General features: G+C 34.6%; 1 pseudogene; it reads left to right on the forward strand.

Moving 5' to 3' along the window:
• The first annotated feature begins 203 nt into the window (after positions 1-203).
• Positions 204-117635, forward strand: LOC100523926 (mitochondrial intermediate peptidase-like; annotated as a pseudogene).
• The last annotated feature ends 26544 nt before the right edge of the window (positions 117636-144179 follow it).

Genomic DNA, 144179 nt, shown 5'->3' on the forward strand with positions numbered 1-144179 from the left:
CTGTTTGATAAGAACCAGGTCCTTTAGGATTTCCTGACATCAGTGCTCCAGAAGGATTTCAAACTGCATGTGAAAGAGCTCGTTGAAGGAATTGCTGGGGAAGCATGAATTTTCTATGTGCTTCTCCTGGATATGCTCTTGTATTCCTTGTGCAGAGTGACTGATTTTCTGAAAAGTCCTCACCTTGTAGATGTACTGGAGCCATGGTAGAAAAGCTGAACACAAATTTGGAATTATATCAAAGTTGGTTAAAATTACTAGCTGATTAAAAAATGTGTGGATTCCTTTGATCCAGAAACCTAATGTCCAAACTGTTAATGCTTGTCTTTGAAATCAGTGGAATCCATATGGAGAAGGAAAAGCATAAAAGGGCAATGGATCTTAATGTTAAAATCTTGGATTTGAGTGGTACCTTTCTTATGGGAAACAATTTTCCCAAGATGGATAAACATTTCTTATCAGTACGCATTTGTCGTAACTTCATACTTGATGGAGTTCACATAATAGTTGACCATCTGCATGCAGAAGCACCAGATGACTTGCATGAGAAGATGCTTAAAAATTTGTTCTTTATCTCAATGCAGGCCAATTAAATGTTTAGAAGAGTTACTCAACAGCAGAGACTTTATGGCAAACTTAGTGGGATATTTCACATTTTGCCACAAGGCTCTCCAAAGAACATGAGCTAAAATTTCAGAGACTGTCATGAGATTCCTTGAGAAACTATCTGACAAAATATTCTGAAGAAACTATAAAAGGTGCTTCGATGGTATGAGAAATAACAATAAAACTAAATCTTCAAATTCTGAATTAATGCCTTGGGATCTCCCTACTATGATGGTATGATTTGTGCAGAGATATAACATGGAGACCAGTTTCTATTGCCTATTTTTCTCCCTTGAAGCACAGATATTTTGTTCAACAAACTGTTGAAGATTTTGTTATCTGCAGAGCTGCCAGAAAAAGGAAAGGTGTAGTGTGGAGGTGTTTAAAAACTAGCTGTGGTTCATAAATCCGAAGAATTGTTGGGTTACATTCAATGTGATTTTTTTTTTCAGCAAACAATCTACATTAAAATCACTGTTTTACAGTCTGTGGAGGTTGATTTAAAGAAGATGGAGACTATTAACTTCTTCCAGTTGTAGCTCTTAAGCTGAATCTTCTCCATTTCTTAAGGAATTCACCAATTTTATTAACTCCTGGAATGATGAAATCTTCTCCATGAAATGGAACATACTGTACATTCTATGCTGGGATGTACTTATTACCAACATGTCAATTGGACCAGATATCCAACTGATTTTGCTGAGGTTTCTTTTATACCACTGGAGTATTTTGTGAACTATTATCTAGTGATTAACCAATTTGCCAGACATCATCAAACGGGGAAGCCATGCTGAAAGATATGTATCATCTTTGTGGATTTAAAAAGACTTGTGCTGAAGTTGATAGGCAACTTCAGCTCTTTTATGCCACTCTGGATTGTCTGCCATGGAAGCATCCCCTGAGAAGGTCAACCCCAGATATCCTCAGGGAAGTGCAGAGTAAAGTTTATGGCTTACCAAACATTACAAATACTGCCCACTGCTGTGATTCAGCCACCTTGTGGGCCATGGTGCCAAATATTACTCCTATCTGGTGTCCAGGACACTAACTTCTATGGTTTGGAAGGAAGGTATTCTACAGAATCCTAATAACAGGCTACAGGTAAGTACCATTATATGGGGATGCTATCACATGTTAAGAGCAAAGAGCCAATTTTCATGATTCCACGAACTCAAAAGGGCTCTATTGTTAAGTATGTTTGGAAAATGCCACATAAGTATTGAAGTGTCCTTGTACATATCAGAAAAACTGCAGTCATGAAACATATTTAGTATTGAATATTTAATTCAATATTTCATGAAAATATTTGACTATACGACCACTTCCTTTTTTGGAGTACATATTGATAATATTTTTTTCAGAACACTGGAAAATAAAAGCTAAAAGCATTCAGATAGAAACAACAGTCTTACATATAGAGGGTTAAAAGTAATGTTATCACAGAAAACAGTTGTTCATCAGCATCAAAAACCAAAGACAATGAAAAAAATGTTTGGCAATGATTGAGATGCAAAATGATATCTCCAGATACGTAAGTATTCAAAAAGAAATCTCAACTTTGTACATTTAACTGTTTTAAAAATAATCTTGACCAATACTCAAGGAAAAGAAAATATTTAATGAACTTTTGAGAATGCAAGGGTCAGTTTCTCTTTTCATAATAACATCTGGATAAATTATAATAGCAAATTACTTAATTAGGAATGTTTTTCCTACTGATTGAAATAAATACATAAGCACATGCAGTTCTCTGGGAAAAATTCTCTTCTGAGATTATGGTTTATCATCACCTTCCAAAAATCAAATTTGAAGACCTTATGATTATATGTAAACATTAATAGATAACCTGAGAAAGAGCTGGGTGGAAGTAAATAAAGTTTTATGTGGCTGCAAGAAAGTCAAGGAAATCAAGAACAGATGAATTAATGAAACCAAAAACTAGTTCTTTGAAAAGACCAATAGAATTAATAAAGCTTTAGCCAGACTGATAGAAAAAATTAGAAAACACAAAAATTACAACATAAAGAACAAAGAAAGGGAAGAAAGAGGAAGCTTACTACAGAACCTATATACATCATAGCATAACAAAAATATTACACAAAACTTTATGCTAATAAATTCAACAACTTCAGTGGAATCGTCAAATTTCTTAAAGTACCTAAGCTAACAAAGATCACAAAGATTAGTCTTGAAGAAATGTTACCTGAAGCAATGCCTACATTATATATATAATTTATACAAAAATAAATGTATATAATATATAAATATTATGTGTGTGTGTGTGTATGTGTGTGTGTGTGTGTGTGTGTGTGTGTGTATACATAATGTATATGATAATTCCAGGGTCAGATTCAATGGCTTCACTAACAAAGTTATCATTACTAATTAGGAAAGAAATAATGCCAACACTGTGCAATTCAAACAGAAATTTGAGGAAGGGGAAACTTCTTATCTCATTTTAGGAGACTAGCATTACCTCAACACCCAAACAGACAAATATATTATGAGAAAAGTAAACTATCAACCAATATCTACTGTTTATAGACACAAGCATTCTTTAGAAATTATCGGGAAGTCAAACCTCGCAATATTTTCAAAGGATGCTAAATTTCACCTGCTATAGATTTTCTAGAAATCAATGTTTGAATATTGGAAAATCAACCACAATATTATGACAATACACACTCAGCAGAATGTCAGATTCATACTGTGAAATTTGCAAAACATGTATTTTATAACATACCTGTATTGGAAATATATAAAGCACCCTTACAACTCAATTAGAAGAGACAAATAACATCCTTTCATAAAAGGGAAAAGATTTGACCAGTTTCATTAAAGCAGAAGTATAAAAGGCCAATAAGCATGGGAAAAGATTCTTAACATTATTAGTCATCAGGAAAATACATATTACAACCACAATATTATGACAATACACACTCAACAGAATGGCAAAAATAAAATACTAACAAAATCATATCCCAGCAAAAATGTGGAGCAATGAAATACGTCATATATTGCTAATGGTAATGCAAAATTGTACAACTGCTTTGAAAAATTCTTTAGCAATTTCTTAGAAAAATAGACACGTACTTCCACATTTATAATCACTTTCCTAGGTATGAAATGGTGTACTACTTGAAATAGAAAGAATGAACTACTGATAAATACAAGAACATGAATGATTCTCAAATGACTACTGTTAAAGGAAAAAAGCCAGAAACAAAATGCTCCTTTATATATAATTCCATTAATATGACTTCTTAGAACAGTCAAAATTAAAGTTACAGAAAATGATCTAGTAGTTTTTGGAAGAGGAGATTGATTAGCCAAATTCCATGAGAGAACTTAAAGAACTTAAGAAATAGTCTGTAACTTGACTATTTTGGCAGTAACATTGCTATATAGATTTATCCAAATTCATGGAACTGTATGCATTAAAGCATACTTAAAATATTGTTTTAGTTTAAGGTGATCTTTCTCAAAATTCCTGTGTATTCTTGTTCAGCATATACACATTGAAAATACAATCCTTTTTTTTTGTTGTTTTGTTGGCTGCATCCATACCATGTGGAAATTTCTGGACTAGGCAAAGAACCTGTGCCATAGCAGTACCCTAAGCTACTGCAGTGACAGTGTTGGATCCTTAACCTGCCACACCACAAGAGAACTCCCAAATACAGTCCTTTTATAATTTATATTTCTTCTTTTCTCATTTTTGCCATAACTTGGGCAATGTATTTATTTTCTTAAAATTATGTGTGTATATATATATATATATATATATATATATATATATAGTTTTATATATATAAAGTTTTATTTTATATATATACTTATATATATAGTTTATTATAGATATACTTTTTATTTTTATATATATATAGTTTTATTCTGTATATATTTTTGTTTGGCCTAAGGAGCATTAAATATGATGGAGCTCAGAGCAGCTAATAGGTGATCACTCAGTTGCTTAATATTTTCTCTTTGGGTATACATAAGGCTCAACTCCAGTTATCCTGCATTTTATTTCTTATTTTAGTTATTACACTTTTAAAATATTTTCCCACTTGTATTGAGGTGTAATTGAGAAATAGAATTGTAAGATATTTGAAGGGTAGAACGTGATGATTTGATATATGTACACATGGTGAAAAGAATCCCCCCAATGAGTTAATTAGTACATCCATCAACTCACATATTTTCCTTTTTTTTCCTGTGAGAACATTTAAGTTCTACTTTCTTAGTTAATTCCAGTCATACAAAACAATATTACCAACTATAGTCACCCTGTTATACACCAGATCTTCTTACTTTAACTATATTATAACTGAAAGTTTGTGTTCTTTTAGCTTCCATTTTAGTATTTAATTTAATTTTATTTTATCGTTATTAAAGTATAGTTGATTTACAATGTTTCCAGTTCTGTTGTACAACAAAGTGACCCAATCACACACATTTCTCTGTGCTGTACAATAAGAGCCCATTGCCAATCCATTCCAAATATAACAGTTTGCATCCCCAAAACCCCCCAAATCTCCATCCACATCAAGCATTCTATTTGTCATATTTAACTATAAAAATGGTAAATTTCCAAAGGAATTAAGCCACATGTTTCAAATAATTATGATTTATAATTCAGATGACCTTAAGTGTATTGGAATATTTTATATATTTAAATTCAACAGCAGAAAAGTCATTTGAGTCGTGTAATAAAAGAAAAAAATAATGACAAATGAAAAATATGGGGAAAAAAGATTTGTTGTAAAAAAGTCAAGTAGATTAATAATTCCTGTAGTAGACATAGGTAAATAGTACATGATGAATGATAGAGAAATAGTTAATAGACAGTAAATAATAGAGGAATACTTAAAGTAAATTTCAAACTTTCTACTATGAAAAAAAAAGTCCTTCTTTATTTCATTTTTCTTGTCCTTTCTAATCTTTTTGTTACCTGTTATGGACTGAATTTCTATGTTGCAATCCCAACCTCCAAAGTGGCTGTATTTAGGGACAGGGCCTTTAGGAGTAATCAAGATTAAATGAGTTAATAAGGATGGGATCCTTATCCCATAGGACTGCCTGGTGCCTTTATAAGAAGATGCGGAGACTTCAAATCTTTCACTCTGTCTGTTTCTCTTTCTCTTTCTCTCTCTCCACACACTGAGAAAAGACCTGTGTAAAATCACAGCAGGAAGGAAACAGTCTGCAAGCCAAGAAGAGAGTCCCAATTGGAAAACAAACTCTCCAGTACCTTGGGCTTGGATTTCTAGCCTACAAAACTCAGAGAAAATTTTCTGTGACTTACATCCCCCAGTTGGTGGTATATTGTTATGGCAGCTCTAGCAGATCAATATAACACCTATTGTCCCAATGAACCCTTTTTAACGCCTGAAATAGAAGACACCATCCCTTTTACTTAGTCACAAATTGCCAGATATATTCTGTATCATTGCTAGGATATTGTTTCATTTGCTAGGGATACAGCAGTGTACTAAACCGATAAAAATTCCAACCTCATAGAGCTTATATTCTAGTAGAAAAGAGAAAAGTAAGAAGGAAATAATTGTAGGGGGTGCTACTATAAAGATGTGTGGAGCCCTTTCTGAGAAGACAGTTGTACAGAAATGTGGATGAAAGGAGTGAGGGGATCACGTGACTGAGAAGTGGAAGAGGATACATAGCAAGTGCAAAAGCCTCGAGGTAGTGCCATGTTTGGTACATCAGAAGAATCGCCCAGATACTGGCATCTTGAGCTGTGTGAGCAAGTGAGAGAGTTAGAACAACAATTAGGAGAATAACTATGCCAAGAATTTTGGAGAGAGTGTTAGAAGAGTTGTGACCACCATCTGAGAAGAGTTTTAAGATGCTATTTGGGCCACGATTTGAATAACTGAATTGAAAGAGGGCAAAAGTGGGGGGTGAAGGAAAACAACCAAGGTGTTGTTAATAAAAAATTATTATTATTTTCTCATTTTTAATTCTTCAACCATGTTCAATGGGGGCTGGCCTCTCAAAGGTTGCTGTTGAAGAATAAGAAGTAAAAATGATACAACATGAGTTAATTCTCAAGTTGGTATAAGCAGTTTTCAGGGATTCAGATGAAGTGAGTTTTCCCATAAACATATTGACTTCAATCCTCAAAGATTTAGTTAGACCAGCATCAAATTTTGACAAAATTAAATCCTATTCTACAAAGAAACTCTGATTCTGAAGTCAGTAGTAATACATATGCATTTTAAAAATACAAATGTTTATTTTAGTAGCCATTGGTTGTTCATGAAATAAAGCCAATTACATAAGGTTATTAGCAGTTTTTACAGCCATATGAAGTACAGTCACCTGAGTAATGCCCAACATCAACTAAGAAATTTCATCTTGAAAAAGAAATGAAATAGCATCCCATTTGTCAAACATCTAGGAAGAAATAGTATCATTGATACATCAAACAGTAAACATTAAGTTTTTATATGTGTGTGTTGTGTGTGTGCTGAGTTTGAAAGAATTACTTCCATATACTGAAAAAGAAATGTTTACATTCATGTAACCTTGAATATACACTTCTGAAGTAACTGTTAGCCAATGAAATGTCATGAATCATAGCCATTTTTATGGCTATCTTGTGTTAAACAATTAAATTATTGTGTCTAAATGACACAATAATGTCAGTATTTCCCAAATCAAGTTTACTGCCCTTCCTAAAAAAATATACATCATTGATTGTCCTTGAGAGCTCATATTTTGCCAGGCCAAAATTTGTGAGAAATACAGTATTTTGTTAATAGTAATAGTCAATTTTCTGGCTTTCCCTGAATCTACCAAGTTTCCTGAATTATTTTCAACCTCTAAGCACTGCACACATATACTACCATATGTAATTGTGCTTCTTTACTCTTTCCATATCAGCAATGACCACATAGAACTGCTGTGTTTCTTATGCAGACTCTTTCTTCATTATCCAATAGATTTCAATATGTCTGCATTGAAAAGCACTGCCCATCAAAGTTCTATAAAACTAATGTAACATTCTCACAATGCTGTCAGTGCCCAATCAGAGTCCTTAAGACACTGGTGTTTGGACTTTTTTCTTCCAAAGTCTTACTCTATTTTGAGAAAACTGAGCTAGTGAATTCTCCAAATAATGTGCACTCTGTTGTATCTAAATGGAAACTATTCTGTCCTTATATGTAAACATGACGTGCCAAGCTCCTGCACATCAATTCTCTGTTCAAATAAATTTCTTATCATGAAAATCTTTAGCCCTTGATTAGATAAAAAAGCAAAAACCTTCAATCTGCTGCCTACAAGAAACTTGCCTTAGGACAGAGGACACATATAGATTGAAAGTGAGGGGATGGGAAAAGATATTCCATGCCAAAGGACAAGACAGGAAAGCAGAAGTTGCAATACTCATATCAGACAAAATAGACTTAAAATGAAGGCCATAAAGAAAGACAAAGACAGACACTATTTAGTGGTTAAAGGATCCATTCAAGAAGAAGATATTACAATCATCAACATATATGCCCCAAATATAGGAGCATCCAGATACATAAAACAAATATTAACAGATATAAAAGGAGAAATTGACAGGAATACAATCATAGTAGGAGACTTTAACACCCCACTCACATCAATTGACAGATCCTCTAGACAGAAAATCAATAAAGCAGCAGAGATCCTAAAGCAAACAAAAAAAGTTAGACTTAATTGACATTTTTAGGACATTACATCCAAAAAAAAAAAAAAAAATCAGAATACACGTTCTTCTCAAGTGCGCCTGGAACATTCTCAAGAATTGATCACATGCTGGGGCACAAAGCTAACCTCAACAAATTTAGGAATATAGAAATTATTTCAAGTATCTTCTCTGACCACAATGGCATGAAACTAGAAATGAACCCTGGAAAAGAAGTGAGAAAAAACCTACTACATGGAGACTAAACAACATGCTACTAAAAAGCTCATGGGCCAATGAGGAAATCAAGAAAGAAATTTAAAAGATACCACAAGACAAATCATAACAAAGACACAACCTCTCAAAAATGTATTGCATGCCACAAAAGCAATGCTCAGAGGGAAGTTCATAGCAATACATGCCTTCCTGAAAAAGAAGAAAAATCTCAAATTGACAACCTCACTCACTGCCTAAATGAATTAGAAAAAGAAGAATAAACAAGACCTAAAGTCAGCAGAAGGAAGGAAATCATAAAGATCAAAGAGGAATTCAATAAAATAGAGATTCAAAAAACAATAGAAAAAAAATCAATAAAGCCAAGAGCTCCTTCTTTGAAAAGGTAAACAAAATTGACAAACCTCTGGCTAGACTCACTAAAAAGAGACAAGAAAGAATCCAAATAAATAAGAAATGAAAAAAGAGAAATCACAACAGATACTGCAGAAATACAAAAAACCATGTGAGAATACTATGAACAATTATATGCCAACAAATTTGACAATAGGAAGAAATGGACAACTTTTCTGGAGTCTTACAGCCTGCCAAAACTGAATCAAGAAGAAATAGAACTGAAAAGACTGATCACCAGAAATGAAATTGAATATGTCATAAAAACACTCCCTACAAATAAAAGTCCAGGACCAGATGGCTTCACAGGTGAATTCTACCAAACATACAAAGAGGAGCTGGTGCCCATCCTCCTTAAACTTTTTTAAAAGGTTGAAGAAGAAGGAACATTCCCAAAGACGTTCTATGAAGCTACCATCACCCTCATTCCAAAACCAGACAGACACCACCAAAAAAGAAAACTATAGGCCAGTATCTTTGGTGAATAGAGATGCAAAAATTCTCAACAAAATTATAGCCAACCAAATCCAACAACATATCAAAAAGATCATACACCATGACCAGGTGGGATTCATACCAAGTTCACAAGGATGGTTCAACATATGCAAATCAATCAACGATATACACTATATTAACAAAATAAAAGTCAAAAACCATATGGTCATCTCAGTAGATGCAGAAAAGCATTTGACAAAGTCCAACATCCATTTATGATAAAAACTGTCACCAAGTGGATATAAAGGGAACATTCCTTAACATAATAAAAGCCATTTATGACAAACCCACAGCAAATATAATACTCAATGGAGAAAAGCTGAAAGCCTTCCCACTAAAATCTGGAACAAGACAGGGATGTCCACTCTCACCAGTGTTACTCAACATACTATTGGAAGTCCTAGCCACAGCAATCAGACAAACAAAAGAAATAAAAGTATCCAAATAGGAAGAGAAGAGATAAAACTGTCACTGTATGTAGACGACATGATACTAAACATAGAAAACCCTAAAGACTCAACCCAAAAACTACTTGAACTGATAAACAAGTTCAGCAAAGTAGCAGGATATAAAATTGCCATTCAGAAATCAGTTGCATTTCTGTATACTAACAATGAAACTTTAGAAAAGGAATACAAAAACACAATACCTTTTAAAATTGCACCCCAAAAAATCAAATACCTGGGAATACACCTGACCAAGGAGGCAAAAAACCTATATGCCGAGAAATATAAAACATTAATCAAGGAAATTAAAGGGGATTCACAAAAATGGAAAGATTATTCCATGTTCCTGGATTTGAAAAATTAATATTGTAATAATGGCCATACTACCCAAAGCAATCTACAGATTCAATGCAATCCCTATCAAGTTACCAATGACATTTTTCATAAAACTATTACAAACAATCCAAAACTTTATATGGAACCACAAAAGACCCAGAATTAACAAAGCAATCCTGAGAAACAAAAACCACGCAGGAGGCATAACTCTTTCAGACTCAAGCAATATTACAAAGCCACAGTCATCAAGACAGTGTGGTACTGGTACCAAAACAGACAGACAGACCAATGGAAAAGAATATAGAACCCAGAAATAAACCCAGACATATATGGTCAATTAATCTTTGACAAAGGAAGCAAGAGCATAAAATGGGAAAAAGACAGTTTTTTCAGCAAGTATTGCTGGGACACCTGGACAGCTGCATGCAAATCAATGAAACTAGAACACACCCTCACACCATGCACAAAAATAAACTCAAGATGGCTGAAAGACTTAAATATAAGACAAGACACCATCAAACTCCTGGAAGAGAACATAGGCAAAATATTCTCTTCTCAGGTCAGTCTCCCAAAGCAACAGCAATAAAAGCAAAGATAAACCAATGGGACCTAATCAAACTGACAAGCTTTTGCACAACAAACGAAACCAAAAAGAAAACAAAACTCCAACTTGCAGAATGGGAGAAAATAGTTTGAAATGATGCAATGGACAAGGGCTGAATCTCTAGAATATACAAGCAATTTATACAACTCAACAGCAAAAAACCCAACAACACAATGGAAAAATGGGCAAAAGACCTGAATAGACATTTCTCCCAGGAAGATATACAAATGGCAAACAAGCAATATGAAAAAATGCTCAACATCCCTGATTATTAATGTCCATCAAAACTAGAACGACGCACCACCTTGCACCAGTCAGAATGGCCATCATTAATAAGTCCACAAATAACAAATGCTGGAGGGGGTGTGGAGAAAAGGCAACCCTCCTGCACTTTTGGTGGAAATATAAGCTGGTACAGCTACTATGGAGAACAGTATGGAGATACCTTAGAAATCTATACTTAGAACTAACATATGACCCAGCAATCCCACTCCTGGGCATATATCCAGACAAAACTTTCCTTAAAAAAGACACATGTACCCACATGTTCATTGCAGCTCTAGTCACAATAGCCAAGACATGGAAACAACCCAAATGTCCATCAACAGATGACCGGATTAGGAAGATGTGGTATATATACCCAATGGAATACTATTCAGCCATAAAAAAGAACAAAATCATGCCATTTGCAGCAACATGGATGGAACTAGAGACTCTCATCCTGAGTGAAGTAAGTCAGAAAGAGAAAGAGAAATACCTTATGATATCACTTATGTCTGGTATCTAATATACAGCACAAATGAACCATTCCATAGGAAAGAAAATCATGGACTTGGAGAACAGTGGTTTCCTGGGGGAGGGAGAAGGAGTGAGATGGATTGGGAGCTTGAGGTTAATGGATACAAACCATTGATTTTGGAATGGACTAACAATGAGATCCTGATGTATAGCATTGAGAACTATGTCTAGATACTTAAAACGCATCACGACAATGGGAGAAAAAATTACGTATACATGTATGTGTAACTGGCTCCCCATGCTGTACAGTGGGAAAAAAAAATTGTGTTGGGGAAAATAACAATGAAAAATAAATTAAAAAAAGAAAATCCTTAGCCTTAAAGTCTCTGAATGAGTCAAATGATTGAATATATGTATAACTTGAAACAGGTCAAAATGTTTGAATATCAATCATACATATATATCATACCAAATTATATACCTAAGAATCCAAGTCACCTAGGTAAACCATTAGTGAGTGGATTAGGGATGGGGATATGATGAAATCTGGACCAGTAAGACCTGAAAGTCAATCTACAGAGGAAATGCAGGAAAAATGTACTTATTTCTAAAATGAAACAATATAACAAATAGTTCCTCTGTGTCAATAAATTCCTGAAACTGTTATAGCCATCCGTGACCACAAGGGGACTGCCTCCCTCTTACTTGATGATGGCAGTGGGTGAGAAATAGAAAGTACCTGGGACAGTAATAATCGAGCTGGATATTGAAGCTCAGAACTCGTATTACTCTTAACTCTCCCAAAGCTGTCATGAAATAGGAATGTGTAAGTAATGAGAGAATTAGGTAATTTATACCAAAAACCCTACTTTTTTGCTACAATTTATTATAATTTATATGGTATTATTTAGTGAAGAATCATCAATTGATCATAAACTCCGTGACTCAGTAGCTAGTCTCCAAGAAATTTCTTAATAATGTGTATGTTGAAGAAACTCAACAGCTAGGAAACCAAGGATTTTGACAATTAAGTGAAAATGGCCTATTAAGGACAAATCTAATCAGGATTGAAAAAAATTTCCCTCCCATGATGGAAGGAGTCTAATATTTGCATGTAATTTATTTAGCTGTCTTCTATAGTGTTTTTTGAAAATTACCTGAGTTGGACTCTGTTAAGTCTTTGTATTCCTAGTAGTCCCATAACACTTGATCGATATTAGGAATTGATAAATATCTGATGGACTGAAAAAAATTCTTCAACATGAATTGGTAAAAAGAAAACAAAACACAGCAACTACAACTTAATTCAATATTTTAATTGGAGGTAAAAATAGATATTTCTATTTATTAATGAAGAGCTTATGGAATTGGGATGAACTCTAAATTATATTGCTTTTGAGCTTTTAGAATTAATTTCATTACCCCCTCAATTAATAAAAAAATCCATCTAAAAAACAAGCTTTCTTATTTGAAAAAATCATTATTTTACCTATATTCTTATATTGTCCTAGTGTTATGCTTATTTAAACCCAAATTTGTTTGGTAAAATTAGTCATCCTATGTTTTTATTTCCTGCAATGGGCTTACTAGAAATTTAATGATACATAAGTTAATACCAACTTTTTTTGCAAGTCAATATATGGTTGAGGATTTTCTTTTTAATTTTGCAGATGATAGTGATTTGCAAATTTCAATTAGTAAGCTCAGAGTCAAATGTCCCTTGATAGTTAAGTCAGATTTCAGTGGTAATATTCTACCTGGCAGCTATGCTGAGATTCTTGGCATTGATGTAAAATCTGCCATGGCAATCTAGACATTCTTCCTTTGTTTTCTCTGAGAATTGGCTCTGTTCTTATTTTCTGCCATCATCCCAGTGAGACATTCAGAGAAATTGCCAGATGGCTCATCCTCTGAAGAACTCTCTGTAATCAGAAAGAATTTTGAAATAAAGCAAGCCTTGGCAGAAACTGGTTAGCAGAACTCATCATTATTGCTGTTGTTTGAAGATCTGTTGTCCTGTTCTGAAGGCAAAAATGCAATAGCTGAAAACACAGATTTCCATAGAGTTAGGTACTGTTAAGTTTATTTTATTTTATGAGAAACTTTAATTATGCTATTTAAAGCAAGATTAGTCCTTAGCATATATATAGCAGGAATGTCCAATTCAAACAAAAGAAGAAAGCTTTCAAATGATCTCTGTTTGATACTTTATTTATGAAGGGAATCAATCATAAGAAATCTGATAATTGAATATTCACTACAATTTTTGTATCATTTTGTGTCCTATATCATTCTGCATGTAGGGACTTATATTTTGCCTAATTATTTACCAAGTCAAGTACAAACTCTGAAACCTGAGTCATTTCTTATCTTACATTCATTGTTGCAATTCTGGCCCCCCATGTCTACTATCAATTCAATGTCGCTTCTTTATGCTATTTCCCTTACCTAGAACATACTTTCTCCTTAATGCCCAAATCCTTTGCTTACTTCATAATTCTCCCATTAAGTCTTTCAAATCCACAGCCACCAAAAATGATTATTTTTTCTCTAAGTTCCTTACACAATTGTGTATATGCTGCACAACATTTGTTAATATGCTACCTTAAAATAATCCTCAATGGAGTTCCCTGGTGGCCTAGTGGTTAAGGATCTGGCATTGTCACTCCTGTGGGTTTGATCCCTGGTCTGGAAACTTCTATATGCCACAGGTACAGACAAAATTAAAATAAAAACAAATTTTAAAAAAATTCCTTAGCCATTCTTAAGCAGAGCAGAAGATTCACAGGCCTCTGCCAACCTCCTCCACATTTTCATTTATCTTCTCAACCAAATATTCACATTATTAGCCATCCAGAAACAACTGAGATTGTGGCTTTCTTGTTCTCGAGCATTCCCTCCCTCTTCACTGTCTATAGAAAAAAGTCCACAGTTCTGAGTTTAGGATCTCTAGGTCTGATTTTTAAAATAATTACTCAGTTGCATACTGAAGGGGAACAATATTTGTCACCCTAAAATGTCTCTTTGGCATATGGATTATTTCGAGCTGAAAACAATCAAGGTGCAAAAGACTCAGGAAGAAATTTTGACCTTCCACTTAACTGTCTAAAGAGTGTAGCTGTGCGATCTGTTCCAAGAAGGGAGCTATTGCCATAGACAACTGTTGTATGAACCAGGTTTGGAGATGGGGAGGAACAGAGCAAAGTCTGTTAAAATTCCTCTCTGCGTCCCATGGTCTCAGGCTGGCCCAGCAAACATTTATTTTCCAAACATTTGCTTTTCCACCTTTATGTGAATTGTCTTCCTCCCCTTTAATGTCCCAAACCCCCATCCCTGACATCTCCTTTGTCTTTTTAGCTGAGGATGGTACTTAAGGTGAGGTTTTCGGCTGTTTTGTAAGTTACTCTTCTCTCCTGGGTCTCTCCCAAATAAACATTTTATCAGGCTTTTGTTAGATTTTCCCTCGTTAATCTGTCAGTTTAATTCTTAGACCAGCCAAAAGAGCCTAGTGTTACTGAGCCAGGTCCACTTGCTCCATGTGCAGCAATTCAAACGCCGAAATACTGAGGTCTGCAGCCAAGATAGAATTTATTCACAAGGCAGCCAAGCAAGGAGACTGGAGAACAACTCTCAGATCTGCCTCCCTAAAGGCAGGGGGGTTGGGATATTTATGGAATAAACAAAGTATTTTAAGTGGTGGGAAATGTGGTTGGAGGTAGGGAAAAAGAGAGATGATCGGTGTTTTGCACAGGCAGATCTGGGCTACTTGCTTGTGCGTGTTCAAAATGGAGGCTCTTAGCATGATCCGAAGATGGAGTTTTCCAGCCTTTGATGTCAAAAAGCCATTCAGACTCATCAGCTTAGGCCTACTTTTAGCATCAGCGGCCCCAACTAGACCCCTGCCAGCTTGCACAGAGCAGAAACTTACTCTCAGTTCCTATAAAACAACTGGGCTGTATGAAGCTGAGAAGGTATGCAATTAAAGAGAGAAAAAAAAGAAAGAAAAATTAATCAGTGAAAGTTTATAAGCAAAGGTTTTGTAACAAGCTGATCCCTTATCTGTTATTCTGTACACAAATTATGTTAGTTATCAGTTAGTTAGAATCTCTACGGGGCACAGTTTCACTAGAAGGGTGGAGGAAAATTTCTTCTTCCTTGACACCTGCTAAAGAGGTGACTTTGAAGCAATAGAACATTTTGCTTTTTGTTCCTTTCTTTTCATTTTGTTCCTGGAGAACCTGTTAAGTCATTGAACTAATTAATTTCAACATCAAAGATCAGACCATTGCAAGAGAAAATTTTTAAAAAAAAACCCACATTATGGAGTTCCCGTAGTGGCGCAGTGGTTAACAAATCCGACTAGGAACCATGAGGTTGTGGGTTCGATCCCTGCCCTTGCTCGGTCGGTTAAGGACCCGGCATAGCCATGGGCTGTGGTGTAGGTTGCAGACATGGCTCGGATCCTGTGTTGCTGTAGCACTGGCGTAGGCTGGTGGCTACAGCTCCAATTCGATCCCTAGCCTGGGAACCTCCATATGCTGCGGGAGCGGCCCTAGAAAAGGCAAAAAGACAAACAAACAAACAAACAAACAAAAAAAACCCACATTATGATATTAAAAAAAGATTTTAAAATATAGTGATGCTTTGGGAAGTTATTAATTTGGAAATTATTCTAGATTCTTATAAAAAAGGCATGCAGCTTTTGCCAGGTATAAAACTACATGTTAGTAATGTTTAACATTATTTTTTGGTGATGCCCATGGCACAGTGTTCCCAGACTAGGGATAGAACCCACACCACAGCAGTGACATGAGCCACTGCAGTGACAATGCCAGATTCTTAACCCACTCTGCCACATGGTAACCCCTGTTCAAAACTTCTTTATTTCAAATATGTGAACCATTTACTGTTAGATTTCTGTCATTCCTTTTAAATAAATTCCTTGACGGATCAGAGATCTTTAACAAAGTCGTCTACAAAACAATTAGAAATAACTATATGCATAATTTTCAAAGTGAAATTCAGTAAAGTGTACTGAGTATCATAAGCTCTAGTTTTATTTTTAATGTTTTATTTGATCTAGCTATCTTCAATTCCTTTTTTTTCTGCAATAATTAACTTTACCCTCTCAAATATTTTGTGGACATTTTGTGATGCCCCCAAGGTCTTTGAATTGCCTCACTGAACAGTGAGTTCAAGCACTTTCTCGGATTTCTTTTTCAAATCCAAATTCTAAAAGCTAAAGGCTGCAATTAAGATTTTTGACGATTCTCTTGTGGCCAGGGTTCATTCTTTGTTTTGAGATATACAAATCTAAGTCTATAATTTGAAATCGAACTACATAGAAGGAGGGCACAGCATGCAGCCTCCTTTTTTTTGTTTGTTTGTTTGTTTTTGCCATGGATCATGGTCAAGGCAGAATTGTTTTAAGTTTGGCATGTAGTTTCCTAGGTCAGTGCCTTCCTAATCACACAAAGGCACTTCGGTTGTGTGGTTATAGCTTTTTATCTATAGCCTTCTGATTGTGGTAGGAAAATCAGGTTCTTTGAAATCTGTGTTTTATGGCAATTTTTAACAGTCATTTTCTGATGTTTAGCTTAGAATCTGTTTTCAGTCCTCTTTCGCTTAAAGTTCTAATTAATCTCTTTCTGCCCAGTACAGTGGATTCCCTGTCTACAAATAAGAGCTCTCACCAAGGCAATGACCTATATTTCCTAGACTCACTATTCAGCTCACTTTCTTCCATAATCTTCAGCACCATCAATACGTCCCCTGCTTAGTCTATTCCCAAACTACTGCCCTTGAAAATCAAAGTTGACAGTGTTGGATATGAGGCAGAGTTGGCTGTAGGGGCAATTGCCAGTGCACAAGGTGATAATTAAGCCAGTACTTATTAAATCCATGTTTCACTCTATTTTGTCCAGAATGTAATTGCATTCAATATTTGCATCTATTTCCTGAGCATTAGCTTTTCTTTATGGAGGTCATATTCTCTTAGAACCAATCAAATATCCTCTGGTTCTTAATTCATATATAAATAAAATAAAATGGAAATAATATATTATTTCCATAAGAAACTTGTAGTTCAAATTTAAATAAAATGGAGCACTGTTACAAAAAAGGAAAATAACTTTACCTGGATATTTTAATTTTTAAAATTCATAAACTTCACTGAGATAACTTATAATAAAAACTCGACAATTTTAAATGTATATTTATTTTGATGATTTTTTATAATAAATTTCCCCACATACCTAACATTGCAATCAAGATATAGAACATTTTCATAACAAGAATGAATTACACTTATCCACTGGCCAAAACAAAAATAGATTAACTTTCTGCTACAAGTTATTAGAGAAATCCTTATTAGAATTTGCACACATTTAATCATTTATTTTCCCTATTGTGTTTCTATTTCTTCAGGTTTGTCTCTGGTCTCTATTTTTCTTCCTTTCATATGCATGTTTTCATTTAATTTTCCCTCCTATTACCAGTTTCTTAGAATGAAAACTTAGATCATTGATTTGAGACTTTATTCTTTTCTAATATGAGAATATGATGCCACAGATTTCTCTCTAAGCACTTTTTGGTTGCATCCAACAGGTTTTAATATTTTTTGTTTTTATTATCATTCAGTTATTATATTCTCCAATTATCCTAGTGATTTCTTCTTTAACTCATGGGCTATTTGGGGATGAGATTTTAAATTTCTGCTTATCTGTGGATTTTTTCTAGAAATCTTTTTCCTATTGATTTCTAATTTAGTTCTCTTGGGATCAAGAGCTACCCCAAATGATTTCTATTTTTTTAAGCTTATGAGTATGTTTTCATGGCATAGGATATAGTATATCTTTATAAATTTTCCATATATATGTGAAAAGAATGTGGTCCATTCTGTGCATTCTGTTATTATTGGGTCAAATGTTCTAATATGCATTTAGGAAAATTGGTCAATAGCATATTTTGAGATTTGTATATACTTTATTAATTTTCGGTCTATTTTTCCACCAATTACTGTGAAATAAATGGTGATATATCAAAAAATATCTATCAGTTGACTTATTTCTCCTAATAGATTGTCCAATTTTTCCTCTATATTTTTTGAAGTTCTATTTTTAGTGGTTTCACTTTTAGAATTATGTCTTTTTGATGATTTTACCCTGCATTATTAGGAAATGTCCTTCTCTATTCTAGTAATATTACTTCTTCTGACATTTACATTGACTGATTGAGTACAGCCACTCCAATTTTCTTATGATTAGAGTTCGTTTGTTATATCTTCTATTTTAATTTGCTACATAAAGTAATGTGGTTGTACGTAGCATAGAGCTGGGTCTTTCTTGTTCATCCAGCCTGACTATATCTATCCTTTAAGATCATTTTTATTAATGTAATTCTCAATTTGGTTTATATCTACTATCTTGTTATTTTTTTTTCCTTTTTTTCTGAATCTGTACTCTGCTCCTTATTTCTTTTTGTTTTGCATACTTTTGAATTAAATAACATTTTTATTATTTGTTCTCTTCTATTGGCTTATGTGCAATAATTTTGTTTTGTTTTAGCAATTTCTTTACGGTTTATAATACACACCTCAGTTTATCACACTCTCCCTTTAGACCATACTGTAATAGCTCAGACCAAATATGAAAACATATATATAGCTCTATTCTTTGCATTTTCTTCTTCCTGCCAATTGTGCTATTGTAACCATACATTTTGATCCCATGTGTTATAAACCCCATTCCACTGTTAGTTTTTACTTTGTAAATTCTCTTTTAATAAATATTTAAAATGTGGACAATACCTTATATATTTACCACATATTTGCCAGTTCTAGTGCTTTTCTTTCTTTTGTATAGATCCATGTGAAAAACCTATTTTTAAAAATTTTTTTATTACTCAAATGAATTTATCACATCTGTAGTTGTATAATAATCATAACAATCCAATTTCACAGGATTTCCATCCCATAACACAAGCACATCCCCCCACCCCACAAACTGTCTCCTCCGGAGACCACAAGTTTTTCAATGTCTGTGAGTCAGCATCTGTTCTGCAAAGAAGTTCAGTCTGTCCTTTTTTCAGATTCCACATGTCAGTGAAAGCATTTGATGTTGGTGTCTCATTGTATGGCTGACTTCACTTAGCATGATAATTTCTAGGTTCATCCATGTTGCTAAAAACGCTGGCAATTTGTTCCTTTTAATGGCTGAGTAATATTCTATTGTGTATATGTACCACATCTTCTGCATCCACTCCTCTGTTGATGGACATTTAGGTTGTTTCCATATCTTGGATATTACAAATAGTGCTGCAATGAGTATCAGAGTACATGTGCCTTTGTGAGTCATGGTTTTCTCTGAATAGATGCCCAGGAGTGGGATTGCTGGGTCAAATGGTTGTTCTATTTTTAGTTTTCTGAGGCATCTCCATACTGTTTTCCACAGTGGTTGCACCAATTTACAATCCCACCAACAGTGTACTAGGGTTCCTTTTTCTCCACACCCTCTCCAGCACCTATTGTTTGTAGACTTTTGGATGATGGCCATTCTGGCAGGTGTAAGGTGGTACCTCACAGTGGTTTTGATTTACATTTCTCTAATAATGAGTGATGTTGAACATCTTTTCATGTGTTTTGTGGCCATCTGTATGTTTTCTTTGGAGAACTGTCTGTTTAAATCTTCTGCCAATTTTTTGATGGAGTTTTTTTTTTGGTATTGAACGGTAGGAGGTGTTTATTGATTTTGGAGATTAATCCCTTATCAGTTGATTCATTTGCAAATATTCTATCCCACTCTGTGGGCTGTCTTTTCATTTTGTTTAGGGTTTCCTTTGCTGTGCAGAAACTTTGGAGTTTAATTGGGTCCCATTTTTTTATTTTTGTTTTTACCATCATTAGTTGAAGAAGTGGATCTGAGAAGATGCTGCTGTCGTTTATGACAGGGAGAGTTTGGCCTATGTTTTCCTCTAAGAGTTTTATAGTGTCTGGTCTTATATCTAGGTCTTTAATCCATTTTGAGTTTATTTTTGTGTATGGTGTTAGGGAGTGTTCTAATTTCATTCTTTTACATGTGGCTGTCCAGTTTTCCCAGCACCGCTTATTGAAGGGGCTGTCTTTTCTCCATTGTATATTCCTGCCTCCTTTGTCATAGATTAGTTGGCTATAGGTGCTTGGGTTTAATTCTGGGCTTTCTATCCTATTCCACTGATCTATATTTCTGTCTCTGTGCCAGTACCATACAGTTTTGATGATTGTTGCTTTGTAGTATAGTCTGAAGTCAGGGCGCCTGATTCCTCCAGCTCCATTTTTCTTTTTCAGGATGTCTTTGGCTATTCTGGGTCTTCTGTGCTTCTAAACAAACTTTAAAATATTTTGTTCAAGTTCTGTGGAAAATGTCCTTGGTAATTTGATAGGGATTGCATTCAATCTTTAGATTGCCTTGGGTAGTATAGTCATTTTGATAATATTAACTCTTCCAATCCAAGAGCATGGTATGTCTTTTCATCTATTTGTGTCATCTTTGATTTCTTTCATCAGTGTCTGATAGTTAGTTTTCAGAGCACAGGTCTTTTTTCTCTTTAGCTAGGTTTACTCCTAGGTGTTTAATACTTTTGGACGTGATGGTAAACAGGATTGCTTCCCTAATTTCTCTTTCTGATCGATCATTGTTAGTATATAAAAATGCTGTCGATTTCTGTGTATTAACTTTGTATCCTGCAACTTTGCCAAATTCATGGATGAGCTCTAACAGTTTTCTGGTAGAGTCTTTAGGATTCTCTAGGTATAGTATCATGTCATCTGCAAATAGTGATAGTTTTACTTCTTCCTTTCCAATTTGGGTTCCTTTTATTTCTTTTACTTCTCTGATTGCTATTGCCAGGACTTCCCACACTATGTTGAATAGTAGTTGTGAGAGCAGGCATCCTTGTCTTGTTCCTGATCTGAGTGCGAATTCTTTCAGATTTTCACCACTGACAGTGATGTTAGCTGTGGGTTTGTCATATACGGCCTTTATTATGTTTAGGTAGGTTCCCTCTATGCCCAATTTCTGAAGGGTTTTTATCAGAAATGGGTGTTGGATTTTGTCAAAGGCTTTTCCTGCCTCTATTGAGAGGATCATATGGTTTTTATTCTTCAATTTGCTAATGTGGTATATCACACTGATTGATTTGCAGACATTGAAGAACCCTTGCATCCCTGGGATAAATCCCACTTGATCATGATGTACAATCATTTTAATATATTGTTGGATGCAGTTTGCTAGTATTTTGTTGAGGATTTTTGCATCTAGGTTCATCAGATAAATTGGCTGTAGTTTTTTTGTGTGGTATCTTTGTCTGGTTTTGGTATCAAGGTGATGGTGGCCTCATAGAATGAGTTTAGGAGTATCCCTTCCTCTGAAATTTTTTGGAATAGTTTCTAAAGGAGAGGTGTTAGCTCTTCTCTAAATGTTTGATAGAATTGCCTGTGAAGCCATCTGGTCCTGGACTTTTATTTGTTGGAAGTTTTTTAATCACAGTTTCAATTTCAGTTCTTGTGATGGGTCCATTCATCTTTTCTGTTTCATCTTGGTTTAGTCTTGGAAGATTGTACTTTTCTAAGAATTTGTCCAGTTCTTCTATGTTTTCCGTTTTATTGGCGTATGGTTGCATAGAGTAGTCTCTTATGATCCTTTGTATTTCTGTGATGTCCATTGTTACTTCTCCTTTTTCATTTCTAATTTTATTGATTTGAGTCCTGTCTCTTTTTTTCTTGATAAGTCTGGCTAAGGGTTTATCAATTTTGTTGATCTTTTCAAAGAACCAGCTTTTCGTTTCATTGATCTTTTCTATGGTTTTCTTTGTTTCTAATTCATTGTTTCCTGCTCTGATCTTTATGATTTCTTTCCTTCTACCAACTTGAGGTCTTGTCTGTTCTCTCTTGAGTTTCTTTAGATATAAAGTTAGCTTGTTTATTTGAGCTTTTTCTTGTTTCCTGAGGTGGGCTTGTATTGCTATAAACTTTCCTCTTAGAATGGCTTTTGCTGCATCCCATAGGCTTTGGAGTGTTGTATCTTTGTTGTCATCTACTTCTGGGTATTTTTTAATTTCCTCTTTGACTTCTTCAGTGATCCATTGGTTGTTTAGTAGCATCTTGTTTAGTTTCCACATGTTTGTGTTTTTTCGCAGTTTTTTCTTGTTGTTGATTTTTGGTTGTATAGCATTGTGGTCAGAAAAGATGTTTGATATGACTTCAATTTTCTTAAAGTTACCAAGGTTGGATTTGTAGCCCTGGTTGTGGTCAATCTTAAAGAATGTCCCATGTGCACTTGAGAAGAATGTGTATTCTGTTGCTTTTGGATGGAATGTCCAATAAATATCTATTAAGTCCATCTGGATTACTGCTTCATTCAGGGCCTGTGTTTCCTTATTGATTTTCTGTCTGGTTGATCTGTCCATTGCTGTAAGTGGGGTGTTAAAGTCCCTCACTATGATTGTGTTACTGTTTATTTGTCCTTTTAGGGTTGTTAGCAGTTGCCTTATATACTGTAGTGAACCTATGTTGAGTGGATTGATACTTAAAATTGTCCTATCTTCTTCTTGGATTGATCCTTTGATCATTATGTAATGACCTTCTTTGTCCCTTAAAATATTTATCACTTCAAAGTCTATTTTGTCCATTATGAGTATTGCTACTCTAGCTTTCTTTCTTTTTTATTTTTTTTGTCTTTTTTGCTATTTCTTGGGCCACTCCCACAGCATATGGAGATTCCCAGGCTAGGGGTCTAATCGGAGCTGTAGCCACCAGCCTACGCCAGAGCCATAGCAACACAGGATCCGAGCCGCGTCTGCAACCTACACCACAGCTCACGGCAATGCCGCATCCTTAACCCACTGAGTGAGGCCAGGGATCGAACCCACAACCTCATGGTTCCTAGTCGGATTCATTAACCACTGCGCCATGACGGGAACTCCCAGATTTCTTTTGATTCTCATTCGCATGAAATATTTTCTTCCATCCTCTCACTTTCAATTTGTGCATGTCCCTAGAAGTGAAGTGGGTCTCTTGAAGACAGCATATATATGGGTCTTGTTTTTATATCCATTCAGCCAGTCTATGTCTTTTGGTTGGGGAGTTTAGTGCATTAACATTTAAGGTAATTATTGATACATATGTTGTTATTGCCGTTTTATTAACTGCTTTGGATATGTTTTTGTTGCTCTTTTTTCTTTCCTTCTTCTCTTGTTATCTCCTCTTCTGGTTTGATGACTATCTTTAGTGTTGTATTTGAGGTGATTTTTCTTTGTTTGTGTATCAATTGTAGATTTTTGGTTTGCAGTTATTCTGAAGTTTTGATATAAGGGCCTATATGTATACGAGATTGTTTTAAGTTGTTGTTCTCTTAATTGCAAGTTCATCTCCAGTGTCCTGCATTTGTACCCACCTCTTCTTATGATTTCTGATTTTGGTGGTATAACTGTGCATGGATGATTTCGTATCTTTACCGTATATATATATCTTTACTGCTGAGCCCTGTCATTTGTGGAATTTTCATTTCCCATTGCAGCCTTTTCTTTTCTGCCTAGAGAAGTTCCTTAGTATTTGTTGTAAGGCTGGTTTAGTGTTGCTGAATTCCCTCAGCTTTTACTTATCTGTGAAGGTTTTGATTTCTCCTTCAAATCTGAATGAGAGCCTTGCTGGGTAGAGTCATCTTGGTTGGAGGTTTTTTCCTTTCATCACATTAAGTATATCATGCCACTCCCTTCTGGCCTGCAGAGTTTCTGCTGAAAAATCTGCTGATAACCTTATCAGGGTTCCCTTGTATGTTATTTGTTTCTTTTCCCTAGCTGCTTTCAAGATTTTCTCTTTGTCTTTAATTTTGGTCAGTTTGATTAATATGTGTCTCAGGATATTCCTCCTTGGGTTTATTTTGTATGGTACTCGTTGTGCTTCCTGGATTTGAGTGAGTGGTTCCTTTCCCATGTTAGGGAAGTTTTCGGCTATTATCTCTTGGAATATTTTTTCATCTCCTTCTCTCTTCCTCTTCTGGCACCCCTGTAACACGGATGTTAATGCATTTAACTTTGTCCCAGAGTTCTCTGAGACTCTCTTCATTTGTTTTCAATCTTTTTTCTCTTTTCTGTTCTGCATTCGTAATTTCTTCTAATCTATCCTCCACCTCACTTATTTGTTCTTCTGCCTCCTGTATTCTGCTGTTGGTTGCTTCTCGTGAATTTTTTATTTCAGTTATTGTATTTTGCATCTCGTTTAAGTTTTATATCTTGTATGTCTTTTCTCAGTGTTTCCTGTAAGTTATCCATCTTTGCCTCCAGATTATTTCCAATGTCTTGCATCATCTTCAGCATCAACAGTCTAGTCTTTTTCCTGGAGGCTGAGAATCTCCTCATGGCTTAGCTGATTTTCTGGGGATTTTCCTTTCTCCCTCATCTGAGTTATAGTTCTCTGTCTTTTCATTTTTATAGGTTTTTGGTGTGGTGACCTTTTTACAGATAGTAGAGTTGTAGCCTCTCTTACTTCTGGTCTCTGCCCCCCTTGTGGCTGAATTCGGTATGGGGGTTTGATGTAGGCTTCCTGATGGGAGGGGCTGATGCCTGCCCACTGGTAGGTGGAGCTGATTCTATCCCTCTGGTGGGTGGGGCTTAATCGCTGGATGGGATTAGAGGCAGCTGTGTGCCTGAGGGGTCTTTAGGTAGCTTGTATACTGATGGTTGGAGCTGTGATCCCACCTGGATTGTTGTTTGCCCTGGGGCTTCTCAGAGCTGACTGATGGGTGGGGCCAGATTTTCCCAAAATGGCCACCTCCAGAGAAAGTCAGGCTGCTGAATACTCCCAATAGCTTTGCTTTCCATGTCCTTCCAAAAAACCTATTTTTAACATTTCTTATAATTCAAGTGTGCTGATGAATGAGTCTCTCATTTTGCTTGTCTGGGGAAAAAACGTTATTTTTATTTCGTATTTGAATGACTTTTTGTTGTATTTAGATATCTTAAGTTTGGAGGTATTTTTCCTAGAAATTCGTTATGATGTATTTTTGTATGATTTATTTATGTATGTGTTTTTATCTTGCTTGGGGTTTGTCGAGGTTCTTAAATATGTTGGTTTATAGTTTCATAAATGTTTGGAAAATTACTGCAATTATTTCTTTAAATATTTTCCAGTCAACACTTTTCTCCCAATATTAGAATTAGTTGCATATTTTGCCACTTTATATTTCTCATGTGTTATTAAAGTGCTGTGCCTTTGTTGCAGTTTTTTCTCTATTTAAGTTCAGAGAGGTAATATTTCAATATTATTAGTCCAGTGAATTGGGGTATGGGTCACTGCTGTGACACAGGTTCAATCTCTGGCCCAGGAACTTCCACATGCTGTAGGTACAATTGAAAAAAAAAGAGACAGAGAGAGAAAGAAAGGTGTTATTTCTAAGATTTCAAGTCATTTTTTTCTGTATTGTCTAATGTTATTAATTGAATTATTTTATTTCTATTATATTTTTCACTACAGAAATTTCACTTGAAAAAGATCTTGCATTTCTCTTCTCATCCATCATCTTCGACACTCTTGCATCTATTTCTATTGACTCATTTTTCTTTTAATTGAGTCATATTTTTATGATTTTGTTTCTCCTATATGTTTAATAATGACTCTCCTCTCTGGCTGGTGCACACTTGAATGTCTTCCAGTACTAGTTTACAGAACCTTGGCAATTAATTTTTCCCTGCTTGGTCCGATGGGGGTTTACCTATCCCATGTAGAGTCTGGTATTTAAGGAAACATAAAATGGGATTACTGTGAAGATTTCAATATATATTTATGTCAGTGTATCTCTTTCTCCTGAACTTAATCCTGACCTGTATAATCAGGATTAAGCTTCCTGTAGGGTATCTCTGCCTGTTCAACTCTTTGACACCATCAGGCTTTGCTGTACCCAGTCACACTCCCACTCCAACCTCCCAACTCCCATTACATCAGGAATGTGCTTTACTGTAGAAAGCCACGGTGACCATAACACTGTAATTTTCTTACCTTCTCTCTGCGGTCACAGTTTTCTACTCCCTGTTGTCCAATGTATATTTCATTTATATATTTTTTTCAGTTTTCTAGCTGTTTATTCTGGAAAGCAAATTCTGGTGCTTGAGACTCCCTCATAGCTTACACTTTGGTCCAAATTAAATTTACTTTAATATTTTGCATTAGAAAAATTACAAACAGGAAACAAATAATAATTTATGAAAAAAGTATGAGATTGGGTAACATTCATTTTTATATTTGCAACATAGGTATTACTAGGTTGAAAAAAAAAAGGAGTATATAGTGGTACATCTTATGTGCACCTAATTAGTCTCCTAGAGGTAATCACCTTCTGTGACAGAATAACATTACTGCTATTTATTAACTAATTTATAAAATGTCTCTAAAATAAATACTATGTGGGTCCTACACAAAGTTATTAATTTTATGTAAATGAATTTTTATATAATTCACTTAATTATGTTATTCTGCATGTAATTTATACTCAGGTATCTATCTAAGATTTCATTGAACATTTGCATAATTCCCTCTATAGGAAAATAGCAATGCAATTAGAGTACCAACTAACCTGCCCTCCTCAAATACTTTTTATTATTTTTGGAAAGTATAAACTTAAGATACTTTTGTTCCTATGACAGCAATGCCTACTTCTCAAGAATTTTGGTGGATGCCTAGAATTAAAAGACTAGAATGAATTTTGTATCATCTACTCTGTCTCTCCTGTTGTAAAATATATGTATATATGTTGTATACACTGACATTGAAGTAGCTGCTCATTATGACATAAATACCAGTACCCAGCTGCAAAATTCAAGGCACATAAAATTACCTTTCAGTGAATAAGTGAATACTTTTCAGTGAATTTAAAGGAGACTTGATTTTAATGATATCCTTATAAAGGATTGGTCCTGAAAAATCAGTTTGCCACAGAGCAATCTGATTATGTAAAAGGCCTTATGCAATACTTCATGTGATTTTTAAGTGCAGTGTAGAACTACTATGTTCAACAGCCAATAAACATTTTAAATTAATTTCAGAAACAATTTTTTGGAAATTTAAAAATGTATTTTGAGATCCACTTTTACACAATAAGTATGTCACCTCAATTCTCTAGGGATGTGAATCACCCCTATTAAATAACTCTTACCCATATGTTCAATTGCTGTCTACTAAAGTATCCCAAACCTAGTGGCTAAAAGTAAAATCAGTTATAATTTTTTACTTGATATACAATTTGGATAAACTCATCAAAAGCTGTTCTTTTTAATTCCATAGGATTAGAATGACATGCAGCCAAGGACTGGAATCAGATGAAAAATTTTCACTTCACATGTCTGATGACAATGGTTGACTCGATATACAATTTGGATAAACTCATCAAAAGCTGTTCTTTTTAATTCCATAGGATTAGAATGACATGCAGCCAAGGACTGGAATCAGATGAAAAATTTTCACTTCACATGTCTGATGACAATGGTTGACTCTCACAGGGCGCCTCTCTGGGGCTGACAAAACACCTTTAAGATATCTTTCTATTTCACTGTTTGGCTTTCTCAGAACATATTGGCTGGATTCTAATAGCAAAGATCCCCAGAAAAGGCAGAGTGCTTGGCAATTTTATAAACTGGTTTAAATATTTAAGGACACATAACCTCACATCTACTATACCCTATTGATCAAGACAGTCATAAAAGTGAACTCTGTTTCAAGATGAAGTATCTTACATATCATTACTTAAGTAGTGTGAATTCCACATTTTAAGGAGTATGTGTAAATGTATGTATAGTATATTATTTTGTTTTGTTTTGTTTTCTATTCTTTTCTTTTTGTTTCTTTTCTTCTTACTGCTGTACTTGTGGCCTATGGAAGTTCCCAGGCAAAGTGTTGAATTTAAGCTGCAGCTTCAGGCCTGCACCACAGCCAGCAACATTGGATCCAAGCCTGCAGCTTGTGGCAACACTGAATCCTTAACCCACTGAGTGAGGCCAGGGATCAAATCTGCATCCCGACAGAAACTATGTTGGGTTCTTAAACTTCTGAGCCACAATGGGAACTCCTATATAGTATATTGTAATAGACATCTTCAAAAATGAAGAGTTTCTGGAGTTCCCATCATGGTGCAGCAGAAACAAACTCGACTAGGAACCATGAGGTAGCAGGTTCTATCCCTGGCCTCTCTAAGTGGGTTAAGGATCCTGCGTTGCTGTGGCTGTGGTGTAGGCCTGATTGGACCCTAAGTCTGGGAACATCCATATACCAAGGGTGCAGCCCTGAAAAAGTCAAAAAAAGCATAAAAAAAAATTTGAGAAGTTTGTCCTCTAGTCAAAACAATTCACATACTTCCCACATAAAACACACACACACACAAAAACAACTATAAACTATTCTGAGATAGTTTTCAATATTTCATCATTAAATATATTAGTTCTAGTTTTTTGTAGGGACTTTTTATAAGGCTAGAGACATTTTCTTCTATTCCTAATTTTCTCATAATTTTCATCCAAAATGTACTTTGAAATTGTTAATTTTCTTCTCCACATATTTGTCAATTTTCATTTTCTGCCTTACTTTGTCAATATGGTGAATTCTGGTGAATCTGGTTGTCCAGTGTTATACCTTCATTTCTGGAAATAATCCAACTTGAGTGTAATAAAATATCATCTGTATATATGTTGAATTCAATTTGATAAAATATTTTAAGGAGATGTCTTTATTCATGCTGACATTGATCTGTAGTTATGTTGTCTTTATTTTTGATAGCAGTTTAATATTGGCCTCACAAAATGATTTGTAAACCATTTCTTTCTTTTTTTTTTTTTTGTCTTTTTGCTATTTCTTGGGCTGCTCCTGCGGCATATGGAGGTTTACAGGCCAGGGGTCGAATCAGAGCTGTAGCCACCAGCCTACGCCAGAGCCACAGCAACACGGGATCCGAGCCGCGTCTGCAACCTACACTGCAGCTCACAGCAACGCTGGATCATTAACCCACTGAGCAAGGGCAGGGATCGAACCCGCAACCTCATGGTTCCTAGTCGGATTCGTTAACCACTGCGCCACGACGGGAACTCCAAATGTAAACCATTTCTTCTTCCTCTGTTTTCTAAGAGTTTACATTTGGTATTATGTCTTATTTAAATAAAGGAATCCACCAGTGAAGCCACCTGGTCCTTATGTTTACTTTGGGGAAGTATTTAATTTTTGCAAATCTATTCATATTCTTTATTTCATCTAAATCAGTCTTCATAATGTCTGTCTTCCAATGAATTATTTCTTTTCACCTAATTTATAAAAATTAGTTTTAATAAGATGTTTGTTATACTTTCTTATTCTACATTTAATATTTGTAACATTACCCTTCTTTTATTCCTGATATTGGGAGGTTTGTGAATTCCTTCTTTATTCATGATCAGAAGTATATCCATTAACTAATTTTAGAGAAAAAAAAGATTTTGGTGTCATTGATTTTCTATATCTATTTCCTGTTTCATTAAATTTTACACCTATTTCTGTCATTTTCTTTCTTCCACTTATTTTACACTAGATATACACTATTTTCTCTACTTGGTAATGATGGAAACAAATGATAGATTTATTCTAGTCTAATGTAAATATTTAAAGTAAGAAAATTTGCACTAAGCTCTGCTTTAGCTGTACCTCATGATTTTAATATGTTTTAATATGTTTAATAGGTTGTGTTTTAATGTCTTCAATTTTAGTTCAAATTATTTTCTAATTATTTGTGTGTCTTGTTCTTTTGCAATGGACCGTTTAGAAAGTGTTCCTTTTTTTCCTTCCATTTTTACTGAGTTATAATTGATGTAGACCACTGCATAAGTTTAAGATGCACAGCACACCCACGAGTTTTTTCCTGTTCTGTAAATAGATTCATTTGTGCCATGTTCCACATATAAGTGATATCATGCAGTATTTGTCTTTCTCTTTCTCTTACTTAGTATGAGAGTCTCTGGTTCCATCCATGTTGCTGCAAGTGGCATTATTTTGTTCTTTTTTTGGCCGAGTAGTATTCCATTGTGTATATGCACCACATCTTCTTAATCCATTCATCTTTCGATGGGCATTTGGGTTGTTTCCATGTCTTGGCTATTGTGAATAGTGCTGCATTAACATGAGGATGCATGTGTCTTTTCGAATGAAAATTTTGTTGAGATATATATGCCCAAGAGTGGAATTGCTAGATAATATGGTAGTTCTACATTTAGGTTTCTGAGGAAACTCCATACTATTTTCTATAGTGGTTGTACCAAATTACATTCCACCAAGAGTACAGGAAGGTTCCCCTTTTTCCACACCCTCTCCAGCATTTGTTATTTGTAGACTTATTAATGATATCCATTCTGACTTGTGTGAGGTGGTACCACATTGTAGTTTTCATTTGCATTTCTTTAATAAGTAGTGATGTTGAGCATTTCTTCATGTTCCTGTTGGCCATCTATATATATTCTTTGTAGAAGTGTCTATTCAGACCTTCTGCCCATTTTTCAATTAGGTTATTGGTATTTCTGCTGTTGAGTTGCTTGTATATTTTGGAGATTAACCCCTTGTTGGTTGCATCATTTGCAAATATTTTCTCCCATTCTGTAGTTTGTCTTTGTTTTTTTTATGGTTTCCTTTGCAACAAAAGATTGTAATTTTGATTAGGTCCCATTGGTTTATTTTTGTTTTTATTTCTATTGCCTTAGGAGACTGACCTAAAAACATTTGTGTGGTGATGTCAGAGGATGTTTTGCCTATGTTCTCTTCTAGGAGTTTTGTGATGTCTAGTCTTATGTTTAACTCTTTAAGCCATTTTGAACGTATCTATAGAACAGAAACAAACTCATGGACGTAGAGAACAGACTTGTGGTTGCCAAGGAGGAGGGGGAGGGAGTGTCATGGACTGGGTGTTTGGGGTTAGGAGATGCAAACTCTTGCATGTGGATAAGCAATGAGATATTGTTGCATAGCACAGGGAATTATATCCAATCACTTGTGATGCAGCTTGATGGAGGATAATGTGAAAAAAATAATGTATATATATGTATAACTGGGTCACTTTGCTGTACAGCAGAAATTGACAGAACATTGTAAATCAACTATAATAAAAACATTTTTAAAAAAGGTTCACAGCATAATGATTTAACTTACATACATCATGAAATGATTACCACAATACATTTAGTGAACACCCATCATCTCATATAGATAAAAAATAAAATAAAAAATATGTTTTCTTGTGGTGAAAACTCTTAGGATTTACTTTCTTGACAACTTTATATATAACATAGAGCAGTGTTAATTATATTTATCATGTTGTACATTATATCCCTAGTAGTTATTTGTCTTATAACTGAAAGACTGCATTTTTTAATCTCCAAAGTGTGAAGATTTTTGCAGATTGTTTTATTTTATTGATTTTATTTAACTATCAATTGGAATGCATACTGTTTGTGATCTAAGTAGTCTTGTATTTATGAGGCTGTGTTATTGCTCAAAGTGTGTGAATGTTTTATATGAATCTAAAAAGAATGTGTATTCTAATGTTATTAGATGGAATGTGCCACAAATGTCCATAAAGGTAGTAGTATTGTTCCAGTCTTCTATAAGCTTTGTAAATTTCACTTTAGTTGTGGTATCAAATACTAGGAAAAGGGTAGTAAAATATACACATCTAATTTTGGATTCATCAATATTTTTCCTTCAATTCATCTTTCGAGTGTTTTAAAGTTTAGTTATTAGGTATATACATATGTATTTACTATAGTTTTGTGTTCAGGGTGAATTAAACCTTTTTTATTAGGAAATATCCTCTTATATTCCTGGAAATATTCTTTGTTTAAAGACCTTTTTGCCTGAAGTTATTATAAGACCTCGGGTTTTTGTGACTTTTTTTTTTCATGGAACTGCTTACTCCATCATTTTACTTTTTACCTCTCTGTATCTTTATATTTAAAGTGACTTGCTTGTAAACAACATATGATTTGTTCTTGTGTCTTTATCCAATCTTATATTCTCTCTTTTTTTTTTTTGAGTGTTTAGGACATTTACATTTCAGCTAATTATCAATGTTACAGTCTTTAAATCTAGCTATTTTTTTTAAGCATTAAAAAAAACCCTACTAAAACTTGCTATTTATTTTTTTGGCTCCTATAATCTCTTTTTCCTCTTTGTTGAATTTCTAGTTGAATTGAGTTTATAATCAATTATTATTTATCTCTCTTATTGGCTTATTTGTTATAATTTTGAAATTTTTAGTCATTACTCTACAGCAGGGGTTTTCAACTATGGTGTTGAGATTGCAGTGTGGTTTGCAGATTAAGTTTTAATGGAACACAGCCAAAACCATTGATTTACATATTGTCTCTGAAGTTGCCTAAGGATACTTTTGTGCTACCATGACAGAGTTGAGTAGATAAGAGAAAATGAAAGTCTTGCAAGCCTAAAACTCTTACTATCTAGCCCTTTAAGGGAAAATTTGCTGACTCCTATCTAAAGGTTTTCAATATGCATCTTTATCATCTTTTACTTCCTTTTAACATCATATCAATTCAAGTCTAATATAAAAAGCTTTCACCTGTACACATCCCATCCTATTCTTTGTGCTGTTTTGTCAAACATCTTCTTTCCATATAAGTTAAAACTTTCAATGTATTTTCATAAATTATTTTTCTTTAAACAATAAATACTTCTTTAAGGAATTTTAGAAAATGAGAAAAATCCTTTTAATTTATCCAAATATTTGTTATTGCCAGCATTCCTCTTTTTTTGGAGATCCAAATTTCCACTCGGTATTACTGTCTTTTCCTCAAAGAAATTCCTGTTTAATTTCTTGTAGTTCAGATCTACTACTAACTCTTTCTCTAAAAATTCATTTGCATACAAATGTCTCTATTTCACTTTTATTTTTTAAGGATATCTTCTGTCAATGTAGAATGTTGAAGTAACAAGTTTTTTTTTTTTTACCACTTATTGATCTATAATATTCTGACTTGCTTTTCTTCTTGTGAGAAGATTGTGATATTCTTTTTTTTTTTTCTCATGATGAGAACTTTAAGATTTACTGTCTTAGCAACTTTCAAACATGCAGTATTGACTATAGTCACCAACATCCCTATGACGTATTTATTTTTTGTAACTGGAAGGTTTTTTTTTGTTTGTTTGTTTTTTGTTTGTTTGTTTGTCTTTTGTATTTTTGCTATTTCTTGGGCCGCTCCCTCGGCATATGGAGGTTCCCAGGCTAGGGGTCGAATTGGAGCTGTAGCCACCGGCCTACACCAGAGCCACAGCAAGATTGTGATATTCTTATATTTATTTTTCTCTATGTATTGTGTTTCTTTATTCTGTTGTTACTTTTTTCAGTTGTTTTTACAAATTTTGACTATGATATACTTTAGTCTATTTTCCTTGTTTTAATGTTTGGTGGCCATTGAACTGTACCTTTCTAGTTTCGTTAAGTTTGATAAAATTGTCATTATTTTTTTAAGTGTATGTTTTCTACCATTCTGCTGTGACTCAAATTGCACATATATTTAACAGCCTGATATGGGATTATTGGTAGCTATTAATTTTTTCATTCATTTTATTCTTTGTATTTTAATATGGATATTTTCCACTTAAAGTCAAGCTCAAATATCTTCTTATACAATATCTAATCTGCTATTAACTTTATCAAACATTTTTCATTAGTCATAGTATTTTTTAAATCTTCTATTTGTCTTTTCAATACAATTGACCCTTGAACAACAAGTTTGAACTGCACAGGTCCACTTATACTCAGCTTTCACATTGTAAATACGACATGATCTGTGGTTGACTGAATGCAAAGATGGGAAACCAAGATACAGAAGAACAACAGAAACAGAGGAACTGTGTATACTGAGGGCTGACTCTGAGTTATACGTGGCTTTTCAACTCCTCTGGAGGGTCAGTGCTCCCAACCCCCAAATTGTTTAGGGGTCAACTGTATATTACGTTTTTCTCTAAATCCTGGTGCATGTTTACAGTAGTTCTTTTACAGTTGTTGTTTGCCAAGCCATCAGCTCCATCCTCTCTGCATCTTTCTATTGGCTGATTTTTCTTGGTTCTGTATCACATGTTTCTGCTTCCTTTCATGCCTAGTGATTTTGACCAAATCCCGAACATTGTGACTATAATTTTGTTGAGGACTTGGATTTTGTTGTATTATTTTAATGAGTATTGGATTTGTCTTTACAGGAAGTTAACTTATGAATTACTTCAGAAATTTTAACTTTATTTTTTAAAGCTTGTTAAGGCAAGTTTAAAGTAGCCTTTTTCACTCCAGGACTAGTCTAGTCCTCCTACTCAGGAATGAACTATCTGGGGCCCCTACTATATAGCCTGGGTATTTCATGCTATCTCACCTCTCTAGTTTATTGGACCTCAGTAGTCTCTCAGGCCTGGAAAGCTCTTGGAATTATTTGGCTTATAACTCCTCAGAAGAACTTTTCCTGGTCTAATGCATTTCACCCAACATATGTATGTACAGATAATTCTTTAGTAACAGTTTCAAAGGGATTCTTATGCAGATATGTGGAGATATTTCTCAGAGTAACTCCCTCCTTGCTCATATTCCTCCCTATAAATTCCAGCTGACTCACTGTCTGTGAACTTCATCCTGTTTTACTCAATTTTGCAGTTCCAAAATGCTTCTCTTGGTCCCATCTTCTCATTCTACAGTCTAGACTCTACTTCCAGAAAAGAAAAGCCAAGTGTATCATAAATATCACCTCATTTGATTCTATTTTAGTTTGGAATCAGAGCCTTGTATTGCATGTAATCCAATGCCTGAAAATTGTTCTTTCATATACAGCATCCAGTTTTCCATTTCTTTATGATGAAAAGGCAGTAACATGACCAGTAGTAGAAATTACACTTCACTGGTTTCTTGTTAATATCTTTATTATTTCCTTCTTTCCAGACTTAAAAATAATACTATTTCTTTTTCTAATTTCATGAGTAAAAACTAAGTAGATTTTAAACTTCCTGTTCTTATAATATACATATATATAGGTATAAATTCCCTTTTCACAAATTCTTTAAGATTAATCTCAAAATTCTATTACTTCATATTTTTGTTATATAAATTCAAAATAATTTTAAATTTCTCTTCTATTTCCTGAACTCAAATTGTTTTATGTTTGCTTAATTTCTACATATTTGGATATTTTTCTAGTTAACCTCTCATTATTGATTTGTACTTTATAGCCTATGAAGTCAAAAGAAATAGTTAGAGCCCAAGATGCAGTCATTTTTGTGAATGCTCCGTACAACTTGAAAAGAATGTGTATTCTACATTGTTTGATGGGTGTTCTAAAATTCTTGATTATGTCAAGTTGGTTGATTCACTGCCTTTCTCTCATATTCTGATTTTCTTTGTAATCTTCTTGTTACCTCAGTAACTAAAAGAGGTGTTTAAAAAGCTTTAGATGTGTTTGTGGATTTGTCTTTTTCTCCTCTCACCCTCTCGATGGTTACTTCAAGTATTTTAAAGTATATCATTGAGTGTAAACAATTTAGGATTGTTTTCTTACTATGTTGTTTTGTTTTGTAAAATTTTGTATTGTGTATTTTTATATCCAGAAAATTATAGAGAGTGAAAAAAACCAATGCCAAATGTCATTTTTTGTATAATTTCATTTGTGTACTTTCATAAAATGACAAATCTTAGAAATGGAAGATAGACTAGTGGTTGCTAGGGAAGGTGTGGGGAGGAATGGAAGGGGTGTGACTGTAAAAATGCAGCATGAGGAATTCCTGCTGTGGAGAAAAGGGGATTGGCAGCACCTCTGTAGTGCCAGGGCTCAGGTTTGATCCTCAGCTGGTAGAATAGGTTAAAGGATCCAGCATTGCTGCAGCTGCAGCATAAGTCACAACTGTAGTTCTGATCTGATCCCTGGCCCAGAAACTTCATGTGCCACAGGGTGGCCAAAAAGAAAAAGAAAAAAGTGCAACATCAGTGGTCCTGGTTATGATATTATACTATAGTTTTGCAAAATGTTACCACTGGGGGACCTGGGGAAAATATATCTGAGATCTCTCTGTGTTAATTCTTGAAGTTGCATATGGCCCTACAATATCTCAAAATAAGAATTTTAATTAAAACCTTCCTCTAACATTTTAAAATAATCATAGTGTCCTCTATATTTTTAAAAATTCTACATTTATGTATTTCATTTGTCATTTCTTTCAAGAAGAGTTTTTGAAAATTACATAATAATTTTTATGCTTTTGTTGATTTTTTTTGAAGATAGCAATTCATAGTTCTTCCTTTCTTTTTGTGACTTTTTATGTTATAGAATAGGAATTATTCCCACACAAATAGGAATTATTCTTCTACTCCCTAACTCTTAAATTGCTTTCTGGATTATAATGTAGCCTGTTCTGAATCAAAAGTAATATATATAATTACTAGAGATTGGCAGTTGGTCATATGGAACACGGCAGTTTATTGATGTTTACCAGTTGTACAGCTAATAACTTGTGATCTCTAAGAGTAGATTGGCCTTTGTTATATAAAATACCTCTTCACGTTATTTTCTGCAGTCTCCCTAAGGCAAAAACTAATTGGGTGGTATTTATGCACTAGAAGAAAATCATGTAATAATTATGACATGTCTTTGTCTTGAGATTTTTTACCTTTTATAGTAGTAGTGGACACCACTAGGGGTTCATGGAAATTCTTTTCATTTAATCCTGGGCACATGATTAGATTACATTTCCAGCATCTCTTGTAGTTAGGTCTTCTCATATTGTCAAGTCTACTGAATGGAGTAAATACCAATAGAAGTGAAGTTTATCATTTCCAGGTCTGCCCTACCCTCTTTTTCACTGTATTTGGCATGGTGCAGATCAATGGAAGATATAAAGACTAGTTTTTGCACTGTACAGCATGGTGTCCCAGTTACACATACATGTATACATTCTTTTAAAAAAATAAAAATTGTTGTATAAAAAAAAATTTAAAAAAAAAAGACTAATTTTTGGCAGCTCCGTTGGGTGGAAAGAGGGCAAGTTCCTGACCTTTCAGAAGGAAGGCCGCTTACATATTACAAACATCAGTAGTAATCACTGATGAGCTGAAAAACTACTTTATTATTTTATGCTGCTCGTATTTTTAGAAGTTTTTTCTTTCAGTAGTTTAACAACTACAGTTAATTATAATTTTGTTTAACTTTATGAGAAACTAATTTGTTCTCCCTACGTGACCAGGTCACCTTGCTTTTGCACCAACCATGTATGCTATTTTCAGTCATTCCACATCCTTGGCAACATTTAGCTTTGTGAGTCTTTTCAATTTTAGCAACTCTAATAGATGTATGTTTGTGTGTCATTGTTCCTTTTAAATTTATATTGCTTTAATAAATAATTATTTTATAATTTAATTATCTATTTTTTATGCACCTCCTTGACATTCATATGTCTTTTTTGTTGTTTTTTTGGATTTTTTTTTTTGTCTTTTTGCCTTTTCTAGGGCCGCTCCCACAGCATATGGAGGTTCCCAAGCTAGGTGTCTAATCGGAGCCATAGCCACCGGCCTATGCCAGAGCCACAGCAATGCAGGATCCGAGCCGCGTCTGCAACCTACACCGCAGCTCACAGCAATGCTGGGTCCCCAACCCACTGAGCAAGGCCAGGTATCAAACACGCAACCCCATGGTTCCTAGTCGGATTCGTTAACCACTGTGCCACAACAGGAACTCCCTCATATATCTTCTTTTTTGGAAATATCTATTTATATTTTTTCTCCTATTTTATTAGATTCCTTGAAGTACTTTTGAGATGTAAGAATATTTTTAGTATATTTTGACAAATACATTATTGGGTATATATTTTACAATTTTTTTTCATATGTGACTTGTATCTTAATTTCTTAAAAGTGTTTTGTTAGGACAAAATCTCCTAATTTTGATGAGACACATATGAATATTTCATTATAATTCCAGTATTTGTATCCTATAAAGGATATCTTTCCCTAAAATCTCTAAGATTTTTCTCCTATGTTGCCTTTAAAGGTTTTATGGTTTCAATGCATACATTGAGATATATGATCTATTTGAATTATTTTTTCTATACGGTAGGAGGTTGTTTTTTGTATGTTTGCATATGAAAATTCAAGTGTTCCCAACTCCATTGTTGAAAGAATTATTTCTTAGCCACTTAATTGACATATGTATCTACTTATAAGTGAGATATTTCTGGACTTCCTATTTAGTTCCATTTATCTACATATTTCTCCTTTATCGTTTTGCCAATATTACACTGTGGTGATTGCTGTAGTTTTATGTTTGAAATTTGGTTGTGTAAGCACTCAGTTTTATCTTCCTTTTAAAAATTGTTTTGGTTATTCTATTTAATATACAAACACACACACATATGTATATGTATGTATGTCAATGTTTGCACAAATGTTCCCTCTTAAAAAATCAACAGATACTGTAGCATAAGAAAAATTTTACTTATACATTGGAAGATGACTTGAAAGGTACCAAATTGTTCATAAAAGAAAAAATATTTCTAAAATTATATATAATATAACCACTAAATTATCATTCTCCACTTTAAGAACACCTGCTGTGAATTTAATGTCATTGAAACTTCACTGAATCTATAGAACATTTGGGGGAGAAATTACATTTTAAAATATCAATTCTCTGAGTAATGAGCATGAAATATGTCTCCATTAATTTAGATCTTTTACATTTCTCTGAGCAATGTTTTATCATTTTCAATGCATTGGTCTTTGGTGTTGGTTTAAATGGTACTGTAAATGTTATTTGCTTTAAAGTGAGTTTCATTTCTAATATTTTAATTGCTATTTATATAAAAATAATGTTTTTTGTATTAGATAAAATTTTATCTTCTGCCCTTGGGCAGCTTATTTCCAGTAGCTCTTTTTTAGGAATTCTTATCATTTTCTACTGGACTGATAATTTTTTCTATGAATAAAGACAGTCTCTCTCTCTTTTTAAAAATATCTATATGATTTCTTTCTTTTTGTTCTTGTATTAAAATACAACTTTTAGCACAATGTTAAATGAAAGTAGAGAGAGAGAATGCCCTTGCATTTTTCCTAATTCTGAGGGAAATGCGTTATTCTACTTGATCTCAGAGACCATAGAAATTGATTCACAGTACGTTAGAGCCTATGGATCTACAGATAAGAAATTTCTATCTTTTATAGGAATGAAAATCCATGGAAGGTATTTTATTGACTTAATTGCAGAACTTAATTTTTTCAGAATTTTTTCAGTTTTCTAGTTTTTCTCCTTTTCTTCTAATTCAATATTTATTTTATTGGAAAATTTTAACTATTATTTATCACAACAATGTTATTTTTCTTAAATAATGTCTTAGAATATTGATTTTTTTCTCTCTTTATTGTGTGTGTGTGTGTTCAGGAAATAACTATTCCTTAGTTTTCCAAGCATGCCTTTTGAGGACAGCAGCTCAGTGAGAGATGACTATGGCATGTCTAACAATGGAAATAATTATGATTTATCAAAGCAAACCTGCTTTTATAATTTCATTCATATTGAAATGTTCTTATTTGTATCTGCATAATTCTACAATTTTCCACATAGATCTAATTGCAACCCCAGATACACTTTGATCAAATGTTAATTTATATTTAACCTAAGGAAGCAAAACATTCAAATGCTATAAAGCACAGGAGTGCTAGTATGTCATATGATTTAGAAATGAGATATTGGTTAATGACAATTGTAAATTCAAATATCCATTAATAAACTTCAACATCAGTCAATAAATAATGTAAATAAAATTTCCATTCTAAGCAAAGAAATACTCTTCTAGGGAGTTCCCATCATGGCGTAGTGGTTAACGAATCAGACTAGGAACTATGAGGTTGCGGGTTCGGTCCCTGCCCTTGCTCAGTGGGTTAAGGATCCGGCGTTGCCATGAGCTGTGGTGTAGGTTGCAGACGCGGCTCGGATCCCACGTTGCTGTGGCTCTGGCGTAGGCCAGAGCAGCTACAGCTCTGATTCGACCCCTAGCCTGGGAACCTCCATATGCCGCGGGAGCGGCCCAAGAAATAGCAAAAAGACGAAAAAAAAAAAAAAAAAAGAAATACTCTTCTATTCTAGATCATCCATTTATTTAAAGACTTTATCATATTCCTGTTTTAAGATATTCATAACCATAAATTTTTAAAACTTCAATGAAATGGGCAATTGTCTGGAAAAATTGGGGGAAGGAGAACTGTACTATCACTTACTCATTAAATAAATTGAATTAATAGTTAAAATCATTCAATGAGATAAAATATTTTTGTACCCAAATATTTTATGGGTTAATTATTCTAAACCAGAAAGGGATAGAAATAAAAGAAAGAGGATCAATAAAAATATTTACCTTATGAAACTACTGTCTTAATATAAAAATAAAGCAAAAATAGTATATATATTATTAGTTATAGGGCAATATATGTATCTATAATTAAAGGGCAATCTTCCTCATGAATATAGGTACAGAGATCCTAAACAAAATGTTAGTAAACCAAATACAACAAAATTATAGGAAAAAAAAACTTAGAATACTTGGAACATACACACACAGACTAATACACTGATAGTAGAGTGTGGGGAAAACCACTTTAGAAAAATATGCCTAAGAAAATGTATAGTGATGATACTAAAAATTGTCAAAACTTTAAACAAGCAAATTATGAATTCATAGTCATATAAATAAAACTTTTATTATTATTATAAAGATTACATAACAATGGAAAGGTAATGAGCTTAATCTATGAGTAAATGTGAATCTCAAAGAAAAAGAGTAAAACAAATGACACAAAAGAGTGTATGTTGTATAACTCACTTTATAAAATGTTCAAAAACAGGTAAAACTAAACTGTTTCAAATAGAATAGTGGTGGTGATGACCAGGATGGGCCACTCAAGAGACATCTGGAGTGCTGGCTGGTTTCTATATCATGATCTGTGAGTTGGTTATACAGATGGGCAAAGGTTCATATGCACACTTCACAATTAGTATGTAATATGTTATACTTCAATAAAAACTTTTAAAGAAAATATAAAGAAAAAAGAAAATTAAGGAAGAAAATATAAACAAGTATATAAAAAAATGACAAGCTGGGAGAAAATGTATATATATATATCCAGATTGTACATACATACTATATATTAAATACATATATTTAATCTTCCTAGAAGCAAAACAAAAAAAAAAAGCCCTCTCACATCAAATGGAAAATTGACAGTTTATATAAAAAGGGGTTGCATAAACAGGCAAAACAATGATTTTGGGAAAAAAAGTTGCTCAATTTACTAGAAATCAGAAAAATGCAAATTTAAAAAGGACACATCCATTGGGTTATTAAAATTAAGCCCAAACTAAGTCTAACATGCCCAGAGTTTAAATTACCATTGCTTTGAAGAAAAATTTAGCAGTAACATAAAACTACAAATACACGTGCCCTGTGGTCCAGCAATTACATTTGTCTCTCTAGAGGTATACTCAGAATAATATTCAAGAGAGTATATATAAGGATATTTGTTGCACATAATTCATATCAGAAAAAAAATCAGAGACTGATTTCAATTTTAAATGCATATTTAAAACACATTTTTCCCAAGTGCAACTTTGTACAACAGTAAAAAAATTTTAGTACATCCATTTGAATAATTTGGGGGTACGTCTCAAAAATTAATTGTGAGTGAATAACGTAAAAGCCAAATGGGATTTGTAATACATTTATGTAATTTTTACATACTAATGTAAATTTAAAGACACATAAAAACACGCAGAATGAGAGAATATGTTTCCATAGCTATTCATCAATGTGAAAATATATTTGTGGAATATTTGAAAAACATACATTGAAAGTATGTCAGGCTTCTTGTTGATGCATGTGTATGTCAATGGGAGGTTAGAAAACAGGATTGGAGGTATCAGATGAGGGGCACCTCAAACAAGGAAGAAGCGAACAATAAGGCAACAGCATCAGAGACTTTCTGTCCATCAAGGAGGCATAGCCCCATCCTCCAAATTCCTCTCTTTTATAACTAAAAAATCTTTAGTTTTTACAGTGAAAATGGCACAATAAGCATAGGGACACTCTGACAGGTAGAAGAAAGAAAGTGGGTCACATAGAGAATCTTGTCGAATTTCTGATGGGATCATACTGGATTTTTTTAAATGGCTCCCATGTGTTCCAGACAGGGTTTTGTAATAGTCTCCAACATAAAACCATCAAAAAGGCATAGACATTGGAAATCCCGAGAAAAGTCTGTCTCCTCCTGCCAGCCCCCACCCCAACAACATAAAATCTTTTTGGCAATACTCACCTAATTCCAGGAAACATCAATGGAAAAACTGCATTGCTTCCCCTGAGGTTTCAGTGAGCCAAGGAGGAGTCAATTTTCCAGCCAACCCCCTTGCCTCCCTGAGCAAGTGATGTTCCAATTTCCCTGACCGGTGGTTTCTAGATGATCCATGGGCAGCAGATCTTCTATCCCTCACCTGCCCGAAGAACATGGCACTGTGATCCTCCACTTCTACCCAGGAATAGTGAGACTAAAGGAGGCGGTCTCCAGAAAGTTTCAATTTCCCCTCTCTGCATGCACGTGCGCGCGCACGCACACACACACACACACACACACACACACACACACACACACTCACACTCACACACACACACACACTATCAGCAGAGCTTATGAGGAGCTGAGCCTCTTTACCCACCCAACATCAAAGACACCAAACAAGATGGTGCATGTCAGAGGTATTAAGCACATTACTTCCCCATACCCATGAAGTCACCAAGGCTTATTTTGCAGATGGACCTCCACAGCCATCTGGTAGGAACAAAACTAGACAAAACAGTGTGAAGGGAGGTTCTACTCTCCCCTGGTATCCATGAGAACTTCCCACCTGCACCTGGAATCAGTAAAGCAGAAAGAAGTCCTGAGAGACAGTGGGAGTTGGCAATCCACTTGCCAGCTTCCTTCCCTTGTGTCATTTGGTGGGTGGGTGGGGGACCCCAGGGAGCTGAGTTCTATCCCACTCAGCGCATCAGAACAGAATTTGTCAGCCTTCTGTTTTCCCACCCCTTTGTTGTAGGACAGCCCAATGAGGAGCAAGAGGTTATTGCCCGCTAGTGCCAGGAAGGTGTCAGTGAGGCCAAGAGGCAGCTAAACTTCTACCCTACCTGTCCACAATGAGAAAGCAAGAATCATTGCTGCACTTTTGTGGGTAGGTGTTGTCAGGTCCAGTGGGGGGGCTAAACATACACACCCACAAGGTTCTCACCTATACATGATAGAGGCATCATCCACTAAAAAGATTGAATAGGATCCTGGGTCTCAGAATGTCCAAAATATCCAGGACAGAATCAAATAAACCAGTCTTCATATCATTAAACAAACAAACAAAAAATCCAATAAGCATAAGAAAAGACAATTGATGCCAAAATCCACATTACGCAGATGTTAGAATTATCTGACAAGGATTTTAAAGAAGTCGTCACCAAAATATGTCAACAAGCATTATGGATTCTTTTGAAAAAGTAATAGAAAGTTTTAGGAGAATAAAATAGAAGCTTAAGAAAAACCCAATGAAAAGTATAGAATTGAAAAATACAATAACCAAAATAAAATTCTAGTTTGTTCAGTAGCTCAGTGGAGATGGCAGATGATAGGACTGGTAAAACTGACAACAGATCAATGGAACTTAGCCAATTTGAAAAGAGAAAAAAAATGAAAATTCCAAAAAAAGTTTTAGGGACCTCTGGGGTAATAATAAATGAGCGAATATGTATGTCATCAGAGTCTCAGAAGGAGATGAAAGGGAAAGTGGGACTGAAACATATTTGAAGAAATAATGATTAAAAACTTTCTAAACTTGGTCAAAACTGTAGTTAATCTAAGCCAATCCTTTGAACAAAAAATAACTTAAAATGGATCAAAGATTTATGTAGAAAGTATAACACTAACCATTTTTTGTCAAAAAAAGAGGAAAAATTCAGGATATAAGCTTAAACAAAAAATCTTATATTTGACTAAGAGATGATTTGTTGTTTGATCTAATTAAATTAAAACTAGTCATTGAAAGCCCATGTGAGGAGAAGGAAAAGGCAAATAACAGCCTGCAATTATTTGCAAACCAAATATCCAACAAGATACTTTTCTCTAGAATAGATGAAGAACTTTCCAGCTCTGCAACAACAACAACAAAACATCAATTAAAAATAGTCAAAAGATACGAGAAGGCATTTCACAAGAGAGGATAAATAGATCTCACAACATGTGCCTGTAACACTAGCTTAAAAAAAAAAGTGACAACACCAAATATGGGCAAAGATAAGGAGGAACTGGGTCACACATTAATTGATGTTCAGATGGAAAAATGCTGCAGACACTATGGAAAACTGTTAGGCAGTTTCTTGCAAAACCAAACTAATCATATGATCCAGCAATTATAGTCTTGAGCATTTATCTTAGAAAAAACATTTATGATCACATAGAAACCATACATAAATGTTTACAGCAGGTTTATTCATAATGGCCCCAAATGGGAAACAAACTTCAATAAATAAATCGTTAACTAAACGTGGTATGTCCATTTCATAAACTCCTACTCATACATTCCATCAAGGTGGGCATGGCTATAAAAGAGAAAGATGAGGGATGCTTTTGCTGATGGAATTGTTTTGTACCTTGACTATGTTAATGCCAATATTCTAGCCATGATGTTATACTATAGTTTTAGAAGATATTACCACTGGGGAGACTGGGGAAAGCATGCATGTGCTTTATCAGTATTTCTTAAAAGTCCATTTGAATCTACAATTTTCTAAAAGAAAAATTCAATTAAAATATATGGTATTGTGTTCACAACCATGATAATAACTTTCTAGGAACTGAGGTTTAAGGTCAATTAAATTCTATGCCTTTAAGTTTAAAAAAAAGGACTAATGGATAAGGTCAGGACCCCTTTTTTAATTTGAGCTAGCTCCAGTTAACATATGGAAATATAAAATTATCATCAGTCTTTTCTATTTCATAACCTAAGGTCAGCATCTTTTTCCTGTTGGAAACAAAATGAACAAGTACACAAACAGTAACAACAAAAAACAAGGGCTACATGAGTCTACACACCAAAATCTGATTTTCTTATAATAAACTATTAAGATTCGTCTCTCAGACTTTGATAACTTTCTTTCCATCCTAAGGCTAATCACAACTTCATCTAGCACCAGGTTCACTCAATGACCTCAGTTGATTGTGTGTGTCTATTACCAAATTAGTCATATGGACTGTCAGTTGGGCCCTCACTCAGCCAATGCCCTCTCCCTCAGAGGAGAAGTTTCTTTTGCTATTTGGATTTGCATAGCCAATAGCAAAACCAATGCTGAGACTGAAACAACACAAGTTTTATTCAATGGCCGGACAACAGAGAAGCAGCAACTTAGTTCTCAAATCATCTTTTCATTCTGGGGCAATCAGGGCAAGATTGTAAAGGCCAACTTAATGCAGAAGAAGCATATGTATAGGTTTTTTGGGAAAAGGTGGTGTTCTTCCTTGAATTGGGCACCATTTTTTTCTGCCCTTGCATGAGTCTTTGACATCTGAGTTTGAAGCAGGTAGAACCATCCTGGCACCCACAAGCGTCATTACTACCACAACGAGGTGGTAATGAGATGTGGGGCAACCACTGTCCCACACTTAAGAGCTAAACCATCTTGCACCAGTTTTCTTGTGGTTAGACTCTCTTATTCCTATGATGTAAACACAACTAGAGGATGCAGTTAGGTTCGGTCTACCTGGAGGGAGGGGAAAGGATATCTTGCTGAGGCAACAGCCATGGTAACACTTCCTTAGGGCAAGGACATTCATTTCCTCTTTGTATTTCTACTTCAACTCAAACTCCAACTGAAACTCAAGTTCTGACTGAAATTCAAATAAAAATATATTTAAAATGAAACAAAACTTATATGAACTATTATAAATTATTATTATAATAGCCACCAAATGCATAATATGCAACAGCAATTAGATTTCTTTTTGCAGAAAAATCTACATGGTACCTAAATCAGAATGATAACAAAAATATATTAAGATGAAAAATAATAACTGTAGTGTTTCATATATAAGAAAAGCAGATTTTCTTTCATAAGATTGTAGATTTTTAGGTTGTAGTTCATACACAAACTTCAATGACCCACTAATCTTCTGAAAAATATTTCATATGTATGTACATAATTTTATATTTTTCTGGGAACTATTAAATATATTTCATTATGCATTACAGGTCTTTATCTGCCCCCAAAGTAGAGAATTACCATCAAGTCAGACTTATACAAAAACCAGTAATATTTCAGAGTTTTCTTTAAGTGTAGAAATTAAGCAAGAATTAGTTGTAAATATAGTGTAATGTACTTTCACAGAATAATAATAGCCCAGGGTTTGGAAATTTTGATATTCTGTGCTAAGGCAAACATTAATTAACATGGATGTTCCCAGATTGCTCTCTACCTGCTTTCCTTTGCAGCTCTTATCTCCTCCATTTCTAAAATTTCCTATTTGGTATACCTGCTCTGTCAGATTCCCTGGTGGCTTTTGGAATGAAAATTGAAAGGAAATGGAAATAGGAGAAATCTAATGGAGATTTACATTTGGAGCCACAGAGTTTTTCTTAAGGGTATTTTTAATAAAGCTATCAGGCCACAGGATCCTACACACATTTTGTTTTACCAGTTTTTCACTTGGGGAGGTAGTAACTATTCCACTGTCATTTCCAAAACAGGAAGAAAAGGCTAATGGGTTTGTTCACACTTTAATCATTGATCACTAATAAGTACAGATTTGTGTCATTTATAATGAGCCTTATAGCAGCAGCACAGTAAATATTTGCAATATTTTCATAAAAGAAATATATAATAAAAGTTAGGTATATATAACATTCTTCAACTTTTTTAACCAAAATAATGTAGCATGTTTCTTCTTAAAATATAGGCTTCATTATAAGCTGAAGGAAGATTTTTCCAAGTTCATTTCTGTTGTAGTCTAATCTACACTGGGTTGCTATGGCAACTTGTGCAGCACCTGATTTAACTGGTTGAAAACTTTTTACTAGTTTTTTGTCTTTATATATTGAAGATCAATTTTTATATATTTTTATCAATATTCTAGGTCACAAGTATAATTAATATGGTGTTACCTGCTCATTTAATTTTTCCAGTTACCAAAGTAATAAGCACATTTTTCTCTCTCAGATTCTCTTTGTTGTATACCTCTTCTATCATAATTTCCTCCTCATTGTTCTACTTGGAGCCACAATGTCTTTTTATGTCAAGATCTACAAGAAATCCTCAAAAAATATTACTTTTCTTTCTGCCATTCACAGATTTAATTTTCCTTTCATTCATTTTTACCTTCTTTTTTCTTTCACTTTGTGTGGTATTGATATGGAAAGGAAGAAAGAAATAGGACTTTCAAGAAAATATTGCAAACAGACATTTCAGCTACCGCCTGTGGGATGGTGTGGGAGCAGCTATGTCTCATCGTATGAACCCTGTTACTTAATTCCATGCAGTGAATCAGAGTTGCTAAATTAAGTATCCTATAATTTGCTCTTCCAGGCAATCCCCTGATGACGCATCATGTTTTCAAAGTTGTGGTTACAGTTTCCGACAAGTAATGACAGCTGTGCCTTTGCCACCTGGGCTACTCTTTGAAACCCTTTATTTCCATTGACTTGTTCAAAACATTTTCTTGCCTACATCTCTCACACTACAAAAAAATTAAGTAAGTGATCTTTTAAAAGTTAAGGCTCTTAAATCTCTTATTTTAGAGTATGTGAAAATAATAACTTAAAGATACTACTTCCCTCCTTTTATATCTAATATGAAAGTACAAGCCCCTTTTAATGAGAGAAGGAATAGAATTGAGCTACTCGAATCATTTTATCAAAGCCAAAATTTAGTAACAAAGAATAGGACAATTAGTTACGATTTTTATCAAGTATACATTTAATGTATGTTTATAATACAATAAATAATACAAAAGATCAAAATATGCAATTAATAATGTATGTATTTATTCAAATATCCAGTAACTTTCTGTGTTAAAGCTTTCCTATGTAAGCTATGTGGAATTTTATAAGCACATTCATAAAAATAGATATTAAATATAAACATGGTAATTATATATTGAATGTTATAATATAACCTGTCTAATCTCTGTGCAATATATCTGTACATAATTTCACATACATACTTATATTTTATCCTAGTTAAAAAAAAATTCTCTGCTTCCCAGGTGGCCTAGTAGGTCAAGAATCCAGCATTATCACAGATGTTGTTTGAGTTCCTTCCCTGGCCTGGGAATTTCTGCATGCCTTGGGTGTGGTCAAACAAAATTCTATTTTAATTTAAAACATACAAATAAATGAATAAAAATAAATAAATAAATATAATTTCTATATTGATATATGTATACACAGTAGTTTCCAGTACTTTACTACAGAAGTTATGGAAAAAATGAACAGCTTGGTATAATAACAAATGCCTTTTAAATGTGTATTAACCATGTCAAAGAGAATTTACATTTATGGTCTGCTATAAAATTTGTATTTGAGAATTAATTTAGCAGCTTATATGTATTATTTGATATATTTTATTATTAGAAAAGTAATGCAAGCTTAGCTTATACTTGAAAATGCTAAACAAAACTAAAAAATTATTCTGGAAAAAGTATCTCTCTACAACTCTTGTCTAGAGGTGTCCTTCAATAAAAACAAAATTTTGGAGTAATTTATACATTCTATAGGAATTTCCATTAATTCACTACATTACAATTTGTGGGTTTGGGTTCCTACTGTGATGCAGTGCATTAAGAACACAACTGCAGCAGATCACGCTGCTGCAGAGGTGCAGGTTTGATCCCTGGTCTGGCACAGTGGGTTAAAGGATCTGGCATTGCTGCAGGGTATGTCTCAGCTGCAGCTTGGATTCAGTCCCTTGCCCAAAAATTCCATATGCCATGGGCACAGCCATAAAAAATAATTAGGGGGTAAATTATGGTCATATTTGCATATTTACAATATGTAGACTTTTTATTTATTAAGTTTTTTTCTTATTGTAAGAACCCTTTATTGTTGCTTTTATTGCTATTTTGTGATTTTTTTTAAATAGAATAATTTATTTCGCTATGTTTAAGAATTGATCACATATAGCTGTCCCTTTTTCCAAGCACTGCTTAACTGAAGAAACTGTCTTTTCTCCATTGCATAATCTTGCCTACTTTGACACTGATTAATTAAAAATAGATATCTGGTTTTATTTCAGGACTTTCTATCCTATTCCATTCACCTGTAAGTGTGTCTTTGTGCCAGTACCATACTGTTTTGATGACTGTAACTTTGAATATAGTTTGAAGTCAGTGAGCCCAATTCCTCCACCTCTGGTTTTCTTTCTCAAGATTACTTTTGCTATTTGGAGTGTTTTGTGTTTCCATACAAATTTTAATATTCTGCGTTCAAGATCTGCAAAAAAATGCCATTAGTAACTTGAATGAAATTGCATTGAATCTGTAGATTACTTTGTGTGATATAGTCATTTAACAATATTGATTCTTCAAATCCAAGAACACAGATATCTTTATACTTACCTACTGATAGCATCTTTAGGATTTTGTATGTATAGTATCATGTCATCTGCAAACAGTAACAATTTTACTTCTTTTCCAATTTAGATTCCTTTTATTTCTATTTTCTTCTCTGATTGCTATGGCTAGGACTTCCAAAATAAGTTGAATAAAGGTGGCAAGAGTAGGCATCTTATACAAAAATACACTAAAAATAGATTAAAGACCTAAATGTAAGACTGGATACTATAAAACATCTAGAGGAAAACATAGGCAGAACACTCTTTTATATAAATCACAGCAATATTTTTATTGGATCTGTCTCCTACACTATGGAAACAAAAGTAAAATTAAAAAATGGGACCTAAAAAATGGAAAGAACCCAAATGTCCATCAACAGATGATTGGATTAGGAAGATGTGGTATATATACACAATGGAATACTACTCAGCCATAAAAAAGAATGACATAATGCCACTTGCAGCAACATGGATGGAACTGGAGAATCTCATCCTGAGTGAAATGAGTCAGAAAAACATAGACAAATTCCATATGATATCACTTATAACTGGACTCTAATATTCAGCACAAATGAACATCTCCACAGAAAAGAAAATCATGGACTTGGAAAATAGACTTGTGGCTGCCTGATGGCAGAGGGAGGGAGTGGGAGGGATTGGGAGCTTGGGGTTATCAGACACAACTTAGAATAGATTTACAAGGAGATCCTGCTGAATAGCATTGAGAACGATGTCTAGATACTCATGTTGCAACAGAACAAAGGGTGGGGGAAAAATGTATACATGTAAGGAGAACTTGATCCCCTTGATGTACAGTGGGAAAAAAATTAATTAATAAAACGCTTAAAAAAATGGGACCTAATTAAATCCAAAAGATTTTGCACGTCAAAGGAAATCATAAACAAAATAAAAAGACAACCTATGGACTGGGGGAAAATATTTGCAAATGATGATGCTGTCAAGGGGTTAGGTTCTAAAATATATAATTCAATATCAAAAACAGAAAACAACCAATGAAAACTGGGCAAAAGACCTAAACAGACATTTCTGCAAAGAAGACAGACGGCCAACAGGCACATGAAAAGATATTCGACATCACTAATTATTAAAGAAATGCAAATCAAAAGTACAAGGAGGTATCACCTTACACAGATCAGAATGAACTTCGTGAAAAATCTAGAAATAATAAATTATGTAGAGTGTGGAGAAAAGGGAATCCTGCCACACTGTTAGTGGGAATGTATATTAGTACAGCCATTATGAAGAACAGTGTGGCGGTTCCTTAAAAAACTAAAAATAGAAGTGCCATATCATCCAGCAGTCCCACTCCTGGACATATATCCAGAAAAGATGAAAACTCTAAATCAAAAATATACATGCACCCCTCCCTCCATGTTCATAGAAGTACTGTTCACAAAAGCTAAAACACAGAAGCAACCTAATTCTCCATTAACAGATGAGTGGATAAAGAAGATGTGGCATATATACACCATGGGACATTACTCAGTCATAAAAAAGAATGAAATAATGCCATTTATAGCAACATGGATGAACATAAATATTATCATACTAAGTAAATACATCAAAGACCAATAAGATATCACTTATATGTGGAATCAAAAAATGATACAAAAGAGCTTTTTTACAGAACAGGAGTATGCTCACAGGCATAGAAAACAAACTTATGGCTACCAAAGGATAAACCTGGGGGAAGGGATAAATTGGAAATTTGGGATTTTTATATATATATATATATATATATATATATATATATATATAGTTCTATATATTAAATAGATAGGGACCTACTGTATAGCACAGGGAACTGTATTCACTATCTTGTAATAATCAACTGAAAATAGTATAAACCTAAAGCAACTAGAGAAAGAAGAAAAAAAAGTGAGTAAAAGGAAAGAAATAATAAAGATCAGAGCAGAAATAAATGAAATATAAATGAAGAAAATAATAGAAAAGATCAATGAAACTAAACGTTGGTTCTCTAAGTAGACCAACAAATTGATAAAACTTTTGCCAGACTCATCAAGGAAAAAAGGGAGAGGGCTGGACATAGAGGGAACTTATCTCAACATAGTAAAAGCCATATGTGACAAACCCAGAGCTAACATCATTCTCAAAGATGAAAAGATGAAAGAATTCCTGCTATGATCAGGAATAATATAAGGATGTCCACTCTTTCTACTTTTATTCAACATAATTTTGGAAGTCCTAGACACAGCAATCAAAGAAAAATAAAGAAAATTAATCCAAATTAGAAAAGAAGAAGTAAAACTATCATTGTTTGTGATGACGTCACTGTTCTAGATGACATGATAATATACATAGAAAGTCCTAAAGATGCTACCGGAAAACTGTTAGAGCTAATTAATGAATTGTTAAAGTATATGATACAAAATACACAGAAATCTATTTTATTTTATATACTAACAATGAAAGATCAAGAGAAATTAGAGAGTTCTCATTATGGCCAAGTGGGTTAAGGACCTGTAGTATCCATGAGAATGTGGGTTTGCTCCCTGGCCTTGATAAGTGAGTTAAGGATCAGATGTTGCTGCAAGCTGTGGCATAGGTTGCAGTTGTGCCTAAGATCACACCTAGGGATAAACCTACCTAAAGAGAAAAAGACCTGTACTCTGAAAACTGTAATGTGATAATGAAAGAAATCAAAGATGACAGGAACAAATTAAAAGATATACTGTGCTCTTAGATTGGAAGAATCAATACTGTCAAAATGACTATGTTACTCAAGGCCATCTATAGATTCAGCACAATCCCTATCAAATTACCAATGGCATTTTTTGCATAAATAGAACAAAAATTTTTTAAATTTGTATGGAAACTCAAAAGACCCCAAAGAGCCAAAGCAATCCTGAGAAAGAAAAATGGAACTGGAGGAATAAGGCTCCCTCACTTCAGACTATGCTATAAGGCTATACTCATCAAAATAGTATGGTGCTTGCACAAAAACAGAAATATAGGTCAATGAAACAGGATAGAAAGCCCAGAAATAAACCCACACACCTATGGTCAACTAATCCATTACAAAGGGAGCATGAATATACAATGGAGAAAAGATAATCTCTTCAATAAATGGTGCTGGGAAAACTGGACAGCTATATATAAAAGAATGAAATTAGAATACTGTATAACACCATAAACAAAAACAAACTCAAAATGGATTAAAGGACCATTTACTATAAATCTCCTGGAGGAAAACATAGGCTAAACCCTCTCTGACATAAACCACAGCAATATCTTTTCAGATCCACCTCCTAGATCAATAAAAATAAAAATAAACAAATTGAATCTTAAACCTAAAAGTTTTTGTACATCAAAGGAAATCATAAATCAAACAAAAAGACAAGCCACAGAATGGGAGAAACCTTTCGCAAATGAAGCAACCGACAAAGGATTAATCTCCCAAATACACAAGTAACTCATGCAGCTCAATATTAAAAAACAGCACAATCAAAAAATGGGCAAAAGATCTAAATAGACATCTCTACAAAGAAGACATGCAGATGGCCAAAAAACATATGAAAAGATGCTCAACATTGCTAATTATTAGAGACTTGAAAATAAAAACTGCCATGATATAGCATCTTATACCAGCTAGAATGACCATCATAAAAAGTATACAAACAATAAATGCTGGAGAGGGTGCGGAGAAAAAGGAATCCTCTTAAACTATTGGTCAGAATGTAAATTTGTACAACCACTGTGGAAAACAGTATGGAGGTTCCTCAAAAAACTAAAAATAGAACCACTATGTGATCCAGAAATCTTACTCCTGGGCATCTACCCAGAGAAAACCATAAATTTGAAAATATTCATGAACCCCAATGTTCATGGCAGCACTATTTACAATAGCCAAAACATGGAAACAAACTAAATGCCCATCAATAGAGGAATGGATTAAGAAGATGTGACACACACACACACACACACACACACACACACACACACACACACACAATGGAGTATTACTTTTAGCCTTAAAAAGGGTAAAATAATGCTATTTGCAGCAACATGGATGGATCCAGAAATTAATATACCAAATGAAGTTAGTCAGATCATGAAAGGCAAACCATACGATATCATTTATATGTGGAATCTAAGAAAAAGTTATGAATCACCTTATGTGCAGAACAGAAAGAGACCCACAGACTTTGAAAAACTTATGGTTACCAAAAAGGATAAGTGTGGGGGTGGGAGGAATGGACTTGGGGCTTTTGACTGGCATATTCACACTGTAGTATATGGAATGACTGGCCAACAGGGATCTGCTGTATAGCACAGGGCTCTCTACCCAATATTCTGTGATAATCTATGTGGGAAAATAATCTGAAAAGGTATGGGTGTGTGTACATGTATAACTGAATCACTTTATTGTACTGCAGAAATTATCACAATATTGTAAGTCAGCTATACTTCAATTTTTAAAAAATAGAATACAAACTGGCCAAAGTATATGTCATTGTTTGTTTTTTACAACTATTTAATGTTGTTTTATCTAACCTCTTGCAATTATTAACCATTATTCTACCATTTTCACCTGGGCTGGTGGTAAATTTTCACTTTTAGGTGGTCATATGTGTTTTGGTCATTTTCCAGATTTGATGTGGGTCTTCATGCTTTCTTCAGAGGGAGCTAGGGAATGCTGCATCTGGGTTGTTTGACCTGACATAGTACTTCTTTCAAAGTGGCGTGGTTATCCACTAATTCTTATTAAATTATCATTTAATCATTAAACCAAATTAATTCTTATTAAAATAATTCAAATAAAGAGTATAATTATATCAGATTTTGGTGTATTTTCTGTAGATTAGACAAGTACCACTTAACCGAATTGTAGATTCATTTATTCCATTATTTCATGGTTATCAATAGTTAAGTTCCTTGCAATTTAAATATATCACATTAAGATTGTTTTATGATCTGGTTTTTTCAATGTGCATCCTTAACTTGGTACTGAGTTTCTAATTTTTCTTCATCGCTTTTTCTTAGTTTGTTGTGTTCCTCAGTGTTTGCAAATTTTTGTGTATAATTGGCTATCATAATTAATGTCGTTTATTTTTTGGAACAGCTTTTGTAGATGTAGGTCTACAGAGTATTTTGATGATTCTCAGAGCAAAATTTTAAACTTCATTGTTAAAAAAAGAACAACAACAACAAAAACAACTAGTGAATTAATCACCTAAAAAAGCACTTGTTTGGGAGTTCCCATTGTGGCTCAGCAGAGACAAACCCAACTAGTGTCAATGAAGATGCAGGTTTGATCCCAGGCCCCACTCAGTGGGTTAAGGATTCAGCATTGACTTTTGGTTAGGTCGTAAATGCAACTCCTTTTGCCCATTGCTGTGGTGTAGGCTAGGCAGCTACAGCTCTGATTAGGCCCCTAGCCTGGGAACTTCCGTATGCAGTGGATGTAGCTCTAAAAAAAAAGGTACTTATTTATTTCTATTGGGAATGTGGTTTTAATTTATACTTTTCAGAGTATTACAAAGCATGATGGATACTTAACATACTGCTTTAAAAACATTTTTTTTTTTTTTGGCTGCCCCAAGGCATTTGGAGTCCCCGGGCCAGGGATCAGATCTGAGCCTTAGTTTCAACCTAAGTCACATCTGTGGCAATGCTGAATCCTTAATCCACTGTGGCCAGGCCAGGGATGGAACCTGTGTCCTATCACTCCCAAGACACTACCAGTCCCACTGTGCCACAGTGGGAACTCCTGAAGTTCATATTTTTATTTCCATATTGTCTGACTAACTTACTGAACTGTACAGTGAATATGAAGAGCTTTCCTACTCTGGGTATGACATGTTGGCACACAGCATTTAAACAGTCCCCTACTGTATATATTTTTGTATTGCAGAATGCATTTCTCAGACTTTGCTCAACATACTGTTTATGTTCAGCAGTAGTTTGGTCATTTTCATTTCTCTATAATATTTCATTATCCACTTAAATTATTTATTCTTTCTATTGTAGCTGAATGGTTGTGCTGTGTACATCCTTGTACATGCATGTTGGATCAGATGTGTGTGAATATCCATTGGATACATGCCTAGGATAAAATTTATATGGATTTTAGTATGCGTATAACCAAATTAAATAGAAATATAAAACATTTTCCCAAAATGTGAATATTACTCATATAAAAAACTTCCAATTGTTCCACCTCTGCCCCAAAATGTGGCATGGTAGGTAACTTTAATGTCTGCCTATTTTGTAAGTGTATACTTGAATCAATTTGAGGCATTTGCATATCTCTGATTACTCATGAGATTGAGAAAACAGATACCATCTTTTATAAAGCAGCCATTCAAGATCTTTGTCCATTTTTATACTGAGTAGATTGTTCTTTTCTTATTGATTTGTTATCCACCTCATGTTAAGGGCCAGATCTGGCCTGTTGCCTGGTTTTGTGTGTGTGTATGTCCCATGAGTTAAACTGGCTTTTACATTTTTAAATGGTTACATTTTAAAATGCTATATAAAAAGTCTAAGAATATACAGATACAACTTGACCTCAAACATAAAATATTTGCTATCTTGCCCTGTAAAATTTTGCCAGTCTTCAATTTGGAAGATGATATTATCCCAAAGGTAAATTTTATTTTTTTCCTCATGGCTATCCATTTGACCCAGCACTGTTTATTGGAAGGACTATCATTTCCCTACTGCTTTTCACTGTCATGCTGTCAAAAAGAGAATCATGTCTCTAAATGTATGCACTTGTGTTTTTGAATTCCCTATTAAGTTCCATAGTTTGTTTTGTCTATATTTGTACCAATATCATGCTATGCTAATTAATGCTGGTATAATTAATTAAAACATCTGGTAAAATGAGTCCTTAAGTTTTAAAATTTTCTTCAATGTACTTTAGGCTGAATGTGGTCCTTTGAATTTAAATAGCAAAATTTTATAATTAATTTATAAATTTTTACCAATTCTGCTAGGATTTTGACTGGGATCATATAGAATCCATAAATCATTTTGAGGAGAATTGAGATTTATACAACATTGAACATTCAATTTAGATACATGATACATTCTTTTATTTATTTAGAATTACTTAAGTTTTTCTATTTTTTATTTTATTTTTTTATATTTCTTCCCATATAGTTTGTTTGATGTCTTTGTAAAAGATATGTTCTTCAAAATGTTCATTTTCTAATTGTTCTCTAATGGAGAATAGAAATATATTTATTATTGGATATAGATCTTAGTTTCAGTAAACTAGTTAACGTCATGTGTTACATTTAATATTTTATATGTAGGTTCTCGTGACATTTCTATATTTGAAACTTCATTATCTGTAAAAAAAAATTAATGCTTAATTTTCGTTCTGAATAATTTTCATCTTCTCATTGCACTAGTGAGTCCTAAAGTAAAATATTGAATAGAAATTGTAGTGCCCTTTCTCATCTTAATGCTAAACACAGATATGAAAGCTTCTCTTTTTTCGGTATTAAACATATCATTTATTTTTTGTAGCTGGCCTCTACTAAACTGAAGACATTTCCTTGATCAATTCTCATAGAGTTTGAACAATCAGTAAAAGTTGCGTTTAGATTTATTCTCAAATCCCTGGGTCACTATAGAGTTCACTCATCACCAAGTTTATGTAGCTTTCAGAAATGGGAAGGAGAAACAGCACTGAGGCACAGTAATAACACAGTAGAAGATTCTTGTGTCTCACCCGCAGCTTCCGATGTCCCCAAATTATACCACACTTAGGGATCCCATTGTCACCAAAGAGGGCACTGAGTGGGTAGCAACCATCTCAGCTCCCGAAGTGCATTAGATAGGCAGTTTCTTCAGCTTTTATTCATAAGCAAATACATAGCCCCAAATAGGTATGTTACTGTTTCTGTTTTCTGTGCAGCTTCACCAAATCAATAACAGATAATTCAATAAACAATCTCAGTTCAAAACAAATTCATTGGGACCTTCATTTAAGTTTGATACAACACATTTTTTTTTGATTGAAGTATAGTTGATTTACAATATTGTGTTAGTAGTCTTGTTACCTTCCTGCTCTCTGACTAGCAGCTTTTTATATTCCCTGATCCAGATTTGAAACCAGCCATTTTTTTTTTCCCCAAGAAGGCTCTATTCCTTTTACAGGGAAATGTTATTTAAAGATCAGAGCCTTGGTGCTGTTGTTGCTACTGCGACTAAATAGTTAATTACTTCTTGTGTTTTTCTGTGACAGAAATAGGTAAAGCAAATAATGTTTGTCAGAAAAATGCATCAAGAGTCCATGTGGACATTTCCTATTCAGATTTAAGACTGCATGGCTTGTGATGTTTTATTAAATTCTTTTTCTTATACACTCCCATAGTACGTACATACACACATTACATGGTAGTTTTTAATACATGAATATTATTATTAAAAACACAACTATTCAATATAGTTTAAGGTCTTTGCCTTTTTTCTTAAGATACATCCTACTTAGTATCTGCAATCAAAATAGTTTGTTTTAACATCATCAGAATAGTATATCCTGGAAATAAGCATAACAGTATTTAGTGACCTTCTTTTTTCCTTTTGTTAGCTACATAACAATACATGGATATATCATATTTAGATAACCTTTTCCATATGAATGTGTGGGTTTTTCCAAGACTTTCACTATTACCAATAGTGTTGCAGAGAATATTTTTGTTCATTAATCTTTTCATATTTGTGCCTGAGTAATTTTGGAATTGATTGCCAGAAGTGGGATTTCTTGATCAAAGGGTGAATTCTTAGATAGCTCTGCCATACAATACCAAACTCCTCTTCAAAGGGGTTATTACGTTTTGCATTCTTACCAGAAATAAATGAGGATGCTATTGATTCACAGCCTAGTATATATTTTCAAAATTTCAGATTTTAAGTCTGCTAAATAAGGATTTCAGCTAATGGTAATCTGAATTGCATTGCCTTACTGTAAATAAAGTTGAATACTTTTTCATATTTGCTTAAACATCATTTGTGTTTCTTTTTCTTTTTCTACTTGTTGCTCCTAACTTTTTCTGTAGCTCTGTTGGGTTGTTGCTTTCCTCCATTTTTTGAAAATTTATCAGTTAGAGCACAATTAGGGAAATCTAAACTATATCAGATAGTACCACAAGGGAATTAGATATAAGGAGGTAGCTAAACCAATGTTGATCTAATATAATAAAAAGTCTATATTGAGCTAGTATAATAATTACCTACAGGAAGTATTCTCCCACTGTGGCTGGGGAAACAAAGGGGAAAGTTTGGGTTTATCAGAACCTAGAGGCTTGGAGGAAAGGCAGTGCAGAGCGGAAACTCCCATCTCTGTTGATAACTCAGGAGCTCAGAAGAGGGAACCTCTGGGTCTGTTGATGGGGTGCTTCCCATGAACTTCTGGTAATCCTGAGGCTGTGCAGTGAGACTGGTTCGGGAAGGTCTCCGTGTGAGCCCCTAACCAAAACCAATCTCTCCTGGAACAAGCCCTCAGTATAGCTGGCAGGCATGAAGGAGCAAGTCCTTTCTTCCCTCTCCTGTTTCCTAGTCTCCACCTGGTGCTCTCTTGGCACCATCTATGAGAAACACACCTGGCAAACATAAAACTATAGTTTGCAGATTGTGAACCCCAGTCTAAAGAGCATAGTCAAAAGGTCACTAGGTAAATAACCCTCCAATGTGAGGCAGATTTATAGGAATCTGAGTAAGAGTTTGGCTGTGTTTAATGTTATCATAGCTGTAGGTGCCAGAGACTTCAAGTTTTCCTATGGTCCCTATTTTTGTCTCTCCTGTTGGCTTTATGGGTTCCACTTTTACTGCTCTGCAAAGAAAGTCTGTACCTTCTATATCATTCAGCTTTAAGTCATTATTTCTATGCTGGAGGTTTACTGCTGGGCTGGCAGCAAGGGGAAGAATGGAGTGGGAATGTCCTATAGCCTGATTAAGTCACACATTAGTGAGAAAGTATCCCTGGAATGTGGCCTTCACAAGTTTTTCTGTCCCATCTCCTGGAGGTGTATAGCCTTTTTCCCAGTCCCTATTCCCTACAGTAATATACTGTCCTCTAGATACTTTCTTCATAGCCCCTGTAATCCTTGAAGTTATTTTAATTTTAGTCTCACCTGTCAATCACTTTAAATCTGACCTATGTCTAATTCATCCTTATAACCTTTTGAGTTTTACAATATGAGTCAGTAACATGTGCTCAGTAAATATTTCCAAAAGAATGTATTATCTTAAATGTTTCATTACCTGTCTTTTAAATATTCATTCACACTTACCTAAGATTTACTGAGTGAATGTCTTCATTTTACTTGTTTTGCATTCTGAATTTAATAAACATGCTGTGAAAATTTCATTAATGAGAAAAACAGAACATGTTTTCCACCACTGTGGAGAAGGGAGACGTGACATTTGTTTAAGAGATTTTTCACTCAACAAAACGAAAATAAAAGGCATTTTTGACTGGTTATAGGAAAATGGCAAAAGGAGGAAAATCACACTTGTGTGCATTAATAGTTTGTTATTGCTAGAATATTATATTTATTGATGTTTCTAAAAATATTCAACACAGATTGGTCTATCAAAGATCCTATAAGAGCAGGCTTTACTGTTTTCAGATATTTTCATTTGAATAGAGGTCATAATGTATGAGAATAAAAATATTCTTTCTATTTTTAACCTTGAAACAGAATGTTTGTAAAATTTTCACTACAACTGTTTCATTAACAAGGCATTTATCTAAGCTAGAACTTGAGCCTCTTGAGGTACCATGATTAGAATAGCAGGAAAAATCAGGTTCCACTACTGATTTGATTCTCTCCAAGGCTTATAGTGCTTCCAAGAACAATTTCATGCATCTTTAAAAAGTGGATGAAGGAAAAAGAAACAAATGAAAATGATAGAAATGAATTTGTGGTATTAAGGGATCTGCAGAGGTAATTAAATTCAAATATTCCTTTACCTTTGATAGATCCAAAAGGCAATACTTTCAGATGAAAGACAAGGACATTTGATCTCATTTTCTAAAACATTAACTCAATAGTCCTTTAAATAAATTTTTATCACTTATAGCTTTAGGATAAAGCATTTTGTCAGGAAAACCTATTTATAGAAGAAATGGATGATCTCTTAGTGATGTCACAATGAATTAAGGAATAATCTGACTGTTCTTTGTTTAGAATTAAAAACAAGGTTAAAAGCAGATGACAAGCAATCATGCTCTCCTTTCTTGGCTTCTCTTTTCTTGTTGTCTTTCTTATCTCCCTTGCCTGAGAAATCCATTGATGCTTTATATGCATCAAGTCACATAAGAGAAACTCCATGGAAAATTCATTTATTACCAGCAGAAGCATTCTTTTTCCATAGAATTTTAAAAAATAAGATTGAACATTTTAAAAAGATCTTTATACGCTGCTTGAAATTTTCAAGGGCAAAAATGTGAGGAAGAATTTTACAGAGTTATGGTTAATTTTGCTTGGCCACTGAAATGCAAAAATAGTTTCTCAAATTTTGCTGAGTAGTATTATAGGCAGACTATAAAGTGGAAGAATATAAATTAGCTTCTTTTCCCCAATATATGTGATAAAAACATGCATAAAGAGGTGGGGAGTACTTATGGTAATATATAGGAAAGATGAAAATAAAATCAGCTTGCTAACACTTCAAAATAGCAAGTTACAGAAAATATTGGGAGTCATCACCGTGTTTCAAAAGATTAATAATGTATTTCATGAAACGTATAAAAGTTATTTCCTTCTTGTGCATTAAGATGCATCAGCAACATATAGTTATATAATCTATATTAATAAAAAATTGACATCCTATGTTTTAAACTATGCAAGCAAACTCTCTCTTCTATGACCTGAAATCACATTACATTTAATTATCATTAGTAACAGGCATATCATTTGTAGCAGTAATAACAATATCTAATTTCCTGAGTGGTTACTCTGGCTCTGACAGTGGGAAGAGGGACTTAGAGACATTATACTCTTTAATTCTCACAAGACCACTCTAAAATACATATTATACATTTTTTTCTTTTTAAAAAATTAAACTTTAGAAAGATTCACCTTCAAACGGTTCACACAGTTGACAAGTCAAAATTGGATCTAATTCCAAAGCCTATTCTTGCATTCATGAGGCATAATGATAATTGACACTTGCTAAGATGAACTTAGGTGATTTCAAGACATTTAATAGCCTTATAAATCTAGAGGGTATCAAATTACACATTATAGGGTTTTAGTGTTAAATAAATTGTTCTATATTTCATGTACTATTAAATACTGATTTTTTTCCATGTTTAATCACCTTTTGTTTGTGGTAGGATTTCTAATTTTTACTACTAGTAACTATTTGTAATTATTGGGTATATTTTTGTCTTAGCCTATAATGGCAAAGATCATAAGGCTCATTATTTTATTCTGCATATTGCCAAACATAGTGCCTTACAAGGGCAAATCCTCAATATTTATTTTAAAACAATGAATGAAGTATGGATATTAAAGTAAAAATTTCCCAGTTAGGTTTATAGCCCAGCAGTTTCCAACATAATGCCATAACAGCAACAATCATGTTAAATATGATGTAATCATACATTCTTATTAATATACTCCTTGTTTTAAATAATTATTTGAAATATAAATGTTTGTGATAATTATAAAGAATTTGTTTTCTTGTGAGTATATTTATAATGATTAAATAAAAGCAATAAGAGCATGATTTGCTTGAAAATTTGATGATGCTTAGTTGGTTTCAAAATACTCTTAAAGGCAAATATAAAAATAACACTATAATTATGGTTACTATTTATATCCACTTATTATGTTCATTTTTCTACCTAGGAACATGTAGATTTAATAAGATTTCGCAAATAAATAAATAAATTGTTTGCATTGATGAATTTTGGCATACTTAAAAATAATTGTCTGATAAGCTTTACATTTTAAAATGAAAATATGTGTTGAAAGGAAAGTATGATATGTATATAAAATCACAAAAATTTTAATGATTCAGAAGAAGTAATGCAATTTTTAAGAAGATGCACCTAGAGACCACTGAGAGATTATTTCCCGTTACTATCAGTCCCCTTATAACAATTCCAATGTGTGTAACATAGCAAACATATGTATTTCATTTCTCAATATAATGTGCATTTCTTTCAAAGCCCTGCTTATATCCTGGGGTCTTCTGGGTTTTTTTTATTGACATGTAGTTGATACATAATATTAAATTAGTTCAGGCATACAGCATAGTAATTCAATATTTTTTAGATCATATTCCATTTAATGTTATTAGAAAATAATGGCTCTATTTCCCTGTCTATACAATATTTCCTTATTGCCTTTCTATTTTATATGTAGTAGTTTGTATCTTTTAATCCCATATCCCTATCTTGCTCCTCCCCCTTTCCTCTCCCCACAGGGATCCACTAGTTTGTTTCTATATTTGGGAGTCTGTTTCTGTCTTGTTATATACATTCATTTATTTTATTATTTAGATTCCACATATAAATGATAACATACAGTATTTGTCTTTCTCTGTCTGACTTATTTTACTAAGCATAACACTGTCCAGGTCCATCCATGTTTTTGCAAATAGCAGAAAGTTATTTTTTATGGCTAATATTCCATTATATATATTCATTCATAAATATATCTCATCTTCTTTATTCTGTCATCTGTTGATGGATACTTAGATTGCTTACATATCTTGGCTATTGTAAAAAAATGCTGCTGTTATGGATATTGGAGTGCACAATCTTATTTTTAATCATGAAGCAGCTATCAAAACTCCATCTTATTTTATATTTAACTCTCTAAAAATGGATTCCACACACTTCATCTAAAAGTAAAGAAACTGTATCACTTATTTTAAAAGATAATTAATTCCTTTTGATTCTAAACTTACTCAAATGTATCTACTTTAGTGCATCTTATTTCTTCTTATTTTTCCATAAAAGTCTATGAACTTTGCTTTTTACAGTCCTGTCCTCAATTTGTTTGCCTGCTGTTTGAGCACTTTTAAATAAAGCAAATACTATTTTACATATAAATTTAATGTTGAAATGCAGTTTATAGCAATTAACAGTCAGTTATAAAATTCTCATGTAGGAAGAATTCAGATGTTTAAACATTCTCTTGTCATATTTTAATTGATTCTTAACTCTTCTAAAAAGACAGCCATTGAGACACTATTACCATTTTCAATGCATATTTATGTTTGTAAATGTATATATCCCATTTTACATACTATACTCCTTTTTTTTTCACTTAACAAAATATCTCAGAGATGGAGATCTTGTACTATCACTGTATGCACCTCTCCCGCCATAGGACCAAAGGGAAGGACAAAAATAGGGTAGGAATTAATTTATTTTGAATAACAATAACCATTTCAAATAATCTTTTCCCCATGATTTGAATTCCACAATATTAAACAATGTTTTAGATGAGCTTGATAAATCACTGTTAACAATCTCTGTAAATCTTAAATAAAATAAGAGATATTAGGAGACAAATTGACAAGTGTCCATAATTTTGAAATTAAGAAAATTATTAAAACTGAAAATTGTTATTGAAATTCATAAGAAATACAATGAATTATTAGAAGTTTTATTCATACATCTAGCTAAGTGATGGTCACTAGGATCCAGAATGTGTTCCTTAAAAATAAAATACTCCAGAACACTTAATTTTCAGATATTGGACTTGGAAATCATGGCCCTCTTTTCAATGTAATGAATACTGAATTTACCTAAAGTATATATTAGATTCCCCATTGGAAAGAATTCAGAATGTCTCTCTGAAAATATATAACTGCAAAATATAACAAAAATGGTAAGAGACTATTAATATTATACAGCAAGGAAAAGGTAGTTACTAAAATTACATTTAATCAATATGGAAGGACATTAGAAATGTACTAATTCATGATAGTAAAATGCCAAAGTATTTCACATAGTTAAATGGTTTTGTATGCAGTTAAAAGGAAAGTAAACAATGTTTTTGGCACAGATGTGTGTAAGTGTTAATATGTGGTTGTGGATAATCTGGAAAACAGACCAAAGACCTCCTTACCCCAGATTTTGGGAATGCTGTCTATTGGTTTACAAGTTAGTCTTTCAACCTGGGAAACTGCCTTGCATATAATTATAATCACCCTCTCTAGGGCACTGCACCCAAGGACTAGGTGATGTAGAGGTGAAAAGACCCAGTGCCCTTAGGCTCTATTTACCACTAAGGCAAAGACTAACTTACACTGTCTTAATTATAAATTAAATGTATTATCTCATTTAACTTATTTGAGATATTTCCTGTTGGTATTCAAAATCACCCTTTCCCTTTTTTATAAGACTATACCATACATTGATAACATAGAGATCATGGAGCCGCAAAATTTGTGATAAGATATTTGGAGTGGCAGTGCACTCATGGAGTTTTGAGCTTTTCCAATGACTGAGAAATAAATTGAAGAAGATTACAGGCTTTCTTAGAATGCTTTACTACATAGACTCCTGGAGGCTGACATTATATACTAAAGACTTGAGTGTTTGGGTAGAGAGCCAAATTTATGCTTGATCTGTATGAATAGAGAAAAATTATGTCTGGTTCACTAGGACTGTACTTCAAAATCATACCTTTTCAATCCATTTCCATGTTAGAGTTAGCTCTCAGACTTCAAATCCATAAATGAAAGAAAGTTTCATCCACATAGGAAAGAAACCTGCACCATTCTCAAGTATAAACTCAGTATTCCCCCTGGACTCCCTAAAAGGACCTATGAAAATCTTCCAGTATAACTCATAATTTGGAGGATTTACTGGGTACTGACTCTGAGGTACTATAAATTCCCAAGGACAGAAAATGTCACTGTAGGAGCTCCCATTGTGGCTCAGTGGGTTAAAGACCTAACATTGTCTCTCTCTGATTCCTGGCCTCGCTCAATAGGTTAAGGTTCTAGCATTGCCATAAGCTGTGGCATAGGTCACAGATGCAGCTCAGATCCACTATTGCTCTGGCTGTGACATAGGCCTTAGCTGCAGCTTTAATTTGACCCCTTGCTCAGGAACTTCCATATGCCACAGGTGCAGCTGTATGAAAAGAAAAGGAAAAAGAAAAAGAAAAAAAAATGTGACTGTGGTTCACTCATCAGAGAGTTGCAAATGAAGTTTCAGTCTAGGACTTTTAGATAGTGGGACAAATGGATCCAAGGTCCCCAGCTCTTCTTCAGCTCACATCTAAGTCCTCATGATGAGCTCCCTCTGACTCTATCACTGAAGAAGAAAAAAATAGTTTACAGAAGGGCCTGTAGTTTATGTTCCATCACCTGCTTGTGAACTGCTACAGTATAACAGCCCTGCTTAGAAGTGCCCAGAGTGGAATGGAATTCCCATTGTGGCTCAGTGCATTAAGAACCAGACTAGTTTCCATGAGGATGTAAGTTCAATCCCTGGCCTTGTTCGGTGGGTTAAGCATCCAGGGTTGCTGCAAACAACATCTTCCGAACCTCTCATATAATTTTCCCTTTGTGTATAAGTGTCCCTGGCTTATTTATGTGTGTGCTAATCTCCTTTTCTTGTAGAAACATCAGATTGGATCAGGACCCACCCTAATGACCTCGTTTTAACATAATCACCTCATTAAAAGCCCTATCTCCAAATGCAGTCACATTCCTTTTTTTTTTTTTTTTTTTTTTTTTTTGCTTGCTTTTATTTTTTTTTTCTTTTATTTTCCCACTGTACAGCAAGGGGATCAAGTTCTCCTTACATGTATGCATTTTTCCCCCACCCTTTGTTCTGTTGCAACATGAGTATCTAGACATCGTTCTCAATGCTACTCAGCAGGATCTCCTTGTAAATCTATTCTAAGTTGTATCTGATAACCCCAAACTCCCCATCCCTCCCACTCCCTCCCTCTGCCATCAGGCAGCCACAAGTCTATTTTCCAAGTCCATGATTTTCTTTTCTGTGGAGATGTTCATTTGTGCTGGATATTAGATTCCAGTTATAAGTGATATCATATGGAATTTGTCTTTGTCTTTCTGGCTCATTTCACTCAGGATGAGATTCTCTAGTTCCATCCATGTTGCTGCAAGTGGCATTATGTCATTCTTTTTTACGGCTGAGTAGTATTCCATTGTGTATATATACCACATCTTCCTAATCCAATCATCTGTTGATGGACAGATGATTCTTAAGTACAAGAGGTTAGGACCTTAACATATGAATTTGAGGGGGCATGATAGAGCCCATAATAGGAGGCGGGCAGTTATTAATGAAAACACAAATGAATGGGGCCACTAGATTGTCTGAGTGAAGCAGGTGAAAATAAAGTAGTAGAGGAGGGAAGTTAAAGGAACTGAATCAAACTATTGTCAAGATTAAATTCATATATATAAAACTGAAGGTAACTTTAAATTTCAGTTTTCTGAGACCGAATTTCAGAGATTCTGTGTTTCAACAAGCAAAACAACTGATTCTGAGAAGGTGTATTATAGACAAGAAATTGAGAAACACTAGCTTATAGGGTTAGGTGGGAGTTAATCAGGATGACAGCAAACCTAGAATGCACAGAAAGACTCTAAGCACTTGGACAAAGTGCTATGCTTTTTACCTTTTGATTGTGGTGCCTGGACATATTTCTGTGTCTCAAACGGTGCTTGAATAAGTGGGAAGAATTACATGTTTTAGAATTTTGAAAATCTTACACTAGTTAGAAAACATCTCCTACATCACATGTTCAGACATGAGTTCAATTCTTCACTAGGATGGAATTATATAAAGTGACTGCACTGTTGATGAAATTCTAAGCCATGGTATACAAATCACAATGTAATCAAGTAATTCTTTTAAGCCTAGAAGGAAGAACTCTCAGGGCCATTGTTTCAATATTTACAGATATTTGCAAATATAGTGGAAGTGAGTTTTTTCTTTAACTCTAGAGGGCAGGACTCATATCAATGAGTAGGAATTAGAGGAACTTAAATTTTGGCTCAGTACAATAGCATTTTCCAAAGAGTAGAGCTTTCTGAGGAGGAAATGGACTGCCCATTAAAGCCCTGATTTTTCTCAGAATGTGTTTAAGCAGAATTTGGATTATCATTTGTCTGAGATGATATAGAGGAACTTGTACACCATTTTTGAGACCGAATAAGATACTTTCTAAGCATCAGTTGATATTTTTTCAAAAAATGAAACTTTAAGAATTTGATTTTTTTTAATTAAAAATGCTCTGATCAAAGTACTCTGTGATCTCTTGCAACCTGTAAAAATCATATGAACTATTTACTCAAATTTACTTGAAATTGGAAAAAAACTAAAATATGGCTAAACAGTGTACTTTGGGGAAAAATGACCTTAAAATGAAAACTTTTTTTTTTTAAATTAGAAGTAGAATTGACAAAGACATTGAATAACACCATTGATGGCAGGTGCATTAGATAAAAGCAGCAGGAGTCTGGCTGCAGTAAAGCTTCTAATCCTTTTCACCACAGGGGCTTTCTCTGCTGTGTTCTCGAGTAATCCCTGTTAACAATCAGATTGATAGAAATGAGTACCATGGTTCTAAATGCTAATCCATCTCCCTCTCTTTCCAGGGCTTCACTTATCTCAGCACCATATATCCCTGCTTAGCCAGCCTCTGTCGGCCTTCTCCAGATTTTAATCAGGTATTGGCACTTGGCCCTTAGTGATTTGGCATCAGAGGAACTTTGCATGCAATGCTGAGGAGTTAATTTAACCTTGATCACAGTTTATCATAATGTTTTGTTGTTGGCTTAGTTTATCTCTGGGGAAAGAGTTTTTACTGATAACTCTATTCATAATTATTAACAGATTATACCAAACAAAAAGTGCATGTGGAGTGACACTAGCCCTCTTCTGCGATACCTAACCAAGTTTTGGGAAATTCAAAAAAGACAGCACAATCTACCGTCACAGTTGTCCATAGCAATATTTGCAAACAAAAATAGGCTTTCTCAATGTCATAGATTATTAATATCTAACATTTTGATCCACATTTTATTTCCATATTTAGATATATTCTTTGCACTAGGACAATTTCCTCATAAGAATATTATTTCCAAAATATATTTCAAACATCTAGTCTAAGGTAAAATAATGTGGCTTTTTCTTTCACTTTAAAAAAAATGTTTAAGGCAGGATGGTTGGAATAGATATTAACAATTTAACCCTAATTAGTATGTTTAGTTTGGAAGAACTTGCTTTCCAACAAGATCTCAGGATTATCATGATTTTAGTGATCTTTCTCAAAATCATAAAATCCATTCGAGAAATAAAACTTTAAAGAACTTTAAAATATGGTGATTGCATAAACCTCATTTGCTTTGAAATGGAATAATAAACTACTACTGAAAGGTATATCCAAATTAGCAGCAATAGATCCATAATATATCCATAATTATCGGCTAACTAGCTTTAGAATGAGCATTGTTTCATTTTTATTTTATGTTTCCTAAGACTTCACACAATTCCTGAAAGACTATTTCAATAATGATGTAAATAACTTAATAATTTATTCTGTCTGAGAAATAGAAAATACTATAAATATTTAGCAAATCAAGCTAAGAAATAATTAGTGGTAACTCTTATACATGGTTGTAAAGTGTTGATCAATAAAGTGCCTTATGTAAATATATGTGTGTGTGTATATATATCTATAATACACATACAATATAATATATAAAAGATATATATTATTATGCATATATATAAAGGATATATGTGATTATTTATATATACATACATATTCTGCTTTAATTTTACATATTCAACATTGCTAAGAGAAATTATAAATATTATGGCTTATGCAAACATTTACTAATGATGAAAACCAGATTCTATTTATTTCAGTGCTTAAAATTAATTTAAATTTTCTATTATTACATTATTAAATATGCCTCATATTTTATAAAACTCTGAATATATAAATAATTTTAAGAATTATATTTTTTAAAAATGAAGATATAGTTTTCTTATTTATAAGTAGTAGACCAATTAATTTAAAATGTATTTTCTCCTAAGATTTTAAAAACTAACTAAATAAAACATTATTAAATCACTTCACTTGTGATTTTAGACAATGATACATTTTTTAATTTAATCAAAAAATCAGAATTCAGGGCAGAGCTAATTCCTTCTCTAATAAGGTAAGCTCATTTTAAAAGGATTTTTATCAAGCATTTAAGAAAAATAAAATTTTGATTAAAATATATTGAGTTTTGTTGCAATGACTCAAAAAGACAAATTCAGATTTCTAAAACTTACTTAGAAAAAATCTGAATTACTTCTTTAATGTTTTGAAGTATATTATGAAAAGAGTACTTATTTTATAAAATTATAAGATAATGAAAATATTTCTATTATTTCCTTACTTTTGAAAGGTGTATATACATATCGAGCAGTGATCATTGCTCATACAACCAGGACAGCATAAGCGCAGGGTCAATTTTTTTTTTAAGATAAAATATTGTTTTGAAACCCAGAGAACAAGGAAAGTGAAACTCAGATTGGCATTTGAATTCAGATTGGCATTTGAACCCACTGTCTTTTGATTAAAATCACACACCTAGACTCTGGCCTCAACTGAAGCTCAGCACAGAATGGAATCCAGCAGGAAGCTAAATGACAGGTAAGAAGTAGATTTAATGAGAGAGATAGACAGAGTGTGGGCCATCTCAGAAGGTGAGAGAAAAGACCCCAAACATGAGATGGTTAGTGTATATGAGCTGGTTGATTTCATAGGCTAACAAATAGGAGGATTATTCTAGCTATTTTAAGGAAAAGTCAGGAAATTTCAGGAACTGGTCTACTGTCCACTTTTTGGCCTTTTATGGTCAGCCTTGGAACTGTCATGGTGCCTGTGATTGTGTCATTTAGATGGTAATGTGTTACAGTGAGCATAAAATGAGACTCAAGTTCCACTGGAAGTTGAAATCTCTGCCATTTTAAGCCTAGTCAATTCTAACCAGTATCCTCAATGGCTATGTCCTTCTCTTAAAGGTTGTGCCCTGCCCCCTTTCCTCCTGTTTCAGAAGTAACTAAATGAAAAAGAGAGGTAAAGTTTGCTTTTGAAGATAAGGAGTACAGCTGATTCTCTAAGATTAGAGGAAAAGAAGGGGTATGTTTGTGATTAACTTATACATGAAATAAGGAAAACTGGGAGTGGAGGGTGATATTTTATAACTTTAGTTGTTTTAACAAACTTGGCAGCTCTATTTCCAAAAGAGCATACTAGATTTTTGGAGTACACTAGTACTAATTGGGAACATTTCTCTTCTGCTCCTATCCATAGCCATTTGTGGATAAATGGTGTATCAGATGAAGGATAATGTGAGTGCTAGATGAGGTGGAGATGGAAATAAAAAGCTCACAAATAGCCCTCATAAAAACAAAAGCAATAATGCAAACCAGAGACAAAGTGAAGGATGTAACCTGAATTAGACAGTTCCACCACAGAAAAAGATTCTCCAAAACACTTCTTTTTCTTACCAGCATCAGAAAAAAAATTACTTATTTTTGATTTCCACAAACAAGAGATGAAAAAGAAAAAATGTGTTTTCTGATTTAAAAGTCTTCAGGGTAGAAAACACAATAGAAAATAGCAGATCATATAGTTCTATGGGCCTGTCTTTCCACAAAAAAATTAAAAATCCAGAAAATGTTCTATGAATAAATTTTGTCAGAACTCTAGAAAGCAGTCAAAGTTTACAGGAACCAAAATAATGCTGAATTAACACAAAGGCAACTTACAGATAGTAGGGAAGCTTTGTGATGTTTCTGGTAGTCCTGCCCAAACCCCTTCCCTGGCTCAGTGTAGTCTTTAGGATGGAAGCATGAGTTCCCTGTGTGGGATGTTGGTCACTGGTTCTGAAGGGAGCAGAGTAGACCCTGTGTTCAATGAATTGTGTTTGTCTGGTCTGTTCTGTCCAGCGACTACTTAAAGGGGTGATACAAGGAGCTTGTCTTTGTTTCAACTAACTAAGAACCCAGAAAAGTTCTGAGTTAGAGGTAAGAATTCCCTGAAAACAAGGTAAAACAAAAAGCCAACATGTAGCTGCCTGAGGCAAAATATTTCAGATGAGGTGAACAAGGGCAGTGACTGCCTGGGGATGGACACTTGGGAAGAAATTGTCTTTGGCAAACTAAGAACTCAAAAGCACTTATGCATGCAGGGGAATTTACAAAGCCACATGCAATCCCCAAGTAGGACACATGTTCAGAAAAGACCAGAAATACTTGATATTTTCACCCATGGCTGATCTTTGGATTCAGTGAAAGCAATAATTAAATGCTAAGGCAGGGAGTTCAATTGTGGCTCATTGGGTTAAAAACACAACATTGTCTCTATGAGGATCTGGGTTCAATCTGTGGCCTTGCTCAGTGGGTTAAGGATCCAGTGTTGCTGTAAGCTATGGCATAGGTCAGAGATGTGGCTCAGATACAGTGTCATCATGGATGTGGTGTATGTCCTAGCTGAAGGCCCGGATAGATCTCTGGCCTGGTGACCTCCATAAAAAGAAAAATAAAAGAAAGAAAGCTAAGGCATATTGGTAAATAGAAAATAGATTGTCTAAGTGTTAAATGACTGCCCAAGCACAGAGTAAATCCTCAAGACTAAAGAGATCTTTTTTTTTTTTTTTAATTTCCATATATCTATTACATCTTTTTTTGGTTCCTGGTATTGATAGAAGCCTATGTCAAAACACAGTTGAATACAAGCTAAAGACCCAAGAATTCAAAGGCTACACATGACAAAGAATGGAAACTTCTCAAAAATAATGTAGAAACAAATATCCATAGACAAAGCAAGGCAAAAAATGAACTCTGAGGAGGGGAAATAATCAGATTTTTAGAGTTACCACATTATAATATTAAAAAGGTCAAGTTTTTGAAGTTCCCTTTATGGGGCAGTGGAAACAAATCTGACTAGTATCCATGAAAATGTGGGTCTAATCCCTAACCTCTCTCAATGGGTCAGAGATCCAGCATTGCCATGAGCTGTGATGTAGTTTTCAGATATGGCTCATATCCCATGTTTCTGTGGCTGTGGCACAGGCCAGTAGCTGTAGCTCCAGTTTGACCCCTAGCCTAGGAACTTCCATATGCCATGGATATGGCCCTAAAAAGCAAAAATAAATAAATAGATAGATAGATAATAAAAATAAATAGAAAATTAAAAAGTCAAGTTTTCAACAAAACATTAGGAAGCATAAAAATAAACAAAAAAGGGCTATCAGAGTAAGAAAAAATTCCCTATGGAAATAACATTGTGGGAATACACAAATTAAAACTGGACTTAAATCAATTGTCTTAAATATATTCAAAGACTATTGGAAACCAGGGATGGAGAGCTAAAGGAAATGAGGAGAACAAATAGAGAATTTCAACAAAGAGATAGAAAATATAAAAAAGAAACAAAATTGAAAATTTTGGGCCAAAAAGTACAATAATTGAAGTGAAAAACTCACTTGAGAGTTACAAGATAAGGTTTGCAAAGGCTGAGGAAAGAATCCATGAATTTGAAGATAGGGGAGTTTAAATTATTTATTCTGAGGCGTAGAAAGAAAAAGAGAATGAAGAAAAATGAACCAAGCCTAAGAGACCTGTGGGATCCCATCCAGCCTAACAAGATATACATAACAAACCACAGAAGGAAGGGAGAGAGAGAAAAGAGCAGAAAGAATATTTGAGAAATAATAGTGGAAAACCTCTCAAGTTTTATAAAAGTCATAAATCTCTACATTCAAAAAGGTCAACAAATTCCAAGAACAATAAATGCAAAGAGAACCACACTGAGACATATTATAAGCATATTATCAAAAGACAAAGACCAAAAAGCAAAAACTTGAAAGCAGCAAGAGAGAAGCAATCCATCAATATAAGGGACCTTCAAAAGATTGAAAGCTGGTTTCTCAGCAGAAACCATAAAGGTCAGAAGGTGATATGATGATACACTTCAAGTATTAAGAAGAAAAAAAAATACAACTGTCAACCAAGAATTCTATGTCTGGTTAAGCTATCCTTTAAAATGAGGGATAAATTAAGCCCTTCCAAGTAAATCAAGCTGAGAGAATTTGTGACTAACAGACCTGCCCAACAGGAAAGCCACAAGCATTCCTTCAGTATGAAACAAAAGAACACAAGACGGCAATTTGAAGCCACATGAAGAAATAAAGAATTTTGGTAAAGTTAACAACAGAAGGAAATATAAGATCAGTATTATTGTATTTTGGGCTTTTAATGACTTTTTATTTCCGATATATTTCTGGAAGATGAAGAATGATTAGTGGTCATTACATCATCTCTAAGAGGCAGGATACTTTATGGGAAGTAGAGAAGCATCAGAATTGTGGGAAAAGCTACTTCTAAGTTCAGGTTACTAGATCTTGATTTATAGAATGCTTCAGCTGGTTTTGGATTACACCTAAGAATTTGAAAATCTTTAGTTTTTGGGAGTTTATATGATCCTTATGTCCAGATAGTTCTCTTATTAGAGACACCTTTATCAAGAATTATTTTTCATGAGAAAAATGACTGCAGTCCAACTCAGAAAGTCTGAGCTTGGCTTTATTGATGCCTTGCTCACAAGGTTAAAAAATGTTAATGCTATATATTCTCGTGATTGAAATAAAAACTAGTAAGTGTGAATTCCCGTCATGGCTCAGTGGTAACAAACCCAGCTAGTATCCATGAGGACTCAGGTTTGATCCCTGGCCTCACTCAGTGAATTAAGGATCTTGCATTGCCATGAAATGTGTAGTTCAAAGATGCGGTTCTGATTCTTCCTTGCTGTGGCCGTGATGTAGGCTGGCAGCTACAGCTGCTATTTTACCCCTAGCCTGGGAACTTGCATATGCCATGGGGGCAGCCCTAAAAAGACAAACAAACAAACAAAACTAGTAAGTTATTTTCATCCCAACATTCCATGATATTATGAGTGATAACGTGGTGAAGTAAAATTCTTTAGCAACCTAGAGGGGCTTAATTCATAAATTAAAAAAATAATATATAAAAATCACTTTTATTATCAAAGGAGATATATTTGCCTACTTTATAGAGAAAAAGCCCAAAATAAAAATTAATATCAGTTTACCCACATAATTTCATATCTTGATTTTTTACTTTAGAGATCCACAGAAATGTATTGGAAGAAAAAAGAATTACAGACATTGTTACTTAACACAGCAGGAATGAACGCTTGTTAAGCGTTCTTCTGAGATTGAGGATTTGCTTACTATAAAGTACCTTTTACTGTACCAGAATTGCAAAATCTATAGAGCCGAATGAAAGGAAAGTGTTAAGAATCACAACGTTAAAATAAGGCAACTGTCAAAGCTATTTTTTTTGTTGCTACTTTTTAGGGCCGCACCTGCAGCATATGGAGGCTCCCAGGCTTGGGGTCAAATCAGAGCTGCAACTGCTGGCCTACACCACAGCCACAGCAACACGGGATCCTGAACCCACTGAGCAAGGCCATGGATTCAACCCGCATCCTCATGTGTACTAGTTGGGTTCATTACTGCTGAGCCACAGTGGGAACTCCTGTCAAAGCTATTTTGTCATGCGATTGTAATAAATACTAGTTGGACATAACATACCTAGTTAATTTTTTCTATTATACTTAGTAAACATAGAAAGAATAATTAGTGTCTCATATTTGTGTATGTGTCTTTTTTATGTTAGATTTCAATTTACCCATGAAGGTAATCCTTAAGCATATATTATATGAAAGGCATTGTAAGAAATAGTTTCTATTTAGCAAGGATGCATACATGATATTAGAAATGCTGATGTATACCTGTTACACTTTTGGCTGACTAGAACTCATGTTACCTGAATAAGACAAAACAATTGTCATCACATAAGGAAACACAATACTTTAAATATAATTTTTGATTTCTTAGTCTCTTAAACACTGCAGAACTTATTAACAAAAATTATTGATCAAAAACCAATTTCCAACACACAATTATTTAACTAAAAGGAAGGAGTAGCAATTCATAAATGTTACCAATTGATTGGAAAAGTGGATATTTTATATAGAAAGAAGTTATAGAAAAATGTTAAAATAAATTTTAAAAATAGCACATAAAAGGTAAATGAACTATAATTTAAAAAATTATAAAAAAGTGGCACATAAAAATAAGTGATACAGAATTGATTGATTTTATATCTAGATTTATTTTCATATTTAAATGTGCAGTATTCAGAACTTTTATATGCAGACTGCAAGAACAACCACAAATTTGCGTTAGAACATTTTTATCCTTAATGTACACAGTCTTATGTCTTGTATTTTAACAAGAAACACTTAAAATTACTTTGACAATGATATTAAGACTCAATGGCAAAATGTCTGAGTTCAGTTTTCTGAGGGCAATAGTATTCTTATAATTTCATCACTTTTTATTCCCATTTTCAGTGAAAACATGTGGCATTGGAAGATAAGGCATTTTCACTACCCCCATGGTACTATGCACTCTGGATCCATCTATAGAAAGGAGAAGCTTATTCTAAAAAATACCCTATGAAGGTATCCTTTCTGTTTTCTTGTTCCACTATGCTTCATGAATCCTAGTGATTCATGAATGACTGTAAGGATTTCTAAAAACTTCTCGAAATTACATGTAGAACTGTTGTCTGAAAACACTCTTTGAGAGATCATGTTATCACATTTTCAAAGAGACTGTGACTACTAAATACTGACAAAAACAACTGGCAAAAAAAAAAATCTGATCTAGACAGTAGAACAATGCCATTCAATCTCTGTAGTAGATACTTAAAAATAGTCATAACTATATCCATCCCTCACACCACACACAAAAGAATAACTACATATGTATCAGAAATCTAAACAGCAAAGCCCTTAAAGTATTGGAAGAAAGTAAATGTTAGTTCTCTTATAACACAGGTATAATGAAAAGTATTTTAACTAAGAAAAAAATCTAGATGCAATAAAAAATTAAATTCAACTACTTAGGGGAAATAGAAAAAAATATTCCATACAAAACCAAATATCAAATGACAAATAGGAGAAACTATTTGCCACATTTATCATAAAATAATATCCTTGAAATATTAAAAACTTAAAAACTGCGGCTAGTAAGGGAATAGAAATCCAGTAAAAAAACAAAAATAGGAAAATATTAACCAAAGTTTTGCAAAAACATATAAATATGACATTTAAACCTAGAAAACTATTTTCACCTTGACTCCTAATAAATGAAGCAAACAATGCTATTGTGTTATAATTTTTCAGCTATTATTTTATCAAATATTGAAAATGTGTGAACTATTCTCTTGGTATTAGGAAACAGACATAACATTAACATATGCAAACATGCATATACACATACTACAGAAGTTAAAAAATAAGATATTATCAAAAATAATGCAAATGGAATAATAAAGTTAAATATCCTCATTTTGCAATCATCCTAATAATAACCAACTCAAGCAGGAATCCTTAGTGGCTGATAACACTAAAGGACAATTGCTTATAGCATTTATAGTCATAAAATAGTCACTGTGCATGTCAAAATTTCTTTCAACTATAAAACCAACTCCAGTTTCTATTTCCTTATTCATTGTGACAGTATTACTAAACAGGTAAGGATGGGAATATTTTGTTATACTGTGTATAGTGAATGTATTGTACCGTGTCTGTGAAAACTGTGCTTTAAATTATATTTTCATATGTTTTGTTCGGGACAGAGCACATTAAGTTTGAAAGCAACAAGAGGTTTGTTTTGGAACTGAAGGCAACTTAATCAAAAATTCCTGTCAAGAAAAGCTGCTTATAAATGTAAATGAAATCACATTTAAAATGATCTTATCCTCAGATCATTCATTTATCATAACAGGACTAAAACTTGTTTAACAATGGAGAAATTGAATAGTCTACACCTTACTTAGCTAAGTAATCAGAGTGTATATCACAGATAAAGTGCCAAGCTGATATCATACACACCTGATAAGATGCAGTGAAATAAACACAAAATTTCTCATACAATATTCTTGATAAAATGCCTAAACTGGATCTGATCATAAGGAAACAATGCAAACCTAAGTTGAGGAACATGCTTAAAAAATACTGTGAGCCAAAGTGAATATAATTCTAAGACTTATCATGTAATGCCCACACCTTCCTAGCTGAATGAACTGGGCTACAAACTTGGATGAAATTGAAGTAAAAAAAAAGTCTTATTTCCTCAAATGTAAATAAATAATAGACAAACAAACATTTTGTTTACTAAACTGCCTATAATATGGCAGGATATATATATATATATATATATATATAGAGAGAGAGAGAGAGAGAGAGAGAGAGAGAGAGTCAAAAGCTGAAGAGTTTATAAGCCAGTTGGAAAATAAAACAAATATATATGCAGGCAATTTGAGCAAATAGTAGAAAACTAATTATTTTTGTGTCCCCTTCTTCTCTTTTACCTAATGTTTAAGGATTTAACTTAAAGTTTTGCTAGTCCGAGATGCCAAGAGTCTTTTATACGTGTTTTTAATTTTATGTTTTGTAAACACCCATATCAATTCTTCCCATGAGAAAAGTGTCTTGAACATAATTGATGTTGTTAATGTTTTTAGCCATGTTCAAAAAGAAAAGTGAAAGTCTTATTTTCTGAAACAAAGTTGTGAGAATTGTGGAAGCAATCCTTTTAACTGCATTGTGATGTGGTTATTTCAGGGTCTAAATGTGGTAAGTATTTCAGACAGTGCTTCCTATAATCAACTTTTACATACCTTGAAGGGATATCATAATCATTAGAATGTAAAGTCAATGAGAGCATGATTTAGATTAGGGTATGCATTAGAAATTTGAGAAATATGAAGTTGAAAATATTGATTAGGCTTAAAGGCAAAAGACAAGGCTATGAAGATGAAATTAAATAGCATGGAAGTTAAATTCCATGGAGAAACCTTTAGGACAAGTTTGAACAAATATAATTATATACAAGAGAAAATTAGCAGAATGTGTTTGACCTCTTTATTTGGGAATATTACCACCTTTTACAAATTATTGTAGAATATTTCCTTGCATAAAATATTTAATATTTATATTGTTTTTAATGAAGATATGTATATATATGTATATGTTTTTAACTTAGAATCACTATATAGTTATAAAATTTAAAGCAAGAAACTGCAAAATAATTGAAATAGCACGTAAATCATAAAAGTTTGAGTCTTGCTTATGTTTAAATAACTTCTTTTTTTATCCTTGACTTTTATAGAATAGATGCTAGATTTGCATCTTCTAGATAACCTTCCATTAATTGCTTACTTAATAAGGAATGCTCTTAGGTAACCAAAAGAAAAATCATCATTATCTAGCAGATTGAATGAAATAAAATAGATTAATTTGGACATCAGAAAAACAGATACTTTTCACCACATATAATGAAGTGTGAATTCACATAAAGAAAGTTCTGCATAAACATAGTTGAAATTGCAGAGTTTAGATAGTATCCTGATTCAACAGATTGATTATACATAGCCAGTTCAATGTTAGGAAGACCATTCTATGTTCTTACCACCAATATATATTTGTGGCTGTCTTGAAGAACTAACAGACAAGAATAAAGAAAAAAAAGCGAAAATATTTCAAACTAGAAATATAAAAACTCACAGATGTACCTGCAGAAAAGAAAGAATTTATTAAAAAAGACTATTCACATGGAGGAGACATTGCCAAAGAACCAAAAGATACTTCTCTTTGGATAACACTTCTTTTCCTGGGACCCAAATGCATTATTACTTTCAAAGAGTTCCTGCGCAATACATCATGCTTTATGGAAATTATTTCAATAGACTTCCTTTAAAACAAAATTAGAGGCAATTAGGATTTTTAAATTAGCTTTAAGCTTGTAGATATGATTATTTGTTATTAGTTTTAGTCAATGGTGCATTGAATTTAATCTAGACCACCCACAGTGGAGATTTACTTTTTTTTTTTTTTTGACTAACTAGCATCTGAATCACATTTTCAGCTCTGGGAATTTCCCACTTTATGAAGGGAGGAGAGCCTGCCTTCTGCTGTAAAAGTTGAAGAAGCCAAATACTTTCCCAGCCTTGTGGCTATATGATGCTGCACACTGACATCACATGACAGATTTGTCCATCACACATTTTCATTCCCAAATTTGAATTTCTACAATGCAGCAGCTACTTCTTGATATATTGCAAGATATGCATCTTCTTCAGATTCCTCTAGGTGGAAGTGACAGAAATTCTGGCAGAAGCTCACATTAGTTGTGTGAGCTCTGTCCTCTGTGGCATCTCTGCCCAAAGGTGATAAAAGTGGTATTTTCACAGGACAGGCTCTCCAGAATGAAACAGAGCTTATTCAGTCATTTGTCTTTGGATACAGCTCTATGAACTTCTCATCAGTTTTCCTAGATATCATGAACAATCAATAAGTTACTAAGAACCTTGACTAATAATGAGTATTTTCAAGCAACTTGCTTCTTAGTAATAATTGTAAAAGGAAAGTCAGTGGTTTTATAAGCAGAGATGCTTCTGCTTATAAAAACTAAAGAGCAGTTGATGTTAAATTAAAAACCATACTACTCTTCTTCGTATCTTTCCCCTATCAGTGTTAAAGTAAAAACTTTTTTTCTAATCCAGAACTATGGAATTTGTATAATTATTTTGTGCTACTTTCTCTCACATCACTGTTCATCACATTAATCCTTACCTTATTTCTCATTAACAAACAATTCAAAAATAATTTAACTCAACAATTCTGCATTGTGAACTCTGAGATTAGAGGGCCTCTCAGAATATACATTTTACTAACCAATAATGTATATTGTATTACTGAAAATATTCAGTTAGCAAATATTCAGTTATTTAATCCATATTAAGGAACAATAATGTAAGAAGAAAAAAATCTAGGTGATTACCTAAACTGAGACAAAAATGTTGATGTTCGAGAACTTTGCATTATTTATTGTTCTGAATTACCAATTACTTCTGCATCAGTAGGGTCATGTAAAATCAGCATGCTGTTTAGAAAATTAGAATAGTAAGGTAAATATTTTTACCCTAAGCAGCATGATACAGAAAATACTTTTCAATAATTTTTTAAAAAAACAGCAGTTTTCATTGTCTAGATGGATAACCTCCTTCAGCATCTCTGGAAACTGTTTATAATGATCTTATAGATTTACTTTGCTTCACAAGTCACCTACTCTTCAGTGAAACTAAGTCTTATAAGAGGAATATTATTTATAATTCAAAAAATAGCAAATGTTTGACATTTAAAGGAAATGATAAATTCCTTACATTATGTATATATTTATGTTCTCAAGATTTAGGACCATATGTGTACTGTTTTCATTATCAAATAGCAATTGAAATAGCGTTTGCCATTGACATTATATATTTATGCAATTGAATATGTGGCAGTCATTAAAGTGTGTTTAAAATGAGAGTTATTTAATTATATTTATGTTATTCTAGAAAGGACAACATAGCTTTTAAAAATAACGTTCTACTTCTATAATGGCAAAGGAACTTAAGAAATAAATACAAATTTATAAAAAAATATGAAGAATAACCTTTTGAAGACATTAAAGAGTAAGTGAAAGAAGGTTAAAAGTGGAGGTAACACCACCCTTAAAAGAACAGACTTACCCTAGATAAAATAAAACCTGCACTTAATTGGCTAGCTCACTGGATATACTTCCAAATTTGAGCCCACTGAGAGAAAGCACTCACATAAAAATCAGACATCTTATTTCCCTGAAAAGCACAAGTCTGGGGCTGCCTTGAAGTTTGGGAAAATCCTGGAAAGGAGATAGTCCAGGTGTAGACACAAAATCAGATTTAAAATTTCACTACATTCTCAGATGACTTCAAAAATGCACATGAGCAATCCAACCCCATAATACCAAAGGCAAAGCAGTAAGTAATCCGTAGAGAAAGTTAGAATAGTTCCTGTTTCTATGACATTTTCCATTGGTATGCTATATCACCCTTTGAGATAGCTGCTTTTACATAAAAAGTTCAGATCTGAGCCCCCCGATCCTAGCCATTAGGCTTTGTCTTCTGTGTCCCAGGCTATTGTTGAAATTATGGTTTCTTCTCCACCTCTGGTAAGTAACCTCGGGATGTTCATGGCCTCTTACCCGCTTACCTTTTTGAATTCACACTTTTCCTTTCCTTCCTTTCTTCGTATCTTCCTTCTTCCCTTCTTCCACCCTTCTTTTTTTCTTGTCTTTTTGTTTTTGTTTTTGTTTTTTGCCTCTGAGAATATTTTCTATTTTTCTACCAGGTAAATCATCCATTTAACAAATTAAACATATTTTAATCTAGAATTATAATTGCCCAGTGTGAGTAAGGCTTCTTTGAGTAGTGTGAGAAATTGGCCTCCCATATTTCTTAAAAGAAAAGCATAGTTTTAGCAAAGTATTAAGTAGTGCATTTTTTTTTTTTGACTGGAGACACAGTTTGTTCTGCCATATGATTCAATCAAAGTTTCCATGAATCAGGAGTTAAGATGTTTTTTTCCTATTCAGAGACATGCTCATTAAAGGATTTTAGCTGAAGAAAATTGACTGATGATATTTCTTGTTTTAGAACTAAAGTTTTAACTTTTCTTGTTTAGAACTAAAGTTTTAACTTTTCATCATGTGTAAAGGAGACTTAAGCAATCAACCATCTTCATCTACCACTCATACTTAATTGTCACTGCTGTGATATTGTCAGGTGCAATTAAATGATGAATTTGCAAATCCGTGATAAATTCTATGCTAAGTATTAGAGAAAATCATCTTAGTTGTTCATAAAAATCTCCACAAAGATCAATAAACTAGTCACTTATTTTAACAAACTGCACCATTTTTACAACGCTGATATTGTCCACATTGTAGAAACCTGGGAGTAAGCTGTTGACATAACTGATGTAGAGGCAACTAGTACATTTGGTCTGCAAATGCTGTTGAAATATGTTATACCTCTTGTAGTAGTCCCCTCTGCAGACATATCCACACATTATTTTAAAAGTGATTTAAAGTTATATCGTTTGAAAGTGTGTTCATTGATTTTAAAATTAAGCACTGTTTTTAAAATATATCTTCATTAAAGTTCTATAAAGTGGTCTGATCACTAATGTTTTCCTAAACTTTGATGTAAAAATATTATCCTTCATTTAACAACCAATTATTTAAATATATCTATGTCTTAGGAGTATATTAAAAAGCATTTTGATAGCATTATGCTTTCATATTCAACTGAATCACATCTATAGCCCCAGGTTTCACCAGCTATTCTTTTATTGTGGTGCCGTTATCTGCCAAGATGATTTTATAGCTCATCCGGAAGGAGATTAACAAACATAGAAATATTCTTTTTTTATGCATGTTGTATTAGTGCTAAAATTGTCATGCTTCATAAATATTTTTTGATGTTGATCGACATATTCAAATGGATAAAAAAGGATTACGCAGAGCTGAGGGCGATAAAATTAAAGATAAAAATGTCTGCTTTATATCATCCTCATTTATATCCTACTAAAAGTAACCACTTCTAAAAGTTATTCTTTAATTCTCTTGGTGGACTTTATGTAGCATGCATATATGTCCTTATCTTAATTTTGGATATTTCCTAACTGGAATAATAACAAGGAATTGTTTTTCCTTTTTTTGCCACACCCACGTCATATGGAAACTCCCAGGCTAGGGATCCAATCTGAGCCTCATTTGCGACCTATGCCACAGGTGTGGCAATGCCAGCCCACTGCATTTTAAAAGGGAAAATGAGTGAATGGCATTTACACTATTATGTGATATAAACATTAATTTATGCACAAAATATAACATTAAAACTTCACAAAAAGGGATATAGCCAAAATCAACTAAATCTGTTACTCTAAGTGAATGACCCAGGGGAAAAAATTAAGTGCATTCTCTCTTACATTCTTCACATTGTTCAAAATTGTATCACAGTTTACTTTGATTTATAATTGAAACATTACTTTTATAAATTGAAATATCGAATTTATTTTTCTAGATTTTCCAATTGCTTTTCTAACTTTCTCATTTGGGATTTTATTCATCTGATGGCTAAGAGTATCTGGCTTATTCTTCAGAAGATTTATTACATAAATCTTTTATTTTTTTAATTTTTTCTATTTTTTTTGCCTAGGAATCCCATTACCTGCTTTTTAAAGTTCAGTTACATACATGCATGGTAACCTTGCTACTCAGCTGTGACCCTGAAATTTATTTTTCATCCACACTCAGAAATCTATAGGCCTGGGAGCTCCCGTCGTGGCGCAGTGGTTAACGAATCCGACTAGGAACCATGAGGTTGCGGGTTCAGTCCCTGCCCTTGCTCAGTGGGTTAACAATCCGGCGTTGCCGTGAGCTGTGGTGTAGGTTGCAGACGCGGCTCGGATCCTGCGTTGCTGTGGCTCTGGTGTAGGCCGGTGGCTACAGCTCCGATTGGACCCCTAGCCTGGGAACCTCCATGTGCCGCGGGAGCGGCCCAAAGAAATACCAAAAAAAAAAAAAAAAAGACAAAAAAAATAAATAAGTAAAAAATAAAATAAAATAAAATAAATCTATAGGCCCTTATATCTAATATCTTTATCACTTTGCATTCCTTTACTATTTGAAGGAATATATCCCTGAGTATTTCTTGAGGAAAATTTGAAAAGGAAGCTGACTTTTGACTTTGTATATGTCAATGTCTATTTTGCCTGATTTGATTTGTCTTGGAATCATGGGTTCATAATCAATTGCCCTTAGTAATCTGAACATACAGATCTTTTTGCATTTGGTATTGTTAATGTGATGTTTGATTCTAATAGAAGTCCAACATATTGTTGGTATCCTATTCTTAGTCTTTTGAAGCTTTTACTTTTTTTGTCATTACCTCTCACATACGCAGTTTTAACTCAGTAATCTTTTCCTGTGAATTCAAAATAGCCACACTCTGTTCCGTCGTTAGTAAATGAAATTTCCAGCTTGAAATACTATACTGTAAAATGACAATTGTGTAAGTCAGTCTTTACTGTCACACTTAATATACTTGACTTAGTCCTTCTCTGCACCAGAAGCCAAAAATGCTTAATAGTTATTTTTGAAGAATTATATATCCAGGTTGTCATACTTCAGGGTTTGTTGAATCAGAATTCATTTTTATGACAATACATATTTTATGTAGGCATTTGAGTATGTTTTCTACCAAATGTCTTGGTATGATTGATTAATGCTCTTATATTCCTTGTCAAAATTTTTGGAGGTTATATCAGGAATTATTCCATGTGTGTAATACATTTTATTATTGTGTATCTACTTTATATTTTAAATTATCCTGTGTGTTTTTACTGGCTTTAAACTTATTCTTCCCATTTATGCTTCTAAACTGTCTGCTGAACAAAATAAACTACAAACAAAAATAGTGAACTATCAAACTGAAGACAGTGAATTTTGATAAATTTATTTATGTCCATAATGACAAAGTTTTTTTTTTTTTTTTTGTCTTTTGTCTTTTTTGTTGTTGTTGTTGTTGTTATTGTTGCTATTTCTTGGGCCGCTCCCGCGGCATATGGAGGTTCCCAGGCTACGGGTTGAATCGGAGCTGTAGCCACCGGCCTACGCCAGAGCCACAGCAACGCGGGATCCGAGCCGCACCTGCAACCTACACCACAGCTCACGGCAACGCCGGATCGTTGACTAACTGAGCAAGGGCAGGGATCGAACCCGCAACCTCATGGTTCCTAGTCGGATTCGTTAACCACTGCGCCACGACGGGAACTCCTATAATGACAAAGTGTTTTGAGAGCACAAAAGTTCATTTTTTTATAAATATTTGAGTGCAAATAATTTTCCAGGAAATATCCATATTCAACATTTACTATCTATTTTTCTATATATGGATATAGTCACAGGTACTCTTCTTTTGAGAAGCAAGAAAACATTTGAATCAGAGTCCAGGACGCAAAAGCAATCCAGTTACCATCACATCTTTTTCTGATACTGAGTTCAGAGAGACATTTTTGTGGGGATATGTCACAGAAAAAGTGGTATGTAGCATAAAAGCAACTAATAACTTAGGGATGTTCTTTTACTATCCCTCACTGTGTGATGATGGCGTTTTTCCAAAAGGCAATCTGTAAATGCTATTGTACTAGGAGGTAGTAAAATTATGTGGTCTAAGCTGCTGGTGGACTTATAGTATGGAATAATTTATGGATAGCTATTAAAGCATTTAGAGATATGAGTACACTGCTTACCATCCAGAAATTTCTCCATAAATATTGTGTCCTCTCAACTGTGCTTTTCATAAATGTTGAGGAATAGCAGAGTTGAGGTTATATCCCCTGACAAATAATTGGATTACAACCATTCCATATTGATGATTCAGTACAGAATGGCATTCATTGACAGTCAGCTAATTTGGGAAAAAGAATGTAAATGACTCGTGAAAGCCAAAGTACAAGCAAGGGAAATATGCCGTGATTAAAAAAAAAAAAATCCAGCTTCCTAACACTGCCCAGAGGTTGCTTAAGCAAATGCAAAAGGGCAGGTATACATTTCTTCCAAAAACAATTGCAAAGGAAATAAATCTATTTTCAGGATTTTTAAGATTACAGTGAGCATAAAACTTATGCCCCTGCGCAGTGGTTAACGAATCCGACTAGGAACCATGAGGTTGAGTGTTCAATCCCTGCCCTTGCTCAGTGGGTTAACAATCCGGCGTTGCCGTGAACTGTGGTGTAGTTCACAGATTCGGCTCGGATCCTGCGTTGCTGTGGCTCTGGCTTAGGCTGGTGGCTACAGCTCCAATTGGACCCCTAGCCTGGGAACCTCCATATGCCACGGGAGCGGCCCAAGAAATGGCAAAAAGAGAAAAAAACAAAACAAAACAAACAAAAAAAAAACCTTATGCTCCTGGACAAACATTTCACAGTTTTTATGCTGGCCACTGTTTTGGGGGGTAAACAGAAATTTAAAAGTAGAAAATTTCATAAAAAAATTAAAATTTGTATCTTCCTTAACATATTAGAAAATATAGCCACATTGGATTCAAAATCCTTCATGACAGCGTTTGGCTGGATCTGGGCACAGTATGTCAAATTTGGGTGGTACATGTTATTTCACCAGCCCTTACAGATACGGCTTTCATGGAGCCTACTGAAAACATGGCTGAGTGAATACAAGCCAGGAAGACTTTGTAATGTTTTTATTTTATTTTATTTTATTTTATTTTATTTTATTTTATTTTGTTTTAGGGCTGCATCTATGGCGTATGGAGGTTCCCAGGCTAGGGGTCAAATCGGAGCTGTAGCTGCTGGCCTACACCACAACCACAGCAACGCAGGATCCAGGCAGATCTGTGACCTACACCATAGCTCACAGCAACGCCTGATTCTTAAGCAAGGCCAGGGATTGAACCTCCATCCTCGTGGATCCTAGTCAGATTCTTTTCCACTGAGCCACAACAGGAACTCCTGTAATGTTTTATTCAATATATAACATACATATAATAATTGCACATATCATAAATCTATAGTCCAGTAAATTTTTACAAGGTTAAAAGCTGTACACCCATGTAAAATATTTTCAATATCTCAGCGGCTACTATAATGTTCAGGATATCTAACTTATCTGCAAAAATATTCTGAAAATCGACATCATAAAATAGCTATACCTTTAAAGACTTTATATAAGTTAGATTATAAAGCACATATTGAATATTATTATGCAGTAGACAAAGTATTACTTCATTCTTTTTTTTTTGATGTTCAGCATTTCACTTAATGATTATGCTAAAATGTATTTATTCATTTTACTGATGATACACAATTTTTTATGACCACACCCATGGCATAGGGAAGTTTCCAGTCCAGGGAGTGAATCTGAGCTATGTCTGCTACCTCAGTGCAGCTGTGGCAACATCAGATGCTTTAACTCACTATGCTGGGCCATGGATAGAATCCACACCTCCACAGAGACCTGAGCTGCTGCAGTCAGATTCTTAACCCACTGTACCAGAGCAGGATCTCCAATACACATTTTGATTGACTCTAGGTTTTGTCTCTAAACAGTGAAGCCACTATAGGTATTAACATAACATGTCTGTTGATTAGTTATGACCTCATTTATTTTTGGTAGTCATAGAAGTGAATTTGATGTCACATATATCAGGATTTATTTCTGAACTTTGTTCTATTTTATCAGTCTATGTGTCTGTCTTAATGCCAGTACCACACTCTTTGGATTTACTATAGTTTTGTAATAAATTTTGAAATCAGCAAGTGTGTGTCTTCCAGCTCTGTTCTTCCTTTTCAAGATTGTTAAGGCTACTCATGGTTCTGTAGATTCTGTATGAGCTTTATGATGAGTTTTTCAATTTCTCCAAAAAACATCATTGGGATTTTTTAAGGTATTTTAAAATTGATTTTTAAACTTATTATTATTACTATTATTTTTTTGCTCCCATGGCATATGGAGGTTCCCAGCTAGGGATCGAATCAGAGCTGCATCTGATTCAGAGCTGTGCCACAGCCACAGCAACACTGGATCTGAGCCTAGTCTGCGACCTACACCACAGCTCACGGCAATGCTCATGAACCCATGTCCTCATGGATGCTAGCTGGATTCATTTCCACTGTGCCATGAAGGGAACTCAGGAATTTTGATAAGGATTGAATTGAATCTATACATTTTTTGGGTAGTACTGACAACTTAATACTCTTAATACTTCTAATTCCTGAAGGCTGGTTCTATTTCTGCTTATTTGTGTCATTTCTTTTAGCAATATTTGTAGTTTTCAATTTTGCAAATCATTTAGCTCCTAGGTTAATTTTTTTTAGTATTTTCTTTCTTGTTGATGATATAGTAACTGGAATTGTTTTCTTAATTTACTTTTTGGTGTTCATTTTCTTCAGTTTTTTTGGAAAAGTTTAAGAAAATTTTAAATTAGTTCTTCTTGAAATGTTAGTAGAATTTACCTGTGAAGCCATCAGCTCTAAGATTTTTCTTTGATGAGAAATTTTTGATTACTATTTCAACCTCCTTACTAGTTAAAGGTCGGTTCAGATTTTCTATTTCTTTATCCATTCATCTAGGTTATTTAAATGTCTCTAGGAGTTTGTCCATTTCATCCAGGTAATTCAATTTTTTGGCTCAGAGTGCTCATTGTACTTTTATAACCCTTTTATTTCTGTAGAAATCATTAGTAAATGATTTCTGTAAAATCATTAGCAAAATCCCCAACTTGACTTCCGATTTTGGTAATTTGAATATTTTCTCCTTTTTTGCATCCATCTAGCTAAAGGTCTGTCAATTTTGTTGATCTTTTCAAAGAACCAACTTTTGTTTTTCTTGATTTTCTCTATGATTTTTCTATTACCTATTTTTTATCTCTACACTAATATTTATTATTCCCTTCTTTCTAAGACTTCATGTTTAGTTATTTCTTTTTTAATTATTTAAGATATAAAGAATCTAGGTTGCCAATTTGAGGTTTCAATTGTTTTTTAGTGTAATTGTTTATACCTCTAATGTCCCCTTAGCACTGCTTACTCTGTGTCTGTAAGTTTTGGTATGTTATATTTTAATTTTTATTCATCTCTGTTTTCTAATTTCCCTCATAGTTTCTTCTTTGATTCCTTTGTTGTTTAAAACTTTTGGTGTTGGGAGCTCCTGTCGTGGCGCAGTGGTTAACGAATCCGACTAGGAACCATGAGGTTGCGGGTTCAATCCTGCCCTTGCTCAGTTAGTCAACGATCCGGCGTTGCCGTGAGCTGTGGTGTAGGTTGCAGGTGCGGCTCGGATCCCGCGTTGCTGTGGCTCTGGCGTAGGCCGGTGGCTACAGCTCTGATTTGACCCCTAGCCTGGGAACCTCCATATGCCAAGGGAGTGGCCCTAGAAAAGGCAAAAAGACAAAAATAAAATCTTTTGGTGTTGCTTAATTTTTAAGTTTATGAAATTTTTCCCCTTTTATTATTGATTTTTAATTTCATCTTGTATTTGGAGAAAATATTTTGAATAAATTCTATGTTTTTAAATATATTTTTAAAGATTATTTATTTATTTATTTTGTCTTTTTAGGGCCACATCCATGGCATATGGAGGTTCCCAGGTGAGAGGTTGAATCGGAGCTATAGCCAACAGCCTATACCACAGCTCATGGCAACACGGGATCATTAGCCCACTGAGCAAGGCCAGGGATCAAACCAGAGTCCTCATGGATACTAGTTGTGTTCATTAACCACTGAGCCATGATGGGAACTCTGTATCTTTTTAAATATCTGGAGAGTTAAATTGTGGCCTAACGTATGGTAAATATTGGAAAATACTTCATGTGTACTTGAGAAGAATATGTATTTTTTTTTTTTTTTGGTATGTGTTCTTTATAGGTCTTTTAGACCTAGTTATTCATCAAGTTTTTCAAGCCCTCTGTTTCCTCATTTGCCTTCTCTCTGGTTGTTCTATATATTATGGTGAGTTTTTTATTGAAGTCTCCAACTATTATTGTATAACCATGTATTTCTTCCTTCACTTCTGTTTGATTTGCTTTACATATTTTGATGGTTTGTTATGTGCATAAATGTTTATAATTGTTAAATTTTCTATCCATATTGTTATACAAAAAGTCCTTTTTTGTGTCTTATAATCCATTCCATAAATCTCTGTCTTTTGACTGGAGTGTTTAATCTTTCTATATTTAAAGTAATTGCTGATTAGGAGGGACTTGTCCTTCACTATTTGTCTTCTATGTCTTACAGCTTTTTTTGTTATTGTTCCCTCATTTCTTGTACTACTGTCTTCTTTTGTGTTTAGTTAGTTAGTTAGTTTAGTTAGTTAGTTAGTTAGTACTACTGTCTTCTTTTGTGTTTAGTTGATTATGTTTGTAATAAAACTTCAATTTTTTTCTCATTTACTTCTGTGTATATTATTTAAGTTATTTTATTTGTGGTTGCCATGGAGATCAGATTTAATATTCTAAATTTATAACACTCTAATTTGAATTTATATCAATTTAACTTCAATAACATATGAAATCTCTGCTCCTTTAACAGCACTACCTCAACGCCTTTTGTTTGTTGATGTCACAAAATTATTTGTTTATAATTTTTTTCTCAAAAATATAAATTAATAATTTCATGCAATAATCTCTTAAATTATGTAGAAAATAAAATGAGTTACAAACCAAAGTTATAAAAATTCTAACTTTTAGACCATTTTAAATTTTTAAAATATATTAGTGTTTTAAATCATGTAAAAAACAAAAAGAGGAGTTGCACATCATTGTTAGAACAATACATGCTTTTATAATTTCCCATTTACTCACCTTTACTGAAATATTTGTTTCTTCATAGGGCTTCAAGTTACTGTCTAATAACCTTTCATCTTGAAGGACATCCTTCAGCAGTCATGCAGGGCAGATCTAATGGAAGTGATCTCCTTCAGCTTTTGTTTATCTGGGAGTACCCTCACTTTTGAAGGAAACTTTGTTGGATATAGGATTTTTGGTACTTTTTTTTTTCTTTTAGCATTTTGAATATATATATATATATATATATATATATATATATATATATATATATATATAATTCTACTGCCTATTGGTCTACAAGGTTTTTAATGAGAATCCATTGATAATCTTACTGAAGATCTTGTGTATGGGATGATTTACTTCTCTTTTCTCCTTCCAAGATTCTTTTTGTCATTGTCTTTCAGCAATTCCCTTACCATATGTCTCACTGTGGGTCTCTGAGTTCATCCTACTTGGAGTTCATCAAGCTTTTTGGATTGCTTATACTCACATCTTAGGTGTAAACTCAGTGTCTTCCTAGGTCTTTTCTAAACTTATGCCATCCCAGAGTCACGCACAGTGTCTTTCTTTCTAATTTCCTCTACATATGCAGTTGATTTTAAATGTCTTGGTCTTTAATGTCTCGTTCCCAAAATTTCCTATCTTATTTGTGGCCTGACACATCAAGTGAGTTTTATTTATCTACTTCACTTTTTAGAGTAGTCAGGTTCACAAATTTTGGTTCCCCAAATTTCCTCTTATATGAGGCCTGACACATCAAGTGAGTTTTATTTATCTGCTTCACTTTTTAGAGTTGTCAGGTTCACTCTTCTTACCTAGGCAGATAAAATGAGAAACTGATTGCCTTAATTCAAAAATATACTGACAAAACTTTGGCTAAGTTTCATGCCTGTAGGGTTCTGTTTACTTCTAAGTAATTACATTACTTGAGCTTAGTCAACAATGAATGTCATCCAGCTTGAGGACTGGGTATCCAGGAATACCAGTATAGTATCCATTAATATCCTATCACCAGAGTATTACTTGCTGCTGAGGACCTAACTCTAAGTTTCAGCTCTATTTTTCAGAAACTTTTTGTTTTTTAATTTAATTTCTTATTCCATATAATTTCTGAAATTGACAAAATTTCAGGGGAGAAAACTGGCATACTGAAACCTCAACTTATCTTTCTTCTCTTCTCAATAGAATTCTAGTCCTCGCCTCTTAATGTGTTGTTGTTACTGTATGTTGTACTCTCTTTATCTTCTGATGATAATTAAGAGCTATGCCACTTTTTCACCTCTTGCATTCATACCTTTGCTAAAGCCTGGGAATCTCAGCCCCTTGCCTTGTGCACAAAAGTGGTGAATATTCTTATAGAAAAAGTAGCCATGGAGTATTGGCTTCACTTTCTCCATGTAAATGCCTCTGTGGAATTTTGTTTCTTTAACTTTTGGTTGCTCATCATGGCTACAATAAGCACTTTAATCAAGGGAGAGCATAACTTAGAGTAAACCTATTGACATTTATGACATAGCTGCAAAAGCCATGAAGTATCATTTCCTTTGGAGTCATTTGGTCAAGGCAGTTACACATATCCATCCAGGTTCATGGTGGAGGAAACATAAATCCTACCTCTCAATGAAGAAGGATAAATATTGGGTTAGCCATATTTGAAAATTATATTCTGCAATACATAGGTGGTTGTGAATGTTAATTTTATGTCAACTTTGTTAGAGAGGAAACTCAAAGAAGAGGCAGGAGGCCTGAGGCCTGACACATCAAGTGAGTTTTATTGACCAACAGAGTGCCAGGAGCACTGAGAGAGAATTCAGGTTCCCTGCCACTTCTGCTTAGGGAGCAGTTAGTTATACAGGAAAAGGGGGTAGTTTCTGTTTTCAGCACATGTTTGTTCTTGTGCTAAGTCAGTCTTCAAGGGTTAGGGGGAGTCAATCTCCTTAGGAATGTGGGTAATGATTTTGGGTAGCAGGTAGAGGGAAGTTGTAAATAAACATCCATGACAAATGGCTATTTAAGTTTTCTTTTATAACTTATAACTGGAATCTAATAAAAAATGATACAAACCATTTTTTTTGTAATTGGACTTCTGACCCACACAGCAGTAAGATGGTGATTTTATGTTTTAGGGAACTAACTTCATGGAAATTAATTATAGCAGTGGTAGAAAAATACTACAACATCTAGGACTTTTGGAGTATGTCCATTTACAGTTGGGTCCTCTGCTCATTTTTAAAAATTAGATTACTTCGGTTTTTGATTTTCTATATAGTAGCATGAGTTCTTTATATATTTTGAATATTAACCCCTATAAGGTATATGATTTGCAAATATTTCTCACATTTTGTAGGTTGCCATTCATTTTATATTTTGGGTTTTTTTTTTCTTTTTTTATATAATGATTTTTTTCCCATGATAGCTGGTTTACAGTGTTCATTTGTAAATTGAACATTTTGGGGTTTTTTTTCTTTTTTATATATAATGATTTTTTTCCATGATAGCTGCTTTACAGTGTTCTGTCAATTTTCTCCTGGACAGCATGGTGACCCAGTTACACATACATGTATACATTCTATTTTCTCACATTATCATTCACCATCATAAGTGACTAGACATAGTTCCCAGTGCTACACAGCAGGATCTCATTGCTTATCCATTCCAAAGGCAATAGTCTGCATCTGTTAATCCCAAGCTCCCAATACATCCTACTCCTTCTGCCTCCCCCTTGGCAACCACAAGTCTATTCTTCAAGTCTATGATTTTCTTTTCTGTGGAAAGTTTCATTTGGGCCGTATATTAGATTCCAGATATCAGTGATATCATATGGTATTTGTCTTTCTCTTTCTGACTTTCTTCACTCAATATGAGAGTCTCTAGTTCCGTCCATGTTGCTGAAAATTTCACTATTTTGTTCTTTTTTATGGCTGAGTAGTATTCCATTGTGTGTATATACACACACGACATCTTCCTAATCCAATTATCTGTTGATGGACATTTGGGTTGTTTCCATGTCTTGGCTATTGTGAACAGTGCTGAGATGAACATGTGGGTACATGTGTCTTTTTTAAGCAAAGTTTTGTCTGGATATATGCCCAAGAGTGGGATTGCTGGGTCATAGTGGTAGTTCTATGTAGTTTTCTAGGGTACCTCAGTACTGTTCTCTGTAGTGGTTGTACCAGCTTACATTCCCACCAACAGTGCAAGAGGGTTCCCTTTTCTCCACACCCCCTCCAGCATTTGTTATTTGTGGACTTATTAATGATGGCCATCTGACCAGTGTGAAGTGGTATCCCGTAGTTTTGATTTTCATTTCTCTAATAATCAGTGATGTGGAGCATTTTTTCATGTGCCTGTTGGCCATCTGTATATCTTCCTTGGAGAAATGTCTATTCAGGTCTTTTGCCCATTTTTACATTGGGTTGTTGGGTTTTTTGCTTTTGAGTTGTATGAGTTGCTTGCATATTTTAGAGATTCAGCCCTTGTCCATTGCATCATTTGAAACTATTTTCTCCCATTCTGTAAGTTGACTATTTAAGGTCTCCAAGGCAGCTTATTGTTGGAGGAGGGATCAGCCTTCTAGATTGAAAGTCTGATTGGAGTTTTGGTGGTGCCTAGCAAGTGATGTCTAATTCCCCACCTAAGAAACTTAACTGGCTAAGAGATGTCCAGATAGCTAGTAAAACATTTCTAGGTGTATCTCTGAGGGTGTTTCTGGAAGGGATTAACATTTTAAAGTAGATTAAATAAAGGTGATTGTATTCACCAATGCAGGTGGGCATTATGCCATCCCCTGAGTGCTTAACAAGAACAAAAAAGTGGAAAAAGGCTAATTTTTTTTCCCTGCTGGATCTGAGACATCACTTTTATTCTGCCCTCACATATGCGTGGTACTGGTTCTCAAGTTTTAGTCTTAGACTAGGATTTACACCATAAGTTCCCTTTGTTTTCAGGCCTTTAGACTCAGACTTAATTACACCACTGGCTTTCCTGATTTCTTTCTTAAAAACATTTTTATGATTATTTAAATCCTATTCAATACATCACCATGCTTTGTGTAATATCTAGATTTCCTTCTTCTTGTCTGCAAGGTCTTGAACTACATGCAACCTCCAAGGGACACTGAAATAGAGTCCAATTTCTTATACTCCAACCATCTGTTCAAAATCCTGAAACACTTTACATTGTTTGGTTTTGAAGAATGTGTTTCTTGCACAACTATTTTTTTTTTAAACTAAAAGTTCCTGATTGCCATCATTTTTTCTTATGGGATGAAGAAATATACGCCTTCCATAGCATACCCTTAAGATATTGAGCTCCTTACTCATTCGACATCCTGCTTATAATCAGTCTCATAATACCAAAATTTACTGACCTATTAAATTAATATGGACTGTGAATTTATACATTTTTCTCTTGAAAATTTTAGTAGCCTTCCATTTTTCTATTGCATCCTGCTCGTCCTGATTTTTAAGGATGCACAGCTTAAACACTGTCATGGATCTTAACTGAAGTCCTATATTCTCAGAAACATGTATTTCCTCTTCCTTATCCTCTGGGTGGGCAGGGTCTACATAACAGCTCTAAGGGAAGTGGAAGAAGCCCAAGGCAGCAGTCCAGGGAGGCCAGGTACTCTCATGTGACAGCAGGACTCCCTGTCCTCAGCTCCTGTGTGGTGCTGCCAGACCCCCTGGGAGTCAACCACCTTGTCCACAGTTAACTGCCAGCCACTTTCTCAGGGCTCTGAAAGTGTATCTGTGAGTGGATGTTGAGTAGCTAAGACCAGTAAGGGAAGATAAAAGAAGGCAAGCAGGATGTGGGAGAGGCCCTTGCAGAAGACCATGTACTGCCTGGGGGCCTCAGCACCTTCCATGTGGTGGTGGACTTGGTGCTGAGGGTGGTGGAAACCCATAGCCAGAAGGATGCCTGTGACAGGAGGGGCCAGGGGCCAAGTGGCAACTGGGCTCACACTTGTGTCTCTCACAGCCACTTCTGGTTTTCAGTTTCTAGATGGTAGAACATGGTATTTTTCAGCCTCCAAAATCATGAGTTGATTTCAATTTTAAAAATCCCCTCTTACCTATATTTATCTATACCTGTATCTATATCTGTATCCTCTTGGTTCTATTTGTCTTGTGCACACTGCTATAGTTATCATAGACTTTTAAAAAATAATGAATGGAATGTTTTCTCATATTCTGAAACTTTTCTTTCTTTTTTAATTTTGTCTTTTTGTTTTTTAGGGCTGTACCTGCAGTATATGGAGGTTCACAGGCTAGGGACTGAATCAGAACTGTAGCCACTGGCCTATACCACAGCCACAGCAATGTGGGATCTGAACTGTGTCTGCAACCTACACCACAGCTCAGGGCAATTCTGGATCCTTAATCCATTGAGCAAGGCCAGGGATGGTACCCACATACTCATGGGTACTAGTTGGGTTCGTTAACCACTGAGCCATGATGGGAACTCCATATTCTGAAAGTTTTCTATTGTCTACCTGGAATATTATCCTTACACACAAATCAAGTAAAATTTGACTTACCAACTGGGTATAACCTCACTTTACATTAGAAATAAAAACATGAATTTCCAGTCTTAAAATTTTAAGGCTTGTATCAGGGTAATTTAACAGCAAGATATGTGCCATTAGGATTCCTTTGACTTTAGGAAGACTATAATTTGTCACATATTTATATCCCTAAGATGATTTATTGACACTGTGCCTCTGAATTTTCCCTATTGTCTGAAAATAGTTCTTCTTGTTGATAATTAAAGGGCAGTAGCCAGAGCTAATAAACTTTGGGTAAATGCCTCTGCATAGGTACTAGCTCTAGATTTATGCCTTGTCACATGGCCAGTAGCACAGTTATATCTTACTACTTATGGAACAGCTTACAGTTAGACATTTTTATCCTTAGCAGCCAGTAGAATTATATGTATAATATTAGAAAGTCTTTGTGTGGGTGTATTTGTGTGTGTGTTTGTGTAGCTTAAATTGCAGATTATCACTCGTTACTTTTACCCCAGAGTAAAGGGAGAGAATTGCTTAAATGAGATTGTTGTTTTCAGGAATCAATGTCTGTAGACAAGAATAATTATCTTTAGACTTGACATTCTTTTAGTTTTGCCTAACAAATCATAAAGTTATGAGAATCAAACTATTTATGAGTAACTATATCCCAGAAAAAGAGCTCAATAATTTTAGAAATATAAAACATCCAGGACCTGATAAAGTATAATTGATGATGTAGGACATCCAGTAAAAGACTCCCAGACCCTCAAGGAAGAAGGAAAATAAGATAAAAAACTGAAGAGACAAGTTAATCAGTTAAATGTAGTCAAATTGGCACAGATATTTGGAATTAACAGTGAAAATCACTAGACCAGTCACTTAAAGTATTTTTCTCTTTTGAGTTCAGGTTCAACAAGTAAAGACTTTGGAAGTCATCATACATATCCTTAGAACAAGTAAAAGCTGAATGGACTAATTATCAATGATTTTTTTTCTTGAAACTAACAGAATTGAAGAAGAAAAGTAAACTACCACTGAAAATTCTGGAGAATTAGGTATATACAGATAATATAGCCTAAATCATCTTACCTTGATCAGGAGCAATAAATATATGCAAACATTTAAATGATCATTTTGACAAATTCCTATTGACCTAGCTCAGAAGAATCTCTTATAGTCTTAGGAGGCCTATACACTTTTGTGGGTTTTACCTTCAGGTAAAATATAATTTCTCACTGTGAAGAGCCAAGAGAAAAATTCCCTAGTGTCTCTAGAAGGAGAAGGGAAAAATAATAGTCTTGACATATGACTGGAGTGTTATCACAAAGACACCTACTCATCATGGAAAAAACTTTACCACAGCATTGCATCACACAGTGTAAAGGGCATTTACCATCTCCAGTCCCCTTCTGCCTTCATGACTCACACTTGTGAAGGTTATAACCTAGGGATATAGGACTTCTAAAGACTAAGACTTTTACCAAAAATTATAGAATACTTCATATCCCTCACAACTTAGCATCACAACCACAGATTTCCGGCATAATATTGGTGGATTCCAGACAGGAGAAAGATTATGTCAGATGGAAATTTTATCTATACACAGGATTAAAGGGCATCAGATGGTAACTACACATAAGACTTTTTTTCTTTTCATTTTAATTGATTCTTTGTTTAAATATAATAACCATGGAGTGTACAATGTGTAACATATTATAAAAGACAATAATAGCCCAGAAATATGGGTGGAAGAAAAAAAGTACTATTTTAAGATACATGTAATATAAATTAAGTATGCCATCATTCAAAAGTAGACTGTTAAGTTACATGTGTATACTATAAACCGTACAGCAAGATCTAATAAAATAAAGAGTTAGGACAGAATTGCTAACAAAAGAGATAAAATGGAAATTTCCTTAAAAATTCAGTTAGTCCAAAAGAAGGCAAATAAAAAGTAATGAGGGAAAAAAGAGGTGAAGCAAAAAGAAAATATAAGATGATGCATATGAACCTAACATAAAACAAACACATTAAACATAAGTAGGTAATTAAAAGGTCAAGATTAATAGGTTTGATAAATGTGCAAAGCCAAACTATGTGCTGCTTATATAAAACTTAAAAGAACAAATTCTTTACAAATCAAAGATGAGAAAAATGTATACCCATAATAAAACTAATCAAAAGAAAACTTGTCTAAATTAATGCAGTAGAATATATATGAGACCATAGAATAATGCCAAAGACAAGATTATTTTAGAACAATAAAAATGTTGATATAAGTGATTTTTGAATTAAATATTTATGTACCTAATAAATAGTTTTAAAATATAGTAATGCAAAAATGATGAAAATGCAGGAGAAATAGACAAATCAGTATTTATAGCTAGAGGTTTCAATAACTCTCAAAACAGAACAAATATTCAGCAAGTTGAGAAAGGTATAGAATACTTGAACACTTTGTACATTTCTATACTGTTAGTGTTAGTTTATGAATTATCATAAAGACAAAGTATGAAAACAATACCATTTATAATTGCATCATAAAGAAGAAAATACATAAAAATAAAACTAACCAAGGACCTGAAACACCTGTACACATTGATAAAAAGACTATAAGATTTTTATGAAAAAAGTTGAGGAAGACACAAATAAATAGAAAGATATTCCATGCTCATGGATTATAAAAAATAATATTATAAAAAGTTAATAAAATATTATAAGTAGCTCAAGGAAATATATAATTTCATTTGCAATTTCTATAAAAATTCCAATGATATTTTTCACAGAAATAGAGCCAACAATTCTAAAATTTATATTGCACCACAATGATCCCAAATTGTCAAAGCTATCTTGAGAAGGAAGAACAAAGCTAGAGCCATCATACTCCCTGATTTCAAACCATTTCCCAAGCTATTATAAGCAAAACAAGGTGATATTGGCATAAACACACACACTCAGATCAATGGAACAGAATACAGTCCAGTAATAAATCTACACTTACATGGTCATTTATGATAATGGAATCAAGAATATACAAAGGGAAAGGATAGTCTCTTCAATGAATGTGTCAAGAAAACTGAACAACCACATGAAAAAAATAAACTAGTATCTTCCATTGTACACAAAAATTAATTCAAAATGGATTAAAGAATTGAGTGGAAGACCAGATGCTATAAAAATCTTTGCAGACAGCAGTTTGTAAGCTTTTTGACTACAGATTTCACAGTGATCACTTGTATATATGACTCAAAGGCAATGGTATTACAAACAAATAGGACTGCATCAAGCTAAAAAAAAGCTGTACAGTGAAGGAACACATCAACAAAATAAAAGGCAACGTATTGAATGGGAGAAGATATTTACAGATCATATTTCTGATATATGTGCAAAAATATAAGAACACTTATCGCCCAATAACAAACAAGCTAACAAACAAAAACCTAAATAACTCCCTAGTTCCCATTGTGGCTCAGTAGGTTATGAATCCAGCTAATATCCATGGGGATGTGGGTTTGATCCCTGGCCTCTCTCAGTAGGTTAAGCATCTGGCACGTGGTAAGCTACAGTGTAGGTCAAAGATATGTCTTAGTTCCCAGTTTCTGTGGCAGTGATATAGGCCAGCAGCTGCAGCTCCAATTCAAACCCTAGCCTGGGAACTTCCATATGCTGCAGCTACAGCCCTATAAAGAAAAAAAAATCTAATTAAAAAAATGGGCAAAAGATCTGAATAGACATTTCATTTTCCCCCAAAAGATATACAAATGGCCAATAGGCATATGAAAAAATGCTCCATATTTCGTTTAGCCCACCCCTAATCATCATGGAAATGCAAATAAAAACCACAATATCTATTACCTCTTACCCATCAGAATGGCTATTATCAAAAATATAGCAAGTAACAAGTATTGGTGTTACTTGAGAAAGAGAACCATCTCGCCCTGTTAATATGAACATAAATTGGCACAGCCACCACAGAAAATAGTACAGAGTGTCCTCAAAGAATTAAAAATAGAAGTACTGTATGATCCACAAATTCTGCTCCTGGGTATTTAACAAGAAAACAAAGCACTAACTTAAAAATACATATGCACCCCTATGTTCATTATGGCATTATTTGTAATAGCCAGGATATGGGAATAACCTGTGTATTCATGGATAGATTAATGGATAAAGAAGACACACACACACACACACACACACTCACACACACACACACACAATGGAATACTATTCAACCACAAAAAAGAATGAAATCTTTCCATTTGCAACAGCATGAATGAACCTTGAATGTATTATGCTAAGTGAAGTAAGTCAGAAAAGGCAAATACCATATGATTCCATTTATATGTTGAATCTAAATAAACAAAACACATAAATTTCAGATACAGAGGACAGATTGGTGGTTGCCAAAAAAGGACAGTGGTTGAGGGGTAGGTAAAAGGGGTGAAGGGAATTAAAAGGTACAAATTTCCAGATATAAAAGAAATAAATCATGTGCAAAGAGAATTGTGTACAAAGAGAAGTGAGAAATATTTTTTCTGTAATGTTTTACAATGATTGCTAATTTTATCAAAAAAGGAACTTATAACATTCCACTAGTGCCAGAAGACTAACATAGTTATTCTGAACGCCTCCTTATATAGAAAAAGGGACTGTGTTTTTCACACATTTTGGTGCATATGACAGACTTCTAGACCAAAAAGATGCAAAATGCTCAGTGCTTGTTTAGGGGCTTTGTTAGTGTTCTGGGACAATTTTCATTTAAGTTATGAACTTTAGCCTTGAAATGTTTGCTGCCAGAAAGTTTGCCTCCAAAGACCATACCTTATCTTTTCTGCATATTGGCAATGACAGCAGTAACAACTGAAATAAAATATGTAGGTCATTTTAAGGATGGTTATGTCCAGAGAGTGATTGGAGAAATATGAAGGAGGTTATAGATATTGATACAATCAACAACCTCAAATATATATCTTGAAATAGCAATTCTGTAAAACTAGAGCTGTCAGATTAAATGAATTGCTCAACAAATGAAAAACAGTTGCCTATGAAACATGAGCTAGCACGTAAATTTCACCAATACCTTTGACAGTTTTAATAGGGCTATCAATTTACATTTGTGACATGATATTATACAGAGTTAGTAAAACAGACATGACCAAATATTTGATGCCCAATCTGAGAGAGAAAATTATTTTATATATAATTTATTTCTCTGGGTATAGTATTTATATTTTCATATATATTATGGCATCATCAGAATATACAGGACATTTTATTCATCTGGGGCTTCAAATATTTTTCTAATACATTTTGATTTGCAGATATTGATGGTTGGCGTTTTTATAACCAAGTCTCAATTCATCTTTGCTTTGTAAAGTATATCATTCTACTTTAAGAACTTTTCCAGCATGTTTTACCTTGGGATGAAGAATGATAAAATTGAGTCAAAGTTGATATGTTAGGAGAGTGACCTAAAACTTTTAATATACAAAATTTCATTTAGCCCACCCCTACGAAAAATGTATATATAACCCCAGCTTCTCCTCTCATAATATTTATATTTTGCTTCTCTATGAGTGTACCTACTCTTTCTGAACAATTTAAACGATGAGGGGTCATATCATCAAAGCCTGCATTTAGAAATTATGTGATTATCAATCATTCTTTAAAAGAATTATTTAATTAAATATGCCATTTTCCTCAATAATATTACGTTTGGCTCCTATTAAACACATAAAACCCTATAATCAAAAACATGGAGACACAAAAGGCAATGGGAGCACCATTACTTTGTAAAGACAAATCTAATTGTCAGAACTTTTTTTGTTTCCTTATAATTTCTACCTACTAGGTCATGGTTTCCTGTGTTAGAACTATGTGCTAGTCAAAACAATTTCAGGTTATCCTCCACATGACCTTAAAAACAAAACAAAACAAACAAACAAACAAACAAACAAAAAAAAAACCTTGCCTTTACTAAAATAAAGAAGCTGACTTCTGTTATACAGACAATAGCTAAAGACCCCAAATGATAAAGAAATCCAGAAGCAAATTTACAAGGTAAGGTGAGGGATGATTATCAGTTGCTTTCAAACTAACTTTGATAGCCAACTCTGTAAACTTTCCTTCATATAATTTCTACCTCTTTTCCCCTTTGCCTATGATATAGCACAAACAATAGGGAAAACATATTTCCTATCTTTGCCACTTTTGGCTTCAGTGATTCTTTGTTGATTTGTGACTAATCCAAGGGTGCAGCTACATCCCCCAAGATCTTTTGATCCTGAAGTTTTAAATATTTCTGATCATTAATAAATTTCTAAATCCCATCCTTCACACACACACACACACACACACACACACACACACACACACACAAACTGAGCTTTGCAAATAAACAATGGACTTGCTGGGTTAGGATATTATTCTATTTGGCACCTAATTAATAGAGTCCCTGCTGGGATTAACTTTGTATATGAAATATATAATTTCAGTAAAAGAGAAATCAAAGGGAGCCAAAACAAAAGAAGTTATTAACCTGGAACCAGCTCTCAGGCTTAATATCTGGGGTGACATAGTTTTAGTTCAATCTAATAGTAAAGGTATAAATAAATAACAAAAGAATTTTAAGTTTTCTGCTCTTTATCTCCTGGACTAAGAATGCTAGCTCATCCACACGCCCTAAAGCAGAATGGGAATAAATCAGTCACCAGACCACATACTTAATCTCTTTGTAGCCAAACTGGAGCTAAGGGAATGAAGTGCCTCCTTGCATAGAAATTTCTTCAAATGAGCAGTGGACCAAAGCAATTCACACAGAACGAATATAAATTTTCTATCCGATTAGCATGTGAAGCTATTTTTCCCACCACCATACGAACCATGCATCTCAATTGATTTCTCACAATTGCCCACAAGATGTATTGCCAGTTTACTTACTACTAGGCAATTTGTCCAAAGAACTAAATAGTGAAATTCATAAAGTTCAGAACCCACTGCAGACTTGAAATTTAATTTTTCATTTAAGTTGGAAGACCAACCTTCTTCTCTGAGTACTATATTTCTATTGATAAAATATTTATTATGTTAACATTTTGACAGCTCCGTCAGCTTTGTTTTACTCCTTAATTTACTTGACTAAATAATAAGTACTCTTTGCACATAATATGTTGGTTGATAAATTCATTCTGTGATTCAGTAGTTTGTTGAGCCTAAGGGCAAAAATATATTTGAATCCTCTCAAAATCTCATGGTCATATTCAGCCCTTTCCAGTAGATTTACTGGGATTTTTAAAAAATGAATTGTAGTCTAAATAAATAGAAAATTAAAATATAGGAGAGACATCAACTCAAAAGAGAGCAGAACCATCATTATAGGTAGAAACATGTTTTGTAACAATAAGGAAAGGATGTATTCTTCATTAAATGAATAAAATAGTTGCTACTTATTGAGAAAGAAATACAGCAATAGTCTTAGCTCAAAATGTACCATATACATTTCAGAAGATCAAATATATAAACACTAAGAAATTTAAAAGCTCATTTTTACAATCTTACAATAGTGAAAGTTTTAACTTTTTACATATGAATTGTTGAAAGAACATGTGTGGGGCTCTGGTGCTGTGAAGATGCGTCTCAATCCCTCTGGCCTTAGTTTCCTCTTCTGAAAAGTGAGGGGTAGACTAATGATCTATGAGGCCCCTTCCATCATTCCCAGTCTGTAATTATGATGTGTAATTGTGTTTGACACACACATGCAAGTAACCACCAAGCATGGAAATGAGTAAATACTTTGGTTTGTTGCAAAAACATGAACTTTTTCCAAAGATGGGTTGTGGTAAATAATAGATATTTTGATTATGAGAACTATGGTTTCTTTGAAGTATTAGTTGAAGACACAGCAACTGTGTGGCATTCTTGCAAATGTCACAGTGTATTCAAACAATTTTCTATCAAAAATAATTATGTAAAAGCTGTCTGTTTTTTTATGTAACTTGTGATAGTAAGTGTTATCTTTAATGTAAACACTTTAAAAAAAGTAACCTGCAGTCCTTCAGCCCTGTCTACCAGCCTTAATGTATTCATATTATCACTTTCTCACTTCAGACTTCCTCTGGCAGGAATCTGACACCAGTCCTGGTTCCATCCACTCCAAATAGAGTGGGGCTCCATAGGTAGTTATCTCTCTCTCTCTCTCTTTGTCTTTTTGTATATATCTGTGTGTGTGTGTGTGTGTGTGTGTGTGTCTGTCTGTCTGTCTGTCTGTCTTTCTAAGTGATCTCTATGCATTTCTCACTTCACCATGGCAGCTTTCAGGCAGCTGAACTTCTTATATGATAGCCAAAGAATCTCAATAAATGCCTCAAGGGAGAGATCCTGGCATAATTTATATACAGTTTTCTAACCTGGCCTGGCAAGTCTCATAGTGTCTCATTCTGTTTGTTCAAGGGAAATTAGTAATGCTATCCCACATTAAAGAGGAGGAGATTTTGTACCACCCATGTCTAGTTTTTATTGGATTGTTACAGTTTTTTGCTATTGAGCCAGATATGTTTAATATATATTTCAAATATTAACCTGTTATCAGATATATGATTTGCAAATATTATTTTCCCATTCAATAAGTTGCTTTTTAATTTTATTGGTGATTTCATTTGCTCTACAGAAGATTTTTAGTTTGATATAGACCTTCTTGTTTATTTTAGTTTTTGTTGCCTTTGCTTTTGGAGTCAGATCCAAAAAATCATTGACAAGACCTGTGTCAAGGAGCGCATCATCTATGCTTTCTTTTTTAAAAGTTTTATGTTTTCAGGTTCTGCATTCAGGTCTTGAATGTGTTTTGAGTTAATTTTTTTATATGGTATAAGATAGTAGTCTAGTTTCATTCCTTTGTATGTATATATGGGTCATATATTTTCTGGGGAAGAATATTAATGCCCAATAAATTTTCATATTTTTATTGCAAGAAAAGACAAATAATCACAGTCCTAGAACTTTGAGGATATTTTGAAATGCTGAATTGTGTGATATAGCTCAGGCTGTGTTTTTGAAAGATTAAAGTGGCAACATGTTTTGCATAAACCTATGTCTTAATTTATGGAGTTTGGAGGCTATATTTTAAGTCAAAATAAGCAAAACCAAATGTCGCTTCTATTATGCTTAATTTTATATGTCAATTTGACTGGCTATGTATGCCTTAATAATTGGTAAAATAATTCTGGTCTGTAGGGTATTTCTGGTAGAGATTAGCATTTGAATCAGTAGACTAAGTAAAGAAGATTGCCCTCATGAATACTTGTGAGCATCATCCAACCTGTTGAGGGTTTAAATGAAGGAAAAATGTGAAGAAGAAGAAATTTTCTTTTGGTCATGACCTGGGACATCCATCTGTTGTCTTGGATATTGACCTGGTTTTTAGTCTTTTAGACCAGATTAGGACTTAAACCACTAACCAGTAGATTCTCAGATTCTCAAGTCTTTGGGCTCAGATTTATACCATTGGCTTAATTGGTTCTCAGTCTTCAGACTTGGACTAAATTATACCATTGGCTTTTCTGGTTCTCATGCTTGCAACAGCAGATCATGTGTACTACTGCTTTTGTATGAAAATTTGATGTATATCTATTGAGTTTTATGGGTCTAATGTGTCATTAAAGGCCAGTGTTTCCTTATTGTTTTTGTATGAATTATCGGTCCATTGATGTAAGTGGGTGTTAAAGTACCCTACTTTCATTGTGCTACTGTCATTAATTCCATTTATGTTTGTTTATTTTCGCTTTATGTTTTGAGGTGGGCTTGTGTTGGTTGCATATATATTTACAATTCTTATATCTTAATTTTGGATTGATCTCTCTATCATCATGTGTTGACATTCTTTGTCTCTTTTCTTAAGAGTCTTTATTTTAAAGTATATTTTATCTAAGTGTTGCTATCCCAGCTTTCTTTTCATTTCCAAATACATGGAAAGCTTTGTCTATCCTTTAACCTGAATGAGTTTCTTATAGACAGCATATATAAGGGTGCTGTTTTGTATTTGTTCAGCTGCTCTGTATTTTTTTTTTAATTTGTATTGGAGTATAGTTGACTTACAAATTTGTGTTAGTTTCAGATGGACAGCAAAGAAGATCGGTTATACATATACATATATCCTTTCCTTTTCAGATTCTTTTCCCATATGTTATCACACAGTATTGAGTAGAATTTCCTGTGCTATATTTTTTATCTTGTTATCTATATTTTTTTAAATTATTTAAACTATAGTTTATATTTTAAATCCTTGTTATCTATGTTTTAAATTATTTAAATTATAGTTGATTTCTAATGTTCTGTCAATTTCCGCCATCTTTTTTCTCACATTATCCTCCATCATATTCCATCACAAGTGATTGGATATACAGCAGCACCTCATTGCTTATCCACTCCAAATGCATCTACTAACCCCAACTCCCAGTCCATCCCACTCCCACCCCTACCCCTTGGCAATCATAAGTCTGTTCTCCATGTCCATAAGTTTGTTTCTTTTATGTATATAGGTTCATTTGCACCATATATTAGATGCCAGATATATGATATCATGTTATTTGTCTTTCTCTTTCTGACTTACTTCACTTAGGATGAGAGTCTTTAGTTCCATCCATGCTGCTGCAAATGGAATTATTTTGTTCTTTTTTATGTCTGAGTAGTATTCCATCATATATGTGTACCACATCTTCTTAATCCTTTCATCTGTCATTGGACATTTAGGTAGTTTCTATGTCTTAGCTATTGTGAATATTGCTGCAGTGAACATACAAGTGCATGTATCTTTTTCAATGAAAGTTTTGTCCAGATATATGCCCAGGAGTGGGATTGCTAGATCATATGTTAGTTCTATATTTAGTTTTCTGAGGTACCTCCATACTATTTTCCATAATGGTTGTAATAATTTACATTCCCACTAACAGTGTTGGAGGGTTCTCTTTTCTCCCCACCTGCTCCAGCACTTGTGATTAATAATCACCATTAATCATAAATGATCGCCATTCTGACTGGTGTGAGGTGGTACATCATTGTGGTTTTGATTTGCATTTTTCTAATAATTAGTGATGTTGAGCAATTTTTCATGTGCTTGTTGATCATCCATATGTCTTCTCTGGTGAACTGTTATGTAGGTCTTCTGACTGTTTTTCCTTTGGGTTGTTTGCTGTGTTGCTGCTATGTTGTGTGTGTTGTTTGTATATTTTGTAGATGAAGCCCTTGTCAGCTGCATCGTTTCCAACTATTTTCTCCCATTCTGTAGACTGTCTTTTTGTTTTTTTTCATGGTTTCCTTTGCTATGCAAAAGCTTTTCAGTTTGATTAGGTCCCGTTGGTTTATTTTTGCTTCTATTTCTACTGCCTTGGAGACTGAAAGAAGAAAACATTTGTACAATTGGAATGTTTTGCCTATGTTCTCTTCTAGGCATTTTATAGTGTCTTGTCTTAGGTTTAAGTCATTACGTCATTTTGAGTTTATTTTTGTTCATGGTGTGAAAGTGTGTTCTGGTTTCACTGATTTACATGCAGCTGTCCAACTTTCCCAGCACCACTTGCTGAAGAGATTGTCTTTTCCCCTTTTTATATTCTTGCCTACTTTGTTGAAGATTAATTGACCATAGGTATCTGGGTTTATTTCTGGGTTCTTTATTCTGTTCCATTAGTCTGCATGTCTGTTTTTGTACCAGTACCACACTGTCTTGATTACTGCAGCTTTGTAATATTGTCTGAAGTCTGGGAGAGTTATGCCTTTGGCTTGTTTTTTTGTTTTGTTTTGTTTTCCCTCAGAATTTCTGCTTTTGCAACCATTCTGGGTCTTTTATGATTCCACATAAATTTTTGGATTGTTTGTTCTAGTTTTGTGAAATATATCATTAGTAATTGCAAGGGATTACTTTAAACCTGTAGATTGCTTTGGGTAGTATGGTCATTTTAATGATATTAATTCTTCCAATCCAGGAACTAGGAATATCTTTCCAGTTCTTTGAATCCTGTTTAATGGCCTTGATTAAAGTTTTACAGTTCTCAGAATATAAGTTTTTCACCCCCTTGCTCAGGTTTATTCCTCAGTATTTAATTTTTGGGGTGTTATTTTAAAAGGTATTGAAATTTTATATTCCTTTTCTAATATTTCATTGTTAGTATATAGAAATGCAACCAGTTTCTGAATGTTAGTCTTAGATCCTTCTGCTTTGCTAAATCTGTCACTTAGTTCAAGTAGTTTTTGTGTGGAGTCTTTAGGGTTTTTAATATATAGTATCATGTTATCTGCATAGAGTGACAACTTTAATTTTACCACTTCTCTTCCAATTTGGATACCTTTTATTTCCTTTGTTTGTCTGATGGAGATGGAGGCAATGGGCAGGGCTAGTAGCCAGTGCCTGGTTTCTGGGCCCTTGACAGTGGCAAGGAGAAGTGGGAAGGTGGCCCAGGCTATTCCTAATTGCAGAGCCCTGGGAAGTGGCTGTGACTCTCAGGCATGTTTGGGTGGTGCCCAGAGCATTTGGCAGTGGCAGCAGCAGGCTGTTTGTGTTCCCAGGGGAGTGAGAGCAACAATGGGTGGTGCTCAGTTGCAGTGCCCTCCTCTGTACTGACCTCTGAGGTGACTGGAAACATAGGTGGTGCCTGTTCACAGACCCCTAGTGGTTCAGGGGCAACATCCACCGCTGGATTCTGAGATGACTGAGTTTGTTCCCATTGCCTATAGACCATGCAAGAGGTGCCCAATTGTGCTTTGCCCAGACAGAAGGCACCATCACCCTTGGCCTATGAAAGAGGGCCACTTTGTCCATAGCCCATGCAAGAAATGACTCACCATCCATAGCCCCACCTTTCAAGAGTCTGTGTGTGTACAGAGAAAGATATTCCTATGATGATCCACCCCTCCTCCTCTTGGCCTCCCCAACAACGGTGCCTTACTTCTACTGTGGGTCCAGACCTCTTTCCAGTTTCCCTCGGCTGTGGTGCTTTGCTCCCCAGCCTTTGGTGCATGGCTCCTAGCCCCTCTGGCTGTCTCCACACAGCCAGCCCTAGTCCTGTCCCTAGAACTGAACTCCAGAGCCTAAATCTTAGTGCCCAGTCTCCTCTGAGAATCCCAGGCTTTGGCATTCCAGGAGGTGGTACCTATGGTCTGTTCATCTCTCTGCTTTGCCTTCCACAGTCCAGCTGCTGCATTTTTCTTTGAGGCTTTGAGGTCCTCCATCTTGGCTGATTGCCCTGTCAGTTAGGTGGCTTTCTAGGATGCGGATTCCTTTTCTCTTTAACAGCTTCCTCTAAGGAGTGATAATCCTATCCTGATTCCTTTCTCTCTCTCCTTTTTTTTTCCCTTTTGTTCTACCCAGTCATGTGGAGGGTTTCTTGCCCTCCCTTTTGGAGGCTTAAGTCTTCTGCTGGCATTCAGTAGATGTTATGTGCAAATAGCTCTATATGTGAATTTTTTTTCATGTGTTTGTAAGAAGGTGAACACCACTTCCAACTCCTCCTCCATCTTTATCCCACTCCCTTTATGTCTTTTGATTGGAGCATTTAGTCCATTTACACTTAATTATTGATAAGTATGTATGTATTGCCATTTTGTTTATTTTTTCTGTTTGTTTTTGCAGTTCTTCCCCCCCCCCTTTTTTCTTCTTTTCCTCTCTGCACTTTTGATTTGATAGCTATCTTTATTGTTTGGATTCCCTTCTCTTTTGTATGTGTATGGGTATCTATATAGATTTGGGGATTTTGATTACCATGAGGTTAATATGTAGCAATCTGTATATGTCTGTGATTACTTTAAGCTGATGACCTTTTACATTTGAATACACTCTAACAACCCTATGTTTTTATTCCCCTGTCCAAACCCTTAATGTTTTTGCATCTTCCTATTAGCATATTCCTTAACTATTTATTGTGAATATAGAAGATTACTACATCATTTAATCATCCTACTAGCTTTATAAGTGATTGATGTTCTACCTTTAAAGTATATTTGCCTTTATCAGTAAAATTTTTCCTTTCATAATTTTCATAATTCTAATTGTGGTCCTTTCTTTCCACCTAAAAAAAGACCCTTTAATATTATTTTAATGCTGGTTTATGGTACTGCACTTTTTTGGCTTTTGCTTGTCTGCAAAACTCTATCTATCCTTCAAATATGAATGATAGCCTTGCCAGCTAGAATATTGTTGGGTTTGGGTTCATTCCTTTCATTACATTAAATATATCATGTCACTCCCTTCTGGCCTATAGAGTTTCTGCTTAAGAGTCAGCTGATATCCTCAAATGTAACTGGGTGCTTTTTCCTTATTGCTTTTAGTATTCTCTGTCTTTAATTGTTGCCATTTTAATTGAAGTGTGTCACTTTAGGTTGATCTTGTTTGGGACTCTGTGCTTTCTGGACCTGGATATCTGTTCCCTTGCCCAAGTTAGGGAATTTTTCAGCAATTATGTCTTCAAATATGTTCTTTTCTATGACCCTTTCTCTCTTCTCATTTAGACTCCTATAATGTAATAGTTAGTACATTTGATGGTGTCCCATAAGTCTCTTAAACTGTCCTCATTTTTTAAATTTCTTTTTTTCTGTTCAAGTTGAGTGATTCCATGACTTTATCTTTCAGTTTGCTGATCCCATTCTCTGTATCATTTAATCTACTTTTGATTTCTCTTTGTGTGCTTTTTATTTCAGTTATTCTATTCTTCAACTCTGTTTCATTCCTCTTTATATTTTTTAACTCTTTGTTAAACTTCTCACTGTGTTCATCCATTCTTCTCTTGAGTGTGTTGAGCACCTTTATGATCATTACCTTGAAATCTTTATTATGCAGATTGCTTATCTCCATTTTGCTTAACTCTTCTTCTTTATTTTTGTCTTATTCCTTAATTTAACAGCTATTTCTCTGTCACCTAATTTTCTGTTTTTATTTCTATGTGTTAGGTAGGTTGGTTATATTTCCTGACTTGGAGAAATGGCCTTATGTAGGACATGCTCTATGGTGTCCAGCACCACACTCTTCTCTGTTCACCAGATCTATATGCTTTAGAGGTACTCCCTATGTGGACTATATGGGTTCTTCTATTATGGTGGAGGATAACTAGTCTGGGTATGCTAGCAGGCATTGGCTAGTCCCTGGACAGGTTGATTGCCAGGCCTTACCTAGTGCAGAGGCTGCCAGCTGCTGATGGGGGGGGGCAGGTTCTGACATGACTTTCTGCATGGGCTGGGAAATCCTAGTCCTGGTGCCAGCAACATTGTCCATATTTTATTTTATGGCTGGTTATTTTAAATAGAATATGTCTTACTTAAGGAGTAGACTTTATACTTTTATCTGCTCCTAGCCCTAGTACAGTCGCTCTAGTACATTTTTAATAAATAGCTATTAATTCATAAATCTTCAAAGTTGCAATTTTCTCATTAATCTTGATGGTGTTTTAAATAGATATTAATGAGCAACAATACATCAGATTATTTAATTCCTTTGTTCTACAAAAAAGGTCAATCAGCTTGGAAAATTGGAGATGAAATTATGAAATATTTGTAAGAAGTGCTTGGAAATAAAACTGTCTCTTGGAAAATTGTTCAAACATGAAATTATGAAATATTTCAATAAGTGCTTGGAAATAGTTCAAAATTGAAAGGAACATTTTAAATATATTACTGGACTCAAATTGTTGAGTACTATCTATGCTGTTGTCTACAGTTTTGACTTAAAAGTTTCAATTTTAATTTGGTGCTTGATTATTTGAGTATTCAGAGCACTAGCATAAACAAATTGCTTTTGGGGTAATATTAAAGTAATAATTCAATTGCAACCACTCTCTGGTTAGTTCCACTTTTGTGACTGAAGGTGGTAATTAGTCATCAATAGGTATGGGATTTAAAAGGACTCTTGGCCAGGTGGCATCTATCTCAGTAATTATTTTTAAATCACTATTCTGTTTTTCCACTAATTTTAAATCATTTTCCACTAATTTTAAATCACTATTCTGTTTTTCCACTAATTTTTCTTCTCCTACTCACCTAATTTTATTCCTTTTCCTGTCATAGATACCAGCCACAAAAGAAGAAATTCATTATAAGTGCACAGTTCCCTTTGGAAAAAGAATAGTGTTATATCTAAATCATTTTGCACTCTATTTTTTAGTACTGAAAAATACTTTATTCCTGAGGAGATAAACACCATTCACATATACTAGGAAAAAACAATCTGAAAATAAAAATGATTTACAAGGATATGAAGTCCTTGGATAAACAGTTTCTTTATTGTACTATGCTTTATTTATCAATTCTGGCACATTTTAAAATTATAAAATGAGTCAAATATGATTTCAGTTTAATCTATAAACATATATTACTTTAAATTCTTCTTTATAAATCAACTAATATAGCACTAAGAACAGTGAAGGTCATTACTCTGTCCTATGTTCCTTTTGCCTTCTAAAACAGATTCTGAAGCCTTCCGGGGGGAAAAATGGTTACATGATAACATTTCCTGAGAGAGAAAGCTGAACTTGGTTGAATTCTGTTCTTTCAAAATGACAAATTTTGTTCTAATGTTAGGTGCTAAGACAAAGTAAATATATTGTAGTTGTAAATAATTTTTCAACTCTACCTGATTGCTTATAGGATTAATGTATTCAATTCTATTAAATCATTTGTCACAATAACTATATAAAGCTCTTCTAATTTATAAATCCAACAAACTCTTTAGATCATACCTAGATAAATGCAAGTTAAAGGACAGATGTTCTGGTGTCAGAAGACTCAGATTAAATCACCAAAACTGCCTCATGACCATGTCTATCCCACATTACTCTCCCTAGCCTATTAATTTCTCTGTAAAATAAGTCTAGTTAGTAGTATCTATCTATCTAATAGATTTGTTGTAAAGAATAAATGAAACTATATATGTAATACATTAAATATGTTTTGATGCCTACTAAATAGGAAGTCAACATTGACTATCATTTCTTCAGAAGGCATCATTATTATTTAATTCATTCTTTAGATATTTAGTGAATGCCTACAGTAGAGAAATAATTGCTCCAGAGGCTGAGATTTCAGCAGGATAGCAGACAACAGACAATAGCCATTGCTTTCATGGAGCTTGCATCCTGGTATAGGAAATAGCAAGAAAGAAGACAATGACAAAATGTGTAAGCCAGAGAGTGAGTAGATCTAAAGACAACAAATAAAGGAATACAGGAGTAGAAAGTTTGTGTGTATGGGTGGTAAGAGAGAAAAAAATCCACAGTGGATACATGTCTGAAAAATGTGAGTGAGTGAGTCATACAGACACAGAAGATCACTTAGGGCACAGGGATCAAGTCCAGAAACATGATGCATGCATCTACTTTGTGTGTCCAAGGAAGAGTGAAGGCCCCCAGGATTGGGGTAAGTGGGGAATGAAGGAGGAATTGAATTGAGGTTGTTTTCAGACTCCTAATCTTGAGAGAATTTAGTAAGAGGAAGGACTTTGGCTTGATGGTGAGCCGTTGGGAGCAATGGGAAAAGAGGGGTAGTGTGGTCTGACTTGACTCTTGTGGATTCACATTGGCTGTTATGTAGAGAACAGACTGACAACAGGTAAGGTATGCAAAAGAGGCAGTAATTAAGAGGCAATTGTTATTTTCCCAGGGAAGACCAGGTCTACAAAGCCCATGACATCTCATCAGTGTGCTGTGTCATGGTCATAACCTAGATGCATTTTTAAAGATAGAATTGGTGAGATTTATTGACAGAAGAGATGTGATATGTGAAAGATGATAGATGTTTAGAGTCCTGAGAAATAAGAGACTGAGTTGACATACATATTAGGCGTATTAAGTTGGAGATACCGCTTATATAACTGAGTAAAGATGCTAATCTTGTCTGAAACTTCCAAGAACAATTTGAACATTCTGATTGATCACATCCAAATCATTTATCTGGTATATATATATATGCACATACACATACATTTTGTCTTTTTGTCTTTTTAGGGCTGCATCCACAGCATATGGAGGTTCCTAGTCTAGACATCCAATCAGAGCTGTTGTTGCCAGCCCACACCACAGCCACAGCAATGCCAGATCCAAGCCACATCTGTGACCTACACCACAGCTCACGGCAACACCAGATCCTTTACCCACTGGGCAAGGCCAGGGATCAAACCCGCAACCTCTTGGTTCCTAGTTGGATTTGTTAACCACTGAGCCACGACAGGAACTCCTATCTGGTATCATTTAACTGACTGCTGACTATGGTGACTTATTTTAGTTCTTGATATATTTTGCTATTTTCTCATAAATCTAAAGCTGTTGTGAATGAATCTGTATATTTTTAATAATATAGGAGTGTATCATGTATCCATACATATTTGTATAAACATGAATGTATGTGTGTATATTTGTATGTACTCAAATGCACACACATGTGTATGTCTTTGTCCTCTGAGTTTTAACAGGTTGCTAAGACTTAATTGCACCCATAACCACCACATCTCTGATATTAAGGGAATTCAGTGGTTAGTAATATTGGTTTTAAATTCAGAAAGGATTAGTTTGAAACCTTGAGTCTGATGCATACTGATTATTTGTGTGGTCTTATGTAAGATATTTAACTTTTATTAGTTTCAGTTTGATCACTTGTAATCTTGTAATCTAAATATAGTTTGTTGTAGGTGTTTAATTTAGGATTACATAGGATAAGTTAAGAAAAGTGCCTATGATACAGTAAATGGCACATAGTAGTTAGATGGCAGCCATGATAGTATCGTTATTATTGTGACTAATATTATTTTCACATCTTCATTTTCAACCTGTAGCACATCTTTTTAAAAATGTACTGCCTCTTTTTCTATTTATAACTGACATTTTATCTCTACTAACATATTTTTATCACCCTTTGTATGTATAGGTCCTAAATGATGCAGTCAAATAGCATTTTCAATTTAATTCAAATTATCTATGAAATGCTTCATTTTATTTGCATTGGTCTTCTGAATAACCACCCTCTCTGCCCTTGCTTCTGTCCACAAAATCTTCAATGAACCTTTATTCCCTCTCTTTACTTTTGTGCTCACTCCCTTATTATGCTACCCATCAGGGAATTCTTTCACTCTCCTCACTTGTCTTTTCCATCTGGCCAGAACTATGAATAAGCTTATGAATAAGGGTTCCCAAATAGAGCACTTTTAAGGGCAGAAAGAAAACAAACTGAAACACATGTCCTGACTCTGACTGCCTCTTTACTTTTTACTATTCACTGTCTATCATTACAAATATATGAACCATTGTATTAAACCTCACATTAACTTCTAAGAGAATTTTTAGTGCAATATATAGTGATAAGGAATTCAACTTTTTACATTTTACTCTGTGTAACCAATTATTTTTCAAACCCATGCTAAAAGGAAAAAAATTAAACAGTATGGAAAAATGCACATTCTGAACTTAGAAAGAATGGCAGCACTGGTAGCTACATTGCTGTTTTCCACCCTCACATTTTGTGGAATTAAGACTTTTCAGAAGGAATGTATATTCCGTGAATTTGTTTTTTAGTAAAAATGGGTCTTTAACTTATACTTTATATAGGTTAAATAAACCATCATATCATAGCACAAATTTAAATATTGTTTCTCCTAAATTCCAATTTCTAATGTTTTCTGAAAGTATCTTTTTTAATGACAGCTATTGAAAAATACTTGATTGTTCTAGTTATAATTTAATAGACCATGAAAACTTAGACTGATAAAGAAAGGTATGTAGCTATTTTGTTGCTAGTTCAAAACTCCAGTGACTTAAAGAAGCTTAAATAGGAGTCCCCATTGTGGCTCAATGGTTAACGAATCCGACTAGGAACCATGAGGTTTCACGTTCGATCCCTGGCCTTGCTCAGTGGGTTAAGGATCCGGCATTGCTGTGAGCTGTGGTGTAGGTCACAGACATGGCTTGGATCTGGCATTGTTGTGGCTGTGGTATAGGCCGGCAGCAACAACTCCAATTGGACCCCTAGCCTGGGAACCTCCATATGCTGTGGGTGCAGCCCTAGAAGACAAAAAAAAAAAAAAAAAAAGCATAAATAAATAAATATTTGAATAGGATTTTCCCCCCGAAATCCACTTTTATCCCTGTGGATTCTATCAAAGGATAGAGAAAGAATGTGACCTCGACTTCTTAGAGCTCAAAGTTTCTACCCAGTGTTCCACTCTGTCAGTTCCACCTCTAGGGGCAGGATGCTATTCTCCTCACCTCCTAGGTAAACATTCCATGGACATCTAGTCTCTCCAGGAACTACTGGTTGGGCTCATACTTCTTGAGTAGCCAGGCTTGGAGCCACAGGTATAGGTACAGCACTTCACTGAACCTCCATCCCATTGCTTCTGGTTGATAAAGTCCATGAATTGCTCCAGCATCAGGTACAGCTTGCCTTTGGCACCTATCTCCAGCAGGATCTTGTCAATGTCATGCTGAAGACACAGCTTGTTCAGAAACTTCTTGAAGATTTCCAAAGCAAACTCGTCAGGCTGAATGGACTCATGCCAATTGAAATTAAGACCAGAGGATTCCAGCACGGTCTCTAGTGAGAATATCTTTAGGATTTTCTTGACTGAGATCCATCCATACCAGTGTATCTACAGCTTCAGCTTCATGTACGCTTTGTGCAAGAAGGTGTTCCAGGAGGTGTTATAAGCCAGGGTCTTCATAACCAACTTGAATAGCTCCTCAGACCAGAGCTTGGCTGTGTCATCCTGCACAGTCATGAAGTTCAAGAACATTGTGTTCACCTAGTCTGGCCCAGCTACCATGGTGATCAATTTTTCTAGCTGGGCATTGGGACCCCCAAAACCCAACAACTCCCAGATCCTCCCAGATCCTTATGCAGGCGAGCGTAATGGCCCATCCTCTTGTCCCTGATGGAATTTACATCTAATGTGTTCACCTCCATCTTAGGTCCTGTCCAGTACAGGAAGAATCCATTGGATTCCACTTGTAGGTTCTCCACAATGGTGGGTGGCTCCAGCTGTAGTGTTTAAATGCTGGTGCTTGCCATGGCTGGGCTGGGGGAAGGTTGAGGATCCCTGAAGCCCTGATGGGGACCCAGTGGCACTGTTGCTCCCCCTGAGCCTCCTTCATGGCCTGCTCTAGCTTGGTGGCATGGGGGCCCACCCACCCACCAGTCTGTCCTGGAAAGAATAGAGAATCAGTGGGATAAATAGGATTTTTATTTGATACAGACTTCACATAGTTTGGACTAGAGTTTGGAAAGTGAGACTGCTGTAGCATAGATTATTTTTCAATCATGGTTTTGGAAGTGGTATTTGCATTGTCAGAAATATCCCCTAAAAATTAGGGGTGGCTTGAGCCTCATAGGAAGGCCCATCTGTGGCTGCTGTCACCATTGTCTCTCTCTTTCTCTCTCTCTCTCTCCACAGTGGTTAAGAGGACTCCATAGCAGCATGAAATTAGAGCATAAAAGGAAAATGGTAGCACTAGCTGTGGTGGGTAGGAAAATGTCTATTATTCTCATTAATTAATTATTGAGACAGCTAGGTCTCCAAAACCTGGGATTATATTTTATCATTTTACATCACAGAATGTCATTCTTTACACTGATAATACAAATCCTATGCACACTTAAGGAAAGCGAGTGCCTTCTTTTTTCCAAATATTTCCTGACCCTCCAAATCCCCTCTCCCCAGTCTTCTACAAAACAATCTTGATCTTTATAGCATATTACACACAAATGATGAAGGGCAGAATGTATCAACATTAGAAAATTGTGCTTAATTTCAAGGTTACAGGTAAATAGTGGTTCCCCAATCTTACAGAGATTCCTGTATGGCAGGCTGGGTGGTTAGGCTGGTCAGGAAATTCTTGGAAGTGGAAGAACACTCAGACCTGTGAAACCTTATAAGATAATCACAGGTTCAAAGGATTAGGACACGAACATCTTTGAAAGGCTATTATTTGGGAACTTCTGAAAGTATGTGATTCTTGGGTTATACCCCACAATTACCAGTTTATTTGTTCCAAACTAAAATTTTTAAAAAATCAGATTTTATTCACACTTTCAAGGTAGTTATAAAGTATAACCAGACTTGTGAATTATTGTAGACCATTCTTATCAGTGGTTCTCAGACTTTTAAATGTGCCTAAGTTTCACCCACACATCTTATTTAAAAAATGCAGATTTAAATTCCAAAGGTCCGTTGTGGAGGTGCTTTACTATTCCAAGTGCAATCAGTGGACCAGCATTACCTAGGAGAGCTTGTTAGAAATACAGAAATTGAGACCTACTAAGACAGAGCCTGCACGTTAACAAATTCCCCAGGTGATATTTGAGAAGCGTTGACATGTGTGAGTTTCAGGTAATCCTAATAACAGGAAACAGCTAAGTATGATCTGCTTAACAAGAATCATTCCTCTTAAAGACAGATTATTCTTATATTATTCTGATGTAGTGATTTAAAAACAATGGTGTTTCAGGGAATATTAGAAATTTGGTTATCTCACATGTTCTTTCCAATTAGAAGTGCTCCCCACCTTGATGGCAGAATTGTAAATCACCTTGCTCTTAATAATTTAGGGCAGTAGTATCTACCCCATCCACAGTTACCTCTAACATAGGACTATATGAGAAAGAGAATTTGATGAACAAGCTCAAGACATTCATATTCTCAACTCTCTAAAATTTCCCAGACCACCCTTCAGCCCTCCAGCAGTCTCCCACCTCCTAGTGATGGCCTCACAAGTGAAAATGCTCAGAACTGGTTTGAGAGAGCTTATGATCACGAATATCATTTCCTTAACTCCTCTTTCCCATGATGGCCTGTGTGTAATTTTGTTAAAAAGAAACTCTCCTGAGATGGAAATCTCTGGTGAAGCAGTCATAAAATTAGCTATTTCCATAAGGTTGATATTCTTCCTTCAGGAGAAATGATTTCAAACTACTTTGAGGGCAGAGGTTTTCAAAAGTGAGTGGGCATCAGAGGAAGCCCGAAGACTTGTTACTGCACAGATTGTTGGGAAGTACCCCCAGGATTTCTTTTTCGGTAGGCAGAGCTTTATATGTTAGGGGTTAATTTCCCACTCACATTTCTGTATATGGATTATTATCCAGTCTTTATCTGAAAGCACTTACTCTTTATTATTTCAAATCATACTAATGTCATTGGTATAAGGGAAAGAAAACCTTGTAGATTCTAGCTAGGTATTAGCACACTATACAGTTAATAACTGTTGGACTTTTTTTTTTTTTTTTTTTTTTTTTTTGACCATAGCGATACAATGAACTGTACCTTTTCAGTGAAACAGTTTAGGGTAGGCCTTGGTCAAATTGGATAGAATAAAAATGATTGGTCAGATCAGTCCCTCAACATATCTGTATATCCAAAACATTATGTTAACATGTAACTAACATGATATTATTAATGGCACATTTTACATACTTTATACTATTAAATTTTTGGATTCTGGTGCGTTTTACTCCGAGAGCACATCTCGGTTGAGACCAGCTACATTGCAGGTGCTCAGTAGGGACAGTGGCTAATGGTCTGGTCTTGGGCAGTGCAGGTTTATAGGATATTTTAGGTACCATTTGTCATTAATGTTCTTAACAGGCTCTGCAGGTGCAGTAAGTATCAAGTTGGTGAAACACAGTTCATTCTTAAATAATGATGAGACAAAAAATGTCAACTGTTCCTCCTACTTTTCAATACTGTTTCAAATTTATGCTGCCAAGTGCTTCCAGTACTTTTAATAACCATTGTCCGCATCCCTGGATGGCACACAGAGTTGTAGGTCTGACGGACACAAATCCTTGCCCCTAGTATTATGAGTAATCAATTAAAATCCCATTATTTAATTATTTTTTACTGGCCCATGAAGTCTTCCCTAATGAAACCTAGTTTACAAGTCTGCATATAGGAAATATTGGTTGCTTCCCATTGATATCAGCCATTTTCACAAATAAGGGATGTGGGTACCTAGCTACACCCTCAATTATGTCTTATGGATTTTTTTCTGAAAGTGGCTCTTCTCTTGGCCTCTCTAGTCACTGACTCTGTGACTCTACCTTTTGTCATGCACTTTCACCTTACTGGGCATTATTAACTGCCTTACAAAGTGAATATAGCAAGAAGATTACTTTCTCAGTCCTGAAGTATATGCCAGGAATGAAAATGTAGCATAAATTAAGCTGTTAACAGGCAATCTGATAACTACAGTTTTTTGATTATATGCAGATCAGTTCATAATTCCTGTGCTCCAAACTTTTCCTGCTGAACATCATCACACATTGTAGATAATTCATATATGCTCAATAATGTTGTTTTGTTTTGTTTTGTTTTGTCTTTTTGTCTTTTGAGGGCCGTACCTGTGGCATATGGAGGTTCCCAGGCTAGGGGTCTAATCGGAGCTGTTGCCGCTGGCCTACACCAGAGCCACAGCAGTGCCAGATCCAAGCTGCGTCTGCAACCTACACCACAGCTCACAGCAGCACAGGCTCCTTGACCCACTGAGCGAGGCAAGGGATTGGATTCCCAACCTCATTGTTCCTAGTCGGATTCGTTTCCACTGCACCATGACAGGAACTCCAATGTTGATCTTTTGAGCATACCATTCTCTAATATATTCTTTTAACAGCTCATTTTATTTCAAAACATTCTGAAAATTATAGAAGTCAAATATGCTATTCAGTTGAAGTTAAGATAGACATGGCATTATTTACTAAGTTCCATTTCTAGTATGAAATACTCTCAAGTACAAGGAATATCTCTCTTCTGCCATTAGGAGAATCTAGTCAATAATTTTTTTGAATTCATTAGTTACTGGATTCCAGGAGAATATATATCTGCCCAGAGGATTTCAATATCCCTAATAATTGCCACACCTTTTATTTTAGAACTATTAATTTATTCAAGAATAATTTTTGAGAGAGAGACGATGGCTCATTTTTTGTCATGCACATGAACAAACTTACCAATGTATCAACATTAGCAAACTAAAGGTTATTTATTTATTTATGCTTAGGAATATAGATACATAAATGAAGTCTTTTGCAGCTCTACTGAGCTCTCCCAGTGTCTTGGGAATCCACTACTCCACCAGCACTCTCCAGTAACACTTTCTGAGACAAAAGAAACATTCTTTATCTACTTGGCCCAATATGGTAACCACTAGTCACATGTGACTCTTAAGTGGTTAAAGTGTAACCAGCTAAATTGAGGAAGAGAAGTTTTATTTCATTAATTTTAATTAATATGGATTTTAATTAAATAGCTATCATAGTATACCATGCACTCGGATCTGAACCACACTAGCTAATCCAGAAATGTACAATCAGTAGGAGAATGTACAGCCCTTAGCAGAGCTGAAGTCACCCAACTTCCCCCCATATTCAGTGAGACATTTGGCACGTATCAATTAACAAAATTAGGGCATTTCTGGACACATGTAACTTAATCCAAAAACCTCACTTATAGAAATTATGTTTTACATTTGGATATTTCCTGGAGCCAGTAGGTTTAGAATTTGAGCATCAACTCCATATGAATCATTTCTATCCCATACTGCAATGTGTTGATAAGAATACTTTTTTCTTCACCTTTTTCTGAACATAATTGCTCTACCATCAAACTCAGTGTTTTCCTACAAAGTATTTTCAGCCTTGTTGAGGCTCATCTAGTTCCTCTAAGCTGTCAATCCAATCCTGTATTCAGTTTTATTGATTTAGAGCCAGTGCTTTATCTCTTCAACTTACCAATACACTTATCACCATCTCTTTTCTTAGATAATTTTTTTAAATGGGAAGAAAACAGGTTTAATCTGCTTATGTACTCCCATGCTTAACAAATTGAGTGCTGCTGAAGAAATCTGCATTCATTAATTTATCTGCTCATAGATTTTTTTTTATTATTGATAACCTACTAGATCTAGGCACTGCAGTTGTGTTAGGGAAAGGAAATGGTAGTGAAAAAAATAAAGGCACTGCTTTAATAGAATCTGTATTCTGTAAGAATGGACAGCAATTCATGAAAAAATAGCTAAATAGCTAAATAAATAACTGATAAAAAGAAAAAGAAGATACAGTAAAAGGCGAAGAATGCCAGTGGTGTGTGTACTATTTGATATATTCTGATAAAGAAAAGCCAAGTGATATTTGAGTAGATGGCTGAATGCAGAGATGCAGAGCCAGAAGGATACCTAAGGAGTATATTCCTGGCAAGTGGACAGGCTCTGTGGCAGGAGTATACTTGATGTGTTTGAGGAAGGGAAAAGAGCAGAGTGATTAAAGTGTATTTAGAATAGTAAAAGCTAAAAAGTAAGAGGAGAAATATTTGTAGACCATGATAGGGATATTTTCTTTTATTCTGAGAGAGTTGGGAGCCCTTGGAGCCCATTGAGTGGGTGAATGCTGGGATAAATTCCCATCTCTTGGAAGAATGTGGTAGAAGAGCAAGAATGAATGGCTATTTAGTATACAGGGAAGTCATTATAAACTTGAATTTATCTGGTGACTGTGGAAATTATAAAATAGGATCAAATTGTGAACATAATTTAAGTTTACGACCATTAGAGTTTGCTGATGGATTCTGAAATGTGACAAATAGGAGTCAAGGATAATGCCCAGGTTTTGGCCTAAGTACCATAAGAATTATAAAATCATGAATATAAATTTATATATAGCAGGAATGTATTCATGGTCTCCACTCTTAACTGAGCTAAAATTCTTCATACCTTGGGTCCATCATCTTTCCTATTTTATAACCATGATTATTTTAAAATTCTATGGCTCTGCCAAAACTTCATCATAATGAAAAGATAAATTTTGTTGCCTCTGAGTATTTCTAAGCTTCAATACCCTCATCTGGGAAATCAGTTTAATAACAGCAACAGGAATAGTAAGCACACTGTTACCCGCAGTGAACGTAACCTACATGGTCAGGAGTCTCCATGTTTCTGTGTGTTTAAAAATGCAACTTAAGTGCTTAGAAGAGTATGTGACACACATTAGATACTCAACTATTATTATTACTGTTTTTTAGGGCTACACCTGTGGCATATGGAAGTTCCCAGGCTAGAGGTTGAATTGGAGCTGCAGCTGCTGGCCTACACCACAGCCACAGCGACACCAGATCTGGGCCATGTCTATGACCTAACCTGCTGCTCACTGCAGTGCCAGATCCTAACCCACTGAGTGAGGCCAGGGATCAAGCCTGCATCCTCATGGATACTAGTCCGATTTGTTTCTGCTGCGCCACAATGGAAACTCCTTATTTTATTGTGTTAATGAGGTTTTACTTTGTGGTGATTTACTAACTGTGTATTACTTTACTTAACCTTCATTACGAATTTATGAGGTAGGCTAAAGATTTGTAAGTTTTGAGTGCAATAAGGCAACCATGTTGCTTAGCATAGAGCTTATGCTAATATTAAAGCATATATTAAGCACCAACACATGTTAGTTAGTGATTTATGGTTATTATTACTAATAATAAAAAGAATTGCTGTCTCATCCCATCTATACATCATATATTTTATCTGTCTTAGATGTGTCCTTTCTTCTTTAGCTTCACTAGTTCTACCAGTTTGGGCCAGTTTCAGGTCCCCTACAGAACAACCCATTATGCTTTCTCTGTTCTTTTTTTGCTGTCTCCTGATAAGCAGTGTCCCACAGTTCATTTTTTTTTCTTTTCTTTTCTTTTTCTCTTCTTTTCTTTTCTTTTCTTCTCTTCTCTTCTCTTCTCTTCTCTTCTCCTTTCCTTTCCTTTCCTTTCCTTTCCTTTCCTTTCCTTTCCTTTCCATTCCTTTCCTTTCCTTTCCTTTCCTTTCCTTTCCTTTCCTTTCCTTTCCTTTCCTTTCCTTTCCTTTCCTCTCCTTTCCTTTCTTTTCTTTTTCCTTTTTTTGGCTTTGTAGGGCCTCAGCTGTGGCATATGGAAGTTACTGGGCTAGGGGTTGAATTAGAACTGCAGCTGCCAGGCCTATGCCACAGCCACAGCAATATGGGATCTGAACCACTTCTGCAACCTATGCCACAGAGCTAACAGCAACACCAGATCCTAAACCCACTGAGTGAGGCCAGGGATCAAACCTTCATCCTCATGAATATTAGTTGGGTTTGTAACTCACTGAGCCATAAAGAAAACTCCTCCACTATTCATTCTTTAAACATCATCTCTCTACCTCAGTTTTCCAGGGGTATAAGGATGATAGATAAGGCTCAAGGATAGATCGAGTCAGAGTGACTGGAGAAGGGAGGCTCAGGGAAATGGAAGTCTATTACGAACAGAATTAGGCTCATGGATAGGGTTGTTATCAGGTTGAGACAGGAATCCCAGACTGGGTGGGGATAAAAATTGTAAATATTATTTCACAACAATGAAGCTAAAACATTATATGGGTATGTGTTTATATGAGTAGGCACACATATGCCATACAGACTCTCCAGCCTCAAAACAATTATGTTATACCAGAAAGGGATATGTTTATAATTTAAATTAATGGTGAAAATTCTCTCAATGTATTAAAACAGCTATTTTATAGGTGGTGTTAGCAGTAGTGTCAACAACAATAGAAAACTCTGAATTTTAACAAAAAAAAATCTCTTTATAGCAGTGTTTTGCTCAGTCTCAGGAAGAATACTTGTTTTAGAATTATTGAATGTTAACTAGACATATTGTGGTGATCATTCCACAATATAAATATTGAATCATTACAGTGCACACATGAAACTAACATAATAGAGCATTCCAATTACATCTCAATTAAAAAATAATAAAAAGTTAATTCAAATGACTATTTTATGAGCATGTTTCTACTGGCTAATATCATCTTAATATGAAAATTATTAATATAAGTTGTCACCTAAATATTTTCAGAAATTGTTTTGTCTTATTAGATCTACGAGATTTTTTTCATAATTCAAAAATACATGAGGAATATCTTTAATTCTGAATTCATAACAGCCTTAGATAAGCACAATCTTAGTAGTAGAAAAGCGACTTATAAACTGTATTGTAACATCATTAGTATGCAAATATGCACCAACAACAGCTTTGTGTATCAAAAGTCAATCAATGTGGGCTATTCATTATCAGGATGTCGGAAAGATTGTCATTTCACTAGAATAACACTTTATCTGGCCTTATGCAGATATATATGTAAATATTACATTAAAATGTAATTAGATTTCTTTCTTCTAGTGCGAGACAAACAATAACAAATATATCTGATTAAAATTAATGATGATATATTGAATAAGTAAAGGTTATATAATTATGAATCTAGTTTAAACAGTGACTAAACTCCTTAGTCATATATTTAATGCCTTTTCTCAAAAGACATGTGCTATTGAATTCCTGCTTTACCCACTCTGCTGTCATAGTAATAGTCATTTTTAAAGTTCAGTTAACTGAGAGAGGGCTTTTGTTCTGACAGGTAAAATTCAAGTGAAGTTAAACTGTTCAGACCATTTGAATCATGGTATGTGATACAGGATCAGTTTATTTCCATCACCCTCTCTCTCCTAGCTTGGGCAACAATTAATTTGTAGGTTTATGAAGCGAACTCATAAACTTTCTCACACAAATTTCCCTGCTAGTGGAAGAATAAAAGTTAAAAGTAGGAGGTGAAGGACAGAGACAATGAGGGAAGAAAAATCACAGACTTCTTAGATTCTCGTTGTAGGCCTTAAAAAAGTTGTTAACCTTTGTAAATAGAAGGAAGCTAGCACTTTTTCTGGGAGAGTATCATGTAGGTCTGCATTTGGATGTTATTATAAGTTGAAGATGAGCTTGCTTCTATTTGTGTACTCAGAATGGGAAAATACTGAAGGATAAATTACTATTAAATGATGAGCTAGTATATTATTTTATCAATATAAACACTAAAAGTTACAACTGCCAAGGAGGTTGAAATACTTAAGCAAGCTAGTCAGCATAATCACCCTCTAAAAGAAAAAGCTACTTTGGAGACCAAATTACTATGAGAAAACCCCTTAGTTAACATAGAATACTAATAACAGGACTTCAGGAATCATGTTAAAAATTATAGTAGTTTGATCCACATCTACTAGAAAGACTTAAATGTCAAACATGGACAGTTTGTACTGTTATCAAGCATGGTTTCAACTCTTTTCGGTCCTCAGAAAAACAATTAGCTGACTTTGCTAATTGTATGTAAACATGTGTATATAAATATTGATTAAAATTTTTAGCTAGTAATTTTTTGTTCGCTTAAAATTAAAATGAACCATTTAAATATAATATTATGCATTTAATCTTTCTAAAATAACTTTAAAAAAATGATTATCTTCATTTACTTTTATGACACACCACTTTCCTTTGTTATCTGATTGGAATAAATCTGCTAAAGTTATCTCTTTCATTTTCTATTTATTTTGTTTAATGGCAGATCAAGGCATTTCTGGCCTACCTCTAAATTTGGAAACTAAACTGCACTACACTGCTGTTTCAAAGCATTGGTTTTCTTTATCTGACAATATAACAACCAAGAAATTCAAAGAAAACTTAACCCAGAGATAAGAGATAGGTAACAATCTGAGTTGAAATTATCTTCTAGGTTTGGGCCATTATTCCTATCTGGGGAATAAAAAAGTTTTTATTGAGTTAACACATTGAATAGACATGAAATCATTAAGTTCTTGAGTATTCTTCAAAAAACCTTCAATCAGTTTATACGTTTACTTCACTAAGAAGTCATAGATAAATTATAGATAAGAAATCAAAATTTTAAGACAAAAAGTTACTTCAGAAACCCAAATGCCATAAGGATTTAATATGTTGTACAAGGTCATGAAGCCAGTGTTGTAAACAAGGCTATGGTTTATATATCCTGATTCCAACACAATTGCTTTTCAATTGTGGATCTCTTCTGACAACTCTTTGTTTGTATTTTTAAAACATCTTTTGATATAACTCTTAGTATAAGTAATTATAAATACATATAAATAAAACCCCAGATTTGACAGATCAGTCTATATGCTATTAGTGAACTTTAGTTATTATCTTTTTACAATATGACAAATGGTGATTCACTGACAGTGGAGGCACATTGTAAATGAAAGAAGAGATGACATGGAACCATTCAAACTTGGGCCCCAAAGCCTATTTCCCCACTTGCTAAGTATTTATAGTCTTTGAACTTCAGTTGCCTGAGCCCATAACTGTTGTCTTATAGCACTTATGTTTAAATTTTTTATGTCTTACACAATACTTGACACAAATAGTAGGTCTTCAAATTTTCAAGGACTTTCTTTTCCCTGAGATAAGAATGAAGACTATTTGTCCTCCGAGTTTTACAAAAAATAATTACAGATATTTAGTGATACTGGGAACCCTGTGAAACATTTCATCTCTGAATTTAGTGGTAATGAAGAATACTAAGCTTTTTCAAAGTTAATGAGAGTGGTAAGTAATTAAATTTGGCTGTTATCGATATCACATGGTACACTTTATTAACAATATAACCTGTTTACAACATGGGAACTATGATTAGAAAATAAGAAATTATAAGTTTTTATTTCTCTGATGGTCAAAGATCAAAGAGATAAATATTAAAATGTCTCATACTATTTCTTAATTATTCATACTGAGACATGGGATAGTTGGGTATAATACTTAGAACCCTTTCTGAGCTGAAATCATGTCCTCTACTTTGAGATTCCAAACTATACAAATCATGACTACATTATAAAATATCCTTCAGATACATCACTGCCAGCTTTTCTTAGGTATATATTGAATAAAGATATTCATTGTTTAATGGGCTGTGATCTGTATGCCTCTTCATAGGTTACAATTTTATTTGATTTTTTCACCTATTCCATTTATTACCCCAAATTTTATTATTTTCTTATGTTTTCTCTTCACCCCATCTTGCCTTTAAAACAGAATAGGGATGTGGAACACTTGAAATATGAAAACCATCCTTATTTATGACCATGAATAAGCTCCTGGCTGAGTAGGTTGGATCCATTTGATGTCAAACATATTTTTTACCGGTGGAAAAATTAATCAACATGCCCCAAAATAAATTAAAACAAGATGTCCAGAAATCAAGATCCGTAATACAAGACCCACCCATTATATAAACAAAATAAGGAAAGGTGCCTTTTTCCTACTCTCTTCCCATTGTATAGCCCAGTGTTGCCAGTGATCAAGCCTAATAAGAATGAATGGTACCTAACACTGATTATTACATCCTCTGCACCAGGGTTTCCCCAATTAAAGCTTCCAGGCTCACTATTATCAAATTTACTGGTTTCATACAATCATCAACTGGAAAATATTCTGCTATTAAAAGTCTGGCTACTATGTTCCACCCAGTCCCTTTTTCAGTAGCTTCTCAGCAGCAGTTTGCATTTACCTTCTATCTCACACAGTCTTTGCAGGCAAGATTTTAATCACAACTAACTTTTTCCAGGATCATGGCAATGACCTTACATTGATAACATCTTTCTCTGAGGAGTTTCATTTGACACACTCAAGACACACACAGATATTCACAAAGCAGCTCACAAAAGGGAGAAGCCATCACCCTACTACATACAGTACAAGGCCCTGTCATCTCAGTTAAATTCCGGGCATGGCATTATTTGGTCAGTCAAGCACTGTGTCATCCCTGACACTGTCAAGAAACAACTATTGACTCTGGCAAAATCCACAACATTAACACAAGCCCAGTATCTTTTAGGCCTTTTTGGCTTCTAGAAGCAACCCAGTCATCATTTTCAAATTTTACTTAATTGCTTTTACACTGTTACTATCAAATTAGTCCACTTTAAATGGCATCTCCAGTAACAAAGAATCTTTACAAAATGAAATTAAAACAAAAAACAAAAAACAAACTTCCATTAGAGCTCCTCAGACATTCTTTCAGTATAAGGGATTTGGAGACTTCTCAAGCTCATAGGCTTCTGGTGAAAAATACTGCCTTCTTTGGCCCCAAATACATACTTCATTAGCTCAAACATTTCAAGTTGTATATTGGATTTTAGGTGGACTGAAGATGACTAGTCCTGACTGATGAGCTTTAGGATGAAAATGCCTATTATGCTTGGTACATGGAAGCAGAACCCCACAGATTTAATACAGTTACAAAAATCTTATTGAAATGAAAATGATACAGGATAAAGTCTTTGGCATATCTTACTTACAGAAAGAAGTAGCTTCCCTTGTCCACAGCTGCTTGTCAAATGCAATGATGTTGGAGGAGGTCGTCTCTCTCCCGCACTAATTGGCCACCTGGAGAGACCTCTGGTTTCAAATGAGTAAACAGAATAGGTAATTTGTATACTTTACTAAACAGTGTGGCCATTGTGTGTGATGGAGTCACAAGAGGTTCCAGTGTCCATCCTTCAAATGAGGTCCCTGACCTAGGAAAACACCCCATGATTATCACAGTGGGCCAAATTTCAAGCAGTTGTCTTTGCACTAGAAAATGCCCTGGCCAACAACTGGCCTCATCTGCACATTTTTAAGACCCTTGAGCCATTGCCTGTGGTCTGATCCAACCAATCACAATTCCTTATCCAAAGTTGCCCTATTCAGAGTGAAAAAAAAAAAAAAAAAAAAAACTCTGAGTATATTCTCACAGATACCAAAAATATAAATCAAAGTCACATGTATCTCTGAGGATACAAAAGCTATGATTCAAGGCTTCACCAGATACTTCTTAACCTTTTGAAACTCGGGAACTCATTTTACTTCTCAGAATATTCAAGGCACAATATTGGCTCTTGAATGAGGCAAAGAAGAATATTTTAACTTCTCTTACTAGCTATAAGCTATGGACTTCTTAGAGCATGATATGGCTTACCTAAATGCATTCAAATACAATTAAATTAACCATTGCAGATTTTACTCATCACTCAGATATCAGGGGTGAATTTTAATAGAATCCTACTTTATATTCGATGTTTGACTTCTGACAGTTTTCATACCCCAAAATTTCCTCCTCTTTTTTTTGTCTCACATCTGTGGAAGCCAATAATGGACACTAGGGAAGCTGAAACTGGGAAAAACCAGGCCCATGTTGTGGGGGAGAACCATCATGGCAGCTGTACCCTATAACTGTGATTTAAAAAATAAGTCACTCTTTCCCTTTACTCAAACCGTTTTCTACCAGCTTTGATGCCTTCTCTGCTCTAAGTGGAAAGTTTCAACATGTGAGTGATCTTTTACATCTCTTTGTATGGGCATAGGGTCATCAGTTTTAATATCTGAACCAGTTTAGGCTGGGAGTTATTAATCCTGTTCTGTGGAGCAACTGTAAGATAATTTATTATTTGAAATATAATTAGAATATAAGTGCCTTAAGCTTAGAGGTTTTGGTAGTTTTGTGCAATATGATATCTTTGGGACATAGAGCAGTTCTGAGATATAACAGACATTTGTTGAATGAATTAATTAATACACATCAAAGACTCCTGACACCTAGCCCAGTCAGTCTTCCTTCTAAATCAGAAAACCACAAGTGATTGAATGACAAATTATTAGCTAAAATTAGGGAAGAAATTTAGGAACTAAGCTAGAGATAGTTTTTTGCATTCCTCTGAAGAAAATAAATATCTTTCTCATTTCTACCAGTAGTTGTAAGGGGGAACATATTAAACTTGTCAGAAAAGAAGTGGGAAAAAAAAGTTGAGCTAATTTCTTTTAGTAATTTTAAATATTTTCAAAGATTTTGTAATGCCTCTATGCATTCATGTCTATTTGTTAATAAATCATACAAAAAATCCTACGCAAAGCTACCTAATCTCACAAACCATATCCCAGTTTTGTTGAACTGAATTATTGCCTGATCATTGCTGATTTAGTCTCATCACATTTCTACAACAGAGTGATATAAGATGAAAAGCAACTGTGGAAGCGTGTTGTAAGATGACTCTTTCTTGAAATTTAACTTTTCATAAGCAGGTGTGATTTACTATCCGTGCACAATCAATTTGCACATTCCAATAAAAAATTAACTTTGAAGCATGAAACAAATCAGTAAGAATCCATGGGGTGATTCAACAAAATAAAAGAGTTTAGCTGGGAGAAAATGGGTTTAAAAACTCTTTATTCACTTAGAGATAAAACAAAAGACTCTTAGCTAAGGTGATGCAGTGAGAGATACACAGGATTTGTGCTCCATGGAATCTTAGATTAATTTTTCTTACAATTCATTACCTGATCCAAAATTGTCCCTGAGTTTATTAGGCTGTGTATGACTCAAGCTTTTTGTATTACTGCTACTTACACTATTTATTCTCTTTCCAACATATGTGCCTTAAATCTCTTTCCTGTTATAAGCCAGAAAAGGAAATGAGCTATTAGTCACACTATTCAACTAGAGCAATTGATGTGAAAGATAGAAATTAAGTCAGGAAACTGTGGGTGTACATACATTATTAATTGAGGTTCAACAAACCACTAAAGTTTACTGACTTTAAGTAACACTCATTTATTTGCTTGTGATTCTAGAGATTTAGGGTTGGACTTAGTGGAGCAATTCTTTTGTTCTTCTCATCTAGAATTATACTCAGAACTGGGGCTGGATTTAATTTCTAGCTATTGCACAGAGCACCTCAATTCTCCTTGTGATCTCTCATCTTCCAGTAGGTTAGGTTGGGCTTTTTTATTTTTTTATTTGTTTTACATTTTTTTTTATTTTCCCACTGTACAGCAAGGGGGTCAGGTTATCCTTACATGTATACATTACAATTACAGTTTTTCCCCCACCCTTTCTTCTGTTGCAACATGAGTATCTAGACATAGTTCTCAATGCTATTCAGCAGGATCTCCTTGTAAATCTATTCTAAGTTGTGTCTGATAAGCCCAAGCTCCCAATCCCTCCCACTCCCTCCCCCTCCCATCAGGCAGCCACAAGTCTTTTCTCCAAGTCCATGATTTTCTTTTCTGAGGAGATGTTCATTTGTGCTGGATATTAGATTCCAGTTATAAGTGATATCATATGGTATTTGTCTTTGTCTTTCTGGCTCATTTCACTCAGGATGAGATTCTCTAGTTCCATCCATGTTGCTGCAAATGGCATTATGTCATTCTTTCTTATGGCTGAGTAGTATTCCATTGTGTATATATACCACTTCTTCCGAATCCAGTCATCTGTCGATGGACATTTGGGTTGTTTCCATGTCCTGGCTATTGTGAATAATTCTGCAATGAACATGCGGGTGCACGTATCTCTTTTAAGTAGAGTTTTGTCTGGATAGATGCCCAAGAGTGGGATTGTGGGGTCATATGGAAGTTCTATGTATAGATTTCTAAGGTATCTCCAAACTGTTCTCCATAGTGGCTGTACCAGTTTACATTCCCACCAGCAGTGCAGGAGGGTTCCCTTTTCTCCACAGCCCCTCCAGCACTTGTTATTTGTGGATTTATTAATGATGGCCATTCTGACTGGTGTGAGCTGGTATCTCATGGTAGTTCTGTTTTGCATTTCTCTTAATAATCAGTGATGTTGAGCATTTTTTCATGTGTTTGTTGGCCATCTGTATATCTTCTTTGGAGAAATGTCTATTCAGGTCTTTTGCCCATTTTTCCATTGATTGATTGGCTTTTTTGCTGTTGGGTTGTATAAGTTGTTTATATATTCTAGAGATTAAGCCCTTGTCAGTTGCATCATTTGAAACTATTTTCTCCCATTCTGTAAGTTGTCTTTTTGTTTTCTTGTGGGTTTCCTTTGCTGTGCAAAAGCTTTTCAGTTTGATGAGGTCCCATGGGTTTATTTTTGCTCTAATTTCTATTGCTTTGGGAGACTGACCTGAGAAAATATTCATGATGTTGATGTCAGAGAGTGTTTTGCCTATGTTTTCTTCTAGGAGTGTGATCGTGTCCTGTCGTATATTTAAGTCTTTCAGCCATTTGGAGTTTATTTTTGTGCATGGTGTGAGGGTGTGTTCTAGTTTCATTGCTTTGCATGCTGCTGTCCAGGTTTCCCAGCAATGCTTGCTGAATAGACTTTCTTTTTCCCATTTTATGTTCTTGCCTCCCTTGTCAAAGCATAACTGACCATAGGTGTCCGGGTTTATTTCCGGATTCTCTATTCTGTTCCATTGGTCTGTCTGTCTGTTTTGATACCAGTACCACACTGTTTTGATGACTGTGGCTTTGTAGTTTTTCTTGAAGTCTGGGAGAGTTATGCCTCCTGCTTGGTTTTTGTTTCTCAGGATTGCTTTGGCGATTCTGGGTCTTTTGTGGTTCCATATAAATGTTTGGATTGTTTGTTCTAGTTCTGTGAAAAATGTCATGGGTAATCTGATAGGGATTGCATTGAATCTGTAGATTGCTTTGGGTAGGATGGCCATTTTCACAATATTGATTTTTCCAATCCAGGAACATGGAATATCTTTCCATTTCTTTACATCTTCTTTGATTTCTTTGATTAAAGTTTTATAGTTCTCGGCATACAGGTCCTTTACCTCCTTGGTCAGGTGTATTCCGAGGTATTTGCTTTTGTGAGGTGCAATTTTAAAAGGTATCGTATTTTTGGATTCCTTTTCTAATGTTTCATTGCTGGTATACAGAAATGCAACTGACTTCTGAATGTTAATCTTATATCCTGCTACTTTGCTGAATTGATTAATCAGTTCAAGGAGTTTTGGGGTTGAGTCCTTAGGGTTTTCTAGGTATAGTATCATGTCATCTGCATACAGTGACAGTTTGATCTCTTCTCTTCCTATATGGATGCCTTTTATTTCTTTGGTTTGTCTAGTTGCTGTGGCTAAGACTTCCAAAACTATGTTGAAGAGCAGTGGTGAGTGTGGGCATCTGTGTGTTGTTCCAGATTTGAGTGAGAAGGCTTTCAGTTTTTCCCCATTGAGTATTATATTTGCTGTGGGTTTCTCATAAATGGCTTTGATTATATTCAGGAATGTTCCCTCTATACCCAGTTTGGCAAGGGTCTTGATCATGAATGGATGTTGGACTTTGTCAAATGCTTTTTCTGCATCTATTGAGATGATCATATGATTTTTGACTTTTTTTTTGTTAATGTGGTGTATGATGCTGATTGATTTGCGTATGTTGAACCATCCTTGTGAACCTGGGATGAACCCAACCTGGTCATGGTGTATAATTTTTTTGGTATGTTGTTGGATTCAGTTGGCTAAGATTTTGTTGAGAATTTTTGCATCTATATTTATCAATGATATTGGCCGATAGTTTTCTTTTTTGGTGGTATCTCTGTCTGGTTTTGGAATGAGGGTGATGGTGGCCTCATAGAATGTCTTTGGGAGTATTCCTTCTTCTTCAACCTTTTGAAAGAGTTTAAGGAGGATGGGCACCAATTCCTCTTTATATGTTTGATAAAATTCACCTGTGAAGCCATCTGGTCTTGGACTTTTATTTGTAGGGAGTGATTTTATGACCTCTTCAATTTCATTTCTAGTGATCGGTCTGTTCAGTTGGTCTGTTTCTACTTGATTCAGTTTTGGCAGGCTGTAAGATTCTAGAAAATTGTCCATTTCTTCCAGATTGTCAAACTTGTTGCCGTATAGTTGTTCACAGTATTCTCTTATGGTTTTTTGTATTTCTGCTGTATCCGTTGTGATTTCTCCTTTTTCATTTATAATTTTGGTTATTTGGGTTCTTTCTCTCCTCTTTTTCGTGAGTCTGGCCAGGGGTTTCTCAATTTTGTTCACCTTTTCAAAGAACCAGCTCTTGATTTTATTAATTTTCTCTATTGTTTTTTGAGTCTCTATTTTATTGATTTCTTCTTTGATCTTTATAATTTCCTTCCTTCTGCTGACTTTAGGACTTTTTTGTTCTTCTTTTTCTAATTCATTTAGGTGGAGGGTTAAGTTGTCAATTTGGGATCTTTCTTCTTTTTGGAGAAAGGCCTGGATTGCTATACATTTCCCTCTGAGCACTGCTTTCGCAGCATCCCATAGATTTTGAGAGGTTGTGTCTTCATTATCATTTGTTTCAAGGTAGTTTTTAATTTCCTTCTTGATTTCCTCATTGACCCATTGGTTTTTTAGTAGCATGTTGTTTAGTCTCCATGGAGTAGGTTTTTTCTCTTTCCTTTTCCCATGGTTGGTTTCTAATTTCATGGCATTGTGGTCAGAGAAGATACTTGAGATAATTTCTATGCTCCTAAATTTATTGAGGTTCGCTTTGTGTCCCAATATGTGGTCGATTCTTGAGAATGTTCCATGAGCATTTGAGAAGAATGTGTATTCTGATTTTTTTGGATGTAGTGACCTGAAGATATCAATTAAGTCTAACTTTTCTATTGTTTCCCTTAGGATCTCTGTTGCTTTATTGGTTTTCTGTCTAGAGGATCTGTCCATTGATGTGAGGGGGGTATTAAGGTCTCCTACTATGATTGTATTCTCATCAATATCTCCCTTTATGTCTGTTAATATTTGTTGTATGTATCTGGGTGCTCCTGTATTTGGGGCATATATGTTGATGATAGTAACATCCTCTCCTTGGATGGCTCCCTTAATCATTAAGTAGTGTCCTTCTTTGTCTTTCTTTATGCCTTTTGTTGTAAAGTCTATTTTGTCTGACATGAGTGTTGCGACTCCTGCTTTTCTGTCATGTCTATTGGCGTGAAATATTTTTCCCCACCCTTTCACTTTCAATCTATATGTATCTTTTGTCCTAAGGTGAGTTTCTTGTAGGCAGCATATTGAAGGTTTTTGCCTTTTTATCCACTCAGCCACTCTGTGTCTTTTGATTGGGGCATTCAGTCCATTGACATTTAAGATGATAATCGATAGATGATCAGTTATTGCCATTTGAACCTCGTGTTCCAGTTGATTCTATGGTTCTCCATTCTTCCTTTCTTTTTTTTTTTTTTTTTTTTTTTTTTTTTTGGTTGGATGGTCTCCTGTTATTATCTGCTTGAGTTTTTTTTTTTTTTTCATTTTTTTGCAAATGCAATATGTGCTTTTGGCTTGTGGTTGCCCTGTTTTTTAAGTATGCTAACCCCTTCCCATAATTGTGTGTTTTAGCCTGATGGTCCTGTAAGTTCAAACCCTTCATTACTATATTAAAATTAAGAAGAGAAACATACAAACAAACAAACAAAAAGGGTTATTTACTTCCTAACATCCCTTGCCCACATTTTATGGTTTTGATGGCTCTTTTTTATTTTTTTCTTTTTAATTTTATTTTGTTTGAGCATGTTCATGATTAAATCTGTATGCTGGCTCATTTGAGTGACTTCTCTCTGATTGCAGTTTCCTCAGTCCTAGTTCTTCCTCTTCTCCTTTTTTTTTCCCTTTCCTTCCTTTCTTTTTGGTTTAGAGAAGCCCTTTCAATGTTTCCTTTAACCTGGGTTTTGTGTTGCTGTATTCTTTAAGTTTTTTTTGTTGGGAAAAATTTTTATTTCCCCTTCTATTTTAAATGATATTCTTGCTGGATAGAGTATTCTAGGTTGCATATTTTTTCCTTTTAGCACTTTAAATATCTCTTGCCATTCCCTCCTGGCCTGTAGTGTTTCTGTAGAGAAATCAGCTGATATTCTTATGGGGGTTCCCTTGCAGGTAACATTCTGTTTTTCTCTTGCTGCCTTTAGGCTCTTCTCTTTATCACTAACTTTTGCCATTTTTATTATGATGTGTCTTGGTGTGGGTCTATTTGGGTTCAGTTTGTTTGGGGCCCTCTGTGCTTCTTGTGTCTTGAACCCAGTATCCTTTAGATTTGGGAAGTTTCCAGCGATAATTTCTTCAAATATATTTTCCATCCCCTTATCTTTTTCTACTCCTTCTGGAATTCCTATTATGCATAGATTGGCCCGCTTTATATTATCCCATAGGTCTCTTATATTGCTTTCCAGTTTTTTGATTCGGTTTTCTGTCTGTTGACCGGATTGAGTGATTTCCATTATTCTATCTTCCATATCACTGATTCATTCTTCTGCATCATTCATTCTGGTTTTTACTGCCCTTAGTTCAGTTTGCATCTCTGCAAATGAATGTTCTAGTTTTTCTTGGCTCCTCCTTATCTTTTCTAGTTCCTTTCTGAGGGTATCTGCATTACTGCTCATATCTTCTCTTAATTCCTTCAGTATTTTCACTATTTCTCTTTTGAACTCCAGGTCTGTCTGACTGCAGAGATCTGTTTCATTGCTGACTGTTTTAGGTGAGTTCTCCTGTTGGTTTGACTGGGGGTGGTTTCTCAGCTTCTGCATCTTGCTTGTTGTTTTCTTTCTCCTGAGGGAGTTGTACTCTCCGTTATCGGGCAGTGTTTGCCTTGTCACTGCCGTGGAATATTTCTTGAGGGCTGGCGTTGTTGGTCAATCCTTTTTGAGGCAGTGTGGCTTTTCTGGAGTGTTGATGGGGCTGACAGTGTTTCTTTGAAGCAAAGGAGGACTTCCTGAGGGCAGACAGGACTGGGAGGTCCACACCATGATGGTAGTAGATTTCACTTGGTCATGCAGAGCTTGCTCTGGTGTTTTTAGGCTGTGGGGTTCTTGCAGGGGGTTGGCGGTGTTGAGCAGCTGTTCCTCAGGGGTGCAGCACCCCCTGGGGGCTGGAGCAGCTATCTGGGTCACTGAGAACCTAAGAGGCTCTTCCCTAGGGCAGCCCAACTCAGAAGGACGGCCTGAGAATGTAGGTGGATCTTTTCACAGTCTGGCCAAGCTTGTTGCAGCTTTTCTGGGCTGCAGGGGCTCTTCCAGGGGGCTGGTGGTGCTGAGCAGCTATTCCGTGGGAGTGGGGCACCCCCCCCCACCTCTGGGGGCTTGGGCGGGTAGCAGGGCCGTTGGAAACCGAAGAGGCTCCTCCCCGGGGCAGCCTGACTCAGAAAAACCGTCTGAGATCTTTTCCCGACTCGGCCAGGCTTGTTGCAGCTTTTCTGGGCTGTAGGGGGTTCTGCCTGGAGCTGGCTGTCCTATGCAGCTGATCCTCTAGAGCTTGGCACCCCCTGGGGGCTTAGGCGGGTAGCAGGGCCACTGGAAATCCAAGAGGCTCCTCCCTGGGGCAACCCGACTCAGAAAAACCATCCGAGAATTAGGCAGATCTATTCACGGCCTGGCTAGGCTTGTTCTATCTTTTCTGGGCTGCCGGCCTTTTCTCAGGGGCTGGTAGTGTTTGGTGCTGCTCTGCGGAAGTGTAGCCCCTCCAAAGGGCAAGCAGGCCTGTGCAGGGACAGCCCCTGCGGTGGTAGGCTTCAGGCAATTGTTGAGGCCAGCCCTCCTGGATGGCAGGCAGCCCCAGGTCGGTGAGAGCGTAGGGGGTGGCGGGGGTGGGGGGAGTGGATGCACTGGGAAGCACAGCTTTCAGCTAGCTAGCGGGCCTGTAAGCTTACTGTGGTGTCGGGGGTATTCTATGGGGACCCACCCCTTCTTTTCTCCCCTCCCCAGCACGGGCGCAGACCAGGCTCTTCTCCCAGGTTCCCTCTGATGCGGCTTTCCACTTCCCCACCCCTAGAGTATTGCTCCCTTCCTCTGCGACAGCTTTGTTTTCTAGTCTTCCAGGCAGTCTCTGCCCCGTCAAATGGTTTCTAGATCTCCCAAGCAGTTTCCGCTCCACCCCGCCCCCCCAGCCCGTTCTCAGGTTCTAACCTCTGGAGCCGAGGTCTCGGTCCCCAGCCCCCACCCAGGTGTCCCCTGGCCCTTTCTCGGGGACTAACCTCTGGAGCCAAGGATTCGGTGCCCAGCCCCCACCCAGGCGTCTCAATTTTTGGTGACTGTGCCCGTAGTTCAGATGGTCCGTTGGGTTCTTGATCGGCTTTTCCGTACTCCAACTTACTGCTACACTCCTCTCTGCATCTGGAGATTTCTCCAGTTCGATTGATCTTTCCCCCATGTAGGTGACTTTCCAGGGTGCGGGATCACTTTCTCCTCCGCAGTTCCCTTTCGGGAGTGCCCGTCCCGCTCGGATTCACCTTCTCTCACTCTCCTCTTTTCTCCCGTTCTGCCCAGTAATGTCACGAACTTCTTGCCGTTATTGGAGTTTAGGTTCCTCTGCCAGCGATTGGTTGCTGTTCTGTGCGAGTCATTTATTCTGTAGATGTGCTTTTTTTGTTGTGTTTGTGGGAGAGGGCGAGTGTGTCCCCCTACTCCTCCGCCATCTTGTCCTCTCTCAGGTTGGAATTTTTTAAATGGTCATCTAATGGTAGTGTTTTAAGGGGTTAAGACCAGTGCACAAGCCCTTATCTAGTTTCTACTTGTGTCATATTTGCTCATTTACCATTTATTGAAAGGAAGTCCCATAGGCAAGCCCAAAGTCATTGAAGGAATAGATTACACTTAGGCATGGAAATTAATTCACTTTGACTAAGCATGCTTCTCAAAGATTGTAAAACCCTGATGAACCAATTTAAAAGATAAATCCTAGGTTGAAATATACAGAACACAGTTTTGTTTATAAGTTTGTTTTTGAAATAAGCATATTAAGATATAATATTACCATTATATACATGGAATCTGTGTATATCACATGTAACTCAGAAATTATAACCAAAGACTAAAATAAAGGTGAAAAAAATTTCTTCTAATACTTGTAAATTTATTTAGTTGATTACTTAAACTCTACTGAAACTAAGCTCAATAGTATTAATTATCCTTGAAAAAAGCCATATTTTATGAGTTGCTATCACTTGTTCCTTTTTAAGTATTGTGGTTTCTACAGTGAATTTTTTCGAATTGGGGCGAATAAAGATCTTACCAATGTTCACAATCATGGAAAATTAAATTCATTTTTATTACTACTTTTACCAGCTGTCCTAAAATGTGAATTAATAGGTTTTCATAAATCAAAATAATCTTGTAAAGTGTCATGACTGCACCAACATGCTGAGCCTCAAGTCCAGCTCTCTTCATAGTTCCCTAGATTCATGTCCAATAATTGATCCTCTTATGTGTCAACATATCTAAAATTTCAACTGAGAAAAATGCTTATTTTTCTCCAGTGGAATATTATGAAAATAATTTAAAGATTTGGAATAAGAATCTTTGTTCCTAGTGTAAAAGGCACCATCTCAATTCAATTACCAGTAAGAGAATAAGTTTGCATTTCTTCCAAAATCAAAGAGCAAATTCGCATATACATTTTAAGCCAGTGAGATTTTATGAAAGAGACTAAAATTAAAGGAGAAAGTTCCCAGTTACATCCAATACTTAGCATAATTCTTATATCACACAGACTTAAATTGGGGCAAAAATAAGTAAAGACAGTGTTTCAAATATGCTAGTTCTTTGGCTGTAAAGACAAGTTCTTAATTACATGGAGTGGAGGGCTATTTCTCCTGTGAACATGCACACATACTAACAAGCTCTCTCTCTCTCTGACACATGCACACACACACACACACACACTCACACACACACACACCCTACGTGGAATATTTGAAGATTTGAGGACATCCTGGCATTTCATTCACTGTTCCATAAGAGTCTCATGGTTCCTTTTTGTTCTTTGCTGATTTACTCTTCACTTAAATGTTCACTGAATAATTTGAACTGAAAATAATTTACCTCATCTGAGCATCGCAAAGTTAGTTCTGACAAGTTATAACATTTAGAGAAGCTGAAGAGGATAAAGCTGACTTGAAATCAAAAGAGCATGCAGCTACCAAATGATTTATATTAATTATGGGTCTTCTGATTCTTTCCCCAAGCATAGTTAAATATTTCCAATTAATTTTTTTCTAGTGTATATCACATTATGCCTTTCAAAATGCTTGATTTTATTATATTCTCTAGGAGCTTTTAAATAGATTTAAAGATTAATCTGATCTTTGTAGAATCTATTGAATGCCAGGAATATCTGAGTTAAATATAATTAAAAAAATAAAACAAGTACTTGATTTAATTATCTTTCCTGTATATTTGTGCTTTTCATTATAACTAAAAAGTACTAAAATGTTTGACTTGTAAGATTTTTTGAAAGAAAATGGAAAGTCTTCTAACTATCCTATTGATAGTTTTTAGCAAATATTTAAACAAACTTTTCAATGGTATTTCAGAGTAGTACATTTTATGTGACAATCAATGAAATTAAAAACAATGAAAAAGTTACCAGTCTTGCTATAGAATGTGGAATTACTGTTATTTTCAGCATTGGATTCCAATGTGGTGATACATAGCTGAAATTCATCCACATTTTATTGATGTCTAAATTTTCTCAGTAAAGGCATTTCCCTAGCTTTCAGACATTTAGCTTTCTGGTTACCTATTGATTTACTAATACTTCTCCTTCCCTGTTTCCTCTGCTTCCAAAGAGATTTCGCTGAGGTTATTATGAAAATTTATCAAGCAAGTGTAGAATGTGACAAACATTTTGTTAATAATCCCCTTTGCTGTGCAGAGGCTTTTTAGTTTGATGGTCCCCATTGTTTATTTCGTTTTTGTTTCTTGTGATTTTGGTGTCAAATCCTAAAAACACTTTGCATGACCAATGTCAAGGACCTTTTCATCTATGTTTTTTTTCTAATATTTTTACTTTTTCACATCTTGTGTTTAATTCTTTAATTCATTTTGAGTTGATTTTTGCATATGGTATAACATAAAGCTCTAATTTCATTCTTTTGCATGTTGATATCCAGTTTTCCCAGTACTATTTGTTGAAGAGACTAGGTATCCTTCTCAAAAGAGTATTTTATCATACCATGAGACATCTCTTACTTTATTATGCCTAAAATTCTAATATTTCATAGATCATAAAATCATACAGTTTTAAAGTTAGCTGTTGAAATAATACAGGATGCCAGTCATGTGTACAGTAATGAATTAATTATAGCTCATTTTTTCTCTTGATTGAGATAAACTACAATATTGGAACTTAAAGCATATTGGAATATTGAACAATAAAATAAAATTGAACAATAAAATTTGAATTCTTATTGGGGCATGAAGATAAGTAGTACTTTGGAAATTGAGGATATTAAAATTTAAAGTGATACGCAAAATTATGGAAATTATATATACACATACATATGTGTATATAGTATATATGTGTGTGTGTATTTTTTCTCAATAAAAAATTTTACCTGAAGTTAACCATGCAAAAACTTGCCTAGATTTAACTGTGCCCGGAAGAAGGAACAAATTCCTTTTCTTTATTCTTACCTTTAAATTCCCAAGCTCTAATTCATAGGTATAAATTCATTTGCATTGTTATGCAAATTAAATTTATACTTGGAGGTCATGTGATATGCAAAATGCTAAGGGCAGAAATTAAGTTCCTCCTAAAATAATTTTATAAAATCACACTTTAATCAATAAGAATGTTTTTTTTTGTAAATAGTTGCCAAATGGGATTTTAAATGTATATTTTTAAATCTATACCAAGTTGATAGAAGAAAGACAATTTTACATTATTATTTTAATTTATATTTCTGTTGTTACCAGAAAAATAAACATTTATTTTATACATATATATATTTTTTGAGGATTTGTGTATCCCTATTGTAAATTACACGTGTTCATTTCCTGCTGGAGAGGTTCACCTTTTTCTTATTGATTTGAAAGGACAATTATATATTTATTAATCAATTTTTGTTATATTCATTTTTGGATGTGCTTAAACTGAAATTGTACATGCTCATAAAAATCTAACATTTATCTTATTATACTGTTTATATTTGAGACATAATACTTAGAATAGCCTCATCTACTGAAGCATTCATTATCGGCATAATCATCTATATTTTCTTGTATTCATTTTTATTGATACAGTTCTGGCATACACACACACACACACACCCCTATAGTTTGTGAAGTACTTTCCAAAGATAATTTTTATAATAATTCGGAGACTTTAAAAAAATAGACATAAATTTTTATTGTCTCTAAAATTTTTACAGGTAAATATTTGAAAGCAATCTCTAATATAAAATAATTACAAAATATGGCATATCTAAATACAGAACAAATGAATAATATGTCATTTCATTTCATGTTTTTTGTGATGTAGATATGTCTTATGTGTAAATTTCACAAAATAACAATAGTACTTTAAGTCTGTTATATGTCAAAATATACAATATGAAAGAAAAAGTACAAAACATCATGCAAACCCCAAATACCTAAATATCTTGTTATATAATGCCACACATTTGCATATGTTTTTGTCATTATACCCACAATTTCTGAATGGTACATTTTCATATAGGCAAAACAAACACACAATTAAACTTCTCATA

Source organism: Sus scrofa, chromosome 14 (assembly GCF_054392235.1).
Source record: "Sus scrofa isolate SSC_HxYL_T2T_F1_AM1 chromosome 14, Sscrofa_HxYL_maternal_Yorkshire_Landrace_v2.0, whole genome shotgun sequence".
NCBI lineage: Eukaryota > Metazoa > Chordata > Mammalia > Artiodactyla > Suidae > Sus > Sus scrofa.